General features: G+C 40.2%; 4 protein-coding genes across 9 annotated transcripts; 2 read left to right on the top strand and 2 right to left on the bottom strand.

Annotated features, from left to right (window-relative positions):
* Positions 1-40,260: 40,260 nt before the first annotated feature.
* On the bottom strand, positions 40,261-69,620 carry INTS13 (integrator complex subunit 13). Its single transcript, XM_081083711.1, has 17 exons — positions 69,076-69,620; positions 67,874-68,109; positions 66,336-66,410; positions 65,520-65,722; positions 65,080-65,160; positions 63,217-63,307; positions 61,153-61,281; positions 59,328-59,412; positions 54,964-55,053; positions 54,703-54,792; positions 53,222-53,400; positions 52,142-52,312; positions 51,744-51,898; positions 51,223-51,453; positions 49,606-49,745; positions 42,489-42,624; positions 40,261-41,193 (listed from the first exon to the last, which is right to left on the bottom strand). Exons 2-17 carry the CDS (start codon positions 68,096-68,098, stop codon positions 41,154-41,156), a joined length of 2,121 nt encoding a protein of 706 aa, XP_080939837.1. The 5' UTR covers positions 68,099-68,109; positions 69,076-69,620; the 3' UTR covers positions 40,261-41,153.
* A 157-nt stretch (positions 69,621-69,777) lies between these two features.
* Positions 69,778-92,733, top strand: FGFR1OP2 (FGFR1 oncogene partner 2). Of its 6 annotated transcripts, XM_081083713.1 has the most exons (8): positions 69,778-70,014; positions 70,552-70,694; positions 74,976-75,124; positions 82,535-82,652; positions 84,120-84,262; positions 87,013-87,126; positions 89,615-89,728; positions 90,742-92,733. In XM_081083713.1, the coding sequence occupies exons 2-8, from the start codon at positions 70,691-70,693 to the stop codon at positions 90,877-90,879; spliced, it is 780 nt and encodes a 259-aa protein (XP_080939839.1). In that variant the 5' UTR covers positions 69,778-70,014; positions 70,552-70,690; the 3' UTR covers positions 90,880-92,733. The 6 variants fall into 6 exon arrangements, with proteins under 6 accessions (XP_080939839.1, XP_080939840.1, XP_080939843.1 ...); XM_081083714.1 differs by lacking the exon at positions 70,552-70,694 and having other exon boundaries at positions 69,780-70,014; XM_081083715.1 differs by lacking the exon at positions 70,552-70,694 and having other exon boundaries at positions 69,787-69,939.
* A 1,621-nt stretch (positions 92,734-94,354) lies between these two features.
* On the bottom strand, positions 94,355-123,250 carry TM7SF3 (transmembrane 7 superfamily member 3). The gene is made up of 12 exons (XM_081083712.1): positions 123,151-123,250; positions 116,503-116,657; positions 113,814-113,964; positions 112,218-112,338; positions 111,301-111,472; positions 105,637-105,814; positions 103,596-103,682; positions 102,371-102,451; positions 101,251-101,403; positions 98,445-98,542; positions 97,476-97,638; positions 94,355-96,233 (listed from the first exon to the last, which is right to left on the bottom strand). The coding sequence occupies exons 1-12, from the start codon at positions 123,221-123,223 to the stop codon at positions 95,971-95,973; spliced, it is 1,695 nt and encodes a 564-aa protein (XP_080939838.1). The 5' UTR covers positions 123,224-123,250; the 3' UTR covers positions 94,355-95,970.
* An 11,164-nt stretch (positions 123,251-134,414) lies between these two features.
* On the top strand, positions 134,415-140,875 carry MED21 (mediator complex subunit 21). Its single transcript, XM_081083710.1, has 4 exons — positions 134,415-134,478; positions 138,131-138,245; positions 139,058-139,158; positions 140,403-140,875. Exons 1-4 carry the CDS (start codon positions 134,437-134,439, stop codon positions 140,577-140,579), a joined length of 435 nt encoding a protein of 144 aa, XP_080939836.1. The 5' UTR covers positions 134,415-134,436; the 3' UTR covers positions 140,580-140,875.
* Positions 140,876-144,179: the final 3,304 nt, after the last annotated feature.

Raw genomic sequence — 144,179 nt, 5'->3', positions numbered from 1 at the left:
TATTTTCTGAACAAAATATTACAGCCTAAATTAAATTTGACTATATTTCAACTTCGCAATAAAAGTGAAGCTCCTAAATTTCTTGGATTGACCCTTTCCTCTGATAGGGATGTGGTATCATGTATGTCATTAAGAAAGCATTTAGCAGGGCGAGGAGAGTTTAGAAAACTGGTCTTTTGAGGAGGAAAAAAATCAAAGCATATGCTGTCACCCGTGAACAGTGAGTATAATAGCACATGCCTTCCAAAGCGTACATATACACACACAAAAATTCAAAACTTACATTTTTATTTTTTATTTTTTTAATATATTTTTTATTGATTAAGATATTACATATGTGTCCTTATCCCCACGTTACCCCCTACTCCCCCCCACCCCTCGCTCATGCCCTCACCCCCCGTTTTCCGTGTCCATTGGTTAGGCCTATATGCTTGCATATAAGTCCTTTGGTTGATCTTTCCCCCTTACCCCCAACCTCTCCTACCTTCCCTCCAAGGCCCGACAGTCCAATCAATGCCTCTCCATCTCTGGATCAGTCCTTATTCATCAGTTTATGTTGTTCATTATATTCCACAAATGAGTGAGATCATGTGGTATTTATCCTTCTCTGACTGGCTTATTTCACTTAGCATAATGCTCTCCAGTTCCATCCATTCTGTGGCAAATGGTAAGAGTTCCTTTTTCTTCTTCCTCTTCTTAAAGGATACCTTTCAGCATTTCATATAATGCTGGTTTGGTGGTGATGAACTCCTTTAGCTTTTCCTTCTCTGTGAAGCTCTTTATCTGACCTTCAATTCTGAATGATAGCTTTTCTGGATAAAGTAATCTTGGTTGTAGGTTCTTGGCATTCATCACTTTGAATATTTCTTGCCACTCTCTTCTGGCCTGCATGGTTTCTGTTGAGAAATCAGCTGACAGTCGTATGGATACTCCCTTGTAGGTAACTGACTGTCTTTCTCTTGCTGCTTTTAAGATTCTCTCTTTGTTGCCGAAACCGGTTTGGCTCAGTGGATAGAGCGTCGGCCTGCGGACTGAAAGGTCCCAGGTTCGATTCCGGTGAAGGGCATGTACGTGGGTTGCGGGCACATCCCCAGTAGGAGATGTGCAGGAGGCAGCTGATTGATGTTTCTCTCTCATCGATGTTTCTAACTCTCTATCTCTCTCCCTTCCTCTCTGTAAAAAATCAATAAAATATATTTAAAAAAAAAAAAAGATTCTCTCTTTGTCTTTTGATCTTGGCATTTTAATTATGATGTGTCTTGGTGTGGTCCTCTTTGGATTCCTTTTGTTTGGGGTTCTCTGCGCTTCTTGGACTTGGAAGTCTATTTCTTTCACCAGGTAGGGGAAGTTTTCTGTCATTATTTCTTCAAATAGGTTTTCAATATCTTGCCCTCTCTCTTCTTCTGGTACCCCTATAATTCTGATGTTGGTATGCTTGAAGTTGTCCCAGAGGCTCCTTAAACTATCTTCATATTTTTGGATTCTGTTTTCTTTTTTCTTTTTCGGTTGGGTCTTTTTTGTTTCTTCGTATTTCAAATCTTTGACTTGATTCTTGGGATCCTCTTGTCTGCTGTTGGATCTCTGTATATTATTCTTTATTTCAGTCAGTGTATGCTTAATTTCCAGTTGGTCTTTTTTCATATCCTCCAGGGTCTCACTAAGTTTATTGGCGGTTTCCATAAAATTCTTGAAAAACCTTATAAACGCGGTTTTGAACTCTATATCCAGTCATTTGCTTTCCTCCATTTCTGTCATTTGTGACCTGTTTCTTTGTCTCCAAATTTTTTATGCTTCCCTGTGTTGGTAGAGTGGTTTTGTGTGCTAGGTGTACTATAGGGCCCAGTGGCTCAGCCTCCCCAGTTACCTAAGGTGGACACTCTTGGTGCACCCCCTTGTGGGCTTTGTGCAAAGTCTTGTTGTAGTTATACCTTGATTGTTGTAGGATCACTGGGAGGAATTGACCTCCAGGCCAGTTGGCAGTGAGAATCAGCTGTGTCTGCAGTGGGAGAACGTCTGTGCTGAAGACATGCTTCTGGGGCAAGACTTGCTTCAGTGGGGCTTTGGTGCTCACTGAGTCTGCCCTCTGAGTGTGTCCCTTATGGATCTGAGGAGTTGTAATCTGGATGGTCCCACTCTGGCCACGGGGTACACTGGCTCTTGGATCTAAGGAGGTGCTAATTTAGCCTCTGCCTGAGGTTACCCAGCAGGAGCTACGAGGATATCTGCAGATTCCCCTTCCTTTTTTGGAGTTTGGAGGTGCCCAGATGAGGCCCAGCTGTGAAGCAATGCAAGCTGCTGTGGGGCCTTGGCCTTCTCTTGGAAGTTCTGGGTCTGTCTGGCCCAGCTGCAATTTATTAAGTAATTTTCAGGTTGCAAAGGGCCAGGGCATTCATATGCAAAAGCCTCTGCCGCAGACTGGGCAGGGCGGGGTCTCAGAATCAACAGGGTGGAGCAAACAGCTATTGCTGATCCTCAGCCCTGCCCTAAGGGGCCGCATGTCTCAGTGTCCCGGTAATCGCTGCAAGCACCTCTGAGGGAAAGCCGCCCTCAAGTTCCGAGTTCTGCCTGCTGCCAGACAGACCAGTTTCTACCCGTATGAGTCTGGGTCCCCAGAGACTTCCTGGAACCGGAGTTCAGAGCAGTCGGGAGCTTGTGACTCCCTCCCGATTCAAAAAGACAGCCGCATCCTCAGGTGCCAGCCCCTTTCCGCGTGTGCTCGAGCCTCCGTACCTCTGCACTTTACTTCCGCAGCTCCTCTGAGTCTCAGTGTGCTTTTCTCTTTCCTTCTAGTTGTAGAATTTCCACTCAGCCAGCCTTCCTGTAGTTCTGTATGATGTCCATTTTGTCTTTTCGTTGTATTTTTGAAGTTGTTGTGGGAGGTAGCAATTTCCGGTGTTTACCTATGCCGCCATCTTGGTTTTTCCCCAAAACTTACATTTTTATTTTATTTTATTTTATTTTTTTTAATTAAATCTTTATTGTTCAGATTATTACATTTGTTCCTCTTTTTTCCCCCCCATAACTCCCCTCCTCCCAGTTCCCACCCCACGCTCTGCCCTCACTCCCCACCCACTGTCCTCATCCATAGGTGCACGATTTTTGTCCAGTCTCTTCCCGCATCTCCCACACTCCTTTCCCCCCCAAGAATAGTCAGTCCATTCCCTTTCTATGTCCCTGATTCTATTATAATCACCAGTTCATTCTGTTCATCAGATTATTTATTCACTTGATTCTTAGATTCACTTGCTGATAGATGCATATTTGTTGTTCATAATTTGTATCTTTACCTTTTTCTTCCTCTTCCTCTTCTTAAAGGATACCTTTCAGCATTTCATATATCCTGGTTTGGTGGTGATGAACTCCTTTAGCTTTTCCTTATCTGTGAAGCTCTTTATCTGACCTTCAATTCTGAATGATAGCTTTGCTGGATAAAGTAATCTTGGTTGTAGGTTCTTGGTATTCATCACTTGAATATTTCTTGCCACTCCCTTCTGGCCTGCAAAGTTTCTGTTGAGAAATCAGCTGACAGTCGTATGGGTATTCCCTTGTAGGTAACTGAGTTTCTTTCTCTTGCTGCTTTTAAGATTCTCTCTTTGTCTTTTGCTCTTGGCATTTTAATTATGATGTGTCTTGGTGTAGTCCTCTTTGGATTCCTTTTGCTTGGGGTTCTCCGTGCTTCTTGGACCTGTAAGTCCATTTCTTTCACCAGGTAGGGGAAGTTTTCTGCCATTATTTCTTCAAGTAGGTTTTCAATATCTTGCTCTCTCTCATCTTCTGGCACCCCTATAATTCGGATGTTGGTACGCTTGAAGCTGTCCCAGAGGCTCCTTACACTATCTTCGTATTTTCGGATTCTTTTTTCATTCCGCCCCTCCGTTTGGGTGTTTTTTCTTCCTCGCATTTTAAATCATTGACTTGATTCTTGCGCTCCTCTGGTCTGCTGTCGGGAGTCTGTATAACATCCGTTATTTCAGTCCGTGTATGCTTAATTTCTAGTTGGTTCCCCATCATAACATCGAGGGTCTCATTAGTTTTCTTGTAGATCTCATTAAGTTTATCGGCGGCTTCTAAACAGTTCTTGAGAGACCTTAAAAGTGTGGTTCTGAACTCTATATCTTCCATTGACAATTTTGTCCTGTTTCTTTGTCTTCGCATTTTGTTATGCTTCCTTGGTGCACCCCCTAGTGGTCTTTGTTCGTAGTCTTATAGTTAAACCTTGATTGTTGTAGCTAATACCAGGGAGGGTTTGACCTCCAGGCCAAGTGGCTGTGAGAATCAGCTGTGTCTGCAGTGAGAGAACTTCTGTCCTCTAGGGAGGTGCTAATCTAGCCTTTGCCTGAGGCTATCCGGCAAATGCCTCTGTGCAGGGCTTGGGCGGGGCGGGTTGCAGAGGATCAACAGGGTGGGCTGGAGAGAGCAGTTATGGCGGCTCTCAGTCCTGTCCCCAGGGGCTCTGCCTCTCTCAGTCCCAGCACCCGCTGCAAACCTCAGAGAGAAAGCTGCACTCGCTCTGACCGAAGCCAGACAGTCCCCCTTCTCCCGTTTGAGTCTGGGTCCCTAAAGACCCGCCCATATCTGGAGCTCAGAGTCTGCGACTCCCTTCCGATTGAAAACGCCAACCGCGCCCTCCGCCGCCAGCCCGCTCCGCACACTCCGCACCTCAGAATTTGACTTCAGCACTGCGCCTCCTCTGAGTGTCCGTATGCATTTCTCTTTCCTCCTAGTTGTAGGACTTCCACTCAGCCAGCGTTCCTGTGGTTCTGGGTGATGTCCGTTCCGTCTTTTAGTTTCACTTTTGAAGTAGTTGTTCAAGGCAGCAAACTCCAGCATTAACCTATTCCGCCATCTTGGTTCTCCACCAAAACTTACATTTTTAAAGATACTTATTAATTATAGAGATGCACATGGGTAGAAAAGACAGAATTGCGTGGGTTTTGACAATTAAGGGATGTCAAATCTTTTCATACAAAATATATTCAAATATTTGCTCAACAAAATAGTTAAAATCGAGCACCTGTAGGAGCTGTCTCTTCTACTTATAAAAGCCAAACCTGTTTTATTATTGGTTTCCATCATTTATCCTCAATTAAAATAGAAGCATGATGTTTAGTGTCTCTGTGTGTGAATTTCTTATAATCAAGTATTATTGGGCAGTGTATTTTGACCTTGCAAATGTGTTGTGTTTTTTTTCCCCCCCAGTTCTAAAGGAGACAAAAATGGGAATTTTTTCTTAAGTTACACAAACAAAATGTATAGAAAGAGAAGGAAACCAAAGCAAAAGGAATGGAAGGGAAAGAGGAGGGGAGGGAAATGAAGAGAGTGATGAAGAAAATGACCCGGGGATGCAACGCGGAACAAGACAGGCAGGCTAGGCTAGGAAGAGCAGCCTCTCTAGAATCCACTAACTCATCAGCAGTTTTCTGTTACGTTGGGTGTTAGAATGTCAGTGCAGTAGATGCTTTCATTGACTGCCTTTCAAGGAATAAAGAGGTACATTTTGTTTGAAAGTAATCACCTCCCATGTGTAATAATTAAACAACAGGACACTAAGAATTTCTGATTTTGTTTTCTCAAGGTTTTGGCTGCTTCCAGGATATAGCTTGTTCCCAAGCAACTAATAAAATTACTTGCACATCAATTTTGATCAAAGCTATAGTATATTTTGGATTTTGATGCACTTGCAAAAATTGCAGTTGAGGGAACATTAATTGGTTTTATGCCTTTTTTAGTATGTATTATTGTGAATAATAAAGACATGTTTGCAAAGCCAAAGCAAAGCAGGAAACTGTGGTAATTATCAAATCAAGCAACATCACATATTAGCAACTACCTATTGTACATTGGCAATTTTCAACTAACCTGGACTAACACCTCATTGAAGGCCAGGAAGGAGAAACCTCCATACCACAGTCACCCCTTACATGATCTGCTTGTAAGATAAGAGACTTAACTGTCTATATATTAATATTTAATATGAATTCTTATAACAAATTCTCTTGGCCTGACCATTTATACAAAGTCTTCTTAGAACAACTTAACCACTTATGACATACTTTGACAGAATTTTCAGAATTACTTTTATGTCCAGTTGAGTGACATACACTTAAACAGGTACAGTGAAAAATGGGAGAAAATATAAACAAATTATAGGCCTGAAAATATGAAGGATATCATACATACACACAAAACTATGATGTATGCTATTAGACTATCAAAACTTGTTTCTTTGGTACCATTCTTGGGAAAATAAAAAGAAGTTGCCCTTTCTCATTTTCAATCAATCCTCTAATTATTAATGAAAAGTACCCAATACTTTCCAGCTACATACTTACTCTGTCCACCTTCAGATTTTTCACTTTTATTCCGAGTTAGAGGGATTTCTCAAATTGGATTTTATTATCAGAAAGTGCATCTGTTCTTCATTTGGTACAATTCTAAAGGTTACATTATTAAATTTTATGTGATCTGAAGAAAATTGCCATATAAATGTCTGACAATTGTGTAAAGGTAAAATCTATATTCTTGGCAGGTATTCTACAAGTCACTCTGACCCTTAAAAATGAAAGTTCTTGGATCTCACTGTAACACTTGCATATTGCAGATGAACAGGACATTTTTTACTCATCCATTTGTTCAACATAATGTGTAATGTATAATTCAAGGTATATTATAGGAGCAGAGGGTGTACCTCAGAGAAGTGAAATGAATCAATGATCATGAGCTTTGTATTACTCAATCTCATTATAAGAAATGACTGACTCAACATTAATTGCTCTTAATATCCTGAAGATGGTACTAATAAGGTGACAATTTCTACATATAATTTTTAGTTAATATTTTTAAGTTCTTCAGGATTTTACAGGTGAAGAAGTTAAAACATTTAATGTCCGTGTTTCCCATGGTGTGTATACTAACAATGCAAAATGAGGTGGAGAACCGAAGCAGGTCTCTGGGTGACTCGGACTGCGGACTGCAGGGTCCTGTTTCCATTCTGGTCAAGGGCACATGCCCGGGTTGCAGGCTCCATCCCCAATGGGGGGTGTGCAGGAGACAGTCAGTCAACGATTTTTCTCATAGTTGATGTTTCTCTCTCTCTCTACCTCTCCCTTCCTATCTGAAATCAATAAAAATATTTTTTCTTTAAAGAAAGGACACAAGGGAGGCAGGGTGGCAGGCATACTCTGATCGCCTCACTCTGGGGCTGTAGAGACAGGAGGAAGGAGGAAGGCTCATAGGCTAGCTGAGGGTAATGCTGAGGGCAGAGATGGGGTCTCGCCCTGCTTCCAGTTAGGGTTCCAAAAGAAGGCTGCCTTTCAGGCCATCCCCACACTAATGAGGTAGGCATGTCAGAGAAAAATATGGCAACGCAGTGTGCTTGGACAGAGAGGGAAGTTTGAAACCAGGTCCCCAAGCTTGGCTTCTGCACTTAGGTGGTACAGATGGGACCCAAAAGTGCTTCTCCCAAGGGTAAGAAGGTGAAAGCACATGAACTGAGACCCAGTAAGTTTGTCAAAGGGCCACTGTAGCAAATCCTTCCCCGCTCCGGTGAAGGGTGAGATGATTCCTAATCCACTCACTAGGCCAATGGCCATGTAGAGAACAGGGCAGAAACTCAGAGGGGACCATCGTGTGCGAGGTAATGCCAAGTCAGTCAAGGAGAACCGCTGGGCTGGATCAAGCTAAGTGCCAGGGCCAACAGTTACACAGTGCAGACCTCAGCCACGAATGCCGGCAGCGTGACTGGCCACCTGGCCGACAAGAGACATTGCCACAGAAAACAGAGAAGCCAGAGCACAGAATAAAGACACCATCCCCCCAAAGCCACAAGGTCACAAAACCACATCCCTCCACGTGCAATCTAAAAGACCAAGCATCTTCCCTTACATATTTACCTAAAGAGGTTGTTTAAATTTTTGTAACTGGATCAAATTTTACACGGAATGGACTGAAGTCAGCTTTTTCCTAGTCATCCAGCAGGTGGGGCCTTGATGAGACTAGATCCCTTCTAGACAGTAAAGTGTTATTTCTCTTTCTAGCTTTATTGACATATAACATTGCATAAGTTTAAGGCATACAACATGTTTATTTCATAGAATGAAGTTTCAGACAAGTGAAAGAACTACATTTTCTCTGCATCTCTAATTTGCAGAATAAGTAAATATGTGACCCAGAAAGTATTACTTCTCTTATATTCAACATATAGTTTTTTATTATGTCAAACTGTCATTTCTGAGCACATGCAGAGAAATAAAGAATATTCTCCATGTCTGGCAGGTGTGGCTCAGCGGTTGAGCATTGACCTATGAACCAGGAGGCCATGGTTCAATTCCCAGTCAGGGCACTTGCCTGGGTTGCAGGCTCGATTCCCAGTGTAAGGTGGGCAGGAGACAGTCGATCAATGATTCTCTCTCATCATTGATGTTTCTATTTCTTTCTCCCTCTCCCTTCCTCTCTGAAATCAGTAAAATATATATGTGTTTTGCTTTGTTGTTTTTTGTTTGTTTTTTTAAAGAATATTCTCCATGAGCCTTTCTTGATCTGTGGAGCTAGAAGCAATGCCTCTCTATTCTGAATTTTTATAGCACATCAATTCTCAAAATATGGCCCTTGGACCATCAGCATCAGCACTATCTGGGAACTTGTTAGAAATGAAAATTATTGGGCTGCATCCCTTACTGTATCAGAAACTCTGAGGGGTGAGGCCCAGCACTCTGTATTTTAGCAAATCATTTAACAAATATTCTGATCCTTGCTGAAATTTGAGAACCATCGTCATAGCGCTTAGTACCTCCTTTTATGAGCTCTATTACACTTCAGCATTGTGGGTTTTAGTTTACTGTCCTGTGGTGCCCAGGGGTGAATATTCCATGTCTTCAGACTAAATACACTTTAATCATCCTTGTCGCAGACATCTGTAGACTCCTGTGTCATCCTCAACTCCTTGCAGGTTTATCTTCTGGCTCAAGATTCCTCTTGCCAACACTTCTCTGTTCATAACTCATATTGCTTTCAATATCCATATGAATGATCTTTCTCACATCCTGGCCTTGACTTAACCCCATTACCTCCTTTCTGCTTCCGCTGCTCTCTCTATGATCATGCCAATGATCTTACCATTGCCAATAATTATAACCCATAGTATCAGTCTCAAGCAGTGTACTCCCTTACTACCATCTACCTCCTATCTTTCTAGCTACCCTAACTCCAACAACTTTTAATCCCCATCATCTAACTAATCCACCAAATCCACCACTATTACAAAGCACCCTGCCTCTCATATGTCCTGTCTTTCTTTCTTATTCAGTTGGATTAGAGTCAATCATTATAATCACTCCCATGCACTATTTTCAACTCTCTTGCTCTTCTTTCTTTTTGTGTTATTCACCTAGTAAACTCCAACCCTGGTTAAAGCCAGTGTTCAGCTTCCTCTACACCTGCACTGCCAACCAATATTAATAGAGAAAAAAGTAAAATCATGCTGACCAGTCTCATTCTAAATGTATTACTACTGGACCTCTAGGGAGTGTGACAGTCATAATACATTCTCTTAGATGACTACTTCAGACCTTCTCCTCCCTCCTCAAAGGCCAACAGCTCCTCCCCAATCCTACTCCCACCCTGCTGATCGCCTTGCTTCCTATTCCACTGAGAAAATAGGAGCAATTGTAACAGAACTTCCACAAGCACCTGCCAGTGCACCCTTGATAGTTCCTGTTGTTATGGCCTCACCCCCACTCCAGCTACCCCTCTTACAGAAAATCCCATGAACCGACTTGTGCACATTGGCTGTCTCTAATATTTGTTGTCTTATTTTCCTTTGAATCTTTTCGCTTTGCCCTCATTAGACCACTGAAACTGCTGTTGGCAAGTCACCTGTGACTAAGCTATGGTCCTCTCTTCATTTTCTTGGCCCATCAGCAGCGCTTTACACAGCTGCCAACTCCCTCCTCTCTGATACATTTTCTTCACTTGGCTTCCAGGACACTATACTCTGGCATTCCTGGTCCTTCCCTGACTATTTCTCAGTCTTCCCTGTCAGATCCCCAACACACAACGGAGCTCTAGGGCTCAGACGTTGCATCTCTTATCAGTCTACCTTCACTCACACGTTTTCCACTCCAACTTCAATTCCGAAGCCAATATCCAACTTCCTAGACATCTACACTTGTTTGTCTAATAGAGAACTTTCAGTCTTACTGATCAGCAGCATTTGGCACAAGATTGCTCGGCTGCTGTGTGGAGAAAGAATTCAAGAAGAACAAGAAATGCTAAGGGCACTGGTGAGAAGGCTAAGTAAAGTTGTCATCCAGGTAAAAAATTATATTGATGTGAACTCTAGTGGGGATGGTAGAGATGAAGAGAAGTGGACTCATTGAACATTATCTGAAAGGTGGACTCAAAGGACTTGATGATGGATGGGATATCAGTAAAGAGAAGGAAAAAAATTTAAAGACAGTATCTCCTAATGTTTACAGTCATCGCAAACTCTCAGGAAAAAAATGTACCAAAATGTCCTGTGGGAACCTGTGTCCTAAGGGTAATAGAATGGCATTAACTTTCTAAGGCCAATTATGTCTTAACAATCTCTTAAAGGGTGTGACGAAGTTCTATTTTTCATGCAATGTCCAGTAATTGTTTATTGGACTATAGGAGAAGCAAAACTTTGTCTCAGGAGAAACATTAACTTACAAATATGTGAAAATCTGATAAAGTGTGGGAAGAATTCTGAAGAGACTCTGGAGATAGATAAGCTCATTCTTGTAGTGAAGGCAGAATCAAGATGTGATCACTATACCTGAATTCTAATACGTGTGCCTCCTAACGTAAAACTGCTTACCGTGTATGAGCTGAAAGGGCAACTAATGCTTGTGGGCTGATTGTCTCAAAGTCACAAGCTGAATGCAACCAAATTTTAAATGGCACAGTAGGAATTCTAAAATAATTTTTGTATGGGAACAAAAGTAAGCCTAGCTCACATTTATTGCTCATAGCCTGTTACTCTCTACCGTGACATCTCCTAATTCTTCACAAACACAGAACTTAGCTCTTTTATCTTCATCAAAAAATTATTTTCAAATTTTGAAAAAAGGGAGGCACATTCTTTCATTGAATCAGAAGAAAAGAGGAAGATGATCCGTACAGAGATTGGTATGTTCATACAATTGTTCAAGGGAAGATGAAAGGCCCACCTGATTCTTTTTTTTCTCAATGAACTGGGATTAAGGAAAAAGTGGGAAGTTTAAAAGAGAAAGGAAACATGAAATTATCAGATCAAGAAAGAGGGGAACTTGGGAAAATTCTTATTTGTAGTATGAAAAATGCATAGATTGATAGAAAGTTAATATTTGCTATAAGGGCGTGTTAAGATGCTGCTAGGTACAAATACAGTTCCTATTTCTGTGTTTTGAATAAAAGGATCCATATAAAGTGTATGCATTAAAAAAATAATATGCATGCAATTTTAAACTTTTGAAATTAAAATATTTTTGTTTATTACTTTGAAACAAATAGTACCTATTTTCTGTAATGAAAACAATAAGGAAAAAATTAATCAGCAGGAATTCTGTTAATAGTCACTTAAGCAAAACCATTTCCTTTCTTTGAAACCCAGCTGGAAATGTCCACAGGGCAAGGAGGTGCTGCAAACCCAAGGTACAAACACTCATTACAGGACAAACAAAGGAAATTATTCCATCATAAATCTGCCTATCATCGAAACAGCCTGTTCAGACCTTTGCAGAGGCCTTATCTGATCCCTGGTTCTCCTGCTCCAGCTGTTTCTCTCTCCTTCTCTCAAGAAGAGACAGACATGTAGTCACTGCAGTCACACAACTTGAAATGTGAGATGGGGCATTGACATTCAAGCTGGCTCAGGGCTCTCCAGATGTTTGCATTACTCTAATATAAATCCCAGGCCGTCTGTGCATGAGACTCTTCGGTGCAAGAGGACTCAATAGCTCTCAAGGGAACCCATTCCAGATTGGATAGCAATTTCTTCCATTGGGCTGACATCATTTCCCTGATGTTTCCAGCTCTTTTCTGAGTTTGTCCCATTTGGGTTTTCCACAACTCTAATGCTTATTCCATATGCTAACCTTTTAAAGTGGGAAGACAGCTATCATACTCTTCCCTAGCTTTCTTTCTTCAGTTGACTTCTCCAACTTTTTATTCTAGTTCAGCCGTGGGCAAACTACGGCCCGCGAGCCGGATCCGGCCTGTTTGAAATGAATAAAACTAAAAAAAAAAAAAGACCGTACCCTTTTATGTAATGATGTTTACTTTGAATTTATATTAGTTCACACAAACACTCCATCCATGCTTTTGTTCCGGCCCTCCGGTCCAGTTTAAGAACCCATTGTGGCCCTTGAGTCAAAAAGTTTGCCCACCCCTGTTAGTTTCTCCTTCTTACGTCCTTTCACAATATTTTTTGGGTTGTGCCCCTATTTGATTATATTTATAGTGTGGTGTCCAGAACTGAACACAATTTTCTAGGTATTCTCTGATAAAGAAGAATAGAGGGAAACTATAACCTCTTTCATTTGAAGTATTGTATGTTATTTTTATTGTTTGCTATATTACATATTATCAACATAATATTTCATTCTTAAGTTGCTATAGGTCAGCGGTTCTCAACCTGTGGGTCGCGCCCCCCTTGGGGGTCAAACGAACCTTTCACAGGGGTCGCCTAAGACCATCGGAAAATACATATATAATTACATATTGTTTTTGTGATTAATCACTATGCTTCAATTATGTTCAATTTGTAACAATGAAATTGGGGGTCACCACAACATGAGGAACTGTACTTTTTTTTTTAATGTATTTTATTGATTTTTTTACAGAGAGGAAGGGAGAGAGATAGAGAGTTAGAAACATCGATGAGAGAGAAACATCGCTCAGCTGCCTCCTTGCACACCTCCCACTGGGGATGTGCCCACAACCAAGGTACACGCCCCTCACCGGAATCGAACCCGGAACCCTTCAGTCCGCAGGCCGATGCTCTATCCACCGAGCCAAACCAGCGAGGGCGAGGAACTGTATTAAAGGGTAGTGGCATTAGGAAGGTTGAGAACCACTGCTATAGGTCTTGTTCATAAATATCGTATCAATTTATATGGTTGATTTTCCAGAAGTAAGAACAAAACCTTAAATGTTACCTACATCGATTTGATTTTGCTTGCTTTATCTCATCCCTGTAACTATCAAGAATTTATTAAAACCTGATTCTAATATCTAAGTGTGTGCATGCATTATCCTTTTATCTCCATGGAATCTTTTGATATTTTTAATAAACATTGCTTCCAGTATCATTAATCAAATCACTGATCAAAATGTCACTCAAAATTCTTGACCACAACTTACCATAAGAAATATATTTCTATTGTAACTCACAACACATACTTACATACAGAACATTGAAACAAAATGTCATAAAACAACACCTAACTTTACTATATGGGATGTGCTCTGAAAGGCTCTAGTCTATTTACATATATTTTTAAAAGAGGCTGGTCCAGCCCTACCTGGTTTGGCTCAGTGGATAATGCATTGGCCTGCAGACTCGGGGGGGGGGGGGGGGGGGCGGGTTCCTGGGTTCGATTCCAGTCAAGGGCACGTGTCCAGGTTGCAGGCTCAGTCCCTGGTGTGTGGTGTGCAGGAGGCAGCCAACCAATGATGCTCTCTCATCATTGATGTTTTTCCCTCTCTCTCCCTTTCCCTTCCTCTCTGAAATCAATAAAAATATATATGTATTTTAAAAAGATGTTGGTCCAGTTCTAGTAAATTGGTTTCACCAATAGGTCACAACTGGCTGATTGAAACACCACAATAAAGAATTATTTTAACTCAAGATATTGTCCAATATTAGTGTCTTTTATCTAATCTAAAACTGCCTCTATTTTAAAATTGCCTACTTAGTTGTGTCTCTTACATTTGGAAACATACACACACACACACACACTCCCACCCCCCCGCCCCATGCTGGGTGTCATCTCAGAGACATGGGTTATTCAGGGCAGTTAGAGCAAGAATACAGGAAGGCTGGGGACTGCAGGGATAGGGAGGCAGCTATCTGGTGAGGATGTGTTGGTGCCGGCAGATATGTGGTTCCCAAAGGTGGGTCCCAGGTTCCAGCTAAGTGCACTTGGGTGAATGGAAAGGGTGAAATTAGCTCTCCCCCTGCCTCACTATTAAGGATAACTTTCCCTTTCCACCCTAACTCAAGTATAGTTAACAGGGAGATAGTGATGATGTACTGTCATAGCTCAAACACATTTTTCTTTCCCAGATTCTAAAGTATGACAGAGCAGACACAAAGCATACTTTTCATTGATGTTTTATATCTTCTCTACCCCAATAGCCAAATCACTATCAAAGTCTGATTGGAAAACAATGTTGATCACACTTTATTTTTAACTGGTTACAGATTATAATCATGGCCACTTAAAATACGTATCAATGATAAACAAATGTCCTTCAAATAGTATTTTAAATATGAACAATTTCTAGGAGTCCTACGGATATTTCTCAACCATATCTCCTATTTTATGGATTGGACGATGGTATTTATATTCTTTTCTTAATTTTTACTTTAAATGCAGGTGGAAGATCCCAGCACCTGGGAGGGTTGAATGCATATACATTAGTCTGTTTATCTTTTTGACTCTCCTTTCCTGAGCTCCTTGCTCACATGGAACCCCTACACCCCCATGACCAGTCCCACAGAAACCTGGAGTCCAGGGGAAGGAAGACAGGAGTGCATTTTTCATGCATGGATGACTATTTATATAACATGCTTGCAGTATTTATGGCTTGAAGCAAAGCAGCCATTTGAAACCCTACTCTCTAATAAACAATATTAATAACCAACTCCTAGAAATAGCTAACTTCTGGAAAGAATAACAATTCAGGCAATTATATCCCATCTTTATGATAAATAATGAAGATTGCATCCCAAAGCCAACTTCCACATTTCAAATCATTTAGAAAGATAGAATTTTACAAGGACACTGTTTGAACAAATGGTGGGAGAGAAATATGTCTAGTAGAAAAGCTTTCTCTAGATAACACTGGGTTCCCTGCTGAGGACATTTCCTTTACTCCTCACAGGGTTCTGTCACAGCACTGTGGGGTCTGTAGGGCTGCTTTCCTTTCTCAAATTGCAGGGACAATGCCAAGCTACAGAGCCCTAGTACATGCTACACATAAGAAATTTTGAACCTGATTGAGGCAGGGTTCAACATTACATAGAAATGTTGGTATTTTCCTTATGATCATGTACCTCTTACTGTGTCATCTTGGGCCTCTTCTTTCTCTCCCAGACCCACCCTTTGTCTGGTTTACAAAAACTGTACTTCAGTCAGCTTGCTGCCTAATTTTGTCTAGGAGAAAACTAAAAACTTAATTAGAAATAAAATATGAACGATAAAAGCTATCATTAGAGCTTTACTTCTTTAATATAAAAAAACATACTCATCATTTCATTTCTCCTGAATTTTCTCTTTTCCACACCTGAGTGCTTTTCTGTGCCCCCTCTTCTCGTTTCACAGGAAATGTCTCCACACCGTGATTGTATTTTCCAGTTGTTGGTCTGCCGCAATCAGGTTCAACTCAGGTGAGTGGCGTTTCTTTCCTTGTTTTACAGAAGTTATTCAAATTGAATACTGACTTCTCTCACACAGAAACCACAGGCCTTAATCTCTCTTAAGTTGAGGCAAAAGGATTCTCTCCATCTTATCAGCAGTTTAGTGACAAACCTACTATTTCATAATCTGTTTCATTAACTTGACCGTGTTAGTCATCATTAACACATGGAATTGGCCACGGCCTGCAGTTACCTGTGTCTGTCATGAAGTCTTTCCTGCTGGGGGTCTACTGCATACAGGGACATTTTAAGCAGGAGAATGGAGTCCTTTTAACTGTAGTAGGGGCTTCTCTCTGCCACCAGCGGGAACCATTTTGACATATATGGATCTCCATGCATTGGACCAGATTCATCCCAATGATGCCATCCATTAGTGGGCACCAAGTGCCTAATCCTAGGATCTGTCCCAATTCTACAAGAATAATATGATTGGCATCTGCTCAAAATGCATCCCTCAGGAGCCTTCCAAAATCTCTCTGGAGAAGGCATTGTTTAAAGCTGTGAGACACACTATGTAATTGTAAGAGAAGTCCTTCCTCAGCACTAGAGATGTGGCAGCCTCCCTCAGATCCAAGGTCTGCCCCTTCCGATTGTGTGCCTTTGAGTATGTTGCTTCCCATCTCTGTGCCTTGGTGTCTTCGTGGGCTGTGACTGTCTGTTGGTCCTCAAGCCCTGTTCTGAGCGATCCTTGGTGAGCGCTCCTTGACCCCCACATCACCCAGGCTCCCTTGACCTCAGGCTTCCGGTGGTTCCAGCCAATGGGAACTGGGAAGGAGGAAGGGTGTGTTAAAGTATTTGTTCTGGAACACCGCATTGTTCACTTCACCTGCTGTCTCCACCCCTACACCACGGGGGCTCTGGCCACATTCCTCAAGACTGCAGATGGCTTCTTAGAATAGCTCCTCATCTGCTTCGGTTACATCATTTCCTTTTGTCCTAGGAGAGGGAACAATTTCCTTCTGCTGATAGTTTCCTGGGCGCCTCCATACCCCTGAGTGACTCCCTTAAATCTGCTACACGTATGCAAATAGTTCTTTTTTAAAATCCTCTTCAGAATTCCATCTGTGTGTGCCGCCTATTTCTTGCCGAAGCCCTGACTAACACACCTCATAGGACTGCTCTAAGGATTAAATGAATGTGTGCATATAGCTAGGACAGTACAAGGTGCAGTAAATGCCATGTGATTAACTGTTATCACCACGGCTGCCCTGTTCCTTTCCTATCGGTCCTGGGAGACACACCACTGAGGTTGCCAAAATAGATAGGGTGCCTATCGCAAGAAAGCCTCAGGTGTCTGGAGTGCTTCCACCAAACTTGTCCACAAGCCCATTCGCACAGGCTTAGCTGGAGAAGCTAGAGCAAAACTGACTCAGCCGCAGATGGGAAAAGCAACAGGCTGGGGCCGCAGGAGCATCCGGGCTCTCAGCAAGTAAACAGGCATAAGCTGAAGGACTTGTCATCCTGGCAGGATTCGGGCTCCAGGAACTGAAAGCTCGAGTCTTTGGTTGACATGATAGTTGGAGGGTCTGGCGGAGTGCAGAGGAGGATAAGATGCCCCAAACAAAAGTCATCGCCCTCCCAGCGTGGCCACGGGCCAGCTGGCCGGTTCCCAAGTTTCTGAAGTCCAGGTGGACGTCAGTGTTCGGGGCCAACAGGAGCTTATCTAAGGGAGTGCCAGCTGGCAGCGTTCACACACACATTTGTGCTGTGAGGTCTAGTTTAGGCAGGAACCAAGACCGTTCTTGATGAACAGGACTGAGGACATAAACAGATCCAGAGGCTGCCTAGAGCCTGTGGTTAAATACGGGTTCTCCGGAGAGCCGGACAGGATTCAAGGTCAGCTCCGCCGCTCTCTCGCTGTGCGGCACTGGGCAAGCCACTCAGGCTCTCTCGCCTCCAAGTTCTCGTCTGTAAAAATGTGAACAGCAAATCCTCTCCTGAAAGTGGTTATGACAACTACACAAGGAAGTTCAGGTGCAGTGCTTCCTATAGCACCGGACACATAGTAAGTGCGCACAATGTTTGCTCTCCTAACAGCCATCATGATTATCGTCTTCAGATGGTCTTAACAGTCAGCAGGTGAAAATCTTGCAGGCACAAGTTAATGAAAGGGTAGCAAGGCTATGACAAAGGAAATAGAAGTTACCCTGTAAGATGGTATATTAACCAACTTACTCTTTCTCCTTTTGTCGTAATAGCAGGTACACAAAATCAAGACCCAGGAAAATTGCAAATCATTAGCTAATCCTCAGGGTGTGTCTGCTCTTTAACGGTGATGTAAAAGTCGAGTTCTAGAATCTTGTCAATCTGAATTCAAAACCCAGCTCTGCCGCTTGAGAGCTGTGTGACCTTTGAGTGACTTACTTTATCTCTGAGCTTCAGCATTCTCACCTGTAAAACGGAATAAGCAATAGCTCCTACCTTATAGAATAGTCATGAATATTGAGATGATGCATGCCAACATGGGCTCCCATTAGTTTACTTCTGACAGAAGGAAGTTCCAAGAGTTAAAATCTATAATAATAAAAGCGTAATATGCTAATTAGACTGGATGTCCTTCTGGACAACCTTCTGGACGAAGCTGGGGCTGCAAAGGCCGAGGCAAGCTGCTTCGGCTGCAACGGACAGGTGGGCTGTGGCGGGTGGGCGGGGCCTCCCTCTACGAGGGAAGCCAGGTGCCAGCAGCTGGGGGAAGGAAGGCCTACTCTTGCACGAATTTCATGCATCAGGCCTCTAGTGTTAAATAAAATAAAAGACATCCCTAAATACATTTGGAAACTTTCAGAATAAAAAATTCTGCCATAATAAAGAAGATTGATTAGAAAGGGGCATAAGGGTAATTTGGGGGGTAATAAAAACATTAAATTCTTGTTGGGGGTGGGTAAATAGCTGTATAGAATTGTCAAAACTCATGAACACTTAAGATCTGTTCATTTTATTGTATGAAAATTATACTTCAGTTAAAAGAAAAAGAATAGTTATAAATTCTGCTCTGGAGCTAAGATTTATATCCCATTCAACTCTATCTGAAGCCTGGAAAATAGTATTGATAACATTCATTTAGAGAAGTGAGGAGGGTGCTGTTGTCCATATTGTGCACAATTAAAGGCTCTCTAGCATTAAAGGTACTGTTTCTGCTCAAAAACTCATTCATGCCGAAACTGGTTTGGCTCAGTGGATAGACCGTCGGCCTGCGGACTGAAAGGTCCCAGGTTCGATTCCGGTCAAGGGCATGTACCTGGGTTGTGGGCACATCCCCAGTAGGAGATGTGCAGGAGGCAGCTGATCGATGTTTCTAACTCTCTCTATCTCTCTCCCTTCCTCTCTGTAAAAAATCAATAAAAAAAAAATATTTTAAAAAAACTCATTCACTAGAAACCAGTAAGGGCAATGGGGAGGCCCTAGCCCTGAGCTCATCAGATCCATGGATTAATGAATCTAGGGCTTATCTTCACTGATTGTACTTGGGGGTTATATCTACAATATGGTGAGGGCAGTCACACCCACCAAACAACCTATTTTACATATTTCAAAACAGTGGCTATAGCCTTATGATATAGGAGTAAGGAATGCATGCCTGTTAGAAGAAAGGATGAACACATGAATGATGGATGAATGATGAACAAACAAGCATTTACTGAACGACTATCATGCATCACTTGGATTACTTAATGTAATTTAATTCTCTCAAAAAACTTGTGAAGCAGAGGTTATTAACACCACTTTAAAAATGAGAAAATCTGTGCTTTAAGGGTGATAAGTGATAAGCCTAGGGCTCTACAGCCAGATCATAGCAGAGGAGAACGCCTTATAATCTGTTACATCCGAAATAATTTCCACTTGTTACAAATAATATATATTTTAATTGTAACAAATGATAGTCTTAAGAGCTCCTAGGCATTTTATTAGAGCTTGTATGCATCCCTTAGCATGCACTGAGAGGTTTAGTCTTTGTGTCATTCCAGCTACCTCCATTAGGGACTTAATCAATAGAGAGATATGAGGTAGGATATACTTTTGAAGTATCAGTCAATGTTTTTCTTTAATATTTCTCCTACTTCTTCATTCTTACCATCTTTCACATAGCATATAGGCTATTCTGAGCTCTATTACCCCCAAACAGAATAGGTAAATAGAAAGCAAACCAAAAACAAAAAAAAAGTGCTTTTTTTGGCATTTGAGTCTCCAAAATCCAGGCTGCAAGGGCATGGGAAACATGTAGGGCATAAATAAGATTTAGAAGTCTACTCAGTCATTTAGAGAAAGCGCTCCCACCCAATATTACGCAAAGATTTCCCAGGTGTGGGGAAGGAGAAAGGAAGTCAGGACTTAGATGCAGCCGGGCCAGCATGGCTCAATGGCTGACTGTTGATTTAAGAACCAGGAGGTCACAGTTTGATTCCTGGTCAAGACATATGCCTGGGTTTTCGGGCTTAGTCCCGTCTGGGGTGTGCAGGAAGCAGCCAATCAATGATTCTCTCTCATCATTGATGTTTCTATCTCTATCTCCCTCTCCTTTCCTCTCTGAAATCAATAAAAACAAAAAAAGAACATAGATGCTAATGTGGCCCCTGTAAAAGGGCCCTACCCCCCCCTCCTTCTCTTTCATCCATTCAAATGTCAGATGGAAAGGAGGATTACTGAAGCTCCAGAAAGATCCAGATCAAAAATAGCCTAGAAGAGAAATGGCTGTGTGATGTAGACAGAGACTGAGGGTATGGTCCTTGTGGGAGCTGGAGTGGTGGGAGGTTTTTCTATTCCCAGTATTGGTCATCACAGGGGATGCGAGCATAGACACATGATGACCAGAGACTAGACTCAAACCATATACCTCATGTCCCAACTTTGTCACTCAGAACACCCTCCAGAAATTAGATGCAACTGTGGGAAGGGTGGGAGGAAACCCCCAGGTTAATAGAGATTAATTTCTGCTGCATTAGAGGAATGGGAGCTCAAAACAGAAATTACATTATAGAAAAACAAATTTCTTGCACAATTAAGTTTCCTGAGTGTTCATTTTGCTACAGTTATATCTGTAGCAGATGGTTTCACTTCAGATAGAATCAAGAAGGGAATAGTATTTGAAGCTTACAAATAGGAATCTAGAAAGAAAAAGGAAATTGACTAAAGATGAAACGTCCCTTTCAAGTCGGCCCCTGCATTTGATGCTCTTACATTCACTGAAGTCGTCCTATTTGTTTGTTTAGCTCTGATTGAAAATTCCTGACCTTATTCCTCTTGAGTTATGTGACCTTTGGCTTGTACCTTCGGAGTCTCTGATCATGTTAAACTTTGTCCTGGGACTTGTTTATTTTTGAAGCGAAAGTTTTTAAGGTGAGTCATGGAATCCTTTGCAAGAATCCTCCTGTGCAGCATGAACCAGGACCTTTCTTTCATGTCTCTTCTCTGTGTGCCTCTCACTTCACCGCAGCTCCTCCCCTTACTCATGCAATCTCTAGTTTCCCATACATCACCTGTCAGGGCCTAACCCCGGATGCTCACCCAGCCAAGGCAAAGACAAACTGGGGGAGAGGTGGGAGCCACCAACCAGATGTCTTTGAAAAAATGTGGACCTTTGAACCTTTGGAGATTTAGTGACCCAACTGGACCGCTGAGTGGGTGGGAAGGGAAGGGGTAGTGGAAGTAAAGAAACTAGTTACAAGGCTATTTCAGTGGTTCAGGAAATAGACAACTGTGTTTTGGACTAGATAGTAATGTTGAGACATGCTTAATTTAGGAATATAATGTATTTCCCTTATTCTTTTTTTATTTAAGACATTATATATAAAAGCACGTGTTTTAAATCAGCTAAGCAGTTTAGGTGAATATAAATATTTCCAGTTCCTTAAAATGGGTAAAAAGTGATAATAACAAATATCTATGAACTCAGAAGTGCTAGCATGAAACCTTAACATAGTGTTTCTATTTTGAAAGTAGAACCAACAGGATTTGGACATAGGGTATGAAGAAAAGGGTAAGGTTTGATTCCTGTGCAGGCCACAGTTATCTGGAATTTCACATGCATGGATAAAATGTGCCAAAGGGTGCATTTAAACACTGAAGTTGGCTAACTAGAAACCAAATCAAAAAAAAAAAAAAAAAAAGAAATATCTTAATTTTTAAAACTTGAACTTGTCATGGATTCAAGAACAATAACAAAAACCTCAGTATAATCAAGATATTTAACCTACCAATAAAGATCACCTACAGCACAAAGTTACATCTGATTTCAAAGCAACATGCAAAACAGAAGGTCCGGAATTAACTGAAAGCCAGTAGATTTTTCTTCTCCACGTGGAGTTCAAAATGCAATCATATCGCTACAGTCAACTAGGTCCCCCTGCTGGTGATTAGAAAAATTACCTTTGGGCTAGCGCAGTAATTACTAATTCTGCCCTTAGGCAAAATGAATGAAGTAGGCCAAGTTATCTTTCATGTTCTGTCCCTCCTTTCTTCTGATGCCTAATTCATTTCCACCAAGACTCACTGGCACCCAGGGCTCCCACACAGCATGCTGCCTACAATCTATATCCCAATAAATAGCATTTCGTTTTTCTGGGACTCATGAAAACCTTTTTTTATGTCTCACTTGGTAACTCACCACTTCTGTTTGTAACTGGAAAATATGTGACAAAGGATCAGAGACTAAGTCTTAGCTCTGTAAATAATGTAGTGCTGTTGCCTAAATACATATTTTTTTTCTCAATAAGAGAGAATAAGTGAAATTTTCAGATGGGACTAGAGATGAGAAGGGCACACTGAGAAGAGCACACGAAAAAGATCTAGATTTCTCATTGTGTCAGGCAATCCTGGTAAGCCTGGTGCCCACAATATTCCCTGTTTAAAACTAGGCTTTTCCACCCCACAACCCACTTCCCCTGCTCCCCTCAGGGAGAATGGTGGTTGCCCAACCTCCAGATCTAAAGAAAACAAAACATGGTGAGTGGGCCAGGTGGTCAGGACCCAAGGGCACTAAGGCAGCCTCCGGCTTCTCCGGGCAAGGTGCAGAAGACAGCTTGCAGGCCTGGATGGGCTTCTACAAACAATAGCAGACAGAGCAAAGTTTACTTTCTGTCACCATGGAGACAATCGCTAAAATTCCTATCAAACTCCGCCTTTGTGCCCAGACTCCAGCAGAGAGGACACAAGGGGCCCAGGTGCTGCCAAGCAGCACCCAGTGCGTTTGGAAGGGAGCACTCCGGCTTGGCTCCTGAGAAGTAAATGAAATGGTCTTCATGCTCCAGTGAGAGTATTAAGGTTTATTTAACTGTTATTCCTGAGGAAAACCCCAACACATGTCAGTGCTAGAGCCACTCCTGTTAAGAGCCTGGGTATCGAAGGGCCCTTTGGTGTGTGATATCTGATTCCCTCACTTGAGGGGTATGCTCAGAGCTCACAACCAAGATGTGAAATAATGTCTTTTGTCCATCGAAACTTTATTTTTTAGAGAAGTTTTGGGTTCACAGCAAAACTTACATGCATAGCCACCCCCATTATCAACATCCACCATCAGAGTGGTAATCAGTTACAAATGCTGAACCTATATCAGGGGTGGGCAACCTTTTTGTGAGTGCATGCCAAAACCAGCAAAATCTCTGACTCAGAATTCTTCTCGTGACAGCCCCAATTTTTTGAGAACATGTTACACCTACTTGATATCTCTTAAGGTGTGCATATGTGAAGAACCTTGAAGAAATAATAAAATTCATTCGAGCAACAAAAACACAGTATATGATGATGAAAAATACATTTATTTTTTAATGTATACATGTACACTGATAGTCCAACAGAAAACTTTATGACTCCGTTTGATATTATCAATGGGACTTTTGCTGCTGCATCACTGATGACAGAGATTTTACATCAGGTTTATATTTCGTGACCTTCAAAGACATGCACGAGCTACTACTTTTAAAAATATATATATATATTATTGATTTTTTACAGAGAGAAAGGGAGAAGGATAGAGTTAGAAACATCGATGAGAGAGAAACATCAATCAGCTGCCTCCTGCACATCTCCTACTGGGGATGTGCCCACAACCAAGGTAGGTGCCCTTGACCGGAATCAAACCTGGGACCCTTCAGTCCACAGGCTGACGCTCTATCCACTGAGCCAAACCAGTTAGGGCACGAGCTACTACTTTCATCTGTCAGGCTACTCCTATTACGAGACTTAACAAAATTCATCACTGAGAACAAAGATTCACAAGCGTATGTGGATGAAACCAAAACACTGGTCGGATCTAGGAAGGCAGGGAGAGTTAAGGCAGAGGCATAGAAATTGCTCTTCCCCTCTCTCGTCAATCCATGTCTAGGGTCTTTAAGATAACGTATGTAAAATTATTTATCTAAGATGCACCTACACTGAATTTATCTGAAAAATGAAAAAGTCAGTATTAAGAAAAAAATTGTAAATGGAAGATTGTAAGAGAGGGTTTCGCGTGCCAGCAAAAGTTACTGGCGTGCCATGTTTGGCACGCGTGCCAGGGGTTGCCCACCCCTGGCCTATATTGACTCATCCTTATCACCGGCATCTATGGTTTACATCAGGCTTCACACTTGGTGGTGTACCTTCTACATGTTTGGACAGATGTATGATGACATGTCCTCATCGTTGTCATACAGAGTATTTTCACTGCCCTAAAAAATGTTCTATACATAAGGATTTAATTTTTAAAATAAGATTATTTTTGTAAACATGGAAATATACTAAAGTTTGATTAGTTCCAAACTAAAAACTATCTCCACTTCCTTTTCCCACTCTAATCGAAGAGTTACATATGCCAGGCGAATGTACAAATGTTCATTTATTAAACAGCCTGTCTTGATATAATACATTTTAAAACTCCTCTGAAAGGTCAAAAAGGGTCAAATAATTATATTTTCATCATCCGTCCTTGCTCTCTTTCCCACCCCACCCTCCTCGAGCCTTCATCTCTCTTCTGTGTTAGGGAGACCATTCCTAGCATATTGTTTTATATGTTGTGTGGTTCTATGCATTACAATTAACTAAAAGCTCAATGTGGAACCAGTAAAGTGGAGAGAGATGGTTTAGGCAGCAGCTTCTATCATTTCTCATCCAGGCTCTCATCACATTGAAACAGGCATACCTCAGAGATAATTCAAGTTCAGTTCCAGACCACCTCGGTAAAATGAGTATTGCAATAAAGTCATAATCTTTTTGCTGGTGGAGGGGTCTTGCCTTTGATTTGTAAGAAAACAACACCCTGCAACATCTGTGAAATGCAATAAAGCTAAGTACATGGAAAAAGGTATGCCTGTAATGGAATTGTCTGTATCTTGTCTGTCCTCTGCCCAAGGTCGTGTGCTGTAGGATTGTGTGCTCGCTGTTATATCCCGAGCACTTAGAAAAATGCCAGCCACAGTAGGCGCTCAAATATATTAATTATTGAATAAGCTGTTGTTTGTGAGATCTTTTATTCAGAAAGTCCAAACTGCTTAACTGTCTCTTTTTGACCGTGTTCCAGATTGCCTGCTTGACCAGAACTTGGGAGAAAGGAGATGGTCTCAGCATGAGTTGCTGTCCCTACAAAGATGGGCCACATTGAGCTATTGCTTTCCCAGAGGTAATGGAAGTTTCTACTGGCAGCTGGAAATAAATCAAAGAAATGACAGAATTTTTAAGCTGGGAGAAACCTTGAGTCTGTGTGGCTATAAGCAGCCAACAGCAGCGAGTGTGGAGCTTCCCTTTTTGTTGGTTTGGTTGAAATAGACCATCCTAGGTTTTACTGGATCCCAGAGGCAGAAGCAGGGAGAGTCATTTGCCTTTTCCTAGGAACACAATGTTTACCACCTCACTCTTTGCATTGAGTAGTTTGTTCACATGAATTTCCAAAGCAAACTATTTTATCAGAAATGTTCTTAGGAAACAGTACCTGTTTCTGACCCCAGGGCACCTGAGCGAGTCAAAAGACAAAAGGGAAGGCAAGGAGGGATGTTTTCTCTGGGGATAGCACCTGCACATCTGGCTGTCTCCGCAGTGGGAGTTTACAACTGCCTTTCAAGCATCAAGTATGAATAAGTCCCAGAGGGTCCCACTTAAATCAGTACTACTTGTTTCTTAACATTAACTTACTAGGAAGGATTTTACCCAAGTCTCTCTTAAAACTCACATTTCACATTTCAAAGTCAAATGATGTTAAGTGGCAAGTGTCAGGTTCCAGGTGCCATGGATGTCACAAAGGAACCAGTTAGAGCTACAGGCCCACTTACCTTGAAGTAAATTCTCACTTCTTCTTTCTGTGAAACTTAATTCAAATTATGTGGCTTTGTAGTCACTGCACTCTTTGTGTCAAAACAAAAATTGCATCCAACTTACCAGCAGGATGGCAGGTAAGAGACCCTATATGATTCTCCCAATAAAAACAAATAAAATATTGGATAAAAATAGCAGAAATGCAGATCTTCAAACCAAGGCAAAACAACACTCTGACATATATTTACAGTCTGAATTTATACTGCCACTGTGATTCAAAACACTTAGGCTGCTATTTTTAAAAAATATGTTTTTATTGATGTTAGAGAAAGAGGGAGGCAGAGGGAGAGACAGAAACATCGATGAGAGGGAAACATCAGCATCGATTGGCTGCCTCCTGCAAGCCCCCTGCTGGGGATCGAGCCTGCAACCTGGGCATGTGCCCTGGCCGGAAATGAACCGGTGACCTCTTGGTGCCTGGGGGTCAATGCTCAACCACTGAGCTGCACTGGCTGGGCTGACATTTTTATTCAAAGTGGTGATATTGTCCCCTAGATGTTTGGCAGAAGAAAATAAAACCCAGACCTCAAAAATTCTCAAAAAGATCCAAGGAAAAGGAGTAACTCACAATTGGATATCACAAAATACACAAGGAAACAAGGCACCATGAATAAGAGATAGAAACAACAGAGGGCAAAGATCCCAAAGAACTTCGGATGTTGGAATTATTAGATTAATAAAATAATTATATATAATATGTTTAAAGAAATAAAAGTGAAAACTCCAATATAAGTACAGAACAAGAGACTCAAAAAAAAGATTTTAAAAAGAACCAAATAGAATTTTTAAAAGTCAAAAACTGAATTGATAGCAGGTGAGTTACACCTAACCAAAGAACTTGAGAACTGGAAGATGCAAAGAAATTCAGAATATATCTCAGAGAGAGCTAAAAATTTGAAATAGGAGTTAAAGACATGGAATGGAGCATGAGGTCTAACTATCATTCCAGAATGACATATTAGGGAATAAGTAGTATTTATCAAGATAATGGCTGGGGATTTCCCAGAAATGTTAAAAGACACAGATGTAGAGAAACCAAAAACAAACAAAAAGAGCAAATTGAAAAAATAAAACCTAGTCACAACTACAAAACACCAAAAGACAAAAAGATTCCAACAGTGTCAGAGAGAACACACATTATCCACAACAGAATAACAATTAGACAGACAACTGACTTTATAACAGCAATAATGGGAATCAGAAGGTAGTGAAATAATGTCTTCAATAGGCTGAGATAGAACAACTATCAATCTATTAGTCTATACTTCAAGAACTAATAAGTAATAATTTGAATTAATAAATTTTCAGACAAATGAAAACTGAGAGACTTTACTACCAAAAGAGCTCACTAAAGAAACTTTAAAAGGAAGGACTTGGTTGCAAAAGAAATGATGCACAAAGACATTGGTAATATGTGGGCAAAATACATTGTTTGTAATAACTAGTTACACTGATTGTAATGTAATAAAAAACAATGGTAATAATTGACCTAAAACATGATTATAGTAGTTTATAAATAGTGAGGGGTAGTCAGAATTACAAACATTCTAAGGTCTTTGCATTTTCTGGAAGGTAAAAATATTGAATAACTGGCTCTGGTTGCATAGTTCAGTTGGTTAGAGCATCATCCTGATATGCCAAGGTGTGGGTTCAATCCCCAGTGAGGGCACACACAAGAATCAACCAATGAATGCATAAATAAGTGGAACAACAAATTGATCTCTCTTTCTCTCTCCTCCTTCATCTCTAAGAAATATCAATAAAAAATGTTGGATAACTGCGAACTCTGACTAGTATTCCCATTAAAATAATCCAAATAACACCCTGGTTTCTCTTCAGATCGCATAAATCTTTCGCCTTTTTAAAAATAATCCAAATAACCACTAAAATAAGACACAGTGCATGCCCTAGCCAGTTTTGCTCAGTGGTTGAGCAGTGGCTCATGAACTGAGGGGTCAAGAGTTCGATTTTGAAAAAAAAAAAAAAAAAAAAAAAAGAAGAGTTCGATTTTGGTCAAGAGCATGTACCTCGGTTGCAGGCTCGATCCCTAGCCTCAGGTTGGGGAGCATGCGGGAGGCAACCGATCGATGTGTCTCTCTCACATCAATGTTTTTCTCTCTCTCTCTGTCTCTCCCCCTCCCTTCCACTATCTCTAAAAAATCAAAGGAAATAATATCTTTAGATAAGGATTAACAACAACAATAAAAAGACAGTGCATATTAATTCCAAGTTAGGGCATGTGAAAAAAAATAAGAAGAGGAAGGGAAAACTCAATGAATTTGAGAGATAGCAAAAATGAGGAAGAGATGCAGAAAAGATAGCACAAATAGAAAAGACATGATAATATTTATTTCTACAGTCCTAATATTTCAATAACCACAATAAATGGAAATGTATTAAATTTTCCCATTTAAAAAAAAGCAAGTGTCAGACTGGATTAAAAAAAAAATGCAGCTGTTTAAAGCTGTTACTCCTAAAACACAAGAATACAGAAAGGTTAAAAAAAAAAAAATCAACAAAACCCAACCTGAAAATCAATAATATAAATTATTCAGTGTTGTGTTTTCCCTGAACTTTCTAATTTTGGAATTAGGCTAAAGAAAAGTGGCCTCCATAGTCACTGTAAATAAGCAGTTACTAGGCAACCACTGCATGCAAGATATCTATGTGCTGTAGGAGTTCTGAAGGAAGAAAAAGAAACCAGCACTAATCCTTATAAGCTCACAACTTGAATTAATTTTCTAGCCATAGATTTTTTTATTGGCATGGCTTTTAGATCTTGTATGTGAAATGTTCTTTTCTTTGGGACAAGTGCCCTAAAATTAAGATTTTGAAACCATGGGATCATCCTCTATTGTTTACTTCTATCATCCTGTTCATCAAAAGGGATACAGAATCTAATACTCTGACAAAGCCTGTCTTAATTAACTTCGAATTGCTATAATTTGTTGCAAGGAATAGAACAAAACCCTAAATTCCTACATATTTAAATGGACAATATAGCTTTCTAGTGGACTAAATCAGGGGTGGGCAAACTTTTTGACTTGAGGGCCACAATGGGTTCTTAAACTGGACCGGAGGGCCGGAACAAAAGCATGGATGGAGTGTTTGTGTGTACTAATATAAATTCAAAGTAAACATCATTACATAAAAGGGTACGGTCTTTTTTTTCAATAGTTTTATTCATTTCAAACGGGCCGGATCCAGCCCACGGGCCGTAGTTTGCCCACGGCTGGACTAAATCATATATTCCCACACATCCAGTAACTCCGTTTTAGGATTTCTTTAGCAGTGTGTATTATGAAATGGAATGTGGCATGTTCAGTCTCTTCAACCCTCTGGAGTCACTGAAGTGTTGCTTCCCTCTCAAGAGCCAAGTAACAAGGGCAGTTGCTTCTGTTAATTGTCTTGCCATGAGGGAGGATGATTCACATTAGTTTTCCTGACTCCTCTAACTACAAAATTATAAAATGCAGAACCGAAAGGACCATAGGGAGCTTCTAGTCTGACCCTCTCTAATGTAACAACTGCACAGTCTGAGACCCAGAGAGAGGAAGTGATTTTCCCAGTGTGTCCCAGCTAATTACAAAAATGAACAAGAAGCCAGGCCTCTTAACTCCCTCAATTTAGAGAGCTTCTTATTTCTTCTACCACTTTCCATTGATCATTCTGTTACAGCCTCAAATGCCTAGTAAGAGTACAAACTGTTGACTGGAAGGAGCTTCCTATTTCAGGACTCATCAGAATGATGGATTCTAACTTTCTTGGGCCATTAACTCCAAGATGCTACAGCAAAACAGATGGCAGTTTGTCCAGATCCACATTCCCGCTCAGAGACACACATGCATTGCTTCCTGGCACCATCATTCTATTCACAGGGAGCTCAAAGACTGAACCTCTGTAGATGTGGGCAACCTGCAGAGTGGTAGCCATTATGATACAAAATACTAATTTCCCAAAGGCAGCTTCACACATGTTGCCAGTGCTATGTTTGTTACATTGCCCCATCCCCAAAAATCATTTTAGTGAAATATTATTTTATATTTAGACAAGATGAAATCCTTTCTTAGAAGTACCTATTTCCACTCTCCTCTAGTGAAACAAGGTTGAAGAAATGAAAAAGGACCTAAGATAAACAACTAAAGAGCCTAAAGGGTGGAAGTGGTTTCTCCATAGGAGTCTAATGAGATGGGGATATTAACCTAAAGGATAGCCAAGTGGTGACTTAAGTGCAGAAAATACACATTAAGAGATATTCTAAGGAGGGACTGACTCACTGAAAAGCAAGACGATAATCTTTAAAGTACCTTCAAATTGTGTGGTAGTTATAGTCACAGGGATGTAAAGTACAGCATAGGCGCCCTGACTGGTTTGGCTCAGTGGATAGAGTGTTAGCCTGCGGACTCAAGGGTCCTGGGTTCGATTCCAGTCAAGGGCATGTACCTTGGTTGCAGGCACATCCCCAGTGGGGGGTATGCAGGAGGCAGCTGATCGATGTTTCTCTCTCATCGATGTTTCTAACTCTCTATCCCTCTCCCTTCCTCTCTGTAAAAAATCAATATATTTTAAAAAAAGAAGTACAGCATAGGTAATAGTGTCAATAATAATGTAATAACTGCATGGTGCCAGGTGGGTACTAAATTTATTGGGATGATCACTTAGTAAGTTATATAATGTCTAATCACTGGGATGTACACCTGAAACTACTTTAGTCTTGTATGTCAATTGTATTTGAAAATTTTAAAATTAAAGTAGCTTTAAATTTTGGTTCTATAATATTATATTGCCACCAAAAATAAGAATAAACTATGTATTTGAAAAATTCTATAAGTATGTGATTAGCTTTGCAAGAAGCTGCCTATGTTTTTCAAAGTGGCTGTGCCATTTTGTAACTCCATTAGCAATGTATGAGAATTCGTTTTCCCGCAGCATTATCAGCATTTTGTATTGTCAACTTGAAAAAATTAATCATTATAGTAATTATGTGATTTTTATATACTATCTAAGAATTCTTTGCCTAGCCCTGGTCAGTGTGGCTCAGTTAGTTGGAGCATCATCCCATACACTGAAAGATGGTGGGTTTGATTTCTGGTTGGAGCATATATCTAGGTTATGGGTTTGATCCCAGGTTGGGGCACATACAGGAGGCAACCAAGCCATGTTTCATTGATGTCTCTCTTTCACATAGATGTTTTTCTCCTCTTCCTTCCTCCTTCTTCAGGTGAGAATTTTTTTAAAACTAGGAAAGCATTGGGCAACAGTTGAAATAAAACCAATAGCCCTAACTGGTTTGGCTCAGTGGATAGAGCATTGGCCTGCAGACTCAAGGGTCCTGGGTTCAATTCTGGTCAAGGGCATGTACCTTGGTTGCGGGCACATCCCCAGTGGGGAGTGTGCAGGAGGCAGCTGATTGATGTTTCTCTCTCATCGATGTTTCTAAACTCTCTATCCCTCTCCCTTCCTCTCTGTAAAAAATCAATAAAATATTAAAAAAAAACACAAAAAAACCCCAATAATCATTTCATTATTTCTTAACATTCTATGTGTAACATATACAACCAGGAACTGTTGGCAGGGAAAACTGCCAAAAAGTGATAGACTCACCGACTTTTTTTCTAATGCATTCCCATTTATATAAAGAGATAAGGCATGGGAATTTAGTAGAAAATACCTTAAAAGCAGTACACATTTAATTAAGAAACACAAGATATAGGTCCTGGTTGGGTAGCTAAGTTGGTTAGAGCATCATCCCAACACACCAAGGCTGTGGGTTTGATCCCCAGTCAGGGCACACACAAGAATCAACCAATGAATGTATAAATAAGTGAAACAATAGACTGATGTTTCTCTTTCTCTCTCCAAAATCAATTTTAAAAAATAAAAATAAACACAAGGTATAGACCAGTGAGGGAGATTTTCAAGTTCTAAATGCCTGCACATCTACATTTTGAGATTCTGGCAAAAACTTACCTTTTACCCCTTGAAAATATATGCACATCGAGTCACTGTTATAAAACAGCGTATTTTATCTCTCAAGAGAAGTTGCTATAGATAATGTGAATCGCTGCTACAAGAAGTGCTTTGGGATTTGTCTACTGAGGATTCATGGATGGATTTAAACTGAGTCTTAGAGAAACCATAGGATGTAGGTAGATAGGATGAAGACCATTTGAGGTATGATAATTGGTAAAGAGGCAGGAAAATAACAATGAAATGTCATTTTCCCCTAGAGCACAAGTTAATGCAAGGAGATAAGTCTGGAAGGATAAATTAGCTTTAAATTGTGGAATATAAACTCCACAAAAGCAAAGATTTTGCCTATGATGTTCACTTCTGTATGCCCAGGACCTAGAACAGTGCCTTGCATAATGTAGGCCCTCATGTATGTTGAATTAATGAAAGCTTGTCAAATTAAAAAATTTGGACATTATCTCCCAGCAATCTATTCTAGACAGTAGAGAAAAACTAAAGATGGCAATGGAGGCGTGAGCCCAGAGTTCCAAAAGAAATCAGGATGAAGCTAAAGATATGGGAAGTTAGGGTACAGAGAGAAGGCGAAAGTCAAGAACCAACCTCCTGGAAATGTTCAGAGAGAGGATGAGGCTAAAGATATAAAGAAGCATTGTTAGATAATAAATCAATAAACATAGAATATCATTTTACAATTTACAAACTCTCTCATATATGCATGAAAAAAGGTAAGATAGTGATTGCTTCTCCCAATTTACATGGACTTCAGAGGTGGGACAATAATAAAAATATTAATAACACAGAGGTGAGAAAAGAGCCAAGCAAATCACAGAAACTGAAAGTAATGTTAAGAATAAAGGGTGATTTAGTCTGGGTCCAATCAGAAAACAGAAAACACACTGTAATTTGAACAGGGGAGGTTGTATACAAACAATTATTAAACTACAATAGGAGAGTCACTGAAAAAGATGCAAAGAGAACTCTACAGGATACCCAGGGCTGTTGGAGGGTGCCCAAGGAAGGGAAAAAACTTAGAGGCGGGCCCACACCCCAAAGGTGGGGTTCAGACCTCATCAGAGAGAGAATGGTTGCCACCACCAGGACGCAGGGAAGTTTGCTGGGTTGCCTGAGCCAAAGCTGGTCTACAGTCACCAGGCAACAGGAGACAACCCTCCAGGGCACGGACAAGCCAAGGCTGGTGGACAGGCGCTACTGAGTCCTGAGAGTAGCAGAGAGAGTCCAGGTGCTACTGCTGACATGAGGCCAGGAACACATGCCAGTGTCCATGTCTGAAGAGTCATGGTGAAGTGGTCAACTGGGCCTGGGCCACGTTGGGAGGTCACCAAGGGACAGTACGCAGCTGGTGCAAAGTGGCACGGGATGCCCCTCTCCACATACAACACTGATGAGCCTTACAGCAGGAGCTGGCAAAAAGAAAACAGTGCACCACAATCAGAGGCCTTCCTCCTGCCATCCCAGGCACTGTGCTCCCCGTTATAAAGAAATGCTATGAAGACCAATCCAGTACACAGAGTAGATACAGGAGCTGAAAAAGGAATAAATGGATAACATAGTGGGTTGGTTATTCACCATTTTCAAGAGTGCATGTGTAGGACTGAGCTGTTCCCATAACAAGTCAGGAAAGCCAGACAAAGGTGGACTGGGGGCACTGGGAGAGGACTGAGTAGAGTGGAGAAGTGGAGTGGGGAGGTGGCGCATTTCCATATGAAAATCCCAGAAAACAGAAAAGGAGTCTAGTAAGCCGAGCCTGGGTCTCCTACCCAGACCTGATCTTTCCCCATAGCAAGAGGCACGGAGTATTATGAATGACCAGACCTAAGCCATTTGCTCACCCGTGACCAGAGAGAAGGGTGACTGTGATTGGCAAGTACAGCAGCTCATTATGAGGAACAGGAGGGAGATTTTCCCCAAGAGAGATTGCTACAACCAAGAAGAGGGATGCAGAGAAGGTAGACCCCTTGATGTCTAACATAAGGACAGAGATAAAAATGTGAATAAGGCTGCCTCTGGGGAAGGCTTTTTGTTGTTGTTTTGTGCTCGTCTTCACTGTATTACATTAATTCATTCTTTTAAGAGTCCCATATTCATCTCTAGGTGGAGCTGGATGGAGATGACTAAAGGAAGCAACACAAGGCAGACACTGTTAAAATCTATCAGTGGTTTCCCTCTCTTACTCAATTTATTGTTACTATAGAGCAGTAACAATGTTTTGAGATAGTAGGAATTATTATTTTAATTCTCCATTAGTTGATGTGAATAATATAAGAAAACAAAAGGATTCTAAACCTTACATATTGCTCTGAAAATAGATAAAATCTATTTCCCCTTCACAAGAAGTACTAATGAGTTGAGCTCAAATGTTGTTTTGTTTTTAAGCCATTTTCGGTTCAGTAAAGTGATATTCAGTTACCTGAGTGGAACTAACTATACTGAGGCAATGGATACCAGTAAGAAATGCAGGGGAGCGGGCAACACCGGCACCCATTTGCCCCTGAACTGGATCAGAAGAGTTTCAGCAATTCCAAATCTGCTGGTGCTCACGTCTATCTCCGTGAATATGCTGGCTGTGACTACTCTCTGTTCGTGTGAAGAGACCCGAGTTCTTCATGGGATGTCAGACACAGCTGCTGTGATTGGAAAATTATTCTATTATCCAATTTCACCACATGCCTTCCAAGGGAAAACAAGTCTGTTTCAGGTAAACACCTAAGTATCTCAAACCTATCTGTTCAACATTGTATTCTTATAGATATTAAAAATAAACAGGGCTTAAATTTCCCAAATTGCTTCCTGTAGATACAGGTGTCTCAGAGCAGTAACCAAAAAAAATGAAAACATTTTTGAAGACTCATAAATAACAATCTACCATGAGGAATGCAGTCTGAGAAGAAAAACAATCCAATATATGAATTTAATAGAATATTGTCAGTCATATTGAGTTGTAGGTAGGTTTTGGTAAACATTTTTTAGTGAAACACTTAGCCAAGTATTTTAATGACTTTAATGATTACTTTGTGATTCCTACTCGAAGTTTATATTTTCCGTAACACGTTTATAAGCCTGAAATAAAAGAATGTCTGTTTTTAGGGTTAAAAAAACTGGTTTATGATTAAAACTAATAGAGCTCTTTAACTCTTGGTATCAATGCTCTGCCACAGGGATAGAGTAGACATATTTAAAACCTCTTCCTGAAGGCAAGTTCAGACTTTATTTCATGTGTCATTGAACAGGTTATACTGGTTCATGATGTCAAACTGCCAAGATAGCAGGAAGAGAATTCTCCTGTGAAGACTTTGCAAAGACTGCACTTAGAGGAGATGAGGGAAGAAACTGCCAAATCATAGTGCTAGTATCTGGGGATTTTTGTTTCCAGCAAACACAAACAGCCTCCATCATCTGTACTCTTCATATGCTGGCGAGGAATGAAGTGAGGGGAGCAAGCCTGATTCCTTCTCCAAGTGGATAAGTATCCTTATTAAAAAGTGCCAGGGCAGCTGTGTGTGAATCAAGGGCAGGATTTGAAGAGGTAAAACACTGTATTAGAGAAAGAATGAGGAGCAGAAGACCAAATCAAAGGAGACAAGTAGAGACATTTCACAATGCTGCTGATCAACAGGATCTGAAAACAAAGTTCAGTATGGTAACTTCCTCAAACTGGAAAACAACCTCTCAAAATAAAAACTTGAGAACTAAGTTTTTATCTCTCATACCATTTTATTTTACCATACATGCACTACTTGAAAACAGCCCTTTCTGTTCTCTTTCAAAAGGCAGCATGTATGCCTATGCCTTATAAGCATAGAAGGCATCTGGATAGTATGGTAACAATAAGGGAAAGAAACTGGGAAATTGGGCAACCAAGGTGAGGAAATGAAAAATGAACTTAGTGTACTTTATAGTATGTTCTTCTTAGTATCTTATGAATTTTATATTGTATACATGCACTATCTATTAAAATAAAAGGTAGTTGTATATATTTTAACAATTCACATTTTTAGTATTTTTTTATTGTCCTCAAATAATTTCCCATTATGGACATAATTATGTTGTTAACTATCCCTCTTAATCTAAAATTTTAAAGTTTTTCTCTAATAAGTTACTTTTAACTTTCAAAAAAATTATGAAAATTATAGTAAGGTCAATAATAACTAAGTCCTACACTGTGATACAAAGTGATTTCACATATTGCATCTTTTTCCACTCTTTCATTCATTTATTCACTTATTCATTCCACAAAGATTTGTTGAATGCCTCCTGTTTTCCAGATTCCTGAGCTAGAAGTACGAGATAATATGAGTAAACTGCTGCCAAGGAACTCAGTCCAATAGCTCAGTAGGGTATACAGAAAGTAAAAAATAAAAATTATAATATAGTAAAGTAAATGCAATAACAAAACCACATGTAAGACAGAGAGGCAAAAATCAGTCCCTTAACTCAGTATGGGGGAGGATGTTGGCAAGATCTTTTTGGATGAGGTTGTGTCGCGATGGGTTTTTAAAGTTGAAGTTAGCCAGCCAGAAAAGGAGAAAGGGCATTATAGGATTTAAAAAGGACCTGTTTAATGGTCACAAAAACATTAAAGGGGCATGGTATGTTTGGGAAGCCACATGAAGTTTAGCCCTACTAAACACAGTGCAAGTTGGGGAACAGCAGATGAAGCTGGAGAAAGACGTTAGCAGAGCCTAGATTTTGAAAAGCCTTATACACTCCATGGCAGCTACTGCATTTTAAAGTCTTGGGGATGCCCAGCCAGTGTGGGTCAATGGTTGAGCATCAACCTATGAACCAGGAGGTCATGGTTCTATTCTCGGTCAAGGCCGGGTTGTGGGCTCCCCAGTGTGGGGAGCGCCAGGAGGCAACAGATCAATGATTCTCTCTCATCATTGATGTTTCTATCTCTTTCTCCCTCTCCTTTCCTCTTTGAAATCAATAAAAATAAAGTCTTGGGGATGGAGGGAAGAAATGGAAGCCTTATGAATACATTAAATTTGAATACATAATTTGCCCCGCCAGCAATGTGGCTCAGTGGTTGAGCATCAACCTATGAACCAGGAGGTCAAGGTTTGATTCCCGATCAGGGCACATGGCCAGGTTACAGGCTCGATCCCCAGTATGGGCATGCAGGAGACAGCCAATGAATGACTCTCTCATCATCAATGTTTCTATCTCTTTCTCCCTCTCCCTTCCTGTCTGAAATCAATCAAAACACTTTTTTAAAAAGTAGAATTGATTTTACCCTAAAAATAAATCCCATTTTTCTTTTCTTGAAAGATCTAGAATTATTTGCATACTTTTTTATATTTTATTTTTTGGTAGAGCACGCCTGCTCATTTGAACAGTAAACTTGCGTTATCCAACCCTCAGAGCCTTTCTGGATCTGTGAGTTATTACTTGAGTTTCCATTCAGCAAACCATGCTCTTCTCCACACTGGCCTCATGACTCCAACTCTAAACTGAAGGCCAGTTGTGGGCCGTAACTTAAAGGAGCACTTTTAGTAACTGCAGGGACCACTAACTAGGAGATCTGCTATTGGGCTAGATCAGCGGTTCTCAACCTGTGGGTCGCGACCCCTGTGGCGGTCGATCGACCCTTTCACAGGGGTCGCCTAAGACCATCCTGCATATCAGATATTTACATTATGATTCATAACAGTAGCAACATTACAGTTATGAAGTAGCAACGAAAATAATTTTATGGTGGGGTCACAACATGAGGAACTGTATTTAAAGGGCCAGAAGGTTGAGAACCACTGGTCTAGATGCAAAAGATATTAGAGAAGTATAACAAAGCAGAGCAAAAGGAGGAATGAAAGGACAGTAAGGAGGCAAGGAGAGAAAAGACAAAAGGTAAGATGAACAGAAGGACACGGGGAAGAAAACAGGAAGGAAAGGATAAGAAGGGTCACAGGAAAGGAAAAACAAAGAAACAGGAAAGGTGCAGTAGAATGAAAGATTTATTTGTGTGCCAGGTAACTTCCAGAGTGCCTCATATCAATTAATATTCAAAATCTCTCTCTCAAGGTAAAATGTTCCTGCTTTCTTTTTTAAGAAACTGAGGCTTAAATTAGCTAAATAACTCAAAGCCATATAACTAATCTAAGTGACAAACTGGATTAAACTTTCTAACTCCAAAACCCACAACTTTTCCACTGAAATCTCTACCTTCCAATTTGAAGTCAGAACACCTGGATTCGGATCAGATACTTCTGTCCCCTTGAGCATTTTACTTAGCCACTTTGGGTTTTTTAAATAAATTTTTTTGTTGATTTCAGAGAGGAAGGGAGAGGGAGAGAAAGAAACATCAACGATGAGAGAGAATCCTTGATCAGCTGTCTCCTGACGCCCACCACTGGAGATTGAGCCCATAACCTGGGCATATGCCCTTGCCCAAAATCGAACCTGTGACCCTTCAGTTCACAGGCTGACGCTCTATCCACTGAGCCAAACCAGCTAGGGCAAGCCATTTTGAATTCATTTTTGCAACTATGTATTAGGGATTAGGATAATTGTCCTCCTTTCCCTCCTATTTATTGGAGGTGGCAGTGAAATAATGTACGTGACAATACTATATACATTATGAAGGACTACCTAAAAATAAGGGATCACTAATACAGCAATAATCCATGCTGTGTTCTTCTTTTAAATCTTAAGTGTTAGAGCCCAAGGAAGCTCAAAGGAGTTTTCCACCATTGTAGCTGAAATTACTCTTAAATCGGCTGCTGATTTAAGAGTGGTCAAGAGTCTCTCTTTGTGCTGTACACTCTGGCAGACTATTTCTACTTGGATGCTTCTTTGGTGACTATGAGCCATTCAGAAGCAAGATAAGCAACTGTGAGATCTTCCAGTGTTGGCTGTACAATTCCACTAGCCTATGGAATATGAGGTTTCTACATTACTGCCAGAGATAATTCAAGTTTTTCAACAGCATGCTTCCTCTAAATTCCTTGCTCAAATTTTAGGATATCAGACTGAAGGTTGGAGATTACTTCAAAAATCTCAAAGACGACGACTTAGACAGTTAAGGAATATCCCAGTCACAACAATGAAGTCACTGAAATAAATGACTTAGTCAACAAAACTAAGCAAGCTATTCCGTTTCATTACCCACCTTTGTGACTCATTGGATCTCTAAAGATGAGGCACCATTGATCCCCAGCTTATTTGCTACCTTAAGACAAATCACTCCTATTCCTGATCCTGACTTTACTCCAAACACACTAAGGTGCATGAAGATTACAAGGCCACTGCATACAGTAGTCTCGCAGAATTCATTAAAGGAAATGTCCTTGACAACAACCTTGGATATTCTTGTTTTCCCTGAGGTCACTCCTTCTTTGCTATTAACAGCTACTTCATTCACAGATTTTGACTTTCAGAGAACTTCTACAGTATCAATGTTACTAGAAAAATTGGACTCTGCAGAGTGGGAAATAAATCCCTAATCCACAGAACAAAAATACAAAAGCATCCTGTTGTATCTGACTTCGTCTCAGAATCAATTAGCCAAGCTTAGTATTCACAAAGCTCTCCTTGCCTATCCAAGTACTCTCATTTTCTTGGATTCTCAATCTCTGAGGAAGTAATAGAGAATATAGCCACACCTTCAATGACAACATTTCTCATGGAGTAGCTCTGTTTAAGTCTACCTGAGATTTGCACAGTCATCCAAAAGTCTCTGATACCTTCAGCGTCAGCAAGGGAGACAATAGTAGCCTCCCATTTTCCCTTTGAGTTCACCCCTATGTTCACTGCAGCTTTATTTATAATAGCCAAAATTTGGAAGCAGCCCAAATGCCCATCATTAGATGAGTGGATAAAAAAAGCTGTGGTACATTTACACAATGAAATAATACTCAGCTTTTAATAAAGAAGGAAATCTTACCTTGTGCATGGATGGATCTGGAGAGTATTATGCTAAGTGAAATAAGCCAGTCAGAGACAACTGCCATATGATTTCACTTATATGTGGAATCTAATGAACAAAATAAACTACCAAACAAAATAGAAGCAGACTCACAGATACAGAGAACTAACTCATAGCTGTCAGTGGGAGGGGGTAGAAGGACTGGGTGAAAAAGATAAAGGGATTAAGCAAAAATTTAAAAATAAAATTCATGGTCATAGACAATAGTATGGTGATTACCAAAGAGAAAGGTAGGTGGGGGGGGGGGGGGAGTAGAATAGGGTAAAGGGAATATAAATGGTGACAGAAGGAGATTTGACTTTGGGTGGTGAACATACAATATACAGATGATGTATTATAGAATTGTATACTTGAAACCTGTATTATATTACTAACCAATGTTAACCTAGAAATTCAAATTTTAAAAAAAAACAACACTTTTTTTCATAGAAAATAATAAATCTATATTTAAACAAAGAGTTTTCTCCTCCTCTACTAAACACTCAAGAAAAAATGACAAGCCTAGAATTAGCATTCAACATTTAAATAACATGTTTCTCACAACATGTTATGAGCTTCCAGATGAAGCAGCACAAGAAGACAAGTCATCAAGCATTCACAGTATAACCATGACATTTCTGAGATGAGCAGACCAAGGTTCTATTCAAGTAGAAAACCAAATAACCTAGCGACTTTCCTTTCTACAAAGTCTGTAATCTCCTTTGTGCTTCTCTTTCAATATGAAAAGTCAACGGACAGTAAATTTTTAGCAGAAAAAAAAGGTAACATTGTCCAATATGAGAAAATATAAATTTACACGAACTACCTGAAAATTTTGTTTTTAAATGGGCAACATAAAAATAATTTAAAATAAAAAACATTCTTTTTTTGAAAAACACTATATGTTATAGACTAACCAGCAAAATTTTATAAATGTCTCCTAAATTCTGATAAATTTTAATTTCTAAAAGTTGTCAGTCATTAAATAAATATATTTTTCTAAAGGAATACTCCAATATTTTGCATTTCAGACATTTTTAATAGTTTTATTTGGCAAAGAGAAGTCTAAGAATTTTTTAAAAAACATTTCCAGAGGGAAAACCTTTTACCATAAAATAAATTTGTGTGATTTGGGAGGACAAATCTCAAATGTATTTTTTTGACATATGTGCCAATCTTACAATTAATACAAAAAAGATAAAGTTAGTTGAAATATCTTAAAAATGTAAAAACCAGTCCAGGCAACATAACTATACAATCTTGCTGTAAAAGTACTTATATCAAATTCTGCCCAAAATATTTATGCAATATAGTAAATTTAGTTCCTCAAGTCACTCTTCACTGCCGGCTGGCTTTTCCATTTTCTGTTGTCTCCATTCTGAAAAACAGAAGGCAAAAAATGAATAGGTAAAATGAAACATTAACCATCCATATATTTTTTCTCCTTACATACCTTTCATATGAAATTAAACTCATATATTCATCAAGCAGAATATCAGCACCTTAGAAAAGAACGAAGGTTGGGGTTCCTCTAGTTCAGTGGTTCTCAACCTTCCTAATGCCGCGACCCTTTAATACAGTTCCTCATGTTGTGGTAACCCCCAACCATAAAATTATTTTTGTTGCTACTTCATAACTGTAATGTTGCTACTGTTATGAATCGTAATGTAAATATCTGATATGCAGGATGTATTTTCATTGTTACAAATTGAACATAATTAAAGCATAGTGATTAATTATAAAAACAATATGTAATTATATATTCAATATGTGTTTCCTGATGGTCTTAGGCGACCCCTGTGAAAGGGTTGTTCGACCCCCAAAGGGGTCATGACCCACAGGTTGAGAACCGCTGCTCTAGTTGGTCTCACTTCCTCATTTTGCAGAATAGTGAAAATTGAGGCCCAGAGAGATTAAGTGACCTTCCCAGTTTCCTTTCAAAGGCCACTTTTTCTACTATACTTCTGCAAGCAAAAGTAAGGAAAAAAACTTCTGATATTTAGTAAAAGATGTATTTCTTTTTTTTTTTTTTAAATATATATTTTATTGATTTTTTACAGAGAGGAAGGGAGAGAGGTAGAGAGTTAGAAACATCGATTAGCTGCCTCCTGCACATCTCCTACTGGGGATGTGCCCGCAACCCAGGTACATGCCCTTGACCGGAATCGAACCTGGGACCTTTCAGTCCGCAGGCCGACGCTCTATCCACTGAGCCAAACCGGTTTCAGCAAAGATGTATTTCTTTTTTCACTAGAGGTTCCTTTGCCACACATTATCGAACGTTCTTCTAAAAAGGAGATTAAAATGATCAAACCTGAGATTTATTCAATTGAAACAAATTTCCTAATATTGTACTACTTAATCAAAAAATATTTTCCTCCATTATTTTATAGTTAGTATTACATATTAAGTTTTCGCTATGATTTTTCCCTTTATGTTTATTGAGCAATGAAAAAAATGCTCTAAGAAGTAAAAACTTTCAGAGTTACAATCAATATACTAGTAATCATGCCTTTTACAAGTACTAAGAATCAAAGATGTTAATTTTTCCTCTTTATAGTTAATATGTATTGGTTCATAATATTACTAACAAAAATTGCTGAATATAACAAACAAGCAGTATTCATTACATTTTAACTTATTATAAGGCAATTAACAATAAATAATACAAACCCATTTTCTTCTTTAAGATGTTGATATAATTCAGCTCTGTTATTAACAGAGTTCAAACGTCCAGCAAACTCCTGATGTTTTCTGGAATTGGCAGTATTGATCCGATTACTCCACAGGGTTAATAAAGACACTGGTCCTGATGTTATATTGGAAAGAAGAGGAAAAGGTAGGATAGTTCATTACTTTGAAATTTATAAATTTAAACAATTTACCTTTAAATCTATTGTTTTATACAATTAAAGCAATATCATCTTCACCTTATTCAAAAATGTATGTGTTTAGGGGGTCCCAAGATCACCTACTAGTTTGGTGATTTGCTGGATGGTCTCAAATGACTAAACATAAAGTTAAAGCCACAGCGAAGAATCATTAGAGCAACATAGCAAGGATATGTAGCACATCAGGAAAGCAAAAGTGAGAGGAATCTATTTGTAGGCTTTCTCTGTGCTCTCTCCCTCCAATGAGGGTTCACACCAAGTGCCTACTCCCACCAGCAGCAAAAATACAGCCACGTGTGTACAATACTATTGACAGAAAAGCCCATTTAGGACTTAGAGTCGAAGGTTTTTATTGGCTGCTGAGCACAGCATCGGTGACAGGAGCCTCTCCTGCCTCCGCAGCAGCGCTAAGGATGTCCAACTGTGGGTTTAGGCCCGCTCCCCACAGCTGGACATCCCCAAGGGCTCCCGGACTGCGAGAGGGCACAGGCCGGGCTGAGGGACCCCCATAAGTGCATGAGTTTTGTGCACCGGGCCTCTAGTAAATAAATAAAAGCCAAATTCCCAGATGCCAGCCAAGGGCCAAATCTGCAAGCAGGCTCTTCTAATGTTAATAGCCTCTGGCTTGCTACGTTAACTCTTTTCTGCACAATATGAAATGGCAACAGACTAGAATAGCTAAAACTATTGAAAAGTAGAAAAAAGTTAGTAAGACTCACCACCTGATTTTAAGACTTGTAGTAAGGATAGTATTGTAGTGCAAAGGACAGACACAAAGATCAATGGAACATAAAAGAAAACCCAGAAATAGATTCCCACATATAAAATCAACTGATTTCAGATAAAAGTACAAAGGCAATGCAATGAAGAGGGGATAGGCTTTTCAACAAATGCTGCTGGAGCAATTAAGATGTTAGTGTAAAAATATGAACACTGACCCATACTTTGCAACTTATTTTTTAAGAAACTCAAAATGGAGTTTAGAGTATTATTTTTATTTTTTTAAGTATATTTTTATTGATTTCTGAGAGGGAGAGGGAGAAAGAGACAGAAATATCAATGATGAGAGAAAATCATTGATTAGCTGCCTCCTGCACGAGCCCACACTGGGGATCAAGCCTGCAACCCAGGCATGTGCCCTGACCGGGAATTGAATGATGACCTCCTGATTCATAGGTCAATGCTCAACCACTGAGCTACTCCAGCTGGGCACAAATATTATTTTAATGTATTCTTTTAGAAGTTCTTTAATTTTAGGTTTTACATTTAAAACTTAAAACTGCCCGGCTGGCGTGGCTTAGTGATTGAGCGTCAACCTATGAGCTAGGAGGTCATGATTCGATTCCTGGTCAGGGCACATGTGGAGCATGCAGGAGACAGCCGATTGATGATTCTCATCACTGATGTTTCTATCTCTCTCTCCCTCTTCCTTCCTCTCTAAAATCAATAAAAATGTATTTAAAGAAAATATTTGTGATGAGTAATGCACATATTTTTATATATAATACAAAAAGTATAATCATAAAGAGACAAATTGGTATCTTAGACTTCATCAAAATTAGAAACTTGTGCTCTGCAAAATCATTCTTAGGAGGAAGACAAGCCACAGACTAGGAGAAAATATCTGCAAACCATATATCCAACAAATGATTTGTATCCAGAATAAATTTTAAAAGTTCTCAAAACTCAACAACAAAAAAACCCCAGCTAAATTAAAAATGATCAAAATATTTGAATGAATTCTTCATCAAAACATATAAGCAGCAGAAACCAAGATGGCGGCATAAATAAACACCGGAAATTGCTGCCTCGCACAACCACTTCAAAAATACAACTAAAAGACGGAACGGACATCATCCAGAACCACAGGAAGGCTGGCTGAGTGGAAATTCTACAACTAGAAGGAAAGAAAAAAGCATACCAAGACTCAGAGGAGGTGCGGTGCGGGAGTAAAATACAAAAGTGCAGAGGTGCATGTGGAGCGGGCTGGCAGCTGAGGACACGATTGTCTCTTTCAATCGGGAGGGAGTCTCAAGCTCTGAGCTCCAGTTCCGGGCGAGTCTCTGGGGACCCAGACTCATACAGGGAGAAACTGGAACGTCTGGCATCAGTCGGAATTCGAGGGCAGCTTTCTCTGGGAGGCGCTCACAGCGATTGCCCGGGCCTCTAAGGACAGGACTGAGAGCAGCCATACTGCTCGCTCCGCCCGCCATGTTGATCCCCTGGGACCCCGCCCCGCCCAAGCCGTGCACGGAGGCTTTTGCATATGAAAGGCCCGCCCTTTGTAATCTGAAAATTACTTTACAAACTGCAGCTGCCCCAAGGCCCCAGGGCAACTTGCATTGCTTTACAGCTGGCTTCTGCTGGGTAGTCTCAGGCAGAGGCTAGATTAGCCCCTCCTTAGATCTCAGAGCCAGTGTACCCAGTGGTCAGAGTGGGACCATCCAATTACAACTCCTCAGATCCATAACGGACACACTCACGGGGCAGACTCAGTGAGCACCAAAGCCCCACTGAAGCAAGTCTTGCCCCAGAAGGGTGTCTTCAGCACAGAAGTTCTCCCACTGCAGACACAGCTGATTCTCACAGCCAATTGGCCTGGAGGTCAATTCCTCCCAGTCTTACCTACAACAATCAAGGCTTAACTACAACAAGACTGTGCACAAAGCCCACAAGGGGGTGCACCAAGAGTGTCTACCTCAGGTAATTGGGGAGGCTGAGCCACTGGGCCCTAAAGGACACTTAGCACAGAAAGCCACTCTATCGACACAGCGAAGCATAAAAAAATGCGGAGACAAAGAAACAGGACACAAATGACAGAAGTGGAGGAAAGCAAACTACTGGATATAGAGTTCAAAACCACACTTATAAGGTTTTTCAAGAATTTTCTAGAAACCACCGATAAATTTAGTGAGACCCTCGAGGATATGAAAAAGGACCAACTAGAAATTAAGCATACACTGAGTGAAATAAAGAATATTATACGGAGTTCCAACAGCAGACTAGAGGATTGCAAGTATCAAATCAAAGATTTGAAATACGAAGAAGCAAAAAACACCCAACCGGAAAAAGAAAAAGAAAAAAGAATCCAAAAATATTAAGATAGTGAAAGCTATGACGCACACTGACCACTAGGGGGAAGACGCTCAACGCAGGAGCTGCCCCCTGGTGGTCAGTGTGCTCCTAAGGGGAAGCACCGTTCAGCCAGAAGCCAGGCTCACGGCTGGCGAGCACAGTGGAGGTGGCAGGAGCCTTTCCCGCCTGCATGGTAGTGCTAAGGATGTCCCGGGGAGCAGGCCTAAGCCATCAGTCGGACATCCTCCGAGGGCTCCTGAACTGCGAGAGCGTGCAGGCTGGTCTGAGGGACCCTCCGAGTGCACAAATTTCGTGCACCAAGCCTTTAATATAAAATAAAACCATAGTGAAATACTACTACATACCTATTATAAAAATAAATTAAAAAAAAAAAGAAAAGTTTATTAGGTAAAGTTAAGAGAACAACAACATATAAAGGAGGTAATACAATCCATAATACCACTGCTCTAACAACTATAAATATTTCAGTCTTTTTTCAATGCCAAGCAACATCAATAAGATTGCATTTTAGTTTTTCTGTTACTGCAACATACAAAGAAAGCTGAATAGATTTTCTCCAAATCTACCTAGAGTTCATGTTTGAAACAGCCCAACCTTACATGAAGAATATACAGCAGACACAATATTCACTTTGGGAAGTCCTAGGAGGTTATTTTCCAAAGCAGATGAATCTGAGGTGTATTAAAAGGCCCATATAACTTGCCAATAAGAAAAGACATTCGACTTAGGTTGTAAAATACAATGCAAGAAAAAACAAGTTTCAAATACCAGCCATGAAGAGAAAGTCATAAGGGCAGATAATGATTTGCAATCAAGTTGCTTCTCATATGGGTCCCTGTAATATTTTCAGGGTGAAAGATATCAGGGATCTATTTAATTTAATTAGTGCACGAATTTGTGCACCAGTGGGGTCCCTTGGCCTGCCCTATGGGATCGGGCCAAAACCAGGTCTCCGACATCCCCTGAGGATCCCAGATTGAGGGCGCCGGCCAGGCCGAGGGACCCCACCAGTGTCGATATACAGAGTATAGCAAAAGTAGGTTTACAGTCGTTTGTATGGAAAATCCTATATAATAAAAGGAAAATATGCAAATAGACCGAACAGCAGAACAACCGAACAACCAATCAAAGCGTAATATGTTAATGATATACTAAAGCTGCTCAACTGCTCACTATGAAATGCACTGACCACCAGGGGGCAGACAGTCAACTGGTCGACCAGTCGCTAAGACATGCACTGACCACCGGGGGCAGATTCTCCGACTGGGGTCCAGCTAATCAGGACTGAGCGAGATGGGCCGGACATGCCCTGGAGCCCTCCGGTGGTCCTTCCCCGGCCTGGCCTGCACCCTCTTGCAATCTGGGACCCCTCGCGGGATGTTGGAGAGCCAGTTTCAGCCCAATCCCGCAGGCCAGTCCCCTCGGGAGGGCACCAGATGCAGGGCTCATGGTTGGCGAGTGCTGCTGCCACAGCGCGAGCATCTCCCAATCATGACTGGGCGTGAGCCTGCAGCAGGAACCGTGGGGCTGGGATGAGTGGGAGTGGCAGGGAGGAGCTGCAGACGGCGTTAGACTGCGGGTTTCAGCCTGATCCCTGCAGGCCACCCAGAGGGACCCCACCTGTGCATGAATTCGTGCACCAGGCCTCTAATAATATAATAATTAATAAATGATAATACAAGAATAAATTGTTTTGTGTACTCACAGCTGTAAACCTACTTTCGCTCCTGTACCTTAGCAAGAGGAAAGAGTGGGCATTTGTGGTAGTAGTTATTCTTGGGCTACATAAATTTCACCCAATGGACACATAATCATTTAATCATTTTTTTTACTAATATGTGTTTTGGTTGTTTGCAACTTTTTGCCACTATAAATAATTTTGAGTTCTATATTCCAAGCAATGTTGAAGCATTGTTTAGATTAAACCTATTCTCATCCGAATCAATAGTGGCATATTTTGGCATATGAGGAGTAGAATAATTTATCAATACATTTATTCATTTTCCAGGCATCCTGGCAAATGCCTGAGAGGGAAATATAAGATCACCCTTATCTCTGATTTCAAAGAAATCAGTGAATTGGAGAATATTAGCATGTAGAACAATATGCACACTACAGCAGAAGTATATAAAAAACAAGCAAGCCTGCCTTCTCCCTAAAATGAGCTGCCAATAATTGTAATCTGGCCAGCCCTGAGGTCTTATCACCTTTGGTGGGGCATAATGGCAAGAAATCAGTCCTTTGTCATACTATTTCCCATTTATCCTAAAAAGACTAAACCCAGTTTCCTTCAAGATAACTAAGGCCTACAATGATTTCAGAAGCTCCCAAACCCAAGTCATATCTTTAATGCTTAGAATTCTTGATGAAGAAATTAAGTATAAAGAGAGAAAAGGCCTTATAATAAAAATATTATTTATAATAGTTTTACTAATAATTATTCATACCACATTTTATCAATATACTAGAGGCCCGGGGCATGAGATTCGTGCACTTGTGGGGGGAGGAGGGAAGTGGCGAGAAGGTCCCTCAGCCCAGCCTGCACCCCCTCGGGGATGTCCCACTGACGGCTTAGGCCCACTCCCTGCAGCTGGCAGTTGGACATCCTTAGTGCTGCTGCAGAGGTGGGAGAGGCTCCTGCCACCGCCACTGTGCTCGCCAGCCAAGAGCCCGCCCGGCTTTTGGCTGAGCAGCGCTCTCCCTGTGGGAGCGCACTGACCACCGGGGGCATCTCCTGCGTTGAGTGTCTGCCCCCAGTGGTCAGTGCATGTCATAGCGACCAGTCATTCTGCCGTTTGGTCTATTTGCATATTAGCCTTTTATCATATAGGACTAGAGGCCTGGTGCACGAAATTCATGCATGGGTAGGGTCCCTAGGCCTGGCTGGTGATGAGGACCAATCAGGGCCTTCTGGCTGCCGGCTGGGGCCTCCCTTCCCCAGCTGCCGGCTGCCAGCCGTCGACTTCCTTCATTCCATACCGTCCCCGGTGGTCAGCACATGTCATAGCGAGCAGTCGGTCTCCCAGTCGAACTCCCGTGGGGGCAATTTGCATATTAGGCTTTTATATAGATAGATGGGTGATATTAGATTTTTCCCTAAATTCAGTAAGGGTTTAAGAAAAAGAGTTTGTCTTAATTAACCTAACACTTAGTATAGTGTCAGGAACATAAACAGATTCAAGTTTAGATAATTAAAATTTCTTAAAACAAACTTTTAAGTACTTATTTTCCAGAGGCTTCATTAATGAAGGTATGGCACTACTTTTTTTTTTTAATACTGACAAATATATCTGCTGCCTATCTTCAAGGCTGTAAACAAAAAATCGCCTAAACAACAGGAACAGTTAGTAGCTCTTCCTGATATACACAACAATCTATCTATATATTTAAAAGCCTAAGTGACCAAACGACCAAATGGCTGGTCAACTGGTTGCTATGATGTGCACTGACCACCAAGGGGGCAGACACTGAATGCAGAAGCTGCCCCCTGGTGGTCAATGCGCTCCCACAGTGGGAGCACCGCTCAGATGACTGATGTGCGCCAGATGCAGGGCTCATGGCTGGCTGCTGCAGCCTGGAGACCACAGCAGAGCGGCACCAAGCCTACCGAGCTGCGGTGGCAGCAGAGAGAGGGACCGGGATGAGCAGGAGCGGCAGGCGGCATTAGACTGCCAGTTTCGGCCCAATTCCCACAGGCTACGCCAACGGACCCCACAGGTGCACGAGGGCCTCTAGTATTAAATAACACTGCACAAAACAGAACTAAACTTTTTACAAACATAGCTATCACAGTTCTACCTTACCTTTTGATTTTTCTACTGGTGGAGTTTCATCCATCTCAACAAGGGGCTTTTTGTTTGGAGGTTCTGGGGAATCAGGTGAATCTTTTATAATTTCAGCTTCAGCCAATTCTTCTTTTCCACGTTCTAAGATGCCTTTTAATCTTTTAGAGGGACAAATAATAAAATTTAAAGTTTAAATATTTAGAAATTGAAATGGTTCAATAATTAAACTAGACTTTGCATATCAGTCTCAATAAAAGATAGCTGCTCTTACAAAGTAAACCTAGACACTAATCAGAAGCTAAATGCCAATCTAAAATCAGATAAGAGAACTTAATGAATTAAACACAAGTATCCCCTTTTCTTCATCATAATATTGTAATAATTCAGTAATGTAGTTTGCTGCAAAATATGAAGAAAATGGAGAAAAATTTAAGAAGCTAACATCAAAAAGAAAAGTGATATTTGGAAGAAATATCACAATTTAATATTTAAAGATATAGGCCAAATAATACTTCAAATTATAAAGAATAAGTAATTTACTATTATTTGTTCCCTAGTTTATGTACTGTGGATATGTATTTACATTCCACAAGTTAGAAACTTAATTCCAAGCTTATTCTGAATTTTCCAAGGGAACAAAAACACTTTCAAAATATACAGACTTCTACTTGAATAACAGGGGGGTCTGAATGAGAATACCTTCCCCCCACTCTTCTTTTTCTACCCTCCCCTTCTTAAAGCGAGCCAATTCCGTTTCAGAAGCTTGGTGGCTCTAAGAAGTGAACTTCTAAGGTCAAGAGAATAAAAATGTTCTACACTCTACTTATTTTTGGATGAAATAATATAATTTCTAGAATTAGCTTCAAAATATTCCATGTGGAGTTGGACAGTGGTGGTGGTGAGAGTGGATGTGAAATGTGCCATTAACTGATAATCGTTCAAAGTAGATGATGGGTAAATGTGTATTCCACAGTAGAATAAATCTTTGAAGTTTTTCATAATAAGTTCTGATTTGTTTTAAGGGACATACCACATTGTCATTATAATATTTACCTGGTTCTTTGCCTGATTTCTGGCAAGAAGTTAGAAGACAAAGCCAGTTAATATGTTATGATACTTTTATTTATAAATCACAAGCTAAGGAAAAAGATGTACTATTGAGGAAGGTTTTCAGAATTAGGACTATGCTCTTTCACTGTGCTATCAAGGGCATCTTTGCCTATTTTTATAACAGCATCATCCATATTTTGTTGTCATCACTAACTTACTTGCCTATCTCTAGCGCAACATTTTATGTACTTCCAAGGCAGTAATCTTATGCTAAATGCCTGGCATATCACAAGTATTCAATAATATTTATTGACAAAGAAATAAAACTATGTCTTTGATATTCATAAAACATAAATACACCAAAATGTCCTCAATTATAATTTTCACGTTAATTAGATAAAAATTAAACACTATCTTTGCCCCCAATCGTAAAATAAGATCTTTTTGATTTTAAGAATGACAAAATCTTAGTTATAAATGAAATAAATACACATTAAATGAACTTCTATTAAATGAGGGTTGATCTAAATGCAGAATGTGATATGCCAAAAGGCACCATGGTGCTATATTAATATCAACAATCACCTCTCTAAATCTTGCCAAGTCTTCTCCAGTTCATAATCTTTTACTGCTTTCTCTGACTTGTCCTCTTTGTCCTCCCTCTTTCTTCCTCGTTTCTTTCGTTCTTCTTCTTCTGGGGGTTTGCTCCTACAGGCCATCAGACATTCCAAGACCCTTTGATGTTTCTCCGAGTTATTGATATGGGCTCTCACAAGGGTTTCTAATTCATTCCACATGATACGGTATTGTTCATCTCTGAAGTAAAGATTTAAAATAACAATCTTAGAAATACTCTTTAAATAATATTAAAATGTCACTTTCTACTGGTAAAGTAAAAGAAAACCATTAAACATGGACTTATTTTCTCTTCGTAAAACGTAAGGGTACAATTTTCAGTTATAATGTATCCAATTCTGCTATTCTATAGCATTTCACCTCAATTATATGTTTATATACACATCCATAAACATAATTTACATATGGAATAAGTTAACTTAAAATATACTATGTATCAAGTCAATATGATATATAAAGAAAAAAATTACCTTTTAGGGCCTTTTCCTCTTGTACCCACTGTGGAAATAGGTAGAGGATCATTTTTTCTTTCCATATCAACTAAGTTGTATATTGTTTTTTGACAGTTTAACACATCTTCTTCTGTCAAAGATTCTTTCACAATAACACTGGCTAATGGAACTACCTGTCACATTTAAAAAAACAAACCAAGAAAATCTGTCTTGAAAAACAAATATCAAAGCATGTAGGCAGAACTTCAATTGATTTTAAACATCACTGTGGCGAGATCATATATAACTTTCACTTCAATTTTCTGTTACTATTTAACTGTAGTAAACTCAGATATTTTATTCTTCGCTTCAGAAATGGTCTCTGAAAAGAATATATAAATAATCTAGAAGAGCAGTTGAAAATATTTAACACTTACCGCTTGCATGTTAAAAATGGTGGTTTGAGAAATAATCATAGGCCAGTAACGGGTGTGTTTTTCTAACTGATCTTTTGCTCGCTCCAAAGGGATCTCAAGACTTCCATCGATTTTATATCTGGGGTCTAGAAAAGGAGTTAATCTGTTTTCCCTCATAAATTCACCAAAATCCTAATGATAACCAAATAAAATAAAATTAGAAACTATTTTCTAATGTTTCAATATGGATTACATGTAACAGTCTGTTTCCCTGATGTCTTCTGTCCTGTGATATGCAACAAAGCATTTTCTCCTACAGCTCCCCCTACCACCCACTTTTCTTCACTTCTATAATTTAACTCTTTTGTATCATATACAGAAAAAAGAATTAGTGAATCACTCTTTGAATGATGGAATTATAAGTAATTTATAGTCTTTCTTTTAAATATATCTATATCTCTAAATTTTCTACAATAAATATTTATTAGTTTCCTCCTTATTAAAAAAATTTAAATAATAAAGAAAAAGCCTAATCAAAAACAATTACTTACAGTATATAACACTTTGGCTTACAAAGTATGCACTCATACACATCAATCACATTTAATTTTCACAACCACCTCAAAAAAAAAAGACAGCAATAAAATACCGAATATAAATTAGGAGAGGAGGAGTGAAAAATTAAAAGCAGAACAATGGAATTTCTACCAAAAATAGAAACAAATTTTTTTTAGGCATCCTTAAATAACACAAAGATTTAGTGTTATTTCAAATTAGCAGCAATCTATTGAAATGTTTTGTTTGCCATTTAAGTTACTAGAAATAAAGTTCCACTTAAAATATTAGCTCAAGTCAATTTCTATTCTTTTCTATAATTCCAGTACGTCAATGTTATTTTCAGATACTTCTAAGTATACACTGAATACATAAGACTACAGATTGATAAACAGCTCTTTCAAGCAAGTACTGTTAATTAAAATAAATAATCAACTTCCCAAACTCCTTTTCGTCACAGATCTTAGCATATAATAGGCATTCAATAACTACTTGCTAAATGAGAATACACTCAAATCATAAAATTTATAGATATTAGAGTCTTACTGTGATCCGGTAGTCTGTAACTCTTCCTCCACATCCTTCACTAATTGAAGGCGGATCTTCTAGAATGGATCGAGAACTACTCAGGACGTGCAAAAATATCTCTCCTCCATGGCTACTAAGCATATGACTGATGACTTTGGAACCTGACTTTCGTGGTTGTTCCAATAAAACAGAACGACCTGTCAAAAGTAATGAAATTCAAACGGGCTCTTATTTTTTCCCCTAAAGTTTATGTCTAGATTTTTTCATTTTATTTATTAACCCTCATATTTTAACCAGCACTGCTAATTTAATTTTTCTGTGTTTCAAGTCCAAAAAGTCTGAATTCTAGCCTCAGCTTTCTCTTAGTCACTCCAAGCTTACATAGCTATACAGGTGGTTTTCCAACATAAATATAGTGGTCTCTAATATAATGTTTGGTTATATTCTTCATTCAATTACAAGTTCATATGAAATTTTTCTCTTGGACATCAAGAAGAAAAGTGAGACAAGTGTTGGATAACCCTCAAGTTGTCAAAGCTATAAAACATTTGGAGGAAAAAATGAAGTCTAAATTCACTTCCACAATACCTACTTATCAGCATTATTATTGTAACTACTTTCTATTTCACATGACCAAATGTTATTTAATCTGGACTTTACATAGTCTGATAATCAAATTGTGCTTAATATAACTATGAAATTAATCTTATGATAAAGGCTGGCCAACTCATCTCATCAGTGATTCAAAAACTGAGTTGATCATAAGACTATTAAGAGAAGCTTTTAGAGTTTAGATTTAGTATATGAAATCCAGTAATTTGGTTTTCTAAAGAATTTTTTCAGGCCCTGGCTGGGTTGCTCAGTTAGAGTGTTGCTATGATGTGCCAAGGTTGCAGGTTTGATCCCCGGTCAGGGAACATAAAACAATCAACCAATGAATGCATAAGTGAGTAGAACAACAAATTGATGTCTCTCTCTTTCTCTCTCCCTCTCTCTTTTTCTCCATTCCTCTCTCTCTAAAATCAATAAATAAAAATTTTAAAAATATATTTTTTTCACACAAGGAAACCAGAGATTTAAGGCCATGTGTGTAAGAATAACATAGTATAATATTTAAAATGTTTATGGTAAAGGTATAGTGTTCAAAGAAAAATAAGTCCATATACACTGTATAATTTAACATTCAATAGGCCAAGATAATGGTCTGTACTATATACTATCTTAAAAATAAAACATGCAGACTTTAATGGTAAAATTTTAAATTAAAAATACCAAAAAAATATATAAATAAAACTTACTTGGATACAATAGCCTGAAAGACATAAAGTCATCTTAATTTTAAACATTAGTAAGCTAGTTAAGGGTATTTATAATTATATAACTTTAAAGCAGTTCTGGGAAATAAAACGGTTAAACTATGTTGAAAAAAATGGCTTTTCCAGAGTTCATGACTTCCCTTGTAATAATCTCAGTCAAAACAATTAAATGATGAAAGTTACCATTTAGAAGAAAATTAGTAAGGCAGGAAGAAGGTCTACTATTTACATCTACAGGTGAAATTCGATAAGCGCCAGTGCAATAGTGCAATTCTGAAACAGAAGAAAATACTGATTTCAAAGAATATAAACGAATGTTTCCACAAAAGAGAAAAAAACACACACTTGTTTCTTAAATCCATATAACAATGAAAAACAAAAACTCCAAAAAAAGCAAATTAATGAGCCCTTTGTAACACTTGAAGAAACTTTTAAAATACCTACCGATGTTATTTGTCCTGGGAGTGCACCACTTTAATGTTATTGTTTCTTTAAACGAGCCTTCTCTACTGCTACCGCCTAAGTGGGTATCACCTTTAAAAATAAGTCAGAGAAACAGTAACGTTACATTAAGACCATAAACTTCAAATTGTTTACCCAAGATTTCTGAAAGAGTTTAAATTTTATAAAATACCTCTGGGAGAACATTTTTTTATGAAGTCTCCTAGAAAAATACCAAATAGAGTTTGGATATTACCTATGATTAAAATAAGTACTTGATTTCCCTCTAAATTTCTCATTAATTTAATCATCCCAATCACTGCACTGAAAGGCAATAGCAAAACTTTTTGAATTTTTTTTTTTTTTTAAATATGAAACACTTCACGAATTTGCATGTCATCCTTGTGCAGGGGCCATGCTAATCTTCTCTGTATCGTTCCAATTTTAGTATATGTGATGCTGAAGCGAGCACACTTTTTGAAATTTGAAGACTACAATTGCTCCCTTCTGTCACCATCTATATATATAAAAGCCAAATGACCAGAACGTTGGAAGGACCAGAACAACCAGACGCTATGATGTACACTGCGGCGGCCAACCAGCCTGATTGGAGCCCTGATCGGCCCTCCCAACCACCTGTAGCCCCTCCCCGGCCGGTCCCACCCCCAATCGCCCCCCCCACCCCAATCAGGGGCATGGCTGGCCAATCTCCTGCGTCCCCGCCCCGCCGCTGGTCTGGCCCGATCAGCCCCCATCAGGGCAGTCCGGCCGAACCCCACCCATACACGAAATCATGCACCAGGCGTCTAGTCCTATATAATAAAAGGCTAATATGCAAATCGACTGAAGGCAAAACGACCGGTTGCTATGACGCACACTGACTACCAGGGGGCAGACACTCAACGCAGGAGCTGCCCTCTGCTGGTCAGTGCACTCCCAAAGGGGGAGCACTGCTCAACCAGAAGCCAGGCTCATGGCTGGTGAGCGCAGCAGCGGTGGCAGGAGCCTCTCCCGCCTCTACGGCAGCACTAAGGATGTCTTACTGACAGTTTAGGCCCGCTCCCCATGGAGAGGGCCTAAGCTGGCAGTAGGACATCCCCCGAGGGCTCCTGGACTGCGAAAGGACACAGGCCGGACTGAGGGATGCACCCCCCTCCCCAGAGTACACAAATTTCATGCACTGGGCCTCTAGTTAAATAATAAAATAAGTACTTGAAAAAAGCTTCAGGAATCTAAAATGCATTAGTTATACTGGATCCTAATGAATTTATGAGAAGAAACATAAAATTAGGGACCTAGAAAGTTACAAATGTATAACATTTAACAGTAAACATTTTTTGCCTAAATGCAGTCTACAGTAAACAGATATTAATAACACTAGAGGCCCAATGCACAAAATTCGTGCAAGAGTAGGCCTTCCTTCCCCCGGCTACAGCAACGGCTTCCCTCTGGCACCCAGGACCCGGGCTTCCTTCCCAACCCCGGCTTCATCCGGAAGGTCATTCGGTCTAATTAGCATATTATACTTTTATTATTATAGATGATAATGAATAAATGCAAACTATAAAACTGACAAAGCTCTAAAGGAGATATATTGAGCGCTATGAGGGACTTTCCAGAGAGATTTGACCTACGTTGAGACAACAGGGAAGGCTGCTTCGAGAAGTAAAAGTAACTTGAGTTCTAAAAGGGTGAAGTGAAAATAACTAAAGAAATGAAGGAGAGTATTCAGGCAAGGAAAACAGCAGATGCCAAAATATTGTGGCAGGTGAGAGCATGAAGGGTTTCAGGGCCTTTTAAGACATTTAAAATTCTGTTTTTATCTTAAGGGCAACAGAAAAGCATTAGAGGGTTTTGAGGTAAGGGGAGTACGTCCTGATTCACATCGTGAAAGATATTCTAGTTAGCAGGTCGAGTAGCCAGACACACCATTAAGGAGGCTATTATAGGTACTAGGTAAGAAAATAGTAGGCTGGACTATTAATAGGGAGATGTAATAGTAATGGATATGCAGATGTAAATGTATGAGATACACTTTGGTAGATAAAATCAAGTAAATGTGATCATATGCAAATATGAAGAGCCATCTGAAGACAAAACAGCCATCTACAAGCCAATGAGAGAGGCTCCAGAAGAAATCAACTGCATAGTCAACTTGATCTTGCATTTCTAGCCTCCAGAACAGAAAATAAATTTTCTGTTGTTTAAGCCAAAAGAAAAAAGAGAGAATGTGGTGATAGATTAGATATGAAGAATGACAGAGAGATGTCTTAAAGATGACTCTGAGGTTTCTGCCTTATATAACTGAATAGGCAATAGGGTCATTCACTGAAAGAGGGCAAAGTTCATAGGTTGTTTTGAGTATATTGAGTAATAGGTGCCTAAGAGACATCTTTTAATACACCTGACTTACTGAACATCATAGCTGAGCCTGGCCTACCTTAAATGTGCTCAGAACGCAATATCCAAAAAATGCTGGCAACACAGCATACTGTACAGTATTGGTTGTTTAACCTTGAGATCAAGAGGCCGACTGGGAGCTACAATTTGCTGCTGCTGCTCAGCATCACGAGAGTGTCATACTACACATCTCGAGCCCGGGAGAAGGTCAAAATTCAAAGTGAATGAGTATCACTTTCTCACCATCATAAAGTTGAAAAATATAAAAATCGTAAGTCAAACCATTGTAAGTTGTGGATCCTCTGTACAGATCTGAAGCTTAGAGAAGATATCTGGGCTAAAGTATAGGCCTACTCATCAAAATCCAGCTCTAATATCACCTCCTCTGCAAAGCTTGCCCAACTCAGAGATACAATTACATGCAAACCCTGTGTTCCCACAGATCTCTGTCCCTATTGCTACTATAGCATTTTGCATATGGTGTCCATGTCAATCAACAACTATTTTAGAGGAAAAGGTTGCGTTCCAAAGAATATTTTTACTATTTTTCTAAGTTTTAAAAATAAACATATTAAAAATTGATATTACCTCACAGGTTCTTAGTAATTTCCATATATTGTATTTTCAAAAACAAGTTATTTACATTCCTTTGTTAAACATGAATATATTTATTTACCTTAATAGTTTTTCTCCTGTTAGAAATTTTTGTTTAGAAATGGGTAGAATATTACAGTTCATCTAATCTAGCTTTATTTATTTACTTATTTATTTTCTTGATAATCCTCACCCATGGATTTTTTTTATTGACTTTTAGAGAGAGTAGAAGGGAGGAGGAGAGGAAGAGAAAGAGGAAGAGGGAGAGGGAGAAGGAGGAGGCGAGGGAGAGGGAGAGGGAGAGGGAGAGGGAGAGGGAGAGGGAGGGAGAGAGAGAGGGAGAGGGGGAGAGAGGGAGAGAGAGAGAGAGAGAGAGAGAGAGAGAGAGAGAGGAGAAAGAGAAAGAAAAATTTTGATGTGAGAGACACACATCAACTGGTTGCCACCAGCACACACCCCAAGCAGGATCAGGGATTGAGCCTGCAACTGAGGTACATGCCCTTGACTGGAACCCTTCAGGCTGCAGGCCAACGCTCTATTCACTAAGCTAAACTGGCTAGGGCTAACATCTATAATAATAAAAGCATGATATGCTAATTAGACCAGATAGTCGAACAACCTTCCGGGCGCCCTTCCAGATGAAGCCGCTGCAGCAGGGGCTGAGGCAGAGGTAGTTAGGGGTGATCAGGCAGGCAGGCGAGTGGTTAGGAGACAGCGGTCCCGGATTGTGAGAGGGATGTCCGACAGGATCGGGCCTAAACCAGCAGTTGGACATCCCGCGACGGGTCCTGGATCACGAGAGAGTGCAGACCAGGCTGAGGGACACCAACCCCAGCGTGCACGAATTTCGTGCACTGGGCCTCTAGTCTTAATATATAAGTACATAAACTGAAGTATAGAAACACATAGGATTTGCTAGCTGGTGGCAAAGCTTTGGCTAAAACTGTTATCTCCTAACTCCAGAGTCCTAAACCATGCTGATACGGCTGTGGCAATCTGTTTTGGGAGAAAAAGCCTACTGAGTCACATACTTTTTAGAGGAAAAAAATATCACTAAATTTCAAAACAACTGATTTATATCCAGGCTTATAAGTTGTAAGTCCATCACCCTTTCAAGTTGGCTCCTATTCTTTTCCCTTTCCCAAGGCAGTTTGCCTAGAAAAGAAAAAACTATGACATGACTTCAATGGCTCTCTTTCACAATAGCTTAGTCTTAGTTCCATGACCATTAATAAGTGACATTGTCAAATAAGTTTGGAAAGGAATGAACTAAAGTCAATCAGGTTTGTTTACTGAAGAGCACCTCAAAGTTGTTTGTAAGCTTCCATATGTTAGATCTCACAAATTAAGACTTTCCAGTGTCTCTTACTCACCACTTTTCAAGAAATCTACATGTGCATCTTTGTGATGAAGCAACTCCACATCATAATTGGCAGATGTGTTAGCATGTTGTTCTTCCTTAAAGCAAAATTTAAAATCACTTGGTTTTGTTTTCCAAAGAATGAAGTTATTTATTAACTATTAATTTTGCTCTTTGTTTACAATGAAATAAAATACACTGGATGAAAATTACCTACAATAATGGTATAGTTTGCTCAGTAATTAATCTATTTAAAGATGCAACAGTTTTCCACTGAAATATAAACTATTAAAAAACTACTTGCTATATATCAGTAATACAGTATCTAATTATTTTTCTTATATTATGTCATGAGTTAACATGTGATTAATCCAGAAATTTTAGAAATTTTTTTACTCCAAATGCACTGTCTTGTGCAAATATACACAAATTGTCTGTAAACAAATATAATGCAATTGAAATGGTTTATATATATTGAAAGTGAAATCATTGTTTAAAGGAGGAAGCAGCATCTTTAAATACCTCCAATAAATTAACAACTGTCAATTATATAAAATAGCAAATACTAATAAACAAGTTTATTAGTTTTCCTAAGTAGTAAACAGGAATTTTGATATTATCTATTTACAAGAAAAAAACAGATTGAAGAAAGAATCACACCAGCAGCACACAAATATAATCAAATTCTAAGAGCAAGGCACCTGTCACCCTCAGGCTATTTTTCTTATAACTCATGAAATTATATGCACTGAGTGGCCAGATTATTATGACCGGCCAGATTATTATGACTACCCCATCAGTACTTCATTGACACTTCCAAAAATACTGAATATTGAAAGCTTCCTAAGCAAATACTCTCAAGGTTTTATTATTACCATTATTTGCGTAACTAATTCACTTCATTGTACTGATGGGGTGGTCATAATAATCTGGCTGGTCATAATAATCTGGCCACTCAGTGTATAATAAAGTACACCTATTACGCTACTTTACTTGTTGTTTCTATGGGTTAAAGTTATAATTTCTATTAAAGAGCCAGCCAATGGTATAGGAGAAAATTAATAATCAAAGATATTTCTATGCAATTTAGTGTTCATCATATGGTGGCAAAACAATGTAATTGGGACTTACAAGAAAGTCTCTTTGCATTTTTAGATATAATGGTTACTTTATTTATAAACATAATCAATAAAATTAAAATTAATTCCACTTAGTAAAAATTCATTTAAAGCTTACTATGGGCCAGGCATTGTGCTAGTTCTAGACAAGCTAATGATACTATGATGAAAAGGAACAGGTGGCAACAGGTTCCTAAGAATATCCATTAATAAAATCCCAAGACTCACACCTTTGGTTTTTCAGGTAAGGTAATAAACTTATTTATAACTATGAGCTATTTTTCCCTAGTCAGACTTATTTGTTACAAACACCTTTATATTTGTTGGGCAAAAACAAAAATACAGAAAATAAAAGACCAACTAGAATACACAATGTAAGGAAAATCTAATAACACAACTGTCAGAAAAAGAATCACAGAAAAAGCGGTCATTTAAGATAGAGATTATACTTTGATGAAAATAATGAGAACATAGTTAAAAACAAAAAAGCTGAGTGTTCTTATTAGAGAGAAAAATACAGCATTTTGTTCTGTGATCCTTTCTTGTTGCTTTTCAGTACTTACTGACCTGGTCAAAGACACTGAATGTGGGCTAGCAAAACAGAAAACATGATATGGGGAGAAAAATATTAAGGTTCAATTAAAATAAATAATATATGTCAAACAAATGTTTAAAAAGCAAAACAGAGCTTTCAAAATAGCAGGAAAAAGAGCTGCCTACCTTCATTGGAATATTTGTAATAGTAGTTGAAGCCAAGTCAAAATGTTGCTGTACTAAAATATTTAATTTGGTAGCAAGATGCCGTCCTGCACGAACACTATGAACTTCACTGGTTAAAACAGGGGACAACTACAGAAAAGTATGAGAGAAAAAAAACCACCCATAAAACATTAATACACTGTAACCGAATGCTAAATAGTTTACTTCAACCCATAAAAAGTGACTGTTTTCATTTTATAGAATTTGGAAAAATACAAAGGTCCATAAATTAACTATGGTCATTATTTTTTAAAATACATTTTTATTAATTTCAGAGAGGATAAGATAGAAACATCAGCGATGAGAATCATTGATCAGCTGCCTCCTGCATACCCACTAATGGGGATCGAGCCTGCAACCCAGGCATGTGCCCTTGACTGGAATCGAACCCAGGACCCTTCAGTCTGCAGGACAATGCTCTATTCACTGAGCCAAACCGGCTAGGCACTAATGATCATTATTTTAGCAATAAATGTTCAGACAGTCATTCATTTATTCATTTAATAAATAGGTACCAAGCAGAATTTACTATATTATATGCCAGAAACTGTGTGAGCTCTTGGAGGATACAGCAGTGAACAGGCAAATTCCCTGTCCTCTTGAAACTTAGAGTTGTTGATTTAAATATATATTTTCATTTATAATTTTACTTCTATTTATCTATATGCAAAATGGATCTGAAGTGGCCCATAGAAATACTGTAGAAAAATAATTCATTTTGAGAAGACAACACCCGAAAGATAGAACTACTTAAAAGGAATGTGGAAATCACTACAAACATCATATTTTATCACCAATAACTATGATAAGGCAGCCAAACTTTACTTACAACAAGGTAACACAAAACTTTACTCATTCCAGGGTAAAAATATTTATTGTAAATAAGCTTTTTAGCTATCACAAAGTAAAGCCAACATAATGCCACATTATCAAAAGATGCAGGTACAAGTTAGTAAAAAGGGGGCTTATACTGGAAATCACCTAAAAACACAACAATAAAGCTAATGACCTAGCAATACCACTTAACTACCAAGCATTCATAGACTAAGGTAATACTTCACATGTTTATATTAAATAAGGCTAAGAGAAAAACCTGAACCTAAAAACATACACATTTAATACAATTAGGTAAATACATAGACCACTGACGGAGAATATTATGTGATGCAAATTCTTTTAACAATCAACAGATTTATCTTTTCCTTCAAAAATGTTCAAATCTATTTAAAAAGGAAAACCAAGGTTGGAAATTAGTTTTTTCCCCCATCTGATTGGGTAAAGTTAATTTCTATGTTACTAGAGTGTATTTTTATTAGGGTATATTACTTTTCTAATGAGAAAAAACGTATTTTTAAGGAATAAAACATCATTAAAGCAACTGAAACCCATCGCAATAATTGAAATTTTAGGAACAATGCAAACTATGTATGGTTTTACAACACATTTAATTAAATGTCAAAAGGCAAGCAAAAAAGAAAAAGAAAATTTTAATCTACACCTGAGGATATGTTTTTATATATTTTAGAGAGAGGAAGGGAGAGAGAGAAACACTGATCCGTTGCTTCCTATACACACCTAGTCTGGGGATTGAACCCGCAAGCTAGGTATGTGCCCTGACCAGGAAATGAACCCAAAACCTTTTGGTACAGGATGAGGCTCCAAACAACTGAGCCACTCAGACAAGGCTAAAGAGAAAACACTTATAAAATGTACTATTATAACACAAAGAACCAAACTAGGTGTTTTGCTATACAGGTTCTTTGAAAACTGTAAATACAGGGTATGGCAAAAGTAGGTTTATAGTTGTTCTGATAAAAAAATACAATTAATAAATAACACAATAATTAATAAATAATGCAAAATAATAAACTATGTGTTTCGTGTTCTTACAACTATAAACCTGCTTTGCTCCACCTTGTATTTTCTTGGCAGAAAATGTTGGCAATGTGATCATTGTAATGCTAACCCTTGTCAGCATTTACTATTAACTAAAAATGATCTTTTCTCTATTACTTCTGTACTTACCTCTTTTTTGGAACGATCAGATACAAGGCTGTCTTCACCAACAGGGTAGGTATGGATCAAAACCAGCTCACACTTCTGAATCTGCATGAGACTTAAAGAAAAACTTTCACTTAGAATATAAAAATACATACTATTCTTATAAATATGGACACAAATATCCTCAACAAATTGCTACTAGCAAACCAAATTGAGCAACATATAAAAATAATTATACATCATGACCAAACAGATTATCCCAAGAATGCAAAGTTGATTTAAAATCCAAAAGTTAATTAATGTGCATATCATATCAACAGAAAATTTTTTAAATCACATAATCTCCAAAAATACAAGAAAACACATTTGACAAAATCTAAAACCTTTTCAACAAACGAAAAGGAAATGTCTTTAGGTAGATAAATGGCAGTAAAAAAAAATTTTTTTTTTAATGTGATAGTATATACCAAATGAGCAAGAGTTGAAAGTTTGCTTCTAGGAAGTGGGGAAAGACTGGAATGGAGATAACTGTTTTGCTTTTAGTAATAGGTGATGTCTTTAAACTACGTGCAGTCAATGTAAAGATTCTAGGCAAGTAAACTATTGAGAGTTATATTTACCAAAACAGCATATCTCTATAATCAGATACTACTGTTAACACTAAAGCTAAATATTTAGAAAAACTGTATAACTGTTGTACTTGTATGAACATTAAATGAATAATTCATATTAATTAAATTCAAATGCAAAAATAATTTTTGTGTTTAAAGGATAAAATAAAAAAATTCTTATAATCAGGTATAATTTTCAATATATAACTGTCTCAGAGAAAATTAATATATTGTGCATTAGTTTCCTTTTTACTAATGTTTTTTAAAGACAAAACCAGACAATACTAACCTGGACTTATAACTTATTATTCGAAGAATACAGAACTTGTAATGCTATAAAATTTCCCCCAACTTTTTATTTTAAAATTTCCAAACCTACAGAAAGGTTGAAATAACAATACTATTCAATGAATACTGATATATCCTTAAACTAGATTCACTAAGTGATAGCTATATTTGTTCTATGTACCTAAATAGACATACACTTTTTTAATTATGCCATAGATAGTAAATTGCAAAGGAAATACTTCATTCCTAAATACCTCAGCATGCTTCTCCTAGTGAGAATAATCTTATTTATTAACAATAATACCAGCACTCCACTTAAGGAGATTAATAATAGCTCAATCTCATTTAGACTCCACATTGCAACAGCCCAAAAAATATTTTTAATAACTTTTTGCTTTAAAAAAAATTCATATGCTGCAATTCATTGTTTTGGTCCATAATGAATAATGCCACTGATAATTTATTCATTTTATAAATTTGAAAGAATATGAGAGCAAGCTATCAAAACAAATATGCATTATAAATTTATACATTATGTTATAGTTCTCATCACCTTTCTTATGGGAAAAAGTAAAATCTTAAAGTGAAAGGGAAAATAGGGAATAAATTTTTTTTTTAAATATATTTTATTGATTTTTTACAGAGAGGAAGGGAGAGAGATAGGGAGTTAGAAACATCGATGAGAGAGAAACATCGATCAGCTGCCTCCTGCACATTCCCCGCTGGGGATATGCCCGCAACCCAGGCACATGCCCCTGACCGGAATCGAACCTGGGACCTCTCAGTCCGCAGGCCGACGCTCTATCCACTGAGCCAAACCGGTTTCAGCGGGAATAAAATTTTTGATCAAACATACCTTTAGGCTAATTTGTAGAGTCAGAAGAGAATTCAAGAAAAATTTATGTTCCTATTAAAATTATTGAAATAATTAGAATGAAATATATGACTATAAAATTTAATATTTATTTCAAATGTAGATTATACTCACTGATCTGAATTTGCAGCAAGCTTGTTATGCTCATGAATCGTTTCCTGAACACAGTCCTCAAGCATTCGCACATGACTATCACTAGTGGCATAAAAAAGATACAACAAACTTAAAGGAATAAACAGTAAGAGAAAAAATTAAACACACTGTTCAGCTACAGGTATTTAACATTACTTCAGTAAGGATTGTTTTTAGGTACCCATTCACAACACCAAATAACCAAATGAAAAACTAGTAAGAAGTCAAATTAACCTACATGATGACAATCTAAAGTTTTCACTGAGATGAGTCTTTATTTTAGAATTGGATAAACAGAGCTTCAATATTAGAAAGGCCACTTGTGATACATTTAAATGCTAACATAGTGTCCCTACTTTTTAAAATAAAAGCCCTGAAAGAGTACAATTCCCTCTGTGAAAGAGTTACTGTTATTGTCTCACCTTTTTGCATTAGTAATGCAAATTATTCTCCCCCTATTGCCAACACGTTCTGCATTCTCCATTAGTAGAGTACGGGCCTCATGTTGGTATTCTGTAATTTTACAGAGGGTTTCCACTGCTGCAACGAGGCCATGTAGAATACTGCAGCATTCTGGATCTGCCCGTGGATTAGGGGGCCCAACAGCAGCTAATGCTGCCATTAGCTAAATAATGGGAAAACAATTATGGTGACAAGAGTATGCACGAGTCAGACAAAAACATCACAAGAAAAGTAAACTATAAACTAGTATATCTTATAAATATGGATTCAAATATCCTCAACAAATTACTACTAGCAAACCAAATTGAGCAACATATAAAAATAATTATACATCATGACCAAGGGGACTATCCCAAGAATGCAAAGTTGATTTAAAATCCAAAAATTAATTAATGTGCATATCATATTAACAGAAAATTTTAAATCACATAATCTCCAAAAATACAAGAAAATGCATTTGACAAAATGTAAGTCCTTTTCAACAAACTAGAAATAGAAGGAAACTTCTTTAAGTAAATAAATGGGAGTAAAATAAATTTTTTTTTAAATATGGAAGTATGTACTAAATGAGCAAGAGTTGAAAGTTTGCTTTCAAGTGGGGAAAGACTGGATTGGAGATAGCTGTTTCACTTTCAGTATTAGGTGATGTTTTTAAACAATGTGCATATATTATCCTATATTGATCAAAATTTTAAATTATTTTTTATTAAAGTATTACTGAAACATCAATGATGAGAAATTTTCAAAAAAGCCACAGTTCAAAACCTGAATCATACCTCTTGCAAATTTTGGTCTTCTTGAGTCCAGGAATTTAAAACATGTGCTCCAGAGTCACTCACAATGAAATTCACCTAATAGATTTCAAAGAAATAATTAGTACTCAACTCCAATTCCATCTGATCACATCATATTTAAAATGTAAAGTTTGCTACTACTTAATAGTAAAAAGAATTAAAAATAAAATAATATGAGGTCTCTAGCACTGATTTGTTGATTGATTCATTCATCCATTTTATAAGTACAGAATGCCTAGTACATGTCAGGTGCTATTCTCAGCGCTGGAGTATGGGAATATAGTGAGGAATAAAACAGTTCTATCACAATGTGGGGAAAATAGGGTTTGGCAGGTGTGGTAAGATAAGACAGCAGTGCAGGGAACCAACAAATAAACAAGATCATTTCAGAGTGATAAATGTGAAGAAAAAGATGGTTAGTTACTTCAGGTTGGTTGGACAGAGAAGGGCTCTCTACACAAGTTGCAACTGAAGGAAATTCAAAATGACCAAAAGAAATCAGCCATGGAAAGAGCTGGGGATAGAGAATTCCAGGTACAGTGAACAGCAATCGCAAAGGCCTTTAAGTGAGTACCCTTAACAGGATGAAGTTCGGAGCAGACAGAAGAGCAGGAGATAAGCTCAAAAAAAAAAAAAAAAAATAGGCAGTGGCCATAACACATAGGGCACTGAAAGTCAAAATAATTAATTTGGACTTTATTCTAAATTTTTAAGTAAAATTCAACAAAACAAAAATAGTATCACTGGGCCAGCATGGCTAAGTGGTTGAGTATGGACCTATGAACCAGAAGGTCATGGTTCAATTCGCGGTCAGGACACATGCCCAGGTTGAGGCCTCAATCCCCAGTGAGGGTCGTGCAGGAGGCACCCAATCAATGATTCTTTCTCATCATTGATATTTCTCTCTCTCTCTCTCTCTCTCTCTCTCTGAAATCAATAGAAAAATCTTTAAAAAAAATATTATCAAGTAAGGTGAAATGAAATGATCGCACCCTTCTCCCAAAAGGAAACATAGTCATCATTTGATATATTTTCTAATATATCACCACCTCAGCTTCATCTCCAACATGACAGTAATAAAAAAAAAAGGCTGATATTCAGATGGTACTAGTACACACCAGCACAGTCTGACAGACTGCTTACAGACAACATCCCTGCTGCTTAGGCTAGCAACAATCAACGGTCAGTGCCTGTTCCATTTTGGTGACTGTATACTTTGAATACTATCCTAGTAATTAGAGTAGCTACCTTATAGGATTGTTGTGAGAATTAGAGGAGTTAATATACATGAAGCCCTTTGGAATACGCCTGGCACCCGTACGTGCTTCACAATTGTTAGCTGTTACTGTTGGTCCCAACTAAATACACATGACATTTAATCCCAAAGGGGGGGGGGGGGGCTACATATCACATTTTTAAAGTAGTAAACAAACAGTTCTAAATTTACAGCAAATTCATATATAAAAAATGTTACAGGCAGTAAGTACATTCCCCAAATTTTGCTTGTACTTCAGACTCACCAGTTTTCTGAAAGGAAATATATCATACATTATTCTACAGTATTCCATGGAAGATTCTACTGAGCAAGTCCACAATGATTTAGATATAGGGGCCAATGGGATGATGCCTTGGGTCCTGTTCTTCACCAGCATATCAAACTCAACATGCTGTCTGCATGATTCTGCCATGTAAGGGCAGTGATCCACAACAAACACTGTTTTATGAGATTCAGAAAAAATCTTCATTTTGTTTTAACCTGTAAGGGATAAAATATATTAGCCAAATATCTTATACATAACCTTTAAATCTTACATTATTTCTAATATGTCTTTTCTTCAAGAAGATTTGGAAGATTCAGTATCCAAAGAAATGTGTTCAACAAAGGACAAGATTTAATGAGGTCCTGACCACAAAGTATCAATTCAAGGGATGAGCTACATCCTACTAAGCTGTCACTCCATCAGTCACAGGCAAAATTACAGTCCATACCTATATTTCTTTTGCTTGTTGAATGAATTTAAACTGAGCAAAAGAAAATACTTTTACAAATAATTGTACTTGATCCCTTTAGATAATACCAAACATTAATACACGACAAATACTTTTTTCAAACACACTTTTGATGATCTTCGCTAACTGACAGCAATCACATACAAATCCCCAAACTAACCCAAGTCAGCGGTTTTGAGCTTCCCTCCAAAAAGTCTCCAGGCTTCTGAAAAGGGAAGGGGATAGAATGAACAGGAAACACAAGTGACAGCAACAGGGAAGACCAAAACACAACAGGCATCTAACATAACTGCATATCGGGTCTTCGCATTCGGAAAAGGACCCCAAATTCACAATGCCCCCCTTAGCTTCCGAGCCACCGCAGTCATTGCCCATGCAGAACAGTAAAACTTAGGTGCTACCAAGCGCCTGGGTGGGAAGGAGGAGGAACTCTCTTAAAACTTTTTCTAATACGAACTCCCTTGCTTCGTTAATAAAACCTTATGCTTAATAGACAATCCACATTCAAAAAGCACATGGTAAAAGCAGAAGTGTTCGTGAACACGAACTGACTTTTTACGATCCTGCTATTGGCTCCTCCTTGCCTTCGCACGCATTTCCCCTTCATGCAAAACTCTTCTTGGAGGAATCGAGACACCCTCTGCGGGAGGGTGCGGGGTGGACAGCACAAGGTGAGCGGGTAGGGAAGACCTCAGGGCTGAGGGTAGCTTACTTTCGTGCCTGGTCCTGAAGCGGAAACGCACAGAGGCCATGGACCACGGCCGCTCAGGCAAAGGCTGCTGGTTGGGCGGGGAGGGCCAGCGCACGGCCAGGAGCGCCTGGTGCCCACGGCAGGGGACTGGGCTTTGCCCCGCTCATCGCTCAGCACACCGCTTCTTCCCCAGCTTCCCAAGTGCGGGAGCGCGCGCGCGAGCACGAACACTCACACCGGGATGCGCGCGTGCGCACGGCGCTCTCCGACGGCCCGGCCAAGCCGCCCTTCCCCCTCGGTGGGCCAGACGCCCAGGTCGCTGAACGGGGAAGAGGGCGGAGCCAAGAGGAAAAAAAAAATGCCTCCGACCCTCAAGATTTCCTACCCGCTAATTTTCCACCATCACCCATTGGGAAGTATGTTCCGGGCAACCTGAGAGCCTCCCCATCAGCGAAGTACCAACCACAACACCGGCTAAACCAGCCACGGGCCCTGAACGCAAGGCCCTCCCACCCGGGCTCCCCTTCTTGGTCTCTTCACCTAGGCCGGTTTCCCTGGCAAAACTCGCGAGACTTGGTGAGAACCCAAGCGAAAAAAACCTGAGTAGGTTAACGGGGCGGGGCTTAGACTGGGCCCGCCCCCACCTCTCGCGCAAGTCAGGGAGAAGCTGCAAGTGAATCTCTTGGGTCAGCCCCCCCACGGTGACGCAAGGAAGGAAATCTCGCGAGGTTGGAGTGCTGGTGGGAGCGCTAGTCTGACGCGGTTCCCGGTCCAGTGATGGGGCCGAGCCCTGCGGACCCCCCAGTTGCCCGCCGACTACCTCAGTCTTGTTCTAGGTCTGCGCGCTGAAGACGCTGAACAGGCGGAAGGACTCTCTCCGCTTGGGTGCGTAGGTCCCCGTTGGCAGAGGCTTTGAGCCCTGATCGCCAAAGCTGACGGCTGCGAGGGACTGAGACCAGAGTAAGTGGAATAAACCCGGGGGCCAGAGCAGGCGAGGGGAGCCGTTAGCTTCCTTTGCCGGGGCCGCTCTGGTGCTTTGCTCCTCCTGAGCTACCGATCGCCCGGCCCTCGGTTGCCCCCCGCCGGTTAGCCCCTCCGGGGAGCCGTACTTCCTCTCCCCGGCCTCAGGTCTGAGCTCCTGGTTCCGGGGCTGCAGTGCGGAAAGTTTAATGAAAAGCTTTGGCCCTGGCCCTCGGGACACACCTTCCGTCTGTTTTCTTGCTGCCTAACCCACCTGGGAGCTCACCGTTGAGGGGAGGGAAGGGGGACCCTTTCGGTTTTCACTTTACCTCTTTGCAGCATAGGACATAGAGAACTCTTTTCTCCTTCTTGAAACTGCCGTCTGAGGTTTGCTACTCCTTCCCTGGTTTTCTTCCTGCCGTTCTTCTGCACCCCATGATTGCTAGTGGGTCCAGTCCTGCTGGCCAAGCTGGGAACCTGCGTCCTTGATTCTGCATTTCCACTCGCACTGCACTATGTTATTTCTTCTTTCCCCAGAATGGTGCAGGTGCCCTCCCCCAGCTAAGCTTCCCCGCCATCATCCTTCCCAGTGACTTATCGTTCTGAACTACACATCTGTTTATGTCGCTGCCTAAACTTTTTCGGTCACCGATTTTGCCGACAGAACTGTTTCCTGATGGGTAAGCAGTACCATTCAGGACCTCTTACTTTCAGCCCCAATCTAGTTTGCCTTCTTAGTCTCGTCTTGCTTCTCCAGATACCTTACTATCCGACCACACCAGGCAGCTGGCTGTAGCACCAAAGATGTCGTGCACTTTCACAGCTGTGTGCCTTTGACATTTAAAAAATATGTGTGTGTGTATATGTATGTATATATATACACACACACACATATATACTAGAGGCCTGGTGCACAAAAATTTGTGCACTGGGGGGGTGGTGTCCCTCAGCACGGCCTGTGCCCTCTCGCAGTCTGGGACCCCTCAGGGGTGACTACTTGCTGGCTTAGACCTGCTCCCCAGGGGATTGGGCCTAAGATGGCAGTCAGACATCCCTCTGGCAGCCTGGCAACCCTCGGGGGATGTCCACTTGCCAGCGGGGAGCAGGCCTAAGCTGCAGTCAGACATCCTTAGTGCTGCTGAGGGGGCAGGAGAGGCTCCCACCACCACCGCTGTACTGGCAGCCATCAGCCTGGCTTGTGGCTGAGCAGAGCTCCCCTGTGGGAGTGCACTGACCACTAGGGGGCAGCTCCTGCATTGAGCGTCTACCCCCGGTGGTCAGTGTGTGTCATAGTGACCAGTCATTCCCAGTCCTTCTGCTGTTAGGGTCAGTTTGCATATTACCCTTTTACTATAGAGGATAGAGGCCTGGTGTACGGGTGGGGGCCAGCTGGTTTGCCCTGAGGGTGTCCTGGATCAGGGTGGGGGTCCCGCTTGGGTGCCTGGCCAGCCTGGATGAGGGGATGATGGCTGTTTGCAGCTGGTCACACCCCCTTCAGGGTGGGGGTCCCCGCTGGGGTGCCTGGCCATTCTGGGTGAGGGGCTGAGGGCCGTTTTCAGGCTGGCGGGTGACTGAAGCTCCCAACCTCTCCTTTTTTTCTTTTTTTTTTTCTTTTTATGCTGGGATTTATTTACCTTCTATGGCTGTCACTGGAGCTGAGAGCGGGCTTTAGCTCTGAGTCTCGCCTCCAGCTCTGAGACCTTGGCTGCTGAAAACAGGTATCTGAGTTTGTTTGGCTTCTATAATTGAAACACTGTTGCAGCTCCAGCTCTGAGGCCCAGCTGGCTGAAAACAGGTTTCTGGGGTTTGTTTAGCTTCTATAATTGCAACATTGTTTCTTAGAGTGCAAGCTCAGAGCCCAGCAGCGGCAGGCGGGGAACCTTGGCTTCCTCCATCACTGGAGCAAGCAAGCCTCCTGTTCGCTTCAGCTGCCTGGCTGTTGGCCGCCATCTTGGTTGGCAGTTAATTTGCATATTGCCCTGATTAGCCAATGGGAAGTGTGTCGGAGGTACAGTTAATTACCATGTTTGTCTATTATTAGATAGGATATAATTTACATGCATTTTTCTTGATTTTTTTTTAGAGTGTAAGTTTATGAGAAAGCCATACTATGCCTTTTTCTTTTTCTATTCCATGTCTATTATCTATTAATTGACATTAGAGATACCTGCCTGAGCAACCCAATAGAAATTTTTAATTAAAGTAGATTGTTGACAGTTGAAGACACTCAATGGCATATCGGTAGTCACAGTATTTCTGTATGTCCAACTATAGGATACTGAATTTTGGGGTAAAAGAGAAAGAAGAGTGACTTGAATTTCTTTAAAATTTTGTTAACCAAAATCTAAAATTAACAGCTGTCAGTTGCTGTCATAGGTGGGTGGTGGTTTCTCTTTTATCAGCAGCAGAATGTTCTGAACTCGCTGCCAGGAGTCTGACTGTCAATGTCTGTGGGTGGTAAAGTGGGCGAGTATGTAGCTAATGCAGGGGGAAAACCTGCTTTAGAAAAATTTCACCTGCAATTTGGGCCCACCTATAGGAGATAATGTAAGTAATAATTAAGCATGATAAAAATAGGTAGATAAATGGGAATACCCCTTTTTAAATGTTTTATTTAACTGGAATATATTTTTTAAACTTGTTAGAGGGGTTGGAAACAATCTCCCTCCCACTCCATTTACTGACCCAAAAAGAGAGGGGAAACACAATGTTTTTCAAAAAAGGTCGCAAAGTTAATGCATATTATAAAACATTCTAAACTTTTCTGTGGTTTCACATACAGGAAATGAACATGCAGATTCTTAGAAACTCTGTGTCACTGTTTTTCTGAAATGCTAATAAAATAATGCTTTGAATTACCTGATGTTTAAAATTCATTTCTCAGAATAGCATTATTTTTATAGTTACAAAGCAAAATTTAAATATAATTTATTTTGATAGTAGTATTTTTTTAGCAGTCTAGAGAATACTTTTTAAAGTGAATGTTAATTGTAATTGAGAAAGCCTATCAGTACACATCCATTGGTATTATAATTAACTCTAATGTCTAGTAAAAATGGATGCTAGGCTTTTACTGGTTAGAAGAAAAAATATTTGAGCCCTGACCAGTTTGGCTCAGTGGATAGAGCGTCGGCCTGTGGATTGAAAGGTCCCAGGTTCGATTCCAGTCAAGGGCATGTACCTTGGTTGCGGGCACATCCCCCGTGGGAGGTGTGTAAGAGGCAGCTGATTGATGTTTCTCTCTCATCGATGTTTCTAGCTCTCTATCCCTCTCCCTTCCTTTCTGTAAAAAATCAATAAAATACATTTTAAAATTTTTTTTGACATTTTGTTATTTCATTCTGCATTAACACTCCCATTTATTTTCTAGTGCTGGCTTGAAATGCAATTTTTATAATATTTTGGTGGACCTGTTGGTGAAATAGAGTCGGGGAATTTGCTCTGTTTTTCCAGCCAGGAATACTGAGATAGCTTTTATTTATCGAAAAGCAAATAGTGTCCTGAGATCCACCTTGGCTCCTGAGTAGAGCACTAGCCTGGGTATTGGAAATTCTATTTCTGGTACTAGCTTGACTCCTTCCTTGCTGCATGGTGCTGTCATTCATTTCCTTTCATTTGGAATCCCTGAGTCTTTCCTCATTGACAAATGGGAATACACTTGTCCTGTTGACCAAAGGACATTATTAGGTAGTAGTCCTCAGGTTCAGAAAGCTACTAACAGTTTGAATTAATTAAAATGATTATTTAGCAGTTTTATTTTATTCTACAGTGCTCTAGAGGTCCATTTGGGTTGACTTAGGTTAGAGAGAAGGCTAAGACTACGTAAACCAAAATGAAATATCACCTCACGCTTGTGGGAATGACAATCATCAATAAACAACAAATAAGGATGTGAAGAAAAGGAAACCCTCATACACTGTTGCTGGGATTGTAAACTAGTACAGCCCCTAGGAAAAACTGGAGGTTCCTCAAAAAATTAAAAATAGAGCTGCTATACAATCCAGCAATTACACCTCTGGGGAATTTATCCAAAAACAAAACACTAACTAGAAAGATATATTAATTGTATGTTCATTGCAGCATTACTAGTAAGAGCCAAGATATGGAAGCCACCTAGATGTCTAACAATAGATGAATGGATATATATAAATCTCGTGTGTGTGTGTGTGTGTGTGTGTGTGTGTATTCTATATATATAAAAGGCTAAGTGGCCATCCAACCAGTAGCTGTGATGCACAGTAACCACCAGGGGGCAGACGCTTAACGCAGGAGCTGCCGAGCTACGTGACTTGACTTGGCAGCGGCAGTTCTTGGGTGATGTACCCGGGAACCAGAAAGGAGGGAGCCGGATTCCTGGGTGCATCACCTGAGAACCGCCCTCTTGCAATCCCGGACCCCTCGGGATGTGGAGAGCCGGTTTTGGCCTGATCCCCACAGGCCAGGCCGGGGACCCCACCTGCCAGCGTGACACATAGAGGCCACTTTGGCTGGTCAGTAGTGTGTGTAAACATTATCTCGGGTCACCTGACCAAGCAAAAGCTAGGAAGGATCTTATAGTCAGATTGACCACAGAATACAGATTAATAAAGTGACATCTTTCAAAAATGACAAGATAGGGAATGGCCTCATAAAGAACACTATTTCTGTATGATATAAAATGTATCCACTGGATGTTTACTTTTTTTCCCCCATCATAAACTCATGGTATTTTACATGCATTTTTATTATGTCTGCAAACTGTTTGCATGTATTCTAATTTTTTCAAATATTATAAATTCACTTTGTCTTGTGCCATCCTAATAGAAGCAAAGCTACGGGTGTTCTTAAATGTTTTTCTTTCTACTTATAATGAACAGTCCTGTAACAAATTTTGCTCCAGAAGCATATCTCTGTGAACATGAAACTGAAATAGGATGATGTGCCACCTTTGTTTTGAGTCTTGATTTCTATTTTTATTATAGGTATTCCTTTAGAAATGAGTTGCACAATTGAGAAGGCACTTGCTGATGCCAAAGCTCTTGTTGAGAGACTGAGAGATCATGATGATGCAGCAGAATCTCTGATTGAGCAGACCACGGCTCTCAACAAGCGAGTAGAAGCAATGAAGCAGGTTTGTTTTTTGTTTTCTTTTTTGTTGATTTCATTTTTTTTTAAAAAAGCAATCATTGATTTTTATGTATTGTTTGAATCACTAACTTCTGCTTAATTAGAATGTAATTATTATTTTTTGATGTTCTTTTTAAAATTTAAAGGTAGCTTAACATGTATGTTTCAATTTTACTTTATAATTTTTGTATTGCTCAGGTGAAATATGTATTTTATATATATTCCAAAATCTGTAAACTTGATCACAATTTTTCTGACAGACACACATTTGAGTTTATAAAATACATGAATTTATTCAGTCCAGATACATTTGGCAAAGACCAGATAATGTCATTTACCAGTATAGACACATTTTGCTCTCATATTTTTATAATGTGAAAATGTTTGTTTTTCTTTATAAAACCAGCTAGATGATGTTATTTAACAATTTTTTAAAATAATGCAGAGTAATATCTACTTTATACTTTTTGCAGTTATTGCATTTATATTTGCTACCTTGCCAGTTAAAGAAGAAATGAAAAGAACTTCACTTCTTGTTATCCTTAGTGTTGTGTGTAAGGACTTTCCAATGGGCCATGGAGTTTAGCTACCATTTAAAGCTCTCTTCTGATAAAAATTTTTAACTCTAAGAGAATTATAAAAGTTCTGATATTATGAAATCGGTAGGGGGAAATGTATATTCATAGCCTACTCTCATGAAATTCATTCATTTTTTAAAAGGAAGCAACCCTGGGATCCTGCTTTTATCAAAACTACTGGAAATAATGGAACAAGTTTACTTCGTTTGTCTTGCAACTCTGTTGCCCTAAAAAGATTACATACCACCTTAACTGTGTAGCTTGTCTTATGTATTCCAGTGAACATATATCTGATATTGAGCTGTGAAAAGAATTTGACATCTAAATTTAGAACCAGCAATGTTATAATGACTGTGTTACTTAGTGTCTCATAAAAATGCCTTGAAGCCAAAACCAGTTTGGCTCAGTGGATAGAGCGTCGGCCTGCGGACTAAAAGGTCCCAGGTTCGATTCCGGTCAAGGGCATGTACCAGGGTTGCGGGCACATCCCCAGTGGGAGATGTGCAGGAGGCAGCTGATAGATGTTTCTCTCTCATCGATGTTTCTAACTCTCTATCTCTCTCCCTTCCTCTCTGTAAAAAAATCAATAAAAATATAAAAAAAAATGCCTTGAAAATAAAATTAGATTCCTAGTTATTTAAAAAAGATAATAATTTTGCACATATTATTGAGATAAAACTTACATACCATAAAGCTTATCCTTTTGAAGGGTACAGTTTATTGGACTTTAGAATATTCTCAGGTTGTGTAACCATAATTACTAATTCCAGAATATTCTCATCATCCCAAAGCCCCATTCTCTCTTCCCCAAGCCATCACTGATTTTTCTCTCTCAATGGATTTGCCTATTTTAGACATTTCATATGAACAGAATCTTGCAATGTTGGGCTTTTTGTGACTGATTTAACAATGTTTTCAAAGTTCATTTTATAGCAGATATCAGTGCTTCATTCCTTTTTATTACCAAACTAGAGGCCCGGTGCACGAAATTCATGCTGTTGGGGGTCCCTCAGCCCAGCCTGCGCCCTCTCACAGTCAGGGAGCCCTCGGGGGATGTCCGACTGACAGCTTAGGCTCACTCCCCATGGGAACCAGCCTAAGCCAGCAGTTGGGCATCCTTAGCACTGCTGCAAAGGCAGGAGAGGCTCCCGCCACCTCCACTGCACTCGCCAGCCGTAAGCCTGGCTTTTGGCTGAGCAGCGCTCCCCCTGTGGGGGCGCACTGACCACCAGGGGGCAGCTCCTGCATTGAGCATCTGCCCCCTGGTGGTCAGTGCGCATCACAGCAACCGGTCGTTCTGCCATTTGGTCAATTTTCATATTAGCCTTTTATTATCCTATGTAATTCAGTTTTCATATTAGCCTTTTATTATCCTATACTAGTAGCCCAGTGCACGAAATTCGTACACATTAAAAGGGAATTAATTAGCGGAAATATTTTAATATTGCTATTTGCCCTTTCTCTGTACTAGAAGTGTGAGAAATGAAAGGAAATTAGTAAAATGTGTATGAAAATAATAAGTAAATTTATTAATAAATAAATAGTAACAAAAGGATATAACAACAACAGAGGCATGATATAAAAATGACAAAAACATGATATGAAAACAAAAACATGATATAAAAACAACAGTGATGCAAACAATGACTGATAAAGTGATTAAACTAATTCTAATATCTCCCTGTACACCACATTAAGAGTGAAAACACTTTCAGAGTGCCTGACTAATTTCCCTTGTGCTGAAGTATTTAGAACTTTAACTTTAACATCACATGCTCATCGAACTCGAGAGAAAGCAATATGTAACTGACCATGTGTGAAAACGGGTTCAGGTAGGAATATGCCTATTCTATCTAGAGTTTGTCCTTGTGATTTATCAATAGTCATCACAAATGCTGGCATCACGGGAAACTGACGTTGATTCAATTTAAATGGGAGGCCACTGTCAGATGGGGACAAATCAGTTCTTGGAATCAGAACAACCCCTCCCTCTGCAGATCCTGTTAATACTTCAGCTTCGATAATGTTAGGTCATAATCTTTAGATAATAAATCTGGTACCGTTACAAAGACCCCATTTACTGTTGAGATTTCTCAATAGCGTGATGATTGCACCCACTTTCAATTTTAATTTATGACATGGCATTCCCAAAGGAATAATACTATTAAGAAATTCGGGCCGAAACCAGTTTGGCTCAGTGGATAGAGCGTCGGCCTGCGGACTGAAGGGTCCCAGGTTCGATTCCGGTCAAGGGCATGTACCTGGGTTGCGGGAACATCCCCAGTGGGGGATGTGCAGGAGGCGGCTGATCGATGTTTCTCTCTCATCAATGTTTCTGACTCTATCTCTCTCCCTTCCTCTCTGTAAAAAATCAATAAAATATATTAAAAAAAAAGAAATTCGGAAAGACAGTCAGTCTGATGTGATTGAGACAAGGGAGGTTTTCAGGGGGAGACTGGGAGATAGGGGCCTCCCCTCCCCCTCCTCCTCTTCCTGCGCGGACCTCAACCCCTCCCCAGTCCGCTCCCGACCGGCGCCCCACGCGGAAGACACCCCTCCCCCTCCCGCTTTCCCCTCCTCCTGGTGGGGAGGGGGCTGTGCTGCGCGGAGAGAACTCGGCAACGATTCCGAGAATGGTAAATAACGCTGATCATCTCTAGAAAGGATATTGCTTCACCTCATGTAAAGTATGCTCAATTCCCTCCCAGTGGTATAGCAGACAGAAGAACCAAGATGGCGGCGTAAGGTACAGACCTGTGCGTGCTGCCTCCCACAACAACATTGAGACTACCAACTATAAAACAGTTTTCATTCAGAACCATGGGAAAGCTGGCCCAGTGGAAGCTCTACAACTGGAAGGAAAGAAAGAAGAGCATTGAGACTGAGTAGGTTGTGCAGAGGCTCCAAGAACGGAGGTATGGAATCGCGCGCCAGGCCGACTGCAACTGGATGCGCGGTTTTTTTCAATTAGAAGGGGTTGCAGACTCTCGAGTCCACTGAGCTGGTTTGGGGCGGAATTCTGAGGCCCCAGACCCCTACTGGGAGAGGCAGGACGGCCTTGCAACTGGCTGGAGAGTGAGAGTGGCTGTCTCACGAAGCTGCTCGCTGGCACTCGGGGACGCGAGACGCTGAGTCACGGAGAGGTGAGGAGGCGTGGAGACGCCATTGCCCCTTGCTCCACCCTGGTGATTCCTGGGACCCCTCCCTACTCAATTTACATCCCCACCCAAGCTGTGCTAGTGGCACAAAGAGAACCACCGGCACTTTTGCAGCCCAGCCCAGCAGAATGCAGATTTCAACTCCTCAAGAAGCAGAATCAGGTTTGGAGGAAGCCGGAGCCGGACCCGGCTGGGCTGGCGATGTGGAACCACTGTACCAGCAAACGCACAGGCAGGTCCACCAGATCCAGTCTCACATGGGATGCTGGGAGATGGCAGACAGACAGTCTGTGCACTTGGTAGAAAACGAAATCCAAGCAAGCATACCAGATATTCAGCCACCAGGAACGCCGGGAGATTTTGTCCAGCAAGGAGCCGTCCAACAAAGGACAGAATGCCAAACTTTGTGTTGCAGAGACGGCCCCCGTGAGGCCGAGGTGGTCCCTGTGGGGCTGGGACGGCCCTTGAGAGGCTGGGATGGCCCCCGTGAGGGAGGTTGCAACAGCCCCGGTGAGGCTGCAACGGCCCTGGTGAGGTTGTAACGGCCCCAGTGGGGTTGAGACGGTTCCTGTGGGGTTGGGACGGCCCCTGTGGGGTTGAGACGGCCCCAGGGAGGCTGAGACGGCCCCAGTGAGGTTGAAACGGCCCCTATGAGGTTGAGACGGCACCAGTGAGGCTGAGACGGCCCCTGTGAGGCTGAGACAGCCCTTGTGAGTCTGGGACGGCCCCGGTGAGGTTGAATCGCCCCTGGTGAGGTCGAGATGGCCCTGGTGAGGTCGAGACGGCCCCGGTGAGGTCGAAGCGGCCCCGGTGAGGTTGAAGCGGCCCCGGTGAGGCTGAGACGGCCCCTGTGAGGTTGAGATGGCACCAGTGAGGCTGAGATGGCCCTTGTGAGTCTGGGACGGCCCCTGTGAGGCTGAGATGGCCCCTGTGAAACTGAGATGGCCCCTGGGAAGCTGAGAAAAATACCACATGAGCTCAATCATTTATGAATAATAAGGACCATTATAGATTGATGAACAAAAATGGATACAGAGGCAGAGCAGCATTGAGCAGAATGTCAAACTACAGTGGGGACCCTGGGGAGGGTTGGGGGGGAGGGGTAGGAGATCAACCGAAGGACTTATATGCATGCATATGAGAATAACTAATGGACACAAGACACTGGGGGGTGGGGGAAGCTGGGGGAATGTCAAGTGGGGGGGGGGGAGACATGTGTAATACTCTTTGTAATACTTCAAGAAATAAAAAGAAAATGATAGCAAAAAAAAAAAAAAAGAAAAGAAATTCGATGGGAAAATTTTCCTTTTCAGCATCATCTGTGGAATCAATGGAATCATCACTCAGATATGTGTGAAAATCTCCATCGAGTATATCCAAAATTTCTTCATTTACTTTTTGAACGTGCTCATTTTTTGGACAAAGAATTGCACGTTGAGATATGTTTTTAATATTATCTATAGATATAGCATTTCCAAAGGTAGCTTCAATAATAGATCCATTACAAATCATTTCACAGGGGATTTCAATAATGTCCATTTCTAAATGAAAACTGCTATCAAGTTTGCCATCTCCAAGTTTTACTAACCATTCACTATAAGACATATTCCCTCCTCCCTGCTGTCAGGGTCCAGGGTGCAGGTGAATGGGATTCCTGGCTGGCAGGCTGCTGACAGCAAGCTGACCAACAGCTGATTCTATAAGGAATGGGGCTCCCTCCTCCCAAATTTCTCTTAGTAATCTGTCTATGGCGTTTATAGCATGACTGGATGCCATGGTGCATTCGTCAATAATGAGAAGTTGGGCCTTTTTAATAGTTTTAGCAACTTCACTGTTTATATCGAGTCTAGAAATTAAAGTTTCATTTAGTGGAATGGGTAATTTATATTGGGAATGAAAGGTGCTTCCACCGAGAAGTAAATTTGCAGCAATTCCTGTAGACGCTGTGGGTAAAACAGTACTACCACTACCTCTAATATAATGTATTAAAACTTTATAAAGCTCTGCCTCCACGCTCTGAGGGCCGGTTCCTGCCTCAAACCTCGCCCTCCTGGGAAACAGCTCAGGGAGGGTGCAGCCCTTGGCAATGCGACCCAGGACTCAGTGTGTCCACGCTCCAAAAGCCGGTTCCTGCCTCAAACCTCGCCCTTACCCGAAACAGCTTGGGGAGGGTGCACATGTGGCTAAGAGGACCCAGGACTCAGTGCATCCATGCTCCGAGGGCGCGTTCCTGCCTGAAACCTCACCGCCCTCACAGGAAACACCTCGGGGAGTTTGCAGCCGTTTCCAAGACAACCACTGCAGGACTGACTGCCTTCTGGTTGGTCGAGCCTCGGTGGTGATGTTACACCCAGGGTTTTTATATAAATAGATAATTCAATTTGCATATTAGCCTTTTATTATTGTATATAATAAAAGGCTAATATGCAAAACAACTGGCGGAACGACCAGTCACTATGATGCGTACTGACCACCAGCGGGCAGGCACTCAACGCAGGAGCTGCCCCCTGGTGGTCAGTGCGCTCCCACAAGGGGAGCACCTCCCTGCCAGAAGCTGGGCTCACAGCTGGCCAGCGCAGCGGTGGTGGCAAGAGCCTTTCCCACCTCTGTTGCAGGCAGTGTTAAGGAGCGAGGGGTCCCGGACTGCAAGAGCTCCTGACTGCAAAAGGGATGTCTGACTGCCAGCTTAGGCCTGATCCCCCTGAGGGGACCCAGACTGCAAGAGGGTGCAGGCTGGGCTGAGGGGACCCCCCACCCCCTCAGTGCACGAATTTCGTGCACCGGGCCTCTATATAGGATAATATTCCATTATAAGGATATGTCACATTGTGTCTACTATTCATCAGTTGATGGGCATTTGGATTATTTCTATGTTTTGGCTATTATAAATAATACTGCTATGAATACTTTTGTACAAGTTTCTGTGTGGACATGTTTTCAGTAATCTTGGGTATATAACTCAAAGTGGAATGGATGGGTCATATAATAGCTCTGTATAATTTTTTGAGGATCTGCCAGACTGTTTTTCATAGTAGTTACATCTTACATTCCCATCAATAATATATGAGGGTTACAATTTCTCCACATTCTCTCCAACACTTGTTATTTGTCTTTTTTATTAAAGCCATCCTAGCAGTTATGAAGTGGTATCTTATATTGAATTGCATTTCCCTAGTGACTAATGATTTTAAGCATTTTTTCATGTGCTGTTGGTCATTTGTATATTTTCTTTAGAGCATTGTCTCTTCAAATCCTTTGCCAGTTTTTTCTCCAGCTTTATTGAAATGTAATTGACATAAAACATTGTATATGTTTAAAGTATACAGTGTGATGATTTGATACACATATATTGTGAAGTGATTGCCATAAGATTAGTTAGCATTTCCCTCACCTGGCATAATTACCTTTTTCATATGTGTGGTGAGAACATTTAAGATCTACCCTCTTAGCAGCTTTCAAACACACAATACAGTATTGTTAACTATAGTCACCGTGCTATACATTATATCCCCAGAACTTACCTTATTTGCCAATTTTTTAATTGGGTTTTCTTATCATTCATTTAGTTGTGAGAATTCTTTATATATTTTGGATACTAGACCCTTATCTGATATATGATTCAGATTTACATTTTCAAATATTTTCTTCCCACATGTTCTTTTTTAATATTTTCATTAGTATCAGGAAGAAATTCAAGAACTTAATGAAGTTGCAAGACATCGGCCACGGTCTACATTAGTTATGGGAATCCAGCAAGAAAACAGACAAATCAGAGAATTGCAACAAGAAAACAAAGGCAAGATATATTATTTCTACATATAGCAAATCAAAAGAGAACTTTGCTTCCGGTTGGCATGGCTCAATGGTTGAGCATTGACCTATGAACCAGGAAGTCACGGTTCAATTCCTAGTCAGGGCACATGCCCAAATGGATTGTAGGCTCCCTCCCCAGTGTGGGTCATGCAGGGGGTAGCCTATCAGTGATTCTCTCTCATCTTTGATATTTCCGTCTCTCTCTCCTCCTTCCTTCCTCTCTGAAATCAATAAAAATATTTTTTTTAAAAAAGAGAGAACTTTACAATTGTACTGTCAACTTGGGATCAATTAATATTGTCAAACATGGGAAAATAATCAATTGAATTTACTTTTTGATGTTAATGTCATCTCTACTTCATAGGTCTGTTGCCCTTTTTTCTGTTCTACATTTGAATGTCTGCCTTGCTTGGAGTCATCTTACATTCTGACTTTAAATATTCAGTTTGTGCCATTGTTGTTACGTATGAAATAACTCAATTTTATTCTCTGCAATCCCACCACTTTGTTCCCCAGCTTAGATGTTCATAGTCTCTTCCTGAACTATCCTAATTCGCCTCCCTGATTCCATCCCCTGCAATCCATCTTCAACACTGGCATCAGATTGATTTTTTTAAATTATCTGATCATATTATTTAGCTTAAGAACCCTCATTGTACAACATCAGGTCTTCAAATAACATCAATTTGTTCATTTCGTTTTATAGTTGATGAAATGCTATAGGAAGTTAACTATTTTTTATGTCATTTAGTCTTTGGTAAAATTGATTTTGTTATATGTCATTTTGCTTAAAGTCACGGAACCTGTCAGTTTCCTTGTGTACTTATTTCTTTATCCGATGGCCTTCAAAGTCAACTCCAAGCCTTCTTTTCTTTCTTCTTCTCATGCCTCTCTTCTCTATGAAACCTTTGCTTTTGCCATCCCAAACTAGTTCCTAAATGTACTGTCACTTTCATACCTCCCTGCTTAGAATGTTTTTTGTTTTTCAGCTCAAGGAATGCAGGTTCACCTCAATACCATACTTCTGTGAAGCTTTCACTAATTTCTCCTCACAGACTTCTCATATATATTTGAATAGAGCACATCTTTGCACTTACCACATTGTATTACAATTATTTATGTATTTTTTTTCTCGACTACACTCTGAGCTCCATGGCCTTTTGGTTTTCCTAATATAAAGCATCATCTGATACCTAATTGTTATTCATTGAATGGGTATTGAAATGATTTTCAAAAAATGTGTTTTAAATGGTAATTTAAAAACTAATAAAGGACTTCATTTGGTATCTTTTATTCCTATACTATCCTATATAGCTATATTGTTATTCATCAGGTTTTCTTTTTAAAATACCCTCTTTATAAGTTGCTTTTTTAATAAAGTAATACGGAAGAGAATATTTTATACATCTTTAACTCAAGTTTGAATAAAATATACTATTATTCTTGATAGAATTACGTACATCCTTGGAAGAACATCAGTCTGCCTTGGAACTGATAATGAGCAAGTATCGTGAACAAATGTTTAGATTGCTAATGGCTAGCAAAAAAGATGACCCGGGTATAATAATGAAGTTAAAAGAGCAGCACTCAAAGGTAATCCATTCTATAAATATAATTGGAAATGGAATAGAAGGACAATTGGTTAACTTATTTTTTTCATTTCTTGTTATTGATCATTTTATTTTATTTACTCTTTTAACTACCATTGTTCCTAGTAGCTTTAATATATATTAAAAAGTAAATTTTATTTGAGAAATAAAGGTAAGTATTCAATTCAAATTTATTTTTATAAGATTATCTGCTTTTAAGAAATATTTCTTTAAATAGATTTCTGTATTGACATCTGTTGCAAAAACAAAAATTGGAATGCTAAAAACTTTTTTAAAAAATTGAACACAGATAAAGATAGATTTGTTTTTCTTAAAACTATTTTCTAAATAAGGCTGATTCATCCATACTATCATCTTGTTTATAATGGAAAGAACAGGGGGTCAGGGAGAGGAAAAGAACCAACATACTAAAAATTTGCTCTCCTCCCCCCAAATCACATATCAGGAACATAATGTTTAGAGATAGCTAAACTGGTTAAAAATTAGTGTTTTTCCTTCTGTTCATTTGTTATTCCTGTGTCTGTTCCTTTTGTGTATGTCCCTTGTGTTTGCTAACAACTGCTATGAAGACAAGTAGAATAATCTTTACCATTTACCTTTTATTTTAAACTGAATTTTAACTGCTGGTATGGAATAAAAATATTAGAATAGATTGTAATTATGAGGCCATTTTCTATAATGGATAATGGTGAGCTAACTATTAGTGGTTATAACTAATATTATTTAAGAAATATTGATTGTTATAAGACATTTTTATCTTTCTCAACTATTGAAACACATTTTAGATTCTTTGAAATGTTTCTTCCATCTTGGGGCTTGTAGATATTTTTCAATTATTAATTCTATTAAAATTAAATACCTAGTAAATAGATCTTTGTGTGACAACTTTGCACATTTGAGGAAGTTAGTAATCTTGTGTCAAATAGTAAAGTAGTAAATTAATAAATACGAGTTGAATGTTAGTTAATTATGCTGTATTCATCTCCTAACCTAAAGGAAAATGTTGGATATTTAAGTAGCAATCTTTTGAGTGTAAAATGTATCTATTGTTAATGACATTATTATAAAATATTTATGTTTAAATGTATAACTCAAGAGGTTTTTTAAAGGTACAAAGATGAATTGACTTAAAAGTTGTTAAATGTGATCTTTTTTTTTAAAATATATTTTATTGATTTCTTATAGAGAGCAAGGGAGAAGGATAGAGAGTTAGAAACATCGATGAAAGAGAAACATCGATCAGCTGCCTTCTGCACACTCCCTACTGAGAATGTGCCCGCAACCAAGGTACATGCCCTTGACCAGAATCCAACCTGGGACCCTTGAGTCTGCAGGCTGACGCTCTATCCACTGAGCCAAACTGGTTAGGGCAAGAAATGTAATCTTGAGAAATTTCAGAAGTCCTTCTGTTCAATAATCTAAGAAATAGCCCTGGCTGGTTTTGCTCACTGGATAGAGCATCTGTCTGCGGACTGAAGGGTCCCAGGTTTAATTCCTGTCAAGGGCACATGCCCGGGTTGCAGGCTCAATCCCCAGTGAGGGGTGTGCAGGAGGCAGCTGACCAATAATTCTCTCTCATCATTGATGTTTCTATCCCCTTCTCCCTTCCTCTCTGAAATCAATAAAAATACATTTTAAAAAATAAAAGTAATCTAAGAAATAAATTTTTAAGATCTAAAGAGAAGAATACTTTGACCAAAAAAAGTGCTTAGAGTAAGATACTGCAGCTTGCTATTCCCATCTGGTAGTAGCTATGACAGAAGTGAATATTTTCTGAAACACATGAGATTTTACCATTCACCAGAGAGCTGTTTTATTAATTAGCAAAATGAAAAACTTCTTAAGATAGTTGTAAACCATCATTTTTTATTATATAAATTAAGTTCGTCATCATATGTGCCAATCCTTACCTTCCATAAAATGACTATTCAGTTACTTGTTATTAATTCTAACTAATACATATTAATGTTTGTGATTTTGATTTTCCCCAAAAAGGAGACACTTTGACTCAATTAAACAAACATCTATTAACATTTGCACTGGCTTAGTTATTATTAATAATAGGATGAATGAATGAATAAGTTCCATTATTCTATAATAGGAGCTTACAGTATAATGGGAGATACAGATACAAACATAACTATCTGATATAAGGTCAAATGTGATGAATCCTAAAATAGAGATATGAATTATTCCAGGAATAGTAGAGGAAGCAAGATTAGTTCTCATGAAGAGCATCTGGAAGGAGTAAGGAAAGGAAGAAATCCAACTAAATTCAGTTTTGAATTAATTAGTGGGGGTTGGGCATCAACAAGCAGAGGTGAGTGAGCAGAGAAACTGGTATGATTAAGGTGCAGAAATAGGAGATTCTAGGACATGTTTAGGTACTAGTGCTCTGCCATACCTAAACACAAAAATAATTTTATAACACACTTAGGGGTAACAGAGTCACACATAACAGCATTTTGAAGTAAGAGGCCCTTTTGGGACTACTGTAATCTAGAATTTTGCCCTTAATCTGAAAGTTTTTGGGCACACATTTAAAAATCAAAATGAGACCTCATTTTCATCCAAATATTCATTTTATTCATTATTTTTGAACAAATGCCTTTTTGGAAATCTTAAAAAAGCAAACATTTCAAACAGTTGGCTAACACGCATGAACTAACACTCATTCAGTTTTTAAATTACGGATAATATCCGTATTAACATTATAATGACTCTGTACTACAGATTGACATGGTACATCGTCACAGCTCCGAAGGATTCTTCCTTGATGCATCTCGACACATCCTTGAAGCACCTCAACATGGACTGGAGAGAAGGCACTTGGAAGCAAATCAGAATGTACACTATATAAAACAGTCAATTTTGGGGGTGCGGATGGAAGGGGGGGTCCATTTAAAGAGTTTTTTTACATTGAATTTTTCTACCAGATTAAATCAGCACATAAATGAAATTAAGTCTTAAAATGCTGTGCTAGCCATGCAAAAATATTCAGTGTAGAAACTTTAAGTCTGTCCTTGACTCTCTGTGTATTACACAGACACATCCTGTTAGGTAAGGGCAGGCCTTAAATGTTGTTCAGGCAAGCTTTCCATTTTGTGGCCCTTACTGCTGCTGCAAATTTAGTAAACTTTAAACAGTTACTCTCTTTCTGGACATCAAAGATATGTTCTTGGCAGTCATTTTAATCTGATTTCATAAAAATTTTGTTCAAATTATTAAATGAACTGTTTTAACTCAGATTTTTGACAGTTTGTTGTCCTTTAGTTTGAGTTTATAATAAAATGCCTTTGTATATGTGTTATTAAGTGTAGTATAGTATACTCTCCATTGTGTTTTAGCTGTCTGTTTGTTGTTTGTTTGTTTGTTTGTTTTTTACCTTACTTATAGCTGGTCTTTATTGAGCCAAATTGAAATAAACCTAAGCAAAAAAGTTACAAATGAAAGGCATGTCAAGACAGTTCAAGCATTATTTTGCTAACACTTCTTGCCTTTAGTTTTGAAAACACAGGTCTGGCCTCTTGTGCCCAATAAAAGATCTATGATACTTCTCCAAAGATTTTATTGTAATAAGTGAATCATTCATGAACTTGGCCTATAAAAATACTGCTCTGATTGAAGAATTGGGTGGGTTTTTTTCATGATGATTTTCTTAGACTCTGTCCTGAAGAAAAAAAAAAAATGGTGGTATCTTGTTTTCCATTTTAAAGGCAAGGAATTATTTGTTTCCTGTGTAATCATTTAACCTATGTCAGTCCCATAGAATATCAAATCATAAACTGAGCTAGCTGTTTGTATTCAAAATTTTTACTCATTTCCCTTATTCAATTTGTCCCTGCAGTTATCTGTATTTAACTTACTTTTAAACATTACATGCTTCCTTTATATTGGGAGGGATTTTAATCATTTTTAAGAATATGACAGATGTTTGTCTTGATATCATTCTTGCTACCATAATCTAATTTGGGGACATCCAACAGAACTTTCTGAAATGATGGAAATGTTCTTTATCTGCACTGTTCAATATGGAAGCTGAGAGCCACATGTGGCTTTTGAGTACTTAAAGTGTCACTACTACAACTGAGGAACTGAATTGCTAATTTCTTTAAATGTATTTGATTTTAATTCATGTAAATTTAAATAGCACCATATTGGATGATGTCAGATCTATATTTTGCCTTTTCTGTGTACTAGAATTGTATAGAAAGGACCTACATTTTTGTTGGTTAAGAAAGTATTAAATGTGTTTGCTAAAGATATTCCTCTTCTTCATCTTATTTCCTCCATAGTTTGCTAATTTGTTTGTTTGTTTGTTTGTTTTTTGGGGGGCCCTACTCAAATCCATTCTACCGTTAGAGAATATACAACTACTTAAGAGGCTTAATGTTTATTTGGAGAGCTATTAACTTTTATATTTAACTTTTGGTCTTAATATAGTAGAAGAACCCTCAAGTGCCAGTGAACAATGGTTTGTAGAAGGTTTTCATTTAAAAAATGATTATTCTTAAGTTTATGTTGATTTTAAATGTTTTGTCTGTATCTTTCACTTTGACTGTAAGCTCCTTAAAATCAGGGAACATGTCTTAACGGAATTCATATTTCTGTTGCCTAGTACAGGTGTGAAAAAAAAGAAAAATGAATGGGATTGGAAGAAATTTGTGTTACTTGTTGTACTAAAAAAGTGGATGACTATTTTATACTGAAATTATATTTTGAACAGTTTGCAAAGAAGGCCATTTAATATTTTAATACTTAAAAGCAGAACTATGCTCATTTTACTCAGTATGTATTATCTGTTATGTACTGAACACTTATAGGCAAATATAAACAAGATACAGTTTCTGCTGTCAAAGAGGATTATAATCGAGAAAGTTCTAGTTTGGATTGAGATCGATTTTTAGGTATGGGTAGTATAGAAAAGATTTATAAATCATGAAAACTTCAGGGAAAAGAGGTGGAATATGTCAGAAAGTTTTATCTTTCCCATTACTTTGACAAGTCATATAGGTAGGTGCAAAAAAGAAAAGTTGCTGATCATTTGTAGTGAAAGGAATGTGAAATGAGCTCTCTTCTTACGAGTGGGTTTACTTAAATTATGCTGCTTAGTCTTAATTCTAGTCCTAAAATCTGATTTCAAAAGCACGATCATGGTCAGTCAGCTTTCTTGTAAATATCTGTTTATTATATTAATTACATTCATGTTAAATGGCAGTATGTGAATATTACATTCATATTAAGTGGCAGTAAAGATTTTATAAAGATGAGAGGATCCAAAAATAACAATAATACAGTATTTCACTAATTTGCAACTCCCATCTCTCTTTTTCAGGAATTACAAGCACATATTGACCAGATAACTGAAATGGCAGCAGTAATGAAGAAAGCCATTGAAATTGATGAGCAACAGGGTTGTAAGGAACAGGAAAGAATATTTCAGCTTGAAGTAAGTTTTAAATTGTAAAAGTAGGTGAAACTGCTCAAAGATCTATGCCAGAAAATATATCCTATAAATCATTGTCCTTTATTTTGTGTAGTGAAAGTATAAACCATTGTTGAATAAGCCGAATCAGTAGAACAGACTTTTGTACTTTAAAAGCTTCATTTTGAAATTATGGTGGAGAAATTTGTTGTACAGGGCCAAAATTATTTCTCTCTCTAAGCATATAAGATTCAAACTTTTCCAGTAAAGGGCCAGATAGTAAATTTTTTAGATTTTACAAACTAGATAGTCTGTTGCAACTACTCAACTCTTCCATTATAATGCAAAATTTACAGTAAGATTTAATTTACAATAACAGACCCCAAGCCAGACTGTAGTTTGCTGATCCCTGCCTTTTACCATTGAACTTAGAAAGTAAAATCAAAGACAGAGTGATAGAGAATAAATTATGAAAATTATTTTAAAATGTGTGCACATTTCTTATAATATCTACCAAAAAAAAAAAAAAAAAAAGGCAAAGTTGCTTACCTTTTGGTCTAGATTTGGTCACTTACTTTCCTTTTTGAAAAACATCATGATTTACTCAACCAGCCCTGTTGTCAAATTCCTGTAAGGTAAGAAACCAGATGGCTTGTCTTGTATTCCATGCTATCATGGAGGTAATAAAAGTACTAAAGTACTAAGAGGTTGTAGTCCCAGGGTATTACTCACAAACTTTCTGAGTGTATTTAAATATAAATCTAGATGTTAAAATAAGGCAATTTCTGAGGTTCTGTCTACAATTATAGCTGCATAAATAAGAAGACTTTGCAGAGGTAGAAGCCATTGAACACATGATTCCTACCTCTTTAAAATAAAGTATTCTCTGGATTCAGGTTGTCAACTTCAGTTGCATATATATCACTCAGTGCATTTCTGTCAGTTACAGAACTTGCTTCTTATTTGTTATACTGTATGTTTGTGCTCTTGTAACTGGCTAACTTTGTGGCTGCATCTTTGTCTTTATTTTCTTATAGCAAGAAAACAAAGGCTTGAGAGAGATCCTTCAAATAACCCGAGAGTCGTTTCTGAACCTTAGAAAAGATGATGTATCAGAAAATACTTCTTTGTCAGCATTAGTGACCAATAGCGACCTGAGTCTGAGGAAGAGCTGAAGAGTCTGAGTTTCTTACAAGGCTCCAAATGATCCCTGGGACTGGTCTACTGACGTTAATGAATTAACAGGAAAATCAATCTCACGCTACTCTTTTTTCCCCTTTAATATGTACAGTGCACTGTAAATGACATTTTTAAGAGGTAGCAACAAAAAATGCATAGTTCATGGTATTAGACTTTATTCCAAAATGCAGTTGAAAAGTAGAAACAAGAGTTTGTTAATTGCTGAACAAATTGAAGATTTTTACAGTGACTGCTGAACATTTCAAGAGCTTCCAGTAGTGCTGTTGGCTTTCCGGATGATACTTGGAATATTCCCAGTAAATGTGTGGGAATTCATGAAGTTATCCCAATTTTAAAATACACATTTTGCCACAGTTTGGTGAGTGGAAGATCATCATACTAAGTTTTATCCTCCCTGTTTGGTGTCAAAGTTAACAAATAGCTTATGTACCATGAGACTTTAGCTTTAATGATTGCCTATCTACCTTCCGGTTAATTTAAATTCTTGTCCAAAAAAAAAAAAAATCAGTTTGAAAGGCTGTAGGAATGTCTTATATACACCATAAACAAAAGAGGTGATTTAATTTTAGCTAACTTACCATAATACTCAGCAAACAATTGTCCATAATTGCTAAGCATATGAGAAAGCATTTCAGGAATGAAAGAAAAGAAATACTACTTTCTAAGAAAGATCTTATAAGAGACATATTTAGTAGGTTAAACTACTCTGAAAGAATAAGTTTTGCTTTTAAATCATTAATGAAGAGATTTTTCTCGTGTGGTTGATATTTAAGGATACTGTGTAGCTCATTTAGCTAACAGTTGAAATGTTTGATAAAGCAAGCTAGGTATGGTTATTTCAAAGTAAGTTGGGATATCCTCTGCCTCACAGAGTCCCTTTTTTAAAAGTAACTGTTAAGTGAGATAGAAAAAGTAAATTAAAAAAGTAATTTCTAGATCTATTCTTAAAGCACCCATGTGGTCCTCATAACCTATGAGATTTTTCTTATAACTTTCCTGTTAAAGAGGGACAAAAAAATCCATGGAGTTAGGAGTATTTGTTTTATTTTTTTAATAAAATATATATCCAGTATGTAAATTTTTAAAAGCCACCAAAAATAGAAATGTGCTTTATCAATTGAAATGAAATTTTTTTCTTATTTTTGGTGATTACAGAATAAAAAGATCAAAGAAGTATCAGATATAAATATATTATGCTCATTTATATTAAATACATATTAAAATTAGCATAATAGAAAATTTACTTTGAGTATAAATTTGTTAAATGTTTACATGGTAATTTTTATGTATAATTTCATATATTGGTAAAATTAAAAACTACTTTTCAGAATTTTTCTATCTTAAGTTTGGGGTAAGTGGGGTTGATAGGGCTGATTGAATAGAAAAGGGCTATTGACCCAAACATTAAATTGATTTTTGTTCTCATTCAGAGGCCTTAATGTTTTATAAATAAAGGACAGTTTTTATTTTTTAACTTTTCTATTCGTTTTTGGGAAAGTATTCCTTAATTTGATGGCACATTCATTCATATAGTTTTTATCCCAAGTTAGAATGAAAGCAAATAAGCTACACAGTTGAGATTGTCTGAGGCAGTTTGAGGCAGCTCTATTATAAAACATTACTTGATAATTATTTTTGTAAACCAATAAGTTGAATTAATTTATTCTTAGTCTTCTTACTTGGATATAATTCTAAGATCTTGCTATTTAAAGACATTTACTTTGTCATATAGAAACAATTTTCCACCCCATACTTTTTTGTTAAGCAGAACCTTACATTTATTCTGAAGGTGTGTAGTGCATAGGAGCCTATTTTATCAATAAAGATGAGTGATTAAAATTGGTGTGCTCTCCAAGTTAATTTGAAAATAATGCTGACATTTATTTTTTGGGTTTTTTTTTTTATCTCTTCTTGGGGTTTTAATGATATTTAATAACAGGTATCAAATACATCAAGGAGTGAACTTTATACTAAAACATTCTATACAAATGCTGCTGTGGAGATAAGTATGGATATTGAATTTTTTTAGTATTATGTTCTTTGAAATGGATAACAACCTAGGACCTCAGAGAATTAACTTGGAAAAAACATGTTTTCATTGCATAAAATTGTAACCCCCCTCCCAAAGAAGAGATCATTGCAATATCATTGCAACATTAGAAGCCTCCTACCAGTTCACCAGAGAAAAATGAGAAGTAATCAGTGATTTACATTTTCTTTATGATAACAGCACATTTGGAAAGGGAGTCAGGCATCCCAAATTTTGGTCTGGGCACTACTTTATAACTAACTTCATATAATTGGCTCCTTCATCAAGGATTTCCTAATTATTCTCACCACAAAAACAACATAATTATGATATGATAAAATAAAGGGTTCAGATAACATGATTTCTGAAGTCCATTCCTACCCAGCCAGTGTGACTCAGTGGTTGAACATCGACCTATGAACCAAGAGATCACTGTTTGCAATGAACTTGTATACATATATGCATAACCTGTGCGCACGGACAATGGAGTGGTGAGGGGGTGGGGGGAGTGGGCTGGAAGAGGTTAATAGAGGGAAAGGAGGACCTATGTAATACTTGCAACAATAAAGCCTTTTTTTAAAAAATAAAAAAAGGATCACAGTTGGATTCCTGGCCAGAGCACATGCCTGGGTTGCCAGCTTGATCCCCAGTAGGGGGTGAGCAGGAGGCAGCTGATCAATGATTCTCTCTCATCATTGATGGTTCTCTCTCCTCTTTCCTCTCTGAAATAAGTAAAAATATACTTTTTAAAAAATAAAGTCCATTTGTGGTCTAATATTCTAGCAATTTCTTCGTTAAAATCAGTTACTATCTCATCTTCTATGGAACTCAGTTGATCTATAGCACTGGTGAGCTACTGTGGTTTGAAAACATGGTAGGTAGCCTATAACAGATTATCAGAAACAAAATAGGACAGTATACTTTTCCAATACTATTACTTTCCTTCAGTTTGACATACCTGAAGTTCTAATGAACTAACCCACTAAAGACATCAATCAGCTTGCCCCAGAATTCCTTCATTTTTTAAAAAAAATATATTTTATTGATTTTTTACAGAGAGGAAGGGAGAGGGATAGAGAGTTAGAAACATCAATGAGAGAAACATCAATCAGCTGCCTCCTGCACACTCCCCACTGGGGATGTGCCCGCAACCAAGGTACATGCCCTTGACTGGAATCGAACCTGGGACCCTTGAGTCCGCAGGCCAACGCTCTATCCACTGAGCCAAACCGGTTAGGCTCCTTCATTTCTTATGATTTCATTTGTGCTTAAACTGATTCTTTAAATAATTATTTTTAATTAAATAATTGTTTTTATAGCTATGAAACTGTCTTCTTATGCCTTGTTACTGTGGTACAAAGATAGTTGGCAAAAAATTTTTATAAGATTTTTATAATAATGAGACATTTTAGCATTTTTTTCAAAATAGGAATTTATTATTAAAAAATTGTACAAACGAGCTTTTTATTACTCACAAATTAACATAAATTTTAACAATTTGTATCTCCCTCCAAAAAATGTGTGTTGTGTCTTTACAATCTTCACTGGCAGTGCGCTTTGATGGTATAGAAAATAACTCACAAACATTTTGTATAACTTTGTTAGAACATACCAAGATATGGCAGAAGTCAGAATCCCTACGGTGAATTATAAAAAAAAAATTTCCTTCAAGTTTAAGTGTTACTGCGGTTATATAAATAGTGTGGATTACAGAATAAATCATTTCCAAGACACTTTCAAAAGTAAAAGTTGAAAATTTTCCAGCTACCCGAAATTTCAAAAATCTGTTGTGCTTTGAAAAAACTCTAAAGCAGCATCATTTCAAATGGTGGTTAACTCACAAATGTGCATACAACCACCCTGTCACTCAGACATGTCAAGTCCCAGGCAGAGCTGGTGGCAGAGGCTCTGACAGTTAAAAGGCCATGAGGAGCAGCTATGCAGCCCAGGGCACCCAGGTTACATTCTCATGATGGGAAAAACAAAAAGTTAAAACTGAAGGGACTTTTCTTACAAATGCCAAGCCTCTACTTCAAAAGTAGCTCCATTAAACACTGAGTGCATTGACTTCCTCATCACTTTAAAACACAGATGGTACAAAGGGCTTCATATAAAGATTTTTTGAAATTGTATTTTACATCAATGCTAATAACTAATTTAGCTGAAAGAACTACAAAATGCAGATAAAGATTAAAACAAAAATTCATGTCACTTAATATGATTTAAATGAGAGCTCAGCTATCAATACTCTTTTAAAGGGCCAGAAAACAAACCAGGCCATTATTTGGAATATAAATTAATCATCCATATAAAAGTTCTGTTATCTATATAAATTAGATCTATTTTCAAATTGAAATAATTTAGCTACTTAAATTACCATTTTGAACAATAAAAAAGCAAAAACTATACATTTAAAATGATATGGTAAATGTTTTTTATCACAAAAATAAGCAAAAGAATGACACCTTTTGTTACTATATGATACTAAGAGAGATGCAATTAAGTAATCAGACTTTTTAAGTTAGTTCTCCTTTTGTACTCAGAAGTTCAAAGACCCAGTATCAAATCCCTAAATCTCTAAACAGTAGCAAAAAACTCAGTCTAACACTCAAACCACCCTCTGTGCCCCTGCCCCCCAGGTTTAGACGTACTAAAGTGTGAGAAATTTTCCAGGACTTGTGAAAAGAAAACATCAGGGCTTTATGTGAGAATCAGTTTTTTTAATTTGTGTGCGTGTGTGTGTGTGTGTGTGTGTGTGTGTATCTATTTAATGGAACAAGTTGATCATGTAAACCAAGAGTAATTTCTCAAGTATTTTGGAATACGGAAAAGCTTCCCTATTCACCCATTTTTTGGTCATCTTTTCATCACTTAGAATTATAATCTCCATGCATCGGTAAGGACACCGCACACAGATACACAAGCCTGCTTTCTTATTAGACTTGCACTGGAGATTGCTGAAGCAGGCTGGGCACGAACACCAAAGCTGCGCAGTGCCTGTGTTCTTCAGGATCACACTGACCAAGCCCTCTGGCATCTACAGAAGCAGGGGTGTTCTCTCTCCAGCTGGCTGCTCCTTCTGGAAGAGCTCTCTGATCTGGGTTAATCGGCCATAGAGCCTCTCTCTCAATGGCGGGATGTGGTAGCTGGGATCCAGGATGTTGGTCACCCTGCGTTCCCTCTCTCGTTTCCATAACTTGTACGGGTGGGGAGGAAAACACGGTCGCCCCCTTTCTCTCCGAATCTGCAACGTAATTCCACTGACAGCCAGCATGCCCCATACCGCCAGGATAATAAAGTCTAAAAAACAGTAAAACGCACAGTTGGAACTTTCGTATTTCAAAACCAAGCAGATCTAACATGTAACCTTTCATAGCCTACCTAAATCTATGCCATCTTTTCTTAGTAAGATAAGTCTTTGTGGTGAGTTTGTCCAAACATAAGTTATTTCCTTACTTACAAACCAAGGAATGAGTGAAGAAACTATCATCTTATATTTGAAGATAGGAACTTTCTGTTACAGTAACATGAAAGTCCAGACAGCTTGTAAAGGAACCAGTTGTTTGGGTCCTTCACATTCCAATATTTTATGACCAGTGCCCACAGGCACAGTTGTTTGTGGTGTTTTCCACAAAGGGGCGGGGAAGAAGGCAGCATTCCAGGTATACCTCACAAACGTGCATCGTGGAACACTGGACGCCACCATGCTTGCTCTCTTTTTTCCCATTCATCACCCCACTCACATAGAGTGCAATTAGAAATGTAGGAAGAGGTGCAACAAGTTGTACTGGGCTTCTAGTAAAGGCTTGGCGAAATAGTGTCTTGTATGTAAAACTTCCAAGACATGTGGATTTCAAGGTCTCTACCATCAACCTCTTATCCAATGAGGGGGCAGGCTCAGGACAGTAGAAGGAAAGATTTGTGCTTATATATCTTTAGTTCTAAGACAGGCTTTTCCATCCTCCATGTTTTCACATTTCTGAAACCAACATATCTTATAATCTTTGTGACCATTTAATTTAGTGGTCTTTTTTCCTTCAAAGAGTTCATGGAAAATCTGTAATGGGTAGAAATTCTACAACTAAGGAAATAATATACTTACTAAAAATCACTTTTGCTTTCAATTAGCAAATTACATGCTTTTTTAAAGGAGGGAAGCAGGGAATAACCTAAAAAAACAGGTTGTCATTCTCATCCCTCACCCCACCCAACCCTTGGGTGCCATCTTTATTCTCAGCATTTTCTTCACAACTGGGAATTGACCAGGTAAGCCTAAGTAATCCTGATTTAGAAATTAACAAAGTTCATTTAGTAGACTTTTAGAAGTATGAACTTTAACCGCCTAACAAATTTAAATTCTTTGTTTCTATGATCATAAGTTATTAACAGCATTTGAATGGTGTTTGCTTCCTCCTTGTGTCCAGTTAACTTTCTTTCCTCCAGCTAATTTTCTTTCATTCAATTACCAAGTGCTTCTGTTAGCACAGGTGAGCCAATATTCCTAACTGACTATCGCTCTGATTCTTGGATTTAGGGTCTTACCATTAGTTTGAAAAGGCACATTTGTGAAAGCTCTGCGGAAATGAGGGCTGAGTGCTCTCTTGAGTACATTCAAAGCGATGTAAGAAAGACTTGTATACATGTAACTGTCAATGGCCAAAACCACCGAATAGGAGCCAATGAATCCACAAGTCAGGATGTTCAGCTGTGGAAGAGAGGGAAATCTTAAGCTTTACCTCTGGTAGAACAAGAATAGTTGCTAACTCTTATCACTGGCCTCAAACACAGGGAATCACTTCTGCTCACATGAAAAGGACCAAGTCTTAGAGCTGAATAAAGGTTCCTATAAACTAAGAACAATCTTTGACACCATAATGAGTTCTTAAAACACAGTTTACCTTATATAAAAGGTATCTTTCCTGTGAAAGAACTTCAACAATAAAGTTTAATTAAACAAAGAACCACTCTTTTGCAGAGATGGCTAATGATCCATCAGGTTGTTGCATTACAGTGAGTCCAACCTTCTCTGCTCCCACTGTTATAAGCATATTTTTAAATTTTATTTTTTATTGAATTTATTGGGCTGACATTGGTTGATAAATTATATAGGTTTCAGGAACACAATTCTACAATATATCATCTGTATATTATATTGTGTTTACCATCCCAAGTCAGGTCTCCTTCCATCACCATTTACCCCCTGCCTTTACTCTCTTCTCTCTCCCCCACTCCTCTTCTCTCTGGCAATCACCATACTGTTGCCTGTGTCCATGAGTCTTTGCTTAATCCCTTTACCCTTCTCACCCAGCCCCCAACTCCCAGCTGTCAGTCTGTTCTCTTTATCCATGAGTCTGTCTCCACTTTGTTAAGTTTATTTTGTTCATTAGAGTCCACATATAAGTGAAATCATACGGTACTTGTGAATAAAACATGCAAACTGATGCAATAAGTGAACAACTAAAGGCCCAGGACAATATAATAAATAAATCTAACTGTTGATGAAACACTTACTATTCTTTGGCAGCCCATGAAAATTACTGGAATGAGAACAACTATACAAGAGAACGTCACCCAGAACACAGCATCATTACTAAATATTGTTAGGTTTCCTGAAAAAGCAAAAAGAAATAAAGAGTAGACATGTTCACTACGTTAAATTTCATTTTCTCAACATCTGAACATGGACATACATAGAAGGCTTAATGTGTAACAACCAGAGAATGTGTTGGCACTTAGAAATGAATTCTCATTTTCTTCATTTAGCTGTCAATACAATCACCTTTGAAAGGTGTGTCCCAGCAGATAGAAGGGTGGGAGTAAAATCAAGCAGGTAAATGCTCTGCATTTATTCCCAGGATGATTCACAAGAGGCCTGACTAATCCGTGTCTTCCATCACAGGCTGTGAAGCCAGGCCTCAAGTTTCCTAACCCATAAAATGAGAAGATTGAACCACTTCATCTCCAAACTCCAAACCATCCATTCCAGCTCTAAATTTTTATGATTCCATGATTTTGTACTGCAAAGTAAAAATGCAAGGAAATGGGATTTAGAGCTAATGATATGAACTCCCACCCAACTGAGGCAGCAAAATCCATTTAGTAGATTTTTACCATCAATCAGGTCCTGCCCAGCCACTGCATACTGGAAATGTGATCTCCTAATGCATCAGGAAAGACAGGAGCTAACCACCTATCTGTTCCTACCAAATTTTTCCAAAATATGGCACACCTTGGGTGACCCAAGATGAACATATTAGAACTCCTATTTATAAATAAATTATATGAGAATTTATGCCTGACAATTATTTTTTTTAATCCTCACCCAAGGGCATTTTCCACTGATTTTTTTAGAGAGAGTGGAAGAGAGAGGAAAAGAGAGAAATACTGATGTTAGAGAAACACATGGATTGACTGCTTCCTGCATACGCCCTGACCAGCGCCTGGGCCGGGGAGGAGACTGCAATCTAGGTGCGTGCCCCTGATCAAAATCAAACCCGAGACCTTTGGTCCGCAGGCCGACACTCTATCTATCCACTGAGCCAAACCAGGTCGGGCCTGAGAATTATTTAATACTGACAGTGGCACCATCGCTCAGTCCACCTGAAGGTGGCCCCACATGTTGAGACCCAAGTATCCTGGAAGAGTAGGAATTCTATAAATCCCACATATAAGTGAAATCATATGGTAGTTGTCATTCTCTGTCTGACTTATTTCACTCAACACAATACCCTCTAGGTCCACCCATGCTGTAGCAAATGGTAAGATTTCATTTTTTTTCAGGTTGAGTAATATTCCATTGTACATGAGTACCACAGCTTTTTTTATCCACTCATCTATTTTTTTTTAAATATATTTTATTGATTTTTTACAGAGAGGAAGGGAGAGAGATAGAGAGTTAGAAACATCGATGAGAGAGAAACATCGATCAGCTGCCTACTGCACACCCCCTACTGGGGATGTGCCCTCAACCAAGGTACATGCCCTTGACCGGAATCGAACCTGGAACCTTTCAGTCCGCAGGCCGACGCTCTATCCACCGAGCCAAACCGGCTAGGGCATCCACTCATCTATTGACGAGCACTTTAGTTGCTTCCATATCTTACCTACTGTAAATAACACTGCAATGAACATAGGGATGCATATATTCTTTTGAATTAGTGCTTTGGCTTCCTTCTGATATATTCCCAGAAGTGGAATCATTGGGTCAGAAGGCAGTTCCATTGTTAATTTTTTGAGGAACCTCCATACTGTTTTCCATCATGATTACACCAATCTGCATTCCCAGTAACACTAATTGAAAAATAAAAGTAAAAAAAGCTACCTGCAAAGGGGAGGGGAGGGGGGAGCTGTGGGAATGAACCTGGCTTTAGGTTTGCTAAAATTAGAACAAAAGGGCCTCTCAATGGTCAGTAAAGGTTGTCAATTCTCTCTGGTCTTAAAAAAAAAAAATCTTTATAGAGCACCAACTACATTCTGTTATACCCTGTGTTCTCAAAGTTGATAGCCTCAAAAGACAACTATACTTATTTCTAACATTTCCATCTACTTTAATCTGATATTGCAATACAAAAACTAAATATAACATAAATAGCCTAATAGAGTTCCTTGGAATGTAGATACTCTTTTTCCATGTTTGACAACAATCAGGAAATGTAAGTTACTGCACAACTGCAAAGAAAAAATTAACTTACAAGTTAACCAGATTTTTTACATGGATCGAAATTGAATTATGTAAAAAAAATTAAAACAAACAAACAAAAAACAACAAAACAGAACCATCCCTGTGCTGCGGCCTAAGATGACTACAAGTAGGTACCTGAGGAACACAAAGTTTGGCAAAGGGTGGGAGTGGAGGTTCGGAGTAAAAGAGAAGTCTGAGAAAAGCACTGAGTCCCCAAGTCAGCTGCCGTCAAAGCAGCACCCAGTTTACCTGCGGGCTCTATTGGGCTTCTACTTAAGATTCGTGTGAGTAAAAAATGAAGAACAAAACCCACTGTTCTGCTATATATTAAGAATGCATTTTCCCACCACTAATTCTAACAGAAACAGACTTAGACACACACCTGGTCTCACAAATAGGAACAAAGCTGTCTCTAAAGGCCTTCGATAAGTCATCTAGTACAGGTATCTTTGAGGAAAGAGGGCTTCTTATTTGTACTGACCCTCCCTAAAGTGCCACATCATCAAGTGCCAATTTCCAGAACGCTATAGAAGACCCCACATCCCTGATGAGGCAATACTTGTACCTAGAGAGCCCAAATGAGACCTTTCAGACAATAAACTGAACGCACGCAACACTGAGTTACGCGTCTCTTACCCAACGGAGTGAAGAAAGTCACCGAAGAGACGAAGAAGCCCAGCACCAGTCCAACACACAGCATGCAGAGCGTGAGGATGCCAAATCGCCACCAAGCAGCTACCAAGAAAATCCCACCAAGACTTCCGGCGATGGCTGTCAGAACCAGACGGACTGCACAGACAGAAGAGGAACTGTGTGACTGACCAGAGGTGGCTTCTCTGACTGCCTGCTTTAGACGCAACAGACCATTGCCAGGGCCGCCCTTAGCCTTTCTGTTGGTCAGGCACCAACAGAGGTGGGTGGGCTCTTCAGTGCTGCCATGAGACCAGCATGGGCTCGCCCTCTCTCGGGAGGAGCCAGTCTGAGGCATGAACCCTAGCTGGAGGGCTAAACCTCCCAGGACTGGTGGCAGGCATGACTTGGCACAACCTATACACTAGGAAGAAGGAATGACAAGCATTCTGTTAAACATGACAAGGACAGAGGGGTTGTGTTTGTTTTAAGGCAGTGGTTCTCAACCTTCCTAATGCCGCGATCCTTTAATACAGTTCCTCATGTTGTGGTGACCCCCAACCATAAAATTATTTTCATTGCTACTTCATCACTGTAATTTTGCTACTCTTATGAATCGTAATGTAAATATCTGGTATGCAGGATGTATTTTCATTGTTACAAATTGAACGTAATTAAAGCATAGTGATTAATCACAAAAACAATATGTAATTATATATGTGTTTTCCGACGGTCTTAGGCGAGCCCTGTGAAAGGGTCGTTCGCCCCCCAAAGGGGTCGCGACCCACAGGTTGAGAACCGCTGTTTCAAGGTGAAGAAAATCTTAACGTTTTAACTGTTGTAAATCTCATATTTCAGTATATCATCATAGCTGAAACACAGGTTTATAATCCATAGGGACCTTCATTTCCCTAAATACCAAGTAATTTACCAAGTACCAAAAACTTGGAAGAGAAGGTCTGAACAAGCAGTTTAGAAAAGATGTTTAGAATACAGGTTTTACATTATTTTACACACAAAATAGCATATCATACACAATACTGGACAAACTGTAGAAGCAAAGGTGGAGTGTAAACACAGCATCTTCCTTTTAAACACCTAATTAAGCTATATTATTTTTACTTACCATCATACTTAATAGGTGTCAGTCTGGTAATCAGTATATAAAAGAAGAATCCCATGAAGATAAAGCCTATGAAGAATAATTCTAGTAGCAAACCATCAGGAAAGAAAAAAAACACAAGTTATGGTTAGGTATTCTTTTTACAATGCAATTTAAGAATTTAATGTACAAATTCATGCTTCCACATTAGGGCAATTGGAGGAGAGAAATAATTATCTAAAGGCAGGAAAAATGCAGAATTCATAGGGAGTAAATATTACTATTAAATGGGTACACTATTAAAGTGTTAACCATAGGTTATACCTTCTTGTATTTAGGTCAATTTCAATTGCTAAGTTGTTAATTTCAGAGCTCATTTTAATACAGTTATACTTCCTTCTTAAAATAAGAATAGTACTTCTGTCATTGTGTCTGATCTGAAATTGCACACTAAATTTCAACTTAAGAGAAAATTGATTGAAAAGGTAAAAAAAAGCCACACAAAATATTCCAAAGCAAAATGTGACTTTTATGTCTCCTTTTAATTCATCCTTTCCTTTTTAGAATGAACAATCCAACCATTATCTTCATCCGTTAAAATACCTAGTAATATCTTTGGGGCCTTCCATGCAGCTTAGGAATTAAATTCTTTGTTACAGAATCATTCTACACTTTGAGGAATTAAATATTCTTCACAATCATCTCTTCTCAATCAAGAAAAAAAGGTATACTGATGGAGGAAAAGGAATTGCTATTTCAAACAATTTGTTTAAGCAAGTTTATAGAGTTTTATGCAATCAGGATTATGTTCACTCTCCCTCTGATGTTCCATTTATACTCCTTGTTAATGACTTATACATGGAGTCCTACAGCCTGATTTATATGAAACCATGTCGAAAACCAACACTGAAATCCACACACATACATATATATTTTTTACATTGACATCCTGATTCCTAACCTGTTATCTTTAACCAACTAGGAAATCTAGCAAGTGGAGAAGTTTGCTGCACAAATCACATTTTATTCCACTAACAAGAGGAGGTGGTAAACTCCATTATTGGAAAAAGAGAAAAAATAAAAATGCAGAGCAACTCGGTAGAATCTTTACTAAAACAACCCAACCACAAGTTTATGAAGACAGTGGAGGTCAACAGTTGCTTACTCTCCTTAAAGATCATCAATTCCCCACAGCATTTAAGAAAAAAGACCATGAGGCATGCAATAGCAACTACATCAGACACAATACCTGTTTTCCAGAATCTGTGTCCGAAGAAACAAATGAAGAGACCAAGCAGGGCAAAAAGAGTGAAAAACACTTTGGTTGATACTCTTCCTAAAAATAATGAAAATTTAGTGAATAATACATGCAATTTGTTACTTTGTATTTAATCAATACAACAAAGCTTCATGAAAAAAGCAAAGTCAACTGACAGTAATTTAGTCCATGCATGTATAATTTATTTTAAACATATCCTAGTCACCCCTAAATGAATTAATGTATGTAGGCAATGGCTGCTGGCATAACAAAATAAAAAAAATATATGCTTCCTGATAGGAGTATGTAACATATTCTAAGGAGAGGGGGCGGGAGGAAGTGGGAAAGGAGGAGGAGAGAGTATACCTAAAACAAATAATTCTGTTTCTTCAAAAATAAACTACAGCCTGGCTGGTGTGGCTCAGTGGTTGAGTGTTGACCTATGAACCAGGAGATCATGGTTCGATTCCCCAGTCAGGGCATATGCCTGGGTTGTGTGCTCGATCCCCAGGAGGGGGGTGTGCAGGAGGCATCTGATAGATGATTCTCTCTCATCACTGATGTTTCTATCTCTCCCTCTCCCTTCCTCTCTCTGAAGTCAATAAAAACATGTTTTTAAAAACAAAATATAATAAACTACAATACATTCATCACCATCATGACTCCTTTGAGACAAACACAAGAAAATAATCCCTAAACTAAAACCAAATACAAAACACCTATATAAACTCATGTGAAAAAACTCACCACCAATCAAAATACATAAAACACTTAAGACTCAGATGGAAATACCACAAAGACCTACATTTAAATGAGAAACACGAGATAGAAGACCAGGATTTGTAGGACACAATATATACCTACATAGCAGCTTTGCTGAGAAGGAAGAACCCAAATGAAAGAGGAAATGAAAGACAATGCCACATTCTGCTTATTTTAAGACCCGTGGATGGGAACTGATGAAGGAAAGGACTGTAGCCCGCTCTTTTAAAGGAGGAACTGTAATTCATCCCAAGTTGATGACCAAAAGCTCTTCTTAAAAGAAGAATGCCAAATAGAGCTATCTGTATAAATAAAAAGCCAGCAACCGTAAAGCCAGAACAACCAGTCGCTATGAGGCCCACTGTGGCCAGTGAACTGGCCCGATCAGGGGTGAACCAGCCCGATCAGGGGGTGGGGCTGGCCCACCCCTAATCGGACTCTCCCGCCCCAGTCAAGGGCGGGGTGGACTGGGCAGCCAGCCAAATTCAACCCTCCCTTCCCCCCCAGCCAGCCCCACTCCCAATTGCCCACCCCACCACGATAGGCCCACAACCCCTCCTCCCAGCCAGCCCCACCCCTGACCACCCCCCACACCCCAATGGGGGGTGGGGTTGGCTGGCCAACCTCCTGCAGCCCCTCTCCCTGGCCAGCCCCGCCCCTGATCAGCCCCTGCAACCCCAATCAGGGACAGGGCCGGCCGGCCCACCACCCTCAGTGCCTCCCCATGGCTGACCCCACCCCCAAATAGCCCCCCTACCCCAATTGGGGGTGGAGCCACAACCCTCCCCACAACCAGCCCAGCACTGATTGGCCCCAATAGGGGTGGGCCAGCAAGCCAATCTCCTGCCATCTCGTCCCCCCAACAGGCCCAGCCCCCATCCGCCCCAATTGGGGCCGGGCCAGCTGGACCCCACCCATGCACGAATTTGTGCACTGGGCCTCTAGTAAATAGAATAAAAAGCAAATAGCAAAATATGTTAACTAGCATTTGAAGAATCTAGGTGAAGATTATACAGACATTGTTACTATTTTTTCATCTTTTCCATGAAACTATTTCAAAATAAAATGTTAAGTACACACACACACACTGCTATCTTCCAGTGCTAAAAACAGACAGCAGAGAGTAGAGTAGTGTAGGGGCTTAAGAGGCATCTGTAGAATAAATGAATAAATGAGTACTACACAAAAGCATTTTCTTAAGTTCTATATTAGTTGATATAGATCTTCAAAGTCAAAGAAGAGTTTGCAAAGTTTGAATCCATATACTCACCAAGAGAAGGACAATTACCCTCCATTGTGTCAAAGCTGCAAGCATATGTGTGAGCAGGAACATAAGCAGCAGATGTATTGAGAACTGGATCCCAAACAATTACATTATAAATGACACCTTGTCCCCGGAGGGAGGAGAAGGAAACACTTGTCTTATCATTAGCTGTTAGAGTAACCACCTGAAGCCAAACATGATGCATGATTAGTGTTTAGATTTTCTTAAAGGCTATTCTGTTATAATCCACCTACATGTGATATCAAATTATAATATTAAAATATATTTCTTTCTAAAAAATACACCAACATGTTTAGTTTTATCAAAAGATTGTCATACACAGTTTGTATGTACTAATTAATATAAACAAGCTCTTACACAAAATACTTCTAAAGTTTTTATATAGTGTTAAATGTTAATAATTAAATAAAATAAGATATAAGTAGCATGTAAAGACTAATTGGGACAAAGCAAAAATATTTTTCTCTTACCTGCTAGATTGTAAACAACATAAGGGCAGGAACCATATTTATTTTGCTCACTAGTCTTTCCTCAATACTTAACACAATGCATGGCACAAGAGTGAGTGTTCAACAAGTGTTAGCTATTACTGCTAGTTACAGGGCTGGCAAAGTTTGTTAACACCTCATAGAGTACCAACTTATTTTTGTTTAACAGGCTCTGAAATAAGAAGACATTACATGTAGTTGTTATGCAATACTCCCTAACTTCAAAAATTCCCTTTTAGCCTAACCGGTTTGGCTCAGTGGATAGGGTGTCAGCCTGCAGACTCAAGGGTCCCAGGTTCGATTCCGGTCAAGGGCATGTACCTTGGTTGTGGGCACATCCCCAGTAGGGGGTGTACAGGAGGCAGCTGATGGATGTTTCTCTCTCATCGATGTTTCTAACTCTCTATCCTTCTCCTTTCCTCTCTGTTAAAAAAATCAATAAAATATATTTTTAAAAAAATTCCCTTTTAAAGGTTGTTTTTAACACATTGTTTGTGGGTAGTTTTAATCGCGCGCTAACAGGTGGCGCAGGCCATTTTTGCTAATTTTTTGCGCAAATGGCAACGTTCAGTAAAATTACAATAACTTTAGTTTACGTATTTATACGTTACCCGCATTCTACCGCTAGTCTATAAAAAATGTATTAATACGTGTCGCGCGCTCTACTACACTGGTAGAACGTATAAATACATTTCCCGCATACAATGTGTTAAAAAGGGTAATACATGTCCTAGAAGAAACAAAAAACTTATTCTATATAATAAAGAGGTAATATGGAAATTGACTGTCCCGCCCTCGCACAAGATGTCTCCCCCATGTGGTCAAAGATGGCCACCACAAGATGGCCAGCAGGGCAGGGCAGTTAGGGGGAACCAGGCCTGCAGGGGAGGGCAGTTAGGGGCAACCAGGCCGGCAGGGTAGGGCAGTTGGGGGTGACCAGGCCAGCAGGGGAGGACAGTTGGAGGCAACCAGGCCTGCAGGGGAGGGCAGTTGGGGGCAACCAGGCCTGCAGGGGAAGGCAGTTGGGGGCGACCAGGCCTGAAGGGGAGGGCAGTTGGGGGCAACCAGGCCAGCAGGGGAGGACAGTTGGAGGCAACCAGGCCTGCAGGGGAGGGCAGTTGGGGGGGACCAGGCCTGCAGGGGAAGGCAGTTGGGGGCGACCAGGCCTGCAGGGGAGGGCAGTTGGGGGCGACCAGGCCTGCAGGGGAGGGCAGTTGGGGGCGACCAGGCCTGCAGGGGAGGGCAATTGGGGGCAATTGGGCCTGTAGTGGAGGGCAATTGGAGGCGACCAGGTTAGCAGTGGAGGGCAGTTGGGGGTGATTGGGCCAGCAGGGGATCAGTTAGGCATCAATCAGGCTGGCAGGGGAGCGGTTAGGGGGTGATCAGGCTCCAGGCAGAAGCAGTTAGGGGCAATCAGGCAGGCAGGTGAGTGGTTGGGAGCCAGCAGTCCTGGATTGTGAGAGGGATGTCCAACTGCCGGTTTAGGCCCGATCCCACAGGGCAGTCGGACATCCCCCAAAGGGTCCCAGATTGGAGAGGGTGCAGGCTGGGCTGAGGGACCGCCCCCCCCCCCACCCCAGTGCATGAATTTCGTGCACTGGGCCTCTAGTATAATCATAATACATAGCTATGTTTCTATTACTAAGTGAGAAAATTAGAGTTTCAGGAATAATTTTGAGCCACTTAGAGGACTTCCACTGCTCACAAATATTGTTTAGCTTTCACAAATATGTTTCCTGGGCAATGTATTTGGTCAAGTTCCACAAGACGTACTTCCTAGTCACCCATGTTTTTATTATGAAACCTTCTTTACAGAAATAGGAAAAGAATAATACAATTAATAAACTACATTGCACTAATTAGATTTTACCACTGTTGATATTTGACCATATTTGCTTATCTATCCCTTCCTCCTTCTCTTTGCCCTTCCATTTTTTTCTGTGGAATCATTTTATTTTTTTTTTTTATTTTTTTTTTTTTATATTTTTTTAAAAATATATTTTATTGATTTTTTACAGAGAGGAAGGGAGAGAGAGATAGAGAGTTAGAAACATCGATGAGAGAGAAACATCGATCAGCTGCCTCCTGCACATCTCCTACTGGGGATATGCCTGCAACCCAGGTACATGCCCCTGACCGGAATCGAACCTGGGACCTTTCAGTCCGCAGGCCGACGCTCTAGCCACTGAGCCAAACCGGTTTCGGCTCTGTGGAATCATTTTAAAGTAAGTTACAGATATCATGACATTTCACTTCTAAATAACTCAGTATGCATGTCCTAAAACTTTGTTTCTCAAACTTAATGTGTCTATGAATCACTTGATAGTTCGTTAAAATTCGGGTTCTAATTCTGTTGGTCAGAGGAGGTATCTGACATTCTGCTTTTCTAACAATCTCTCTGATGACGTCAATGCTAAGCATCCATCTACTGCACTCTGAGTAGCAAGGTCTGATGTATAAAGGATCTCCTAAATACCCACAATACCTTAGCTCACCTAAGAAGTTTAATAAATTCCTACCTATTACAAATTCCATATTTGGGTTTTCTAAACATCTTTTATAGCTTTTCTCCTCTTTAACCAAGATCAAACCAAGTTGCATGCACAGTATTTATCGCTAGCCTATGTAATCTAGAACAGTCCTTCCCACTACCCTACTCCCACTCACCCAATAACTTCTGAAGAGATTAAGGGCAGTCACTTTATAGAATATTCCACAATCTGCATTTTTTAGATTGTGCTCAAGGTGTCCAATTTGTACTTTCACCTCCTATGTTTCCTGTAAACAGGAAGTCCAAGGACTGAATTCAGGCTATGCTTTGCTAGTATCCTTTCCAGGTGATGATAATGGTGACAATGTCAGACTGCCTTCATGTGAGCACCTAATGCAGGTGAACCCACGATCAGTGAGGCTGTGCTGATTACAGGGATAAGAAGGAGACAATTGCCAGAACCGGTTTGGCTCAGTGGATAGAGCGTCGGCTTGCGGACTGAAGGGTCCCAGGTTCGATTCCGGTCGAGGGCATGTACCTGGGTTGCGGGCACATCCCCAGTGGGAGATGTGCAGGAGGCAGCTGATCGATGTTCCTCTCTCATCGATGTTTCTAACTCTCTATCTCTCTCCCTTCCTCTCTGTGAAAAATCAATAAATTATATTTAAAAAAAAAAAAAAAAAGAAGGAGACAATCACGTTACTCCACTCTAAAAACAGTGGGCCCTTTACAATTAGAATCTGAGCAGGCTGTTTAGGCATCCCGGAAATATCCTGTCTCTCACCAATCTTTCGCCTAATGATCCTTGCCTGAATTACTGCATTGAGGGTCACAAAATGGTGATTTACTAATTCAAATTATGTCTTCAAGATTTATTAGTTGGCACTGTTTCTCTCATCAATTGAGAATGAATTACAGTTCCTCCCTCAAAAAAGGCAAGACAAATTTCTTCCCTTTTAACAAATTTTCAGGATAATTTGGTGTAAGAGCCTTTTGCAATGGTAGTAACTGGGGAGATTTTTTTTTCATTTTTTTTTTAAGTATAGATCTTGTTTTTACTTATTCAAGACTTATAATCAATCATTTTATTTATTTATTTTTTCAAAATATATTTTATTGATTTTTTACAAAGAGGAAGAGAGAGGGATAGAGAGTTAGAAACATCGATGAGAGAGAAACATGGATTAGCTGCCTCCTGTACACTCCCTACTGGGAATGTGCCCGCAACCAAGGTACATGCCCTTGACGGAATCGAACCTGGGACCCTTGAGTCTGCAGGCCAATGCTCTATCCACTGAGCCAAACTGGCTAGGACCATTTTATTTTTTGATCACTGAATTGTCCCAAAGTTGGCCAGTGTGAGCCTCTTCAAACAGGTTCCAGAGTCTTTTTAACATGTCCTCATTAGTCACTGAGGGTTTCCTTGAATTTCGGCATACAATATTCTAACTCTTAAATAAAAGTTAAAAAGTAGCTTAAAAAGGTCCTGTTCCATGAGTTCTTATATTCTTCATAAGAATAGCCTCAGACAGTTTGGCTCAGTAGATAAGAGTGTTGACCTGCGGACTATAGAGTCTTGGGTTTGATTCCAGTCAAGGGCACGTACCTTGGCTGCAGACTCGATCCCCAGCCCTGGTTGGGGTACGTGTGGGAGGCAACCAACCAATGTGTCTCTCTCACATTGATGTTTCTTTCTCTCTCTCTCTCCCCCACCCTTCCACTCTCTCTAAAAATCAATCGAGTGAGGATTAACAAATAAATACATACATAAACATGGTCTTCAAAATTTCCTATTTTAAATAAACTTTTCCCATAGAGCTTCCTAATTTGTGAATAACCACAATGAGTTTTCTTGTATAAGGCTCCCTCTTAGCATGGGGCAATGACATCCTAGGTGACAGAGCAACAAATTGAGATCTTGCTCTATAACAGACTGAGCCTTAGACCAGCGGTTCTCAACCTGTGGGTCACGACCCCTTTGGCGGTCAAACGACCCTTTCACAGGGGTCGCCTAAAACCATCCTGCATATCAGATATTTACATTACGATTCATAACAGTAGCAACATTACAGTTATGAAGTAGCAACGAAAATAATTTTATGGTTGGGTCACAACATGAGGAACTATATTTAAAAGGCCAGAAGGTTGAGAACCACTGCTCTAGACTAACCACATATGCCCTGTTTCCATCACCTCTTTCCATATAATCTGGTAATCTCTCAACCTTCTGGCAACAGCTCAAAGAAAATTTTTCTCCTAGTAAGAGATTTGGAGTTTGGGTTTAAATATTAATGCCAATGAGTATATCCTTAAACAGTTTCTCATAACACTATAACCTTTGTATTTGCCAAAAGTTTTAATCTAATAGGTACAGGAGTACATAGAAAATCACCACCCACTTCCATCCACATCTCGAGATTACCAGGTCATATATGTGGCTGCAACTAAAATGTAACATAATTTACATGCATTTCTTTAAAGGCCAACATTACTTTGATATATCACTTGCAAAGACTCCCAAGATAATAAACAAAATAAAAGAGAATAAAGTACAAATCCCAGAAAGACCAAGGAAACAGTAAAGAAATAAGCTCCTGGTAGATTCTCCCCTACTCAGCTCCTAGGAAGGTGTCGCCATCTGGCTACTCAAAGCACGAGAATCAGATTTACCTTAATAGCATTGGCCGTCACCTGAGGCACTTCGGCCATCCTCTGCAGATGCTTCAGCAACCCCTCTTCAGTGAGGTCATTCTCGGGCAGAAAATACTGATAGACGTCATACTGCAACCTCCACCTAGAATCCTGCCCCGTCCTCGTGTCACATGGCGGAGAATCTGTGCCTCTAAAGTCAACCAACAAAACTGAGTATCAATCTCTTGTGGGGGAAGTCCCATCTATAAAAAGGAACCAAAAGCTCAAATTTCAAACTTCTGAAACAATGATTCCAATGTTGGCATTACGAAGAAAAATAACACACTAACAGGCAGAATGGTTATATAACCAGGTGTTAATGTCAGTCAGGCCTAGAGTCAAATGCTAGCTTTGCCAGTTGTTAGCTGTACTGGTAAGTAGGCAAGTCACTTACTCTCAAAGACCCTTAGGGAACCTTTTTTATAAAATAAGAACAATTGCCCCTTCTTGATAAAAGTGTTAGAATTAAATGATAAAGAACATAGGACACTCAGCACTGTGGATGATGCACAGAGAGCATTCGAATGTTACTCAAACATTAGCTATCCTTATTATTAACCTAGAAACTAATGCAGAGTTTTAATTAAAATAAAATCCTTACAAAAAAAAAAGTATATTTCAAAGCTCCAAAAGGCTTTCCATATATAAAACTCTTCATGAAAACTAAGATGTACTTCTACGCTCATAAAAGACATTCAACATTTGGCCTTTCATACACACTGAGGGGGGCAATATTAACTATAAATGGCAGCTCAAGTATTAGTTACAATGTATGAATTACTTTCATTCAAAAAAACTAAACAATTCCATTTTACTAAAGAGAATGATGGCTTTTGAGAGAGTCCATTGAATCTAGTCATACGTGTTCTAAAAGTAATTCTAAGAGGCAGACATACCTTGCATAGCCTAGGTTTGCTGGGGCAAATTTGATAGTTGTTTCAAAGAAATCATACTCCAAGTAAATGTTGGGGTCAATATCTAAATCAAACTCCAAATTACAGCCTCCAGGAATAGGATCTGGATGGAAAATACGGAAGTCACTCAACACAGAATTTTTTATATATTCAAATAACACTCAGAAAACAGAGCTCTACTCTTTCAACAACTTTCCATATATAAGTTAAATACAGAGCTTCTAGTTTTGTACCACCTCATGACTGAGGTTAAGCGGGTAAAATTAACTGAGGTTAAGGGCCCTAGAACAAGGGTCAGCAAATCTCTTCTGTAAAGGATCAGATAGTGCTGGTTTTAGGCTTCAAGGGCCGAATGGTCTCTGTGACAATTACTCAACCCCGCCCTCATAGCAGGAGAGCAGTCACAGACAACACATAAGTGAGTAAACATGGCTGCATTCCAATAAGACTTTATGTACAAAACGGGCAGCGAACTAGATTTGGCTCAGTCTGTAGTTTGTCGAACTCTGCTCTAGAGTTGAAATGGTCAGAAGAGACAAGAGATTCTTAAGCTGGGATCCAAGAATGGGTTTTAGGAGCTCCATAAACACCCTGAAATTGTATGTTGAAAGTGTCCATTTCCTAGGGAAAGCGGTCTTTATTAGATTTTGGGGACTATGAACCTACAAAAAGAACATAAGAACCCAGGGATGGAGGGGAAAAAACACTGCCAAAGAGGAAAGGAACTCCATGAGTAATAGGGAGAAAGACAGTGTCATATCAATTCTGCAAGAGTCTTTGTGTATACATAAAAAAAAAAAAAAGAGTAAAAGACCTCAAAGATCCCCAAGACCATGTATCAGAATGGTATTTGAATATTTAATTAAACACACATTTATGGCATTCCATTTTATTAATAACTAGAGGTCCAGTGCATGAAATTCCTGCACTCAGGGGGGTCCCTCAACTTGGCCTGTGTCCTCTTGCAGTCCGGCAGCCCTCAGGGGATGTCTGATTGACAGCTTAGGCCCGCTCCCTGTGGGGAGAGGGCCTAAGGTGGCAGTTGGACATCCTTAGTGCTGCCACGGGCCTCTCCAGCCCACTCCCCACACTGCTTCTGGAGTTAACTTTCTAAGAGATGAAGTGCATCACATCATTCCTCTGCTTAAACACTCTCTATGCTTCCCCAGAACCGATCTCAGAATAGAATGCAAACCTCAAATTATATACAAGGCCCTCACACTGTGCCTCCAGCCACACCCACTAATGCTATTCTCCAAACACTCCATTTTTCTTCAGTGCCCTCCTCTGACTAGAATAACCAATCAAAGTGTTAAGGACTATGTCTTGCCCTTTTGTTACCGCTTTTCCAAGGACTCCTTAAATGTTTTTCCAATGAATAAATGTATTCTCCTAGTTCCTTCCAGGACTTTCAACATCATGACAATTCTCTGGCTCCCTTGCTATTAAAACCTTTCTGGTTAAATATATTGTACTTACAATAAACACTTCTAATAAGATTACAGTTTTCCCCAAATATCCAGGAATAAGTCCCATATTCTAGACAGTAGTAGAAGTTGAAGACAGAAAGGTTACCACCTCTTTCTGAGTAGGAGAGTGGAATGGCCATATTTTGGACAGGCTCAGCATCTGAAGTCTCCAAATACCAAAAGCACATACTCTGCTCTGGTCTAAGAATGAAAACCAGTCCTTTGTCAGTGCCTGTTCCCGAGGTACTGGGGAGGAGAGTCTGCAATAAGGAAGAAAAGAGTCATCATGAATAGGGAGTTGAGCAAAATATTAAAATTCCAGAATTGATCTACTATGCATGTCCTATTCTAAATCTTCCCCAAACAGAACAGAATCAAAACAGACCTTCCTTAGAAAATAAAGGGCTCTTTTCACCTCTATGTGCATTTGCCCACACATACACATGGCAGAACTATTTAAAATACATGATCTTTGATCAGATGCAATAAAATTCCCAAGCTTTTCTATCCCCCAAATTAAGATGTACTAGGTCAGGTGCTAACACTACTGTTGAATGATGAAACTAAAATAATTTCATCACAAGTTTGATATCCTTTATTCGGGGGAAAACAACCCATGGGCTAAGGGAATGCATGCCTGACATGCTGTGGAATATTGTTTCTGAGGGATTTGGGGTGAGAGCGAGCTCTGTAGAGCGTTGGAAAGAGCAATGAAGAAACAGGGCAGGATGGGCTAGGTGGTCGGGAAGTTCTTAAGATACCAGCAAGTCCTATTTGCAGGGTAATGTAAGCTAGCTGAAACCGAGTGGGAGGACTGTGATTGGCCTATGTTAGGTTTCCTTGCCAGGTTTTTCCATAACTGCAGACTGACTGGCAGGTTCATTTTTCCATAAGGGATAGCTAGGCTTCAATCTGACAATCATAAGGAAGAATGACCCAATACTAATTGACAAACTACAGAATCGACAGTTTCAAAGAACCAGCTGCCATGATGAGCCTAAACATCTTAAGTGCTACACTTCATCGGGAAGGGCAGAGGACACAGAAACAATCCTCTCCCCACAGACCTCTCTTCCAGAGCTACATGCAGTCTGGTTATCCTCTCAGTAGTACAGACACGGTGAGAACTAAAGGCAGCACCGTGAAGGAACATTGTTATAATTAAAGATAACGAAGATCCCTCCTGCAGGGAACTGAGTTGGAGGACTGTGACTGGCATATGTTGTTCATTCAGGCCGCTTTTGTCACATTAATTATGGCGACATCCCTTTATCCGAGCTCTGTTTCCGCAGAGGTAAAAGCAGGCACTGTAACTACTTTGTTGAGCTGTTGTGAGGATTAAATTAATTATATGGGAAACCAGGCACAGGGGTTCCTAACTAGGAGCCCAGAGGCCCAGAGAGTTTCCCGAAGTCCCCATGAAATCACGCATATGTATCTATACGTTCTGCCAGGTAGAGAGTCCATCAATTTCAGCAGATTCAAAGTCTATGGCCCCAGGAGCTAAGACTACCAGCCTAGCAGCACACAGTAGGCACGCAGTAAATATAAATGCCTTTTTCTTCTCTGCCCTTTCTCTTCCTTCAAATGTTGTCTGTGTAGTAATGTTATTAAGAAGGAAATTATACATGTGCCATTGTACTATGTCTCCTATGTAAGGGCCTGAATAGGGAGATTCCTTTTGAATATAGTGCCAGAAAAAAACCTGGCTTCTTCTGAGTAATTGGCATGTTCTTCCTCCTAAGAAAGTTAGGAAATTTAACATGATTTGATTTTTGCTCTGGCTGCCATGAACTAAAGCAAAGTCAGCATAAATGGGTCACAGGCACTGTCATCTCTTGCAATTAACAATTTATTCCTTCTTGTTTTCCATGATCAAACTCTTCCATTTCTAGTCGATTAAACTACCACACACAGGCATGTAACTTCAAAACCTTCATGACAGAAGCAGGATGTCAGGATAGAAATATACAAAAGACTTCGCTTGAGAGATGATATGACCAAGGCCTATAAAATATATATGAACTGGACTAAAAGAGCTTTGTTTAACAAAATCTAGGGTATTAGAATATAGGCTTAGGACAAACAGTACACACAACACACATAGTGGAATTTATTTGTCTAAAGAGTCATATAGGCTAAATAGAAATAGACTTGTAAAAGCTTAACATAATGGCAGGTCCTTAATAGCTTAGGCTAAGCCAGGGCATTTGAAAAACTTCCCAAAGCTGAGGCTGAGGTTAAAGGGTTTAGTGATGATTTCTGCAAGAGTTCTGAATGCTGCTAGAAGATTAACTCAGTGTTAGGATATTTTTGTTTCCAAGAGGCGTCAAAGAATAAAGCTGATCCTACAGGGTCTTATTAAACATATATATCTTAGTCATATTCAACACCACATTAAATGGCTAAACAGAAAGGGAAACCCATTAAAATGTATTCACAGGTAAAAATCATCAAGGACCCAGGAGAGTAAGGGACAAAAAAAGTGGGAAATCATGAGGAAAGCTTTAACTACATTCAGACAGGAAACACTGGCATAGCTCACCCTTCCCCCAAACTCAGCACACTATCACCTCCTCATTAAGTCAGAGGTCACCACATTCAAGAAAGGCCTGAGACATTCAACTCTTAGCTGGTCTAAACCACTAATTTGACAGAAACCAACTTTGATTTTTTTAAAAAAAGTCTAAGACATAAAGTTAAACATAAAGAGGCATCCAATAATTCTAATGCTTTTGCTAAATATAAGGACACAAACTGCAGAAACAGTTTTTACAGAAATAATCCTTTGTACTTACCTTAGAAAAAGAAATGGTTGTATTCTGATACTGTGAGTGTATTTGGAAAATAAGAAAAGTCACATTGCTGGAAATATTGCGCAAAATAGCTTCCTCTGGAAAGGGTCTGTTGAGCTTGAAGTATCTAAATTTCCCCACAGAAAATTCAATAAGACCTACAACGAGAGAAACATTTCATTGTAATATATGAACCTCTAATATCAGTTTGTAGAAATCACATATATAAACATAGACACAGATTTAATCCTCAGAAAGAAAAACTGGTTGATAAATTTTATTACTGCCTCTATTTCACTGATGAGAATTAAGCTTAAAGAGGTGAAGCAGCTCACCAGGGTGACTTGGCTAGTGAGTGGCAGAACTAAGAACTAAAATGGGAAAAAGGTATTTCAAAAGATGAGAAAAATTCTTAAAGTGGCTGAGGATGCTCAAGGTGCCTGGCTCCCAGAGCCCAGAAAAAAAAAAAAACCCATCTGGCAGCAACCACAACAATTCTATTCTGAACAGAGCCCCTGAATTTAAGAATTAACAACACTAAGGAGCTACTGACAACTATGAATGCACTGGTATTAAAGAACAGTAGGAACTAAGAATTCTGAAGTCACCCTGGAGACACAGAGGTGGCTACAATTTTATCCCACCATATACGAGCTGTGTGATCTTAGGCAAGTTTCTCAATTCTCTCTCTCTCTTTTTTTTTAATATGTTTTATTGATTTTTTTACAGAGAGGAAGGGAGAGGAATAGAGAGTTAGAAACATCGATTCAGCTGCCTCCTGCACACTCCCTACTGGGTATGTGCCCACAACCAAGGTACATGCCCTTGACCGGAATTGAACCTGGGACCCTTGAGTCCGCAGGCCAACGCTCTCTCTATCCACTAAGCCAAACCGGTTAGGGCTCTCAATTCTCTTAAACCTCAATTTCTTCATCTGTCAAATAGGACTGTATTACCTAGCTTGCAAAAGAAGGTGCCATCAGCACTGGCAAAAATGTCATTTGAACACCCACCTCAGATACTTACTTTATGAACCACGGATATTCTGGAAAAATGAGCTTTTTGTTTAAGGACCAAGTTCAGAGTCCACATAAAAGACAGGTTGTAACAACAGTTTTCCAACACCTCATCTAGGCCTTTCCCATCCATTTCTGGTTGTGTTTATTAACTCACTCACTCTATCCATGGTTCTCTGTGTATCTTTCTCCTAGCTGCATACCAGTTCTTTCTTTGTCCAAGCTAATTCTCAAATAATCCACTAAATAGGTAAAACAGGGTAAAGATAAATCACAAATAAGAAATACTTGGAGGACTGAAGTGTTCATTGCTTTAAAAGAGAGTAAGGAGCCAAACCGGTTTGGCTCAGTGGATAGAGCGTCGACCTGCGGACTGAGAGGTCCCGGGTTCGATTCCGGTCAAGGGCATGTACCTTGGTTGCGGGCACATCCCCAGTGGGAGGTGTGCAGGAGGCGGCTGGTCAATGTTTCTCTCTCATCGATGTTTCTAGCTCTCTATCCCTCTCCCTTCCTCTCTGTAAAAAAAATCAATAAAATATATTTTTAAAAATAAAAATAAAAAATAAATAAATAAACGAGAGTAAGGAAAGATAGGACCAAAGAAATTAAAATACATTATTAAACAACTAGTAACCTGAAAAAATAAGTAGGGGTATTAAACATAGGTATTCCTGGAAATATATTTTAAGTGATTTCTCTTTACACATTTCATTGTTTATAAAATTTCTACAGTGATAGTGAGGTATTCTTTTCAGAAAGAAACCTTAATGGCACTCAAAACACAGCTTCTACCTCAGCTCTTCAGCTGAAATTTATAAAACAGGAGCACCATAAGGATTCCCGGTCACGGCACATGCTCAGGTTGCAGGCTCCATCCCCAGTAGAGGCCACGCAGGAGGCAGCCAAGGGACATTTCTCTCTCATTGATGATGCCTCTATCTCTCTATCCCTCTCCCTTCCTCTCTCCCTAAAATCAATAAAAACATACGTTAAAAAAAAAAGATTGCTGTATAGTTTTCTCTGTAATGGTCTTCACATATCCCATTATAATTATCCCTAAATATTTCATGTTTCTTGATACTATTGTTAACTTACTTTTTCTTTTAAATTTCAATTTCTAGTTGACTCTTCACCAATATGCCTTTTTAAATAACGTTTTCCAGCTGATATCTAATGGTCAGCCAGGTTTGAGAACTCCTAACTCAATGTTGGATGAGGTAGGGCAGGATAAGTACATTTTCCCTATTCTTAGTTATCGCTGACCTAACTTCTGTGTGAAAATCCTTTGGCAGTGCTACCCCTGCAGTCTGATAGCCATTTCACCATTTTTACAGAAGACTGCGTATTAACAAAATCAGTTATGGTATGACTCCTGGCTATAAGGGCTTTGTCATGTTTGACATCCCAACGCCTAGTACAGTAGTGTCACCTAGTTGGCACATAGTAACTGTTTAGTAAATGACAATTCAAGTGTGTCACCTCAGGGAAGTAATTTCTTTCTTCAGGGCCTCAGTTCCCTCATGGTAAAATGGAGGTAACTGTGCTTACATGAATCACTTGGCTGCTGAAATTCTCAAATAAATGGGGACATTTTTGTAAACAGTCCAATACGACACAATAAAGTATCATGATTAACTTCCATTAGCTTTCCAGTGTTTCAGAGGCTCATCTTATTTATTTTTTTAAGTCAGGCATTCAGTAAGGTCCTGCAAATAAAGGCGTGGGAAGAAGAGGACTAACAGGTATACTAATAAATGCTTGGCACACCCATCAAAAACATCAAGGTGAGAAGGAGACGTCCTTAAAGTGACAAGGAAAAATCCTGAAAATCAAGACAACTTGAACAGTACAGTCTAGCAGAATCTGCATTTAACTTTTACTCATAAAAGCACACATGGCAAATAAAGGCATATAACCAAAATATATCCCGAAGAAGTTAACAGGAACTTAATTCACCTCTAAGCCATCTGGGAAGGGATTCGTGAGAAACATTCTATGAGGCATAATTAGATCTTATGACTTTGGGTGTGGGAGGGAAACAGTACATCAAGTGATATTACAGAGCACATGGCCAACAAGGAGACAGAGCCTTATGCTGTCTGTAGCTCGCCTCTAAAAAGAAGTGCCTGTTTTTTCTGCCAAAAATGTTTTTTTTCCATCTGACCCATATAACAGGGGACTCTTTTCTATTTTTCCTACTCTTCATTCCTACACAGTCACTTCTTCTTTCCAAGAATACTATTCCACCAAGAGCTACCCAATCCCTTTTCTTTCCCAATCAAATCCTAAACTTGCAAACTTAAAATTGTTCAACTCTTCCTTTTTACTATTTTACTAAAATTGACCTCTGTTTTACTAAAATGAAAGCATTGTTTGTGCTTTCATACAACAACCAAATTCTAGGAAAGATTTGTGAAAGCTGTCTTCATAATTCTCTTCAGATTAAATATTAAAAACAAAAGCAGTTAATTTAGCTACTTGAACTGGTCAACATGTAACAGCACCTCCCAATTTCTCATTTATTTATTATTTTTTTTAGATATATTTATTGATTTTAGAGAGGAAGAGAGAGGGACAGAGAGAAACATCAATGATGAGAAAGAATCATTGATGGGCTGCCTCCTGCATGCCCCACACTGGGGATCAAGCCCACAACCCGGGCATGTACCCTGACCGGGAATCAAACCGTGAACTCCTGGTTCATAGGTCAAAGCTCAACCACTGAGCCATGTCGGCAGGGACCAATTTCTCATTTATGTCTTATGTGTTTTCATTAGCACCAAAAGCTGAAAGGAAACACAAAATGTGCATATTACTCTTCACATACTTTTTTTAAAAAATATGTTTTTATTGTTTTTTTTAGAAAGAGGAAGGGAGAGGGAGGAACATTGATTGGTTGCCTGCTGCACGCCTCCTACTGGGGATCAAGCCTGCAACCCTGTGACCTCTCGATGCATGGGATATGCTTAACCAACTGAGCCACACCAGCCAGGGCATCTTTCACACCCTTTCAAGAGAAAGAGAAAGAGACCACTTGTAACTAACTACAAAAATGGCCTGCTACCTTACTTATGGCATTATCATTAGCACAGATATTAGGAAGTTCAAAAGACTTTGTGCTCACCTCCAATTACTATGTAATTCTATGTAAGTTAATGGATAGGAAACAAACAATAACAAAAGACACTAAAGGCAGCAGAGAACTGGAACTTCGAGACAAGGGAACACGGTTTAAACGTGTGGTGCACCCCTTGTGCCCTGCCGGCCACAGAAAGCACCTTCCTCATTCTAGAAACTTGATCTGCCACCTTCAAAGACTTATTTGGCTTTTGAGCCACTAGCCCTGTGGTGCAAGTTAGCTTTTCCTGGGAAAGATGGGTAAATCCTCCTAAATTACAGCAGTTGCTTAATTCCTTCAGTTTGTCTACTTATCAGAGTCCTCAAATCGAAAAAAATGAGGAGACTGCAAGTCTTGAACTAAGTCTTTGCTAATTTTTTTTAAAAAAATATTTTATTGATTTTTTACAGAGAGGAAGGGAGAGGGACAGAGTTAGAAACATCGATCAGCTGCCTCCTGCACGCCCCCTACTGGGGATGTACCCTCAGCCAAGGTACATGCCCTTGACAGGAATCCAACCTGGGACCCTTGAGTCTGCAAGCCGACACTCTGCCAAACCGGTCAGGGCAGTCTTTGTTAATTTCTATCTGACTGATGTGGAGAACATCAGCTTGTTTTAGTTTTATTAATGTTTACCCATAGATGTTTTCCCATTGAATTTCAGAGAGCGTGGAAGGGAGGGGGAGAGACAGAGAGAGAAACATCAATGTAAGAGAGACACATAGATTGACTGCCTCCCACAGGTGCCCCAACCAGAGCCAGGGATTGAGCCCGCAACCTTAGTACATGCCCTTGACCAGAATCCAACCCGGGACCCTTCAGTCCATGGGCAGAGGCTCTATTCATGAACCAAACCGGCTTGGGCACATCAGCTTTAATTATCACTCAGCAGTTACGTTCCCACATGTTGTCCTTCCGCACGGAGCAACAATACTGCTGCCAGGCAAAAAGAGTATCATGGTAGAGGAAATATCAGTGCTGAAATCACAGAAGAGGCACGAATTGCGCCTGAAGAATATTAAGCTCTCGATTACTCAGGTTTCTCAACTTCTGTGTAAAAATGTCCAGATGTTATTAAATACTAAAGCACAGAACTAGAAATGAAAAGTTCTGGACCGCAGCCCTCCCGGATCAACTGCGAACTCCATCTCTCACATGCTTCACCTGTTGAGATGGAGCCGCGTCTCCTCCACCTGCCTCAGAAAGCTATTTTGAGAAATGAGAATTCCCGGAAGAACTCAGTGCAAAGTAAAATATTCTTATTCGGGGCAGCTGTGGTGAAGTGGAAGGACCAGGAAATTTGCCGCAAGACATACTTGGGTTCAGATGCTGCCTGTGCCCCTAGAGCTGTTTGCTTGTGTGGTGGGCATCATCATCTAGGGCCTCAGCTCCGTCCTCTGCCAAGTGAGGACTGTGATATAGGGTCGTGAGGATTAAAAAGCACTGCCTTGCCTTAGCCGGTTTGGCTCAGTGGATAGAGCGTCGTCCGCCTGCCGACTGAAGGGTCCCGGGTTCGATTCCAGTCAAGGGCATGGTGCTCGAACCAACAGATGTGTTTCTCTCACACTGATATTTCTCTCTTTCTCTCTCTCTTCCACGCTCTCTAGAAATCCGTGGAAAAATATCTTCGGGTGAGGATTCAAAACAAAAAACCACACAACACACTGCCATGAAAAAGCACCTGGCACATTCTGCATTGCAGTGAATGTAGTGCCCCATAAAAAAAAAAAAAAAAAAAAAGTTTTATTTTTTCTTTTCCTGCAAAAATAGAACTTGCCCTTTTCAGCTCTGGCCTTAAGTCCTATGCAAAGATTCTAGAACTCAGTTTGCACAAGAGCTTTTCAAAGATAAGTATTTAGGAGCACAATCACATTATTCAGAAAAATATTATGTTTCAGAACTGTTAGTGTCTTAACGCTCCAAACAAAACCAAGAATGCGCCTAACCCCTAACCTCACGGGAAAAGCACGTGATTATCAGCCTGGCACAGTTAGTGCTATTCACAGCGTGTATGTTAAACAAACCACGAATTACTTATAAAACCCATTCAGCCAAGCACATGACCTACGATCCAAAGCCCGATCTGAGTCCGCTTTTCCTGTCCAACTCCGTCGAGCTCACCAATTAGAAAAGCATCTCCACTGGGAAGTAAAAACCCTGCGCGGTCCGCGGGGCCGTCGGTCGCAGAGCCCTCGGTCGCTCAGCCACGCCAATCGGGAGCCCAGAGGTGCTTTCAAGTGTCAAATGAAACCCACAAACATGGCTGCTCCCCTCCCCGAGGGGGACAGGAATGTGTGTGAACAAGAGAGTTGCACATCTCTTCCCACTTCCACAGCGGGAGTGAGGACGGCTCCTTCGCAAAGGGAATGTCCTTCTGCACGAGGGACCCTGACCCCTTCCTGCCGGTTCCGAACGCGCCGCCTCGGCTGCGGGGCGCACAGACCCTGGGGTGGACCTCGACCTTGCAAGAAATGCAAAGGCCCCTTGGGGTGCAGAAGGGAGGCGCCCCGACCTTACCCACGCTGGCGTTCCCGACGGTCTCGGCGCCACCAGCCACCCCGGGCTGCGATGCCAGCGCCGCCAGCGCCATCAGCCGAAGGAGCCCCCTCGCCGCCCGGGCCCGGCGCCGCCAGAGCCGATGTCGACGTCGGAGAGCGGCGCGCTCGGGGCCCCGGGGCCTCGCCCTCGCCACCCGGGGCCGCTCGCGCTCGGCGCCATCGCCCGCCAGGTGCTCGCGCTGCACCCCAGCCAGGGCCGCGGGGCTGGCCAGCAACCACGGCCGCACTCGCCCGCCGCAGCCAGAGGTTCTCTCTGAAGGCGATCGCCCCCCCGCCGCCGGGCACCGCGTCTCCGCCCCGCCCCTTGACGTCACCGCTCCGTAGCCCCGGGCGGGGGCGACAGAGGGAGGTTTCCAGGGAGGGCGTGCGCCCCCCAGTGGCGCGAGGGGGCCTCGCAGCCGGCGGCGTTCCCAGGATCTCCGCTCAGGGCTAGGGGAGACCCCAGGAAGTTATGTGGTGTAAGCTGCACTTCTCCCTTTTTTATCTCTCCCGTTTACGAAAACCACCGTTACAGTCCAAATAACTGTGTTGCGGCCTAACGTTTCGAGGCTCCTGTCCCCGACCTTAACGGTCTTTTGCAAAAAGAAAATAAAAAGGAGGAATCGGGTGCTCAAACGCAAAAATAATTCCTCCTTCCCCAGCCCCTCCCCCCTTGCAATCGCCTTAGCGACGCAGGCCGATGTCAGTATAAAACTGAGGGGGTCATGCTGCTTCTGTAGCGGTTACTGCGCTGGTAATGAGCACCGTATTTTAAAATAAAGTTCCGTTTTCTCTAAGCAAAATATCCTCGAAGACTCAAGACCTTCATCTGAACTTCCTCTCGCAGATCTCATACCTGAGTGGTGCTGTTTAAAGGGCAGGAGTCCATGTGACAGGTGGCTCGCGTGTGGAACTGGATTTACAGACAAAATTATTTGGGGACGATTGCCCTGCTTTCCTTTTCCTGCCGCTAAAAAGTTTTATTTATATATTTTAATGAGCAACTATCTTGAAAATTACATATGTATGTACTTAATCCACCACTAAGCTAAAACTCTATAGCAAACACCATATGTTCTCTATCTGCCTGATCTAAATTTTCACACCTTGAGAGCGCTGTCTATTCCCTAGGATATTTGTTCACTCTCCCACATGCTCCCCATTCCTGTAACTGTCAGGAGATGGAATCCCAGGAAGATGACAGGAGCTATGATGATAAGGGTAGCATTTGAACCAGCGATGGATTACACAATAAATTGTGTTCTGACAGTGGGGGGAGAGGCTTAAAACTCCCACACTGTCAAAATTCAATCCCAAAGTAATAAATAAAATCATAACAGCTACAAGAAATACGTTTGTTTGTTTGTTTGTTTGTTTTAAGAAAACTGATCTCAGAATGGTTTCTCTCTTTTTTTTAATTTTAAGAATTTATTTAAGCAAAATCATTTGGAATCCGGGAGGGTTCAGGGGAGGAACTTTGTAAACAAAAAAGCGAAGAAGGAAACCATAAGAGAAAGATTGGTAGGTCTGGCTATTTAAAAATTTAAATTTCATGAAAGTTAAAAAAAAAAACACCCTAAACAATATGTAAAGTCAAGCTGACAAAAAAAGATAAAAATTAGCAAAGGACATGAATAGCAAATTTCACACACAAAGAAAGAAATATAAGTGGCTAATAAAAACATGAAAAAAAGTTCAAGTTCACTAGTAAAAAAAAATCAAATTAAGGAAATAAGCTGTAAATATTTTAAAAGAATGAGAACATTCAGTGTGGATGAAAGAGCTGAGAAGTAGACATTCTACCATAGGACTAGAAGGAGTGTAACTTGAAACAACTTTTTATAGCATAATCTGCATCAAAAATCTTTAAAATATTCATAGCTTTTGTATGATAATTCCACTTTTAGATTTAAGCCTATAAATATGTACCAAAAATTAGATGTTTAAAATTAGTGTACAAAACTGTTCATTAAGATGTTATTTACAGCAGGAAAAAAAAAAACCCAAAACCACCTAAATGCCCAACAATAAGGAATTAAATAAATAACCTGTGATACATGCATATAATAAAATACTGTGTAGCCCTTCAAAAATCATGTTTTAAAGGCAACTGATTGGGAAGTGTTTATGAAAAGACAAATTACAAAGTAATAAATATATATAGTTATAAGCCTTATTTGTTTTCATTTAAGTGTGCATTCATGCTTACATTCATTAAAGAGAGGTTGAAAAATATGTCAAAATGTTAAAAATTGTAAAGGTGATTGGATTAAGAATTATTTTCTTTGCACATGTCTGTTCTTTGTAAAAAATTTACTTTGAACATGTATTGCTTTTGAATAAGAAAGTATTATTTTTGAGAAGCTATGTATAGTTTTAAAAGTTTTCTTGTAAAAGCATTCAGGATAACAGCCCATTTTTCTGAGTATTACATCATATAGCTCTCCATATAGTATTTCATCATATAGCTCTATCTGTTCGGGTTCTGCTGCAACTAAACTCAAACTCTTCTATGCTGGCCACACTGCAGTAATTGCAGTTCCCAGAACTAACCCTACTCTCTCTCCTCTATTCCTCTGCAATGCAGTGCCCCATGCCTGCAGAGGATAGCTGATGGCAGATACATATCAACAATAATAAGAGGGTCTCATTATCTTGGTTCTGAAATACTGTGACAGCTTGGGAGGATGATTGCTGGGGCCCCTTACTCAGTTCCAGCGGAGACCTGAGCAAATGGGCTCAGCAGCTTTGCAGATGAGTTTGTTATTTCTATGAATTTAATGGAAACTTGAAAACTGAGAAGATTCCCTAATCCAAGATATACTAGTAGATAACTAGAGTCTTAAAATATGCTTAAGGGCTAGAAAAGAGGGGAAGGAAGGAAGGAAGGAAGGAAGGAAGGAAGGAAGGAAGGAAGGAAAGAAGGGAAGAGGGAGGGAGGGAGGGAGGGAGGGAGGGGGAGGGAGGGAGGGAGGGAGGGAGGGGGAGGGAGGGAGGGAGGTGGGAAAACTCAAGACATCTTGGACAGAGATGACAGCAGGGATCCAGGGGTAAGGCAGGGAAAGACCGCTATGAAACTTACCCATTTAGCTTATTCCACTCTATTCACTCTGTATTTTTAAACTTATGTTCTTGTGGGTAGCAATTTACATTACTTTGTTTTTATTAAATTCAATAAATGTTTATTTCGTAACTGTTATATGGAAATCATTATGCTGGGCAGTTCATTCATTCAGCCCGTAAATATACTATTCAATTGTTTCTATGTGCCAGGCTACAAGCTTGGTGCTAGTTATTGGAAATATGGAAACAATTAAAATATGTTACCTGCCCCCAAGTATTTCATGGTGCTGAGTGAATCAGAGTAATGTATGACTTACACCTCAGGACACTAAGTGCAATAATAGATGTACTAGAAGGAACAATTGTGATAAAGATTGGGAGCAATTAACTAGAGTTTGAGGGAAAGTCTTACAAAGAAGGAGAAATTTAAAATACAGTTTGAGCCGTAACCGGTTTGGCTCAGTGGATAGAGCGTTGGCCTGCGGACTGAAAGGTCCCAGGTTCGATTCTGGTCAAGGGCATGTACCTTGGTTGTGGGCACATCCCCAGTGGGGGGTGTGCAGGAGGCAGCTGATCGATGTTTCTCTCTTATCGATGTTTCTAACTCTATCTCTCTCCCTTCCTCTCTGTAAAATCAATAAAATATATTTAAAAAAATAAATAAATAAAATACAGTTTGAAAGTTGAGTGACCAGTCAACAAAGGGACAAAATGGAGGTAAGGATGGAAGTGTGGGCGTTTCATACAAGGAAGAGGGAATTATATGTGTCTTATACAGTGTGCCCAGAAGTGTGAAACGGTAGAGCATAGTTAGGGATTGCAGGAGTCTAAGGAAATACGCAAACACCAAGCATATGCTTATTTTTGTATTTCAGCCAGAAGACAGTGAACCTGGAAAAGCAGTCAGAGGTGGCTGGACATGAACCTGAGGTCTCTGCGGAGCTACTGAAAGCCTGCTAGGAAGATACTGAATGGCAGAACAAAAGCTGTGTCATAACATGAGTGGTCTTGAAATGGCTGCTCTACCCCAGGCACCTCAGTCCTTTTCAATCAGGTTACAAAACTTAGTATGCTCCTTTAGTGGGTTTTCTCATTCATCCCTCTATACCCAAGCAGTCATCAATCCACGTTAATTTTTCCTTCAAAAATAGCCTTTCTTGCCCAGCTGGTGTGGCTCAGTGGTTGAGCATCAACCTATGAACCTGGAGGTCACAGTTCGGTTCCCAGTCAGGGCACATGCCTGGGTTGCAGGCTCAATCCCAGTAGGGGACATGCAGGAGGCAGCTGATCAATGGTTCTTTCTCATCATTGATGTTTCTGTATCTCTCTCCCTCTCCCTTCCTCTCTGAAATCAATAAAGATATATATTTTTAAATAGCCTTTCTTCTCTTATCAGGGTCAACATCTACACATTCTTGGATAACTGCAAAACCCTCCTGGTGAGTCTAGCTTACTTGTGTTTGTAAACCTAGCACCCAACATACTTCCTGGCACATGGCAGGCAATCAATAAATAAGGTACATGCTCAACTGAAAACATTACCAATTACCCCAAATTACAGGTAAAACAAATTGGAGTTATCTCTCATTAATTCCAGTATGGGGGCAGGTGCCTCACCAAAGGTTCTGAATAAGGTCCCAACAGGGACCTAATATTATTAATATTAGGGGCCCAGGGCACAAATTTGTGCATCTTTGCCGGGAGCCGGTCCATGCTTGCTGTTTCAAGGGACCTGGCATATATGGCATACTGTTCTTAATATGTTTGCTCACCTTCTTGGCACTATGTGTTTTAACCAAGGTCTCTGAGAAAGGTTGTTTCCCCAGGTAGGGATTTTCCCCTGAAGTTAGGGAGGGAATAAAACCTCTTAACTAAGTGCCAGGCGGGTAATTAATCACTTTAACTATGAACAATCATGCTTAAGCTACATAATCTTTACTCCCTGGAATGGAGATAAGAAACGCCCTAACCTTTGGAATAGAGATGGATAGGATTGAATCAACTGGTATAAATACAGATGTAACAAGACAGCAAGAGACAGAGAGAGAGACAGAACCTAGGCACAGAACCTACACAGAACGTTCTCTAGAGACAGAAGAACTTTGCTGGAGAGAACATGGCAAAAGATCCTGGACAGAAACTGGCCTCAGAACCTAGAGACAGAACCTAGCGAGAGAACATGGCAAAAGATCCTGGACTGAACCTGACTACAGAAATTGGCAAGAGAACCTGACTAGAACCTGGTGACTGAACCTGGCTGGAGAACCTGGACAGAACCTGGCTGGAGAACCTAGCGAGGGAACATGGCTACAGAACCTGGCTGGAGAATCTGGAGAAGCTAGCAAGAGAACATGGACACAGAACCTGGCTGGAGATCCTAAGCAGAACCTCTCTGGAGATCGAGACCAGAACTTGGCTGGAGATCCTGGCTAGGCTGCTGATCAACTGAACACTGTCTCCGTGTCATTCCTTCTTTGCCGACTCCGTCTACGCCTTTGGGAACCCCTGGACCCGCTGAGGTTGGACCCCGGCACACCTTGAAAGGAACTGTGGGCCGTGAGGCTGTGGTAGGCACAGGGGCAGGTCTCAGATCATCCTCCATGCCCCCACACGGGTCCTCCCTCTGCAGCCTCCAGTCCCCTGTCTGCCAGCAGCCCCTCTCCCACCGCTGTTCCCATGCACTGCTGGTGCGGAGCTATTGGGGTTGGCACCAGCAGCGGGTGCGAGTGGGGCCGGCGCCATTAGCAGGTATAAGCTGTGGCTGCTGCCCTGATTGCCCCAGGAGCAGGAGGAGGTGGAGAAGCCCCCAAGGGCAATCAGGGCTGGCAGCCACCACTCATACCCGCTGATGGTGCCAAGTGACTGGGACTGGCCTGGGCCCCGGCAGCAGGTGCCAGAGGGGCCAGTGCTGGCAGCAGGTGCGAGTGCTGGGCGGGACCAAGGTGCACAGGAGCAAAGGATCTTTTTTTTTCTTTAAATTAAATCTTTATTGTTCAGATTATTACAGTTGTTCCTCTTTTTCCCCCCATAACTCCCCTCTACCCTCACCCCCCGACCACTGTCCTCATTCATAGGTGCACGATTTTTGTCCAGTCTCTTCCCGCATCCCCCTCACCTCTTTCCCCCCCAAGAATAGTCAGTCCACTCCCTTTCTATGCCCCTGATTCTATTATAATCACCAGTTCATTCTGTTCATCAGATTATTTATTCACTTGATTCTTAGATTCACTTATTGATGGATGTGTATTTGTTGTTCATAATTTGTATCTTTACCTTTTTCGTCTTCTTCCTCTTCTTAAAGGATACCTTTCAGCATTTCATATAATACTGGTTTGGTGGTGATGAACTCCTTTAGCTTTTCCTTATCTGTGAAGCTCTTTATCTGACCTTCAATTCTGAATGATAGCTTTGCTGGATAAAGTAATCTTGGTTGCAGGTTCTTGGCATTCATCACTTTGAATATTTCTTGCCACTCCCTTCTGGCCTGCAAAGTTTCTGTTGAGAAATCAGCTGACAGTCGTATGGGTACTCCCTTGTAGGTAACTGAGTTTCTTTCTCTTGCTGCTTTTAAGATTTTCTCTTTGTCTTTTGCTCTTGGCATTTTAATTATGATGTGTCTTGGTGTGGTCCTCTTTGGATCCTTTTGTTTGGGGTTCTCTGCGCTTCCTGGACTTGTACGTCTATTTCTTTCACCAGGTAGGTAGGGGAAGGTTTCTGTCATTATTTCTTCAAATAGGTTTTCAATATCTTGGTCTCTCTCTTCTTCTGGCACCCCTATAATTCTGATGTTGGTACTCTTGAAGCTGTCCCAGAAGCTCCTTACCCTATCTTCATATTTTTGGATTCTTTTTTCATTTTGCTTTTCAGGTTGGGTGTTTTTTGCTTCTTCGTATTTCAAATCTTTGACTTGATTCTTGCGATCCTCTGGTCTGCTGTTGGGAGTCTGTATAATATTCTTTATTTCAGTCAGTGTATGCTTAATTTCTAGTTGGTCCTTTATCACAACATCGAGGGTCTCACTAGATTTCTTGAGGGTCTCATTAAGTTTATCGGTGGTTTCTAGAAAATTCTTGAAAAACCTTAAAAGTGTGGTTTTGAACTCTATATCCAGTAGTTTGCTTTCCTCCATTTCTGTCATTTGTGTCCTGTTTCTTTGTCTCGGCATTTTTTATGCTTTGCTGTGTCAATAGAGTGGCTTTGTGTGCTAGGTGTCCTATAGGGCCCAGTGGCTCAGCCTCCCCAATTACCTGAGGTGGACACTCTTGGTGCACCCCCTTGTGGGCTTTGTGCACAGTCTTGTTGTAGTTGAGCCTTGATTGTTGTAGGTAACACTGGGAGGAATTGACCTCCAGGCCAATTGGCTGTGAGAGTCAGCTGTGTCGGCAGTGGGAGAACTTCTGTGCTGAAGCACCCTTCTTGGGCAAGACTTGCTTCAGTGGGGCTTTGGTGCTCACTGAGTCTGCCCCATGAGTGTGTCCCTTATGGATCTGAGGAAGTGTAATTGGATGGTCCCACTCTGACCACTGGGTACACTGGCTCTGGGATCTAAGGAGGTGCTAATCTAGCCTCTGCCTGAGGCTACCCAGCAGAAGCCAGCTGTAAAGCAGTGCAAGTTGCCCTGGGGCCTTGGGGCAGCTGCAGTTTGTAAAGTAATTTTCAGATTACAAAGGGCCAGGCGTTTCATATGCAAAAGCCTCCGTGCACGGCTTGGGCAGGGTGGGGTCCCAGGGGTTCGACATGGCAGGTGGAGCGAGCAGTATGGCTGCTCTCAGTCCTGTCCTCAGAGGCCCCGGCAATTGCTGCGAGCGCCTCCCAGAGAAAGCTGCCCTCGAGGTCCGACCCATGACAGACAGTCCAGTTTCTCCCATATGAGTCTGGTCCCCAGAGACTCGCCTGGAACTGGAGATCAGAGCTTGAGACTCCCTCTGGATTGAAAAAGACAATTGTGTCCTCAGCCGCCAGCCATCTCCGCATGCACCTCCGCACTTTTGTATTTTACTTCCGCACCGCACCTCCTCTGAGTCTCGGTATGCTTTTCTCTTTCCTTCTAGTTGTAGAATTTCCACTCAGCCAGCCTTCCTGTGGTTCTGGATGATGTCCGTTCCGTCTTTTAGTTGTATTTTTGAAGTGGTTGTGCGAGTCAGCAATCTCTGGTGTTTACCTATGCCACCATCTTGGTTTCTCCCCAAAGAATCTTCAGTAACCACCAGAGACTCACCCTGATGAGAGTAAAAGGCCACCTGCTCCACCATCCCGCCATGGCTGACGCCCACCATGTCCCACACACGCTTCCTGGTGGTCAGTGCATGTCATAGTGACCGGTTGTTTGGTTGTTCTGGTTGTTCCATTGATCGGTCTATTTGCATATTAGCCTTTTATTATATAGGATTATTTGGGAATGGGAGAGGAGGTGAAGTAGAAGTGGAGCTTCCCAGTTAGCTTCCTAGTTTGGGGTCCTAGTAGATCCAAAAAGCTAAATTCTCCATGGACAGTTTCCCTCATTTTCCCCCTACCCCAGGAGGATAATCAGAGATAGCCTGAGAAAGAGTGAGTCTGTTTCAAGTCCACAAACCAGTCATTGGCTGATTCCAGGCAATTTTCTTTCCCACTACCCCCAGACTAACTTCCCTTAATACCAAGTTTATACTATCACTCGTTCCCCTTAAACTCCCAATAGATCCCAACTCTAAGTCTAAATTGCACAGTTCATCTTTTAAGAAATTGAACCTGCCCTTCCTGTGCCTGCCGCTTATTTTCCAGGAACCTTTCTCTTCCGACTACACCCTATAAACCTCCACTCTCTTCTCCACTTCCCTCAATCACACAAACAAGAGATGGGTATTAGTTGCTACACTCACATCTTACCCCCTAACTCCAAATGCTCTTCTCACTTCTGTGAATGGAGACCTTCCTTCTCTGTACTCTTCCAACACAGGCAATACAGCTCACTTTGTACTTAATTGTTTCAGTCAGTTTCCCCAGCACACACTCAGAATTAAAGCACACACCCAGTCTTCACTCGGATAAAGGCCTTTCTCAAAAACAATAGAGGAGGCATCTAATCCAGCCATTCCGGATATTTGGGTGATTTTTAATTTGTATTTGTTGAGGTCTAAGTCAGTATTGTGACTCCCAAGTATTCTTGAGTTGCTTGCTGTGTATGTTTTGTGGTTCATCTAGAAAGCAAAAGCAACGTAAAATAAATACTCAAGTAGATGTTTAAAAAGGAATACATAGGTCGGGCTGGCATGGCTCAGTGGTTGAGCCTCGACCTATGAACCAGGGGTTGTGGGCTTGTTCCCCAGTGGAAGGCAGTGGATCAATGATTTGCTCTCATCATTGATGTTTCTGTCTCTCTCCCCATCTCCTTTCCTCTCTGAAATGAATATCTATCTATCTATCTATCTATCTATCTATCTATCTATACATATACATGTATATATATACGTATATATATGTATATATCCTATCTAATAAAAGAGAAACATGGTAATTGGCGTACGACCGCTACCCTTCCCATTGGCTAATCAGGGCAATGTGCAAATTAACTGTCAGCCAAGATGGCGGCCGGCAGCCAGGCAGCTTGAAACTAACATGAGGCTTGCTTGCTTCAGTGACAGAGGACTCCAACGTTCCCCGCCTGCCGCTGGAGGCCTCCAAGCTGCAAGCAACTATGTAACAAACATAGAAGCTAAACAAAACCCCAGAAACCTGCCAGGCTTCAGCCAGCAGGATCGCAACATTGTAAGCAAAGGCCAGAAACCTACTTTCAGCAGCGGAGGCCTAAGAGCTGGAGCCAAGCCTCAAAGCTAAAGCTGGCCCAGAATTAAAAAAAAGAAAGAAAGAAAAAAAGGAGCAGTTGGGAGCTTCAGTCACCCCCAGCCTGAAAACAGCCCTTAGCTCCTCACCCAGACTGGCCAGGCACCCCAGTGGGGACCCCCACCCTGAAGGGTGTGTGACCAGCTGCAAACAGCCATCATCCCCTCACCCAGGCTGGCCAGGCACCCCAGTAGGGACCCCCACCCTGATCCAGGACACCCTTCAGGGCAAACCAGCTGGCACCCACCCATGCACCAGGCCTCTACCCTATATAGTAAAAGGGTAATATGCCTCCCAGCACCGGGATCAGCGGAGCCGCGAGGCCTCCCGGCACTGGGATCAGCGTGACAGGGGGCAGCGCCCCAACCCCCTGATCGCCCTGCGGCTCTGTGTGTGACAGGGTGTGGCGCCCCAACCCCACCCCACCCCCCCAAGGGCCCTGCTCTGTGTGTGATGGGGTAGAGCCATAACCTCCCCATCGGCCCTGCCCTGAGTGTGAGAGTGGCGGCACCCCAACCCCCTGATCGGCCCTGCTCTGTGGGTGATAGAGGCGGTGCCCCAACCCCCTGAAGGGCCCTGCTCTGTGGGTGACAGGGGGAAATGCCCCAACCCCCTGATTGGCCCTGCTCTGTGCATGACAGGGGGTGGCGCCGCAACCTCCCCATCGACCCTGCCTTGAGTGTGACAGGGGATGGTGCCCCAACCCCCCAATGGGCCCTACCCTGTGCGTGACTGAGGGTGGAATCACAATCTCCCGATCGCCCTGCTCTGTGTATGACAGGGGGCGTCGCCCCAACTCCCCAATCGGCCCTGCTCTGAGCCCGACCAGGGGCTGCACCTAGGGATTGGACCTGCCCTCTGCCACCTGGGAGCAGGCCTAAGCCAGCAGGTCGTTATCTCCCGAGGGGTCCCAGACTGCGAGAGGGCACAGGCCGGGCTGAGGGGCCCCCCTCCCCACCGAGTGCACAAATTTTTGTGCACCGGGCCTCTAGTATATACATAAATAGATAGATAGATAGATAGATAGATAGATAAAAGGAATACGTGGGAGGGTAGGGAAAATCAACGTTTAAAAACCGCAGGACCTAATCTCCGTAAAGTGTTTACTACCTAGAAGCCTGGAAAGCAGTAGAGTATGTTAGCTCCCAAAGCCAGAGGGCCCCAGACAGCCCCCAAGTTATTGAAAATAGACGCAGCGGAGGCCTTTCCCCGATGGAACTGGTCTCAGTGATGTGAGTAATAAGCCTTAGCCAAGCCCTACCTGTCAAGTGGTGCTCGACTCCACCCCTCCCGAGAACGCGGCCCTGTGATTGGCCAGGACGCACCCTAGCGCTGCCCAATCGCGTACCAGCAGCCGCAGCGTCTTTTCACTCAGGAGAGAAACATGGCGGACCGGCTCACGCAGCTGCAGGACGCGGTGAACTCGGTGAGCAATTCCACTCGATTAGTCTCCGTCTTCCGCTTTTCTCGGTAAAGCGAGGGAGGAAAAGGGGCTCGAGACGCGACACCCGGGAGTGGAGGGCGGACCGAAACGGCTTCTGCAAAAGGCGGCCGGGCTGGGGGCTGGGGCCGGCTGCCCGCGGGGCGGAGGGCGGCGGAGGGCGCGGGGAAGGGAGCGTCTCTGTGCCCGGCCTCTCAGACCTCCGGGTCCTGTCCCGTCCTCCGGGAACAGCTGTTTTGTCAGGGATGCGGATAGGATCTCTGCCCGTTTGGGAGGCGGGGAGAAGTGGCGGCCGCGCTTCCCCTCTAATCAGTTTTAACCCGCGGGGGAGAACCTGTGCTTTGGTGATTGGATCAATGGCCGTTGGCCGAGCGTATCCTTTGCCAAAGCTTTGGTGTTGGCGCGGGAGTGATGGCGAGGTGGGAAGTTTTGTTTCCTCTCAGTTGGCACCTATAAAGGCCAAGGATCTCGCCCCATGTCTTGGCCACTCCCCAGCATAAAACAGTTTTGGGGGAAAGTGACGTCTCAATGGTAGTGAGTTTTCCAATCCTCGTATATTTCCATTCATTTAAGTCTTGTTTAGTTTCTCCCTAAAAGCCTACCTCCTATTGAAGGGCGTATCTTATCTTGTAAGTAGCCCCCGTCCCCCCTACTTTCCTCCTTCTGATTGTTGTTCCTGATATGCCCACGTGGAACATATCTGCAAACCATAGGATTCGTGTACTTATTACCATTAATAGTTAATAGTTTTCTATTGATAGTTATATTTCTCATTGTCATTCTGTTTATACTTCGATGTCCCGGGTAAGATGTCTTTGAAAAGAGAGAGAATATGTTGATTGGAAAGCCTGAGTACCTGGCCCCTTGCCAGTGTTTTCACACAGGCTGCTACAAAGTTTTGTTGCATCAGTTTTTGTACACTTGACGAGTGCATCTGCTTGTGAGAAACTGATCTACCCCGTGTGTGTATAAAAGACGACCTTTCAAGGCCGAGAGGACCAGCCCCTAAATGTTGATGAATTCACCAAGATAAATTCTACCTAGGGGTGACTTTCCTGGGTTGCCAGACAACCTCCCTCAGGAAGATACTCCTTTGAGGTTTTACAAAATCCAGTCGGAGTGATGCTGTTGGATAGAAATGATATTTAGGGAAATGTTCCATATTCATACCTGTCTTGCAGCCAGAAGGAGAGTGAAAACGAAGTTAATATGGCCTTCAGGCCAGGGTTGGCATGCTGGTTATTGGATTTTGGGGGGAAACCTCTAGGTTTACTAGTCTTGAGTGCCTACAGTATATATAAGCACATGTCATGTTTATAGAGAGATGCTCCTTAAGGAGTTTACAGTCTGATTAGAAAGATGTCATATACTCAAGAGACATTTTAAATAATGCAAAAGCAGTATGTGGTTAGGGAGGTACAATGAATCAGGTGTTTTAGCTGTAAGTGCCGAAGTAAATTGGAATATAGAGTAAATTCCCTAAAATAGAGGGAATCTTCTTAGCATGTATCTGAATTGTAATTATTTGTAAAATTATTAAAATATTTTTGTTTTTTAATGAGTTTTATGTCTATATCATTTTATAAAAATGTTAACATTATTTCAGAAATTCATTCATAATCCCACAAGGATAGCATTTGTTTTACACTCTAAGAACTCTGTAAGGGTAGAAACTGTCTAGTTCTCTGTATCTCTGTAATGTTTATACATATACAGTGCATGTCATAAAATTGATTTTTGATAATATTTGTTGAGTAAATAGATCTTGAGAGCTTTTGAAGCACAGAGCAGATAGCCACTGTGTTGAATATTTTTTTGTGTTTTCTCTATTCCTCATACCAATGCTGTAATGTGAGAATGTTCCTGATTTTAAAATTATAAAAAAAAACCCTATCCAAGTTACTAGAACCAGAATTAGAATCCATGTTTGTACAGTTTCTGAGCACTTACAACTGCTCCATTACATTTGTAAGATGTGAGCAAAAGCAGTGTAGTCAGGAATTAGCTTATCACTAGTCAGGTATATATGAAGAAGCAGTAGAAAATGATGACGTAGAGTTGACTTGGATTATTGAAAGCTGTGAAACAGCCTGAAGAATTGGAGATTCACCTGGAAGGCCATGCTGGGTGAGCTCAAAATGCTTAAGCAGGGTAGAATAACATAGTGAACTAGAAAACAGTAAGGAGGCTATTATAACAATTCTGATGTGAGGTAATTGGTTGAACTTACATAGCAGCAGTGATGATAGGAGAAAAGGGCAAAATCTGTAGTATTAGCAGGAGTTGAAGATGAAAGGAAAGTAAGAGCCTGAAGTTGTGCTGGTTGACTAGGAGAATCTCAATACAAATTAGATGTTAAAGGAAACAATTGACATTGAGCTCTGTCATTCAAATAATGGCAGAAAAATTTAGTGGAAATGCTTATTCACAGATTGGAAATAAGGAATTGAGATTTGAGAGGTCAGGACTATTAACAGAAGTTGGTGGGGAGGCAGGAAGTTTGGAGCTGGTAAAGAATTAGTATTCTAGATCTTCAAAACTGCTTATGGAATAGTTTTAGAGCACCAGGAGTTTGAAAACTCGAGTCATGAAGAAAAACGTTTCTAAATATTTAGGTACTGTCTTTCTCCCACTATTTCTTTAGACTTGTAACTACGCTGATCTCAAAAAAAGGATCAATACTTGTATATGAGTTGCACATACTATTTTATTTACCTTGGAGCTATACTTAGATATTAGCCAGTCAAATTTGCTTTTTTCCACTCTTACCCCCAAAAAGTTGTTACTTGTGCTTGCAACAAGTATTGGCATGTATTTCTCTTATTATTTTATTGCCGGAAGCCGGTCTATCCTTGCTGCTTGACACAGTCGCTGCAGGAAAGAAACATCTGCACAGCATATGTTTCAAGGGACCTGGCGTATATAGCATACTGTTCTTAATATGTTTGCTCCCCTTAGCGCTGTGTGTTTTAACCAAGGTCACCTCTCCAAGAAAGGTTGTTTCCCCAGGTAGGGATTTTTCCCTGAAGTTAGGGAGGGGATGAAACTCCTTAACTAAGTACCAGGTGGGTAGTTAATCACTTTAACTACAAACAATCATGCTTAAGCTACATAATCTTTACTCCCTGGAATGGAGATAAGAAACACCCTAACCTTTGTATTAGAAATTGACAGGATTAAAATCAACTGGTATAAATACGGATGTAACAAAACAATAAACAGCAGAACCTCTCTGGAGATCCAGACCAGAACTTGGCTGGAGATCCTGGCTGGAGATCCTGGCTAGGCTGCTGATCAACTGAACACTGTCTCCGTGCCTTCCTTCTTCGCCGAATCCATCTACGCCTTTGGGAACCCCTGGACCTGCTGGGGTTGGACCCCGGCAATTTTATTACCTTGGGAAGAAAAGAAAAATTATTTTGTATTTCTTTTTAACTCTTTCAAGTGGATTGCTACCAAACATAATTTCTTTGAATGGTCAGAACATTTAATCGCTGTTAATAACTGGCTAATTTTATCCAAAATTACTTTTTTCTGTTTTATTCCCTTGCTCGGAGGTCATTATTATAGAAACTTATTGTTGTTGCATTACCAATAAAATCCTTTCTAACTTTGACATGTTTCCTTTGGCTTCAAGCTTGCAGATCAGTTTTGTAATGCCATTGGAGTGTTGCAGCAGTGTGGTCCTCCTGCCTCTTTTAGTAATATTCAGACAGCAATTAACAAAGATCAGCCAGCGAATCCTACAGAAGGTAAGTTGTTTTCTTGGCTTCTCTTAGTTTGATTCTCATATTACTTGTAATCTTTTAAAATTAGATTTATTGAGAAATGTGGCTTATTTGTAGCTTTCAAAAATATTGTGTGAGAATATTGTTAGCTTTGTCATAAAGGAAATTAGTTTGTTATAATCAATTTGACATAACATGTCATAGTTCTGTTTATGTCAAATAACAGATTGTTATTCCTTTAGAGGAAAAATTGTAGGAATTGAACTGAATTTTACTTCTGGGATTTTTATTTTTTTTTTAGAAATCAACTTTATTTTTGTTTGTTTGTATTTTTGTTAATCCTCACCTGAAGAATTTAGAGAGAGTAGAAGGGAGGGCAAGAGACACATCAATTGGTTTGTTCCTGCACGCACCCTAACCAGAGACGGGATCGTGTTTGCAACCAAGGTACATGCCCTTGGACTGGAATTGAACCCTGAACCCTTCAGTCTAGGGGGGCCAGTGCTCCAACCATTGAGCCAAACTGGCAAGGGCACTTCTGGGATCTTAATAAAGAAGGCATCCCACTTATAGATTTTTTTATTCAAGTGACCATCATATTGTCCTAAGAAGGGATCTATCTATGTTATGGTTAATTCCCAATTTGAGTTAATATTAAAGGGTAATTCTTAAACATGTATTAGGTTTGATGTGTTAAAATTATACATTAATCATTAGAAGCCTAGTATAGAAAAGTTATATATTAAGTTTTCTGGTTTCATTAACTTAATGTTTAGTTTCTGTTTCTGAAAACTTAAGTTTCTCCAATACCCTAAAGTAATAGTGTCTTTTTCTAGAATATGCCCAGCTTTTTGCTGCACTGATTGCACGAACAGCAAAAGACATTGATGTTTTGATAGATTCCTTGCCAAGCGAAGAATCTACAGCTGCTTTACAGGTAAAAATCTCTTTTCCTTTGAGTACTTTGCTAATAGGGAATTTTGAATTAAAGGAGATAGATTTAACCCTTTTCGGTCCAACCTCGAGGCTGACTCGACAGACCAGGCAGTAGGAGCAGGCCCAACGTCGAGCAATAAGAACATTAAAAAGTTCAACATTCAATCCCATCGATTAATTTGGACCAGACTGTTTGAATTCCAAAAATAACATTGGACCGCGAAGTGTTAATACTGTTTGTTGTAATATTTAAAGTTTAAGATTGAATTTTAAAGTGGGAGTTTCATTCATGGTGGATTAGTGTAATCTGTTAAAGACTGCACTGAATAGCCTATATAATGAAAGCCCGATATGCAAATCGACCGAATGGGGAACAACTGGTCGCCATGATGTGCACTGACCACCAGGGGGAAGATGTCAACGCAGGAGCAGCCCCCAGCCCTCAGGCCCCAGGCCAGTCAAGGTGGGTGCCAACAGGGGCCCCCTGGTCGCCCCGCAGAGGGAGGCAACCAGTGTCAGGTAGCGCCAGGCTGGCCAAGGTGGTGCCAGCGGGGGCCCCCACTATTGCCCCACAGATCAGCCGTGATCACTGGCCTGGCCTAGGGACCCTACCCGTGCACGAATTTCATGCACTGGGCTTCTGGTGTATATATAGTTTTCCAATTTTGAGTTATAAGGACTCTTCCTATTTTTCTCAGTTTGGCTCTTTACCTAGCAAAGAATGAGAGGAGGATGGCATTCTGGATGTGGAGTAGAATAGTAGTGTCCAAAAGCAGTGTGGAAGGAGTCATATATAGACATCCAGAGATTTCTAATTAAAATTTATTGTTTTAAATAATTCACACAAGGGCAACTTTTTAAAAAAAATACATTTTTATTGATTTCAGAGAGGGAGAGAGAGAGAAACATCAATGAGGAGAGAGAATCATTGATTGACTGCTTCCTGCTCCCCCTTCCCCCTCCACTGGGAATCGAGCCTGCAACCCAGGCATGTGCCTTTGACCAGAATCGAACCTGGGACCTCTCAGTCTGCTTGCTGACATTCTCTCCACTGAGCCAAACCGGCTAGGGCTGGGAAACTTAATAGTTCCCTGATTTTAGAATTTTTGCCACTGAAAGCTCCCTCACTATGCCTGCATAGTCATTCAGATTTAAAAGTAAATACTTCCGCAGTTTGTTTCTTTCTCAGCTCAATCTCCAAGTTTTTCATTTCTCAAAAGATTTTTAAATTTGTGTCTTATAAAGGCTGCAAGCTTGTATAAGCTAGAAGAAGAAAACCACGAGGCTGCTACATGTCTGGAGGATGTTGTTTACCGAGGGGACATGCTTCTAGAAAAGATACAAAGTGCACTTGCTGACATTGCGCAGTCACAGCTGAAGACAAGAAGTGGTACTCACAGCCAGTCTCTTCCAGACTCATAGTGCTCATACATAGCATGTGGCTGAGAAAAGAACTGTTTCAATGCCATTAAGAATTCTGTATCAGATTTAGATGTAGGCCTTGCCAACAGTTACAGAAACATTAAGCACTATAATATGTTATCTTTTTCGCTACTTTTAATAGTCTTCTATTTTCACTCTTGATAAATTAGCTTGTAAAATTGTGATTGAATCAGCTTTAAACCATCATTATATCATTTTTTTATTATCTGAATGAAATTGAGGCAGCTATTGCATTAATGATTATAATTTAATTAAACAACTGTGCTATAAAATTCTGTTGTGACGTAATGTCTATCTTTATTTTTATCATTCTACAGTCTTTTTTTACAAATAAAAACATCCCTCAAGCCAGAGGAGAGGTGGTAAGTGCAGAATACGGGATATTTCAATTTAGGTTGGTTTCCTTCTGCCCCTTTAGAGGTCACATTGTAGAAATTTGGAGCTTGAGCAAGGAACGTTTGAAACCTTGTAGCTTTTAAGAAACACAGAATTAGTGTGGCTGAACAAGAGATTAGGTCACTTTTATGGAAACTTTCCTCTTTTTCGAGAACCTCATACCCACTCTAGTAGATCGTACTTGTTTCTCTATGGAATTCCCATGCTATTGTGAAAATTTTTCTTCATTCTGAACTACTTTTTTCCTATAACTTTTCACCTGCTTCTTTTCATTCTTCCCCTTAATTTCAGCAGTGAGGTATGTTTCCTGAGTCATTGATTAATTCCTATTCTTTGTATTTATCTGAAGGTTCTGTCTTCTGATCTTGGTAAATTCTCAACCTTTATTGCTGCATTGTAATCTGACCAGAACATACTTCCACTCCATCAGTTACTTCAATATGACTTTCTCTATTGCACTTTAGTTTGTTATTGCTAACATTTGTGTCAGCATTATTAAGTATGATTACTCATCCAGCTCTTGGATATCCTTGAATCTACTGATTCTCTCCATAGAAAGCTGAAGATAAAATTTAACTGTTTCTATCTCCCGAGGCTGCATTTTTTAGGATATCCTGAGCTACATTTCCTGTAATCCGTTACTTATCCAGAGTTTAAGAAAGAGCAAGAACAATAGTCAGAGAGTCTCTCTGTTATTCCCATCATAATCAAGCTCTGCCACAGTTCTTGAAAAATGCTGCTTAGAGGAACTTTTAATGTCTTTAATGTAATTTATAGAATCATTAACTTTTAAAATTATGTTAAATGTTGTCTATACTAATAGATATTTAAACTGTATGGCTTTTCTCTGACATCACTTAAAATGCATTTTATTTTTAAACACTGGCATGAGATTTCTAGATGATAAAGAACCACAAAAGAGCCGAAACCGGTTTGGCTCAGTGGATAGAGCGTCAGCCTGCGGACTGAAGGGTCCCGGGTTCGATTCCGGTCAAGGGCATGTACCTGGGTTGCGGGCGTATCCCCAGTAGGGGATGTGCAGGAGGCAGCTGATCGATGTTTCTCTCTCATCGATGTTTCTAACTCTCTATCTCTCTCCCTTCTTCTCTGTAAAAAAATCAATAAAATATATTTAAAAAATAAATAAAAAAAAAAAAAAAAAAAAAGAACCACAAAAGAAAGTAATCTTCAAAATACTGAACCCTATCAATACAATTAGCCCCAAGAGACAGTAGGAAAAGTTGTAGCCTAAAGCTGTAGGTTGACTACTGTTAAAATATTACCCCTACCTGAAAGAAACTTTATATTTGATATTGTCCCCCCAGTTTCAGGTATTATAGAACAAAATCTATAAAGGTTATATACAATAGCTTCTCGTATCCATAGTTTTGTAGACATGTTTATTGGATCAGAAGATTCTTAAAGCTAAAATAGATGTATAGGCAATGATGATCTCACTGCCTAGAAAACAGCTTTGGGAAGACCAAAAACTGAATGTTCTTATCTTTCATCCCCTCATCTGTCTCTCCCTTCCCTTTAACCCAGATCTAAATTGTTTTAAGAATTAGTAGACAGGCTGGGTAGCTCAGTTGGTTAGAGCATGGTCCCATACACCAAGTTTGGGGGTTTGATTCCCAGTCAGGGCACATACCTCAGTTGTGGGTTTGATCCCCAGTTGGGATGTGTATGGGAGGCAACTGATTGATGTTTCTCTCTCATATCAATGTTTTTTCTCCCTCTCCTTTTCTCTAAAATCAGTAGAGAAGCCTGGACAGTGTGGCTCAGTGGTTGAATGTTGACCTATACACCAGGAGGTCACAGGTTTGATTCCCAATCAGGGTGTGTGCCTGGGGTGGTGGCTTGATCCCCAGTGGGGGATATGCAGAGGTAGCCAATCAATGTTGATGTTCCTTTCTCATCACTGTATCTATCTCTATCAATAAAAACATATTTAGCCCCAGCTGGTCTGACTCAGTGGATAGAGCGTTGGCCTGTGGACTGAAGAGTCCCAGGTTTGATTCTGGTCAGGGGCAAGTGTCCAGGTTGTGGGCTCGATTCCCAGTGGGGTTTCCCTTTCCCTCTCCCTTCCTCTCTCAAATCAATAAAAATATATTTTAAAAAAATAAGTTGGGGTCCAGCCCCAGTAGGTCCAGGGGTTTCCAAAGGTGTGGATGGAGTCGGCGAAGAAGGAAGGACTCGAGGCAGCGTTCAGTTGATCAGCATGGTTGGGTTCTCTTGCCTGGTTCTAGCCAGGATCTCCAGCCAGGTTCTGTGTTTTATTGTCTTGTTACATCTGTATTTATACCAGTTGATTTTAATCCTATCAATTTCTATTCCAAAGATTAGGGCATTTCTTATCTCCATTCCAGGGAGTAAACATTATGTAGCTTAACCGTGATTGTTCGTAGTTAAAGTGATTAACTACCCGCCTGGCACTTAGTTAAGGGGTTTTATTCCCTCCCTAACTTCAGGGAAAAATCCCTACCTGGGGAAACAACCTTTCTTGGAGAGGTGACCTTGGTTAAAACACATAGCGCCAAGAAAGGGAGCAAACATATTAAGAACAGTATGCCATATAGGCCAGGTCCCTTGAAACATATGCTGTGCAGATGTTTCTTCCCTGCAGCGACTGTGTCAAGCAGCAAGGATGGACCGGCTTCCGGCAAAAATCCATTTAAAAATAAAATCAGTAGAAAATATCCTTGGGTGAGGATTAAAAAAAAAGAGTGAATAGACATTTGGTCCTGCCCAAAAGATCCACAGAGACATTTGGCCCAGGCCAACAGTCCCTTGATGTTTGGTATCATTCAGAACATCCATGAGCATATTTGGTCTGTGCTGAATGATCCTTGATATTTGGGCCTGTCCAAAACATCCATGCTTAGAAAAGTTCCCTGGGTTTAAATAGCCCATAACAGTTATTTGTACTTTTGGTTTACAGGATTAATATATTAAAAATACCATTGTTTTATTGATCCAATAATTGTGTGGTGTCTGCTTTGCCAAGAATAGCTTTTCTTGCTTCAGAAGCTAGTAATGGCACATGCCATTAGGTAGATGGATTGGTGGGGACCAAATATCGCCGTGGACAGTTTGGACACGACCATGTGTCAAAGAACTTTTGGCGTAGACCAGATGTCTGTGGACCTTTGGACAGGACCAAATGTTCTGCAAGGGTGTGAA

This window comes from Myotis nattereri, assembly GCF_964212035.1.
Source record: "Myotis nattereri genome assembly, chromosome: 2".
NCBI lineage: Eukaryota > Metazoa > Chordata > Mammalia > Chiroptera > Vespertilionidae > Myotis > Myotis nattereri.
Note: the sequence above shows the minus strand (reverse complement) of the source record. Positions and strands in the feature narration are given on the sequence as shown.

Bases quoted from the DNA above. Each gene is read 5' to 3' on its own strand.
- INTS13 (XM_081083711.1), bottom strand. From the start codon at position 68,098: ATGAAGATTTTTTCTGAATCTCATAAAACAGTGTTTGTTGTGGATCAC. The intron at 61,282-63,216 runs GTAAGTACAGAA...ACTTTTCTGTAG, and splicing joins CTGATCGTTCCAAAAAAGAG to TTGTCCCCTGTTTTAACCAG. The intron at 59,413-61,152 runs GTAGGCAGCTCT...TTTTGCTTTAAG, and splicing joins TTACAAATATTCCAATGAAG to GAAGAACAACATGCTAACAC.
- FGFR1OP2 (XM_081083713.1), top strand. The intron at 75,125-82,534 runs GTTTGTTTTTTG...TATTTTCATTAG, and splicing joins GAGTAGAAGCAATGAAGCAG to TATCAGGAAGAAATTCAAGA. The intron at 84,263-87,012 runs GTAATCCATTCT...TCTGTACTACAG, and splicing joins TAAAAGAGCAGCACTCAAAG to ATTGACATGGTACATCGTCA.
- TM7SF3 (XM_081083712.1), bottom strand. From the start codon at position 123,223: ATGGCGCTGGCGGCGCTGGCATCGCAGCCCGGGGTGGCTGGTGGCGCC. The intron at 116,658-123,150 runs GTAAGGTCGGGG...CTCTCGTTGTAG, and splicing joins CGTCGGGAACGCCAGCGTGG to GTCTTATTGAATTTTCTGTG. The intron at 101,404-102,370 runs GTAAGTAAAAAT...CTGTCTGTGCAG, and splicing joins GACACCTATTAAGTATGATG to TCCGTCTGGTTCTGACAGCC.
- MED21 (XM_081083710.1), top strand. From the start codon at position 134,437: ATGGCGGACCGGCTCACGCAGCTGCAGGACGCGGTGAACTCG. The intron at 134,479-138,130 runs GTGAGCAATTCC...TTTGGCTTCAAG, and splicing joins TGCAGGACGCGGTGAACTCG to CTTGCAGATCAGTTTTGTAA. The intron at 139,159-140,402 runs GTAAAAATCTCT...TGTCTTATAAAG, and splicing joins AATCTACAGCTGCTTTACAG to GCTGCAAGCTTGTATAAGCT.